We start from the raw sequence: 144179 nt of genomic DNA, 5'->3' as shown, positions 1-144179 counted from the left end.
GAGGTGGTCTCACCTTTTCTAAAAGCTAACCATGAAGGAATGTGAAGTGACTTCCTCTCATGGCTGAGTGTCAGAGCAAGCTCTAGAACCCACGGCAAAGGACCCCCAGCTTCATATTTCTCCCACTTATCTCTCAGGAAAGTGTTCTATGACCAATCTCAGGAAGCAGGCCCCTTCTTTGTGTCACAGATTTTTGTTTCACATGGAAAGATATTACATAATGGCTTATATTGACCTCAATATTGTTAAAGAAGGAAATGTTGCCAGCCTCAGCTTTCTTGGCGTGTCCAGTTAGTGACCACATTGGGATGTGAAAGCTAAAGCAGGGGCCTGGAAAAGAAACAGTTGGTGAGGAAAAGGTCAGTGTGTCATAGGAAAAAGCTTTTATCTGTGAGCAGGACGTGGCACCCAGAACCCAGGGAAAATCAGGATGGATATTTGCAGCCAAACAACAGGGACACCACACATTTGCTAGTGATCAGTGGGAGCTTCCTTTTCGTTTTGCCAATCAGATTTCTCCAGGCAATTACTCTTCCTTCTACCGCCGAAATAAGTAAAGACACAACCCACCCCCCCCCCAAAAGGAAATAGAAAGTAGACCTTCTCTTCCATTCTTCTTAAGTCAATGTTGCCTTTATTTAAAAGTTTTAAGTGTTATAGAAGTCGCTTCATTATTCACCATGTCATCCTGAGGGTACCTATGGCAGTAAGTATGTAAATGAAATGCTCTATTCCCGCTTTCCATATTCATAAAAACCATTTCCCAGATGCCATCTAGAACCCAGGGTACTGAGTTTGAGTTACGTAGTTACACAATAAATGGATCATCTTGTCTTTAGTTCTTCCTTGATTGCAAAGCCTATCCTTATATGTCATAACCTAAGTGAGATCTAAAAATACAATGAGGAGCTCAGGGAAAGTGGCAGTAAGATTTTAAATTATCCCTTTAAATTTCTGTTAATAGATTTTGTCAATCTGCTGACCTGAGAACTTAGACTGAAAATGATTTTCTATAAGAATGAATAGTGACTTATGACTGAGGAGAGACAGAAGAGGGGTTACCAGTCTCCTTTGTTTTAAGAAGAAAATGACTGGGGAACAGAATGAAAGAAAGCCTAAACATATTACCGTAGAACAGTGGTTCTCAACCTTTCTAATGCTGCGACCCTTTGATACAGTTCCTGATGTTGTGGTGGCCCCCAACCATAAAATTATTTTCGTTGCTACTTCATAACTGTAATTTTGCTACTGTTATGAATAGTAATGTAAATATCTGATATGCAGGATGTATTTTCATTGTTACAAATTGAACATAATTAAAGCATAGTGATTAATCACAAAAACAATATGTAATCATATATGTGTTTTCCGATGGTCTTAGGTGACCCCTATGAAAAGGTCATTCGACCCCCAAAGGGGTCACGACCCACAGGCTGAGAACCGCTGCCGTAAAATGATGCTCATGCTAAAGTAGCTTTGGGATCCTGAAGGAAGTGGGCAGGAGGCAGCTGTAGAGAAGGGACTCTCTCAAAAGGCAAGGAGAGCCAGAGGATTGGGGCATCAGGTTAAACTTCAGGGTTACTAATATCAGCTTAGCATTTTTAAAAATAGAGAATTCGAGAAGAACCATGTGTTTCTAAGGAATTCTATTTATTTGAATCATAGCTTTAAAAAAGTATTGTCTTCAAATTGATATTTTATTAAAGCTACCTAAGTTTGGAATGAGGAATTATATTTCTGTGCAAAGCTATTAAGTGAAACATTGGACTGTGAAGCTGTCACATTTCATGGCAAGAGGCTGCCTTAATCTAAAGAAAAGTCTGGTAGCAAAAACATAGTAGTCAACATACCAAACAATTGCAGACACCAACATGAGAAACCCTTAAAGCACAGACACCAAGAAAGGGTTTGGTGACCACCCATCAGCTATATTCAAAGTGAGCCAGCCAACATGAAGATGCACGTTCCAACGTGATTCTGTTTTGTTTTGTTTTTAAATATATATATATAAAATTGCTTTCAGAGAGGGAGAGGGGTAGATAGAAACATCAATGATGAGAGAGAATCATTGATCGGTTGCCTTCTGCACTCCCCCTACTGGGGATCAAGCTTGCAACCCAGGCATGTGTCCTTGACCAGAATCAAACTTGGGACCCTTGAGTCCGCAGGCCCACACTCTATCCACTGATCCATACCGGCTAGGGCAGGGGTGGGCAAAGTTTTTGACTCGAGGGCCACAATGGGTTCTTAAACTGGACTGGAGGGCCGGAACAAAAGCATGGATGGAGTGTTTGTGTGAACTAATATAAATTCAAAGTAAACATCATTACATAAAAGGGTACGGTCTTTTTTTTTTTTTAGTTTTATTTATTTCAAACGGGCCGTAGTTTGCCCACGGCTGGGCTAGGGCGTCATTCTGTTTTTAATCAAAATATATCATACCATAACTTAGCTGTCCATTATCTTACTCTTTTTAATATGCTCTGCGTTATGCCTGCTTCATCCAGAGGTGGTTAATAAAGTTTGCTTCATCTGAATCACCTGCAGAAACCAATGCTATCAGGTATCCCCTTGAAAGCAGGCTCTCCCAAAAACTGTCTCACCCATCGGGCTCAGGTATGTGCTCAAATTGCAAAGACCCATTTGTCTAACTAAATGTGCATTTTCACAGGTGACATTGTGACTATTCACAGGAAACAAGAAGAAGGATGGTGGTTTGGATCTTTAAATGGGAAAAAAGGCCACTTTCCCGCTGCTTACGTGCAGGAGCTCCCTTCAGATGCTGGGTACACAGGCATGAAACAAGATTCTCAGCACACTGCCTCCCACACACTGTAAACTATACACTGTAATGCAAATAAAGAAATGCTGTGATCTTCGCAAGTTTATCACTCTAACTGGGTGATGGAGTCCTACCTGCAGGTCACAGTGCTTTGTACTCTTGGTTATTTTTTGAAACAAAGTCAGAAGGTGGGAGGGTGAAGGGAGGCAGGGAACAGGCCCATGGCTCCTAGTTTTCGAAATCTTAGAGACCCTGGAGATGACCCAATGCAACCCCTGGTGTCACGGACAGACAGACTCCAAGGTGGGTTTAGCTGCTTACATGAAGCCACATCTTTTTCTGAGAGCACAATAGGTCATAGGACTCAGATGTCTGCTTCCTCTGGACTTGAGTGGCAACAGGCCACAGTAGGCCTACAAGGGGTCAAACAGGGCCTGGGAGATGAGAAAAACACAGAATAAGCCCAAGAAGAAGAGCTCAGCAAAAGATGGGCAGACAAGACACAAGAGAAATAGACCCAAGTTAGGAGACTAGAATAAAGGGTCAGAAACTGAGGTCAAGAGTCTGAGTGATCACAAGTGGGGGCGACAGATAAGAGGTCTGCTTGGTGGAGTTCCATCCTGAGCCAATGACATTCCGAGGTAGCAGCTTCTTATATACCTTCTCCCACAGCCAAAACTGCTCTTAGAGTGAGATCAAGTGTGAGCCAGGGGTGGATGGGGATCTGAGAACAAGAGCAAGGCGGATGGGAAAGGGTTAGGAAGGAGACTGCCTGATACCTTGTGCCTCCTTGTCTGTTTGGAAACTTCATATACCAATTTAGAAAGCAGGAACTCTATACTTCCCAGCGGGGTCATTATGAAAGGAATACCCTATGCAACTTCCTAATGAAAGGTACTTTAAATGCTAATAAGTCTCCAACCAAAGGACTTGTATGCATGCATATAAGCATAACCAATGGACATAAGACACTGGTGGTTAGGGGAGGCCAGGGGATTGTCAAGGGCGAGGGGCGGGGGGGCGGGGGGAGACATATGTAATAGTCTTTGTAACACTTGAAGCAATAAAACAATAAAAAATGCTAATGAGTCTCCAGTTTGGATGGAAAATTTGAGAAATCAACATTCACTATCAAATGGAATATTTGGAGAAAAGGAGATTTATGTTGCTTTCTTAAATACTATATAATGGGAAAAGGTTGGGAATGAGAGAGGTAGACCCCAGCTTTTCTCGAGGGTAACAATTTAGAATGGAGAAAGTGGTACAGCAGCATCTTTCAGAAAATGGCCTAAGTCAGCCTGGAGATCACACACTCCATTCAATGGAAAGTCATGGTGTTGATAGAAACATCTGGGTATGTCCATTTGTGCAAAATACAGTCTGCCTTAAAGGAGTAAGTAAAATCCATTCCATTTCTCCCCTGCCCCCTACCTTTTTTTTTTAATTCAAATTTTATATTTTCAAGAAGGAATTTTTCAAAGCAAGGTACATATATTTTTATACTGTGCATATTATACTCCTATAGGATATAACTAATACATAGAGATATTTATAGATACAGATATCAGACCTGAAGGAGCTCAGGTAAAATTTGTTATATGTGAGGCATAACTTCAAGCCTGGAAGAATGGATCAGAAGTTTTAATGTCATCCTTAACGGTGCATTAATGATAGCTTTCTGCATGTAGAAAGTGGGCTGAATAATAGGCCCCTAGACCATGAACGGAGATTTTTAACTTATATTTCCTTTTCATCTTACTTCTTTCCATCAGCCTTGATGGATAAAAAATTATGTAGCAATTGACTGCAGCTTACACCGAATCGTTTGTATAGAGAAAGTGATGATAATGGTGGTTGGACCCTGAAACTCTTTGAAAGTACTTTTCAAAGAAAGAGATTCCTCTTCATAAATCAGTTTTACTTTATAGAAACATAAATGGTTTTCCTGTTTTGAAATGTTACCACATATTCTTTTTGCAGCTGTGATATGTAGTTATTAAACTTCAAAGAAATGCTATAGTCTTAAACTAGATGAAATACAAATATAGTTGGGCATAACAATTTTTATCTTTAAGATCTTTTTAGGAAGGCAAGAATTTTCTGATTGGACTGATGGGGATGGTACCCTTCGGTAAAAATTAAGTATATATTGTGAAGATTAATTATGTGTCCAAGGTTTCTATATAGAATAAAAATTTTTTAATATTTTTAAACTCTTTATTAGGCTTTCATAATTATACTCCTCTAAGCAGTTTCATACATCAGAAAGTTTTTAGCGACATTGACAACCGGAAATATAGGGAGTTGAGAGGTCTGAGCCAGATTTTCACCGAAAGCATTATTCTAATTTGTCTCCTTTCTAGTAAAGACTAACATATCCATCACACTATCAACCAGAAGATTATTAATTTCACTTTTTTCATTTTCAATTATCCATACTAATACTTATAATGAATATTATAATCCATTCTAATTCATCAGAAAGTAATATAATATGCAATTTGGGCTAAAGTAAATTTTATTGTACTATAAGGCTTTAACTGATAATTATTTGAGCATAGTCTAGCTTTCTTCCCCCCTCCAAGAGAAAAGTCCTCCTTTCCCAAAATGGCTTTGTGGGATAATCAGCCTGATTTGGAGCAAGAGAAGCACATTAGAATCAAAATAATATGCTCTATAGTCACTTACTATGTTACATAGGAAGAACAGAATGTATAATCTTGGGAAAGTGACCTGGGGACATATGGCATGAGAAGGTTGAACCAAGGTGTAGGGGCAAGCAGAGAAGAGCAGGAACCTTTTGTAGAGAATGCAGCTACAGGGATAGAACTATTTGGATGGAGTGTCAGAGTTTCCTGTATGTTGTGATCCTGAAAGGGGTTGGGGGGTCAGGGTCTGGGTCCCCCCACCTTCCTCTCGCTGAGCAGCAACAAGGAACAGGAGTGAGAAATCAGTGAGCTAGAGAACCCAGGTCATGCTTATTCAGATGGGAGCTCAGCTCAGGGAAGCTAAGTGATATAGGTGCCTGCAGCCAGGGAAATCTGCCAAACCAAGTGGATACGAACCTGATCAGGAGTCATGGGAATGTTGAGAAAAGGAGCTTTGAGCTGAGGTGGGAGTAAATAGACTCACAGAATTAGAGAGAAAAACTCTTTCTCAAAGGAACTATGTGATAGGAGAAGCCAACTGAGGAGCAAATTGAGCTGTCAAGAAAGACCTTGGTCCAAAGGCTCAGGTCTTATGATAGAGATCTGGGGACAACAAAGGAGTCCCACCAGGGAGTGCATAGCAGGGATGGGGGCCAGGTGGCCAGTTATATGAGGTGGCAAATGTGTTACTGATCTGTTTCAACTGGCTTGTAAATTGAGTTTTCTGGACACTGGGGGTAAGTGCTTACTCCAGTGGTTGTCAAGTAAAGCCAAATTATATATATAATTGATTTTGAGGTAGAGAGAGAAAGAGAACAGGGAGGAACAGAGAAACATCAATGTGAGAACACAACATCAATAAGCTGCCTCCTGCACACCCCGCACTGGGGATTGAAACCTAGGCATGTGCTCTGACCAGGAATTGAACCGGCAACCCCTTGGTGCACAGGACAATGTGCACCAAACAACTGAGTCACACTGATCAGGGCTGAGCCAAATTTTCACCTGGACCAGCAGTGCCCGTATAAGCCTGTACTATGTTGGCAATGCAAAGTATTAGCCCCCACTTCACACTCAGTCAGAGACCCCAGGTGATTCTGATGCAAGTTTGCTCTTTGAGAACCACTGGCTTACTTGCACGAATCTTGAGAATACTGACTAAACTATAGCACACATACCTGGAAGGAGCACTGTTGGAGAAAGTAGAGAAAAACCATACACTCAAGAAGCTGGCTGTAAAAGAGGAACATGCCCTCCTCCTGATCCAATACGTTTTTTAAGATGAGTGGTGCTGGGGACCTCACTGGAGAAGTCTTCCCCATTGTAGAGAGCGCAATAGCTAAGGGTCACTTTTCCTTTTAGGTTCTTCATTGCCCTGGGAAGAAGGAATATTTTGGCCTACATTACATTCTCTCTCTCTCAAAACAAAAAAAAAAGAAAAAAATCTTCCTCCTCTTCCTCAGCCACTTACTAGGTAATCATGTTGGCAAAACAAAGTATGGGATGGGCCATGTCTTGATAATAGGGAATGAGAAACAAGCAGTTCCCCACTGGCCCTCTCAGGCCATTCTTTTGCACTCCTACCCTGACCTTTTCCTCCCATCTTCCCGATCTCTCCCTTCTTCCCAGCCCCTCTTCACTCTCTGACCATTGTGTTCATACATGGCCAACTAGTCCTGCTCAGTAAGGCTCGACATTACCCATCTGGGTCTTCCACCTCTGACCCAGCTTCCCAGCTGGTCAGGTGAAGAAACATGCTATCTGCAATTTAGGAGAAAGGAAGAAGAAAGCATCTGTGTTCACCCAGAATTTACACTGTTCTCCATTTCTGACTAACCAGTAACACAACCAATACTCCCCGAGTCTAATCTTTTAAGGAGGGAAAGCAACCACAATACCTTCAGAGGTATATATATCATACATATTTTAATAATACAAAAAATATATCATACACTTATTACATATGTGTATGATATATAATATATATTAATAAAACTATCTAAAAATATGTATGTAAATATATTATTGATCCTTGAACAACTGCAGTGATAAGGGCTCCAATCCCCATGCAGTTGAAAATCCATGGATAATTTAAGTCAACCTTCAGTATGTGCAGATTCCTAACTACAGATTGAAAATACTGTTTAGCCATGCTTGGTTGAATCTGCAGATGTGAAACCCAGGGGTATGGATGGATGACTATATATTTATTGAAAAAAACCCCACATATAAGTTGACATGAGCAATTCAAACCCATGTTGTTTAAGAGTCAACTGTATATGTATATATTCTTTCATTTTAAAAAGAACACATTTGACTTTATAAATTTTGTTTCCTAAGATTTTAATTAAATACTTTAAAGAAACACAGCACACAGAAATGTTAAAAACAAAATCCAAAAGGATTACAGGCAAACTATTGATAATGAGAATTCTTTTTAAGAGATACAAAATAGGGGAGAAAAAGAAACAGCTTTTATTTTATGTATTATTTATACATTAACTATAAACCATAGTACTAAAAGCTTTCCGAACATTGGCAAGAAAGGCTGAAAAATTTTTGGTCTTCCTTAGGTTCTCTTGAAATTCTGCTAGGCATTCAAGATGAGGAGCACTATCTGACACTAGAAGAAGAAAAAAAAGACAATTTGAATGAGATTTTTTTATGGAGGAGAAGTTTTCCAATTTAGATGCTTTCATCTGATTCATAATTTTAATTTTCATAATTTTAAAATTCATAATTTTATTCCCATTTTATTGAACTGATTTGAGCATAGGATGATAGATACACCTAATTTTCATATCTTAACTATCTTTTGAACCTTTCCTCTACTTAATCACTAAATATTCAAATCTCTGTACTACAATCTTGATTTAAATTTAAACAGATGGTAGGCAAGGGATTGAAGAGCTTAGTGATAAAGAACAGAATGCCATTTCTCATCATCTTTCCTATACATTTTAATTAAACTATTTTTAAAAGGTTGTGTGTGTGTATGTGTTTAAATTATTGTCAGTTTTCTCTACAGAAATTTGGCCTGACTTCTAGTATCTTACCACTGAATCAAAAAAGTTCCAACCCTAAATTACTTACAATTATAGGGAGGAGGGGTATGAAGTCTCACAAATGAGGGAGGTCATTAGAAAATGTCACTATTCCAAAAGTGGCATTTATAGGGCTTACTAAACAAATGATATTCAAATCACAAATAACAGTACGGATCTCATATGCCGTTGAACCAGATGGTACATATGGGAGCAAGCAAGTCTCCAGAGAGGTCAAAGAAAAGGGACGATCCAGCATTCTCTACCATCAACCTTGTACTTTGTTCAAGGGGAAGAAATTCGATCACATCAATCCTGCTCTTTGGTAGAAATTGTTTAGGAAACAAGGCCCAAGCAGAGAAAGAATAGAGAAAAACCAGCTGGTTCAAAATTAAACTGCAGAATCTATTTTAACACACTATCAAATACTATGACACTATGAAGCAATAGAGCAGCGGTTCTCAACCTGTGGGTTGTGACCCCTTTGGCGGTCGACCGACCCTTTCACAGGGGTCGCCTAAGACCATCCTGCATATCAGATATTTACATTATGATTCATAACAGTACCAACATTACAGTTATGAAGTAGCAACGAAAATAATTTTATGGTTGGGTCACAACACGAAGAACTGTTTTTAAAGGGCCAGAGGGTTGAGAACCACTGCAATAGAGGAATCCAATTTGGAGAAAATTTAAAAGCTAGGTAAGAGGTTTCCTGGGATTGCTTCTTAAAATTCAGCACTCATTGGATTAGGAGATATTTACCTAGAGAGAAAAAAGCCAAATATTTGTACATGAATTCGAGTCCTAAAATGGAAATATCATTAGAACAGGAACTGGGTTCAAGGGCACATTGGAGAGCCAACTAAAGAGTTCACCTGAGTGTGTGTCTCCTATAAATGCTTTAGTGTGAACACAGGCACCAAAAGCTGAGAACCATTTCCTGAGTTCCAATAAATTAATCACTTTCAAAGGCCTGATTCTCTGGCCTGCTAGAGAATCAGTAACTCAGCTAAATTACCAATGTGTAGAATTTTTCAGGATGGAATAATTTTGTAAAATTGATTTTGGGGGGGACAAAAATTACCAGAGTCTAATGATTTTACATTTGGTTTTAAAATCACCTATTTGGATAAATTATAATAGTATTCACATTTAAGGAGTCATATCCTTTATAGCTTTGCTTTGAATTCTCTAAAAGGATAACTCATATTTCATAATATAGTGATCTTTTATCTTTTAGACTTTTCTGCCACTGTGGCACTGTGCTATCAAAAGTCTATTATAGTCACAGCCTTTATAAGACAACTAGGGGCCCGGTGCACGAAATTCGTGCACTGGGTGTGTGTGTGGGGGGGCGGGGGGGAGTGTCCCTCAGCCCAGCCTGCCCCCTCTCACATACTGGGAGCCCTCAGGCGTTGACCCCCATCACCCTCCAATTGCAGGATCGGCCCCTTGCCCAGGCCTGACGCCTCTGACAGAGGCGTCAGGCCTGGGCAAGGGACCCTCATTTCCCCCCATCACTGGTTCTGCCCCCAGCCCAGGCCTGATGCCTCTGGCCCAGGCGTCAGGCCTGGGCAGGGGACCCCCAGACCCCTCCGATTGCTGGCTCTGCCCCTTGCCCAGGCCTGATGCCTCGGCCAGAGGCGTAGACCCCCATCACCCTCCGATCGCCTATCGGCCCCTTGCCCAGGCCTGATGCCTCCGCCAGAGGTGTCAGGCTTGGACAGGGGACCCCCATTTCCCCCCGATCACTGGCTCTGGCCCCCGCCCAGGCCTGAGGCCTCTGGCCCAGGAATCATGTCTGGGCAGGGGACCCCCATCTCCCTCTGATCGCTTGCTCCACCCCCCGCCCAAGCCTGACACCTCTGACCCAGGCTTCAGGCCTGGGCAAGGGGACCCTCATATCCCCCCAATCCCCGGCTCCGCCCCCCACCCAGGCCTGATGCCTCTGGCCCAGGCATCAGGCCTGGGCAGGGGACCCCCCAGCCCCCCGCCCAGGCCTGATGCCTCGGCCAGAGGAGTTGACCCTCATCACCCTCCGATCACCAATCACCGGATCGGCCCCTCCGGCAGAGGTGTCAGGCCCGGGCAGGGGACCCCCAGCTCCCCCCGGTTGCAGGCTCCGCCCCTGCCCAGGCCTAACGCCTCTGGCTGAGGCGTCCGGCCCAGGCAGCGGGGACCCGCAGCTGCAGCGGCCCCGCGATCGTGGGCTTCGCTTTAGACCCAGGCAAGGGACCCCTAGCTCCTGGGACTGCCAGCTTCGACCATGCCCAGCTCACATCGCTGGCTCCACCCCTACTTCCTGCTATCACTGGCCAGGGCGGTAAAGGCGCCTGATTCTCCGATCATGGTTGGCTGCCCCCCAGCTCTTAGCTCCCCCCTGGGTTTCCGATCACTATCAGTGGCAGGGGGCTTCTTCCTGCTTTCCCTTTCGCCTCCCTGCATTGTGCCTACATATGCAAATTAGCCGCCATCTTGTTGGCAGTTAACTGCCAATCTTAGTTGGCAGTTAATTTGCATATAGCCCTGATTAGCCAATGAAAAGGGTAGCGTCGTACGCCAATTATTATTTTTCTCTTTTATTAATGTAGATATCCCAAAAAGCAAGACTGAAAAAGAAAACAATAGTTGTGGGAATATTATTTCATCCTATTACTTTATATTCTGATTCAAGTAACATTTTGGGGTGGCAAACTTAAATACCAGTTATAGAGAAGAGGGCATACCTTCATAGTCCCTTGCTTCGTTTAGGTGCAGGCAAAACATATATGGGCTATCAGGATGCTTAGGGTCAATATTAGTGAATATAAACTGCAATTTATCACCTGAAAAGAGATTAAGTTATTTAATGTGAGAACATTTTAGTGCCAAAGCTTTGGATGAAGATGTGCTTTCTTATCTTTGTCTCTGATCAGTCATTAAACACTAAGTATATATAGGGTGAGGCAAAAATAGGTTTGTAGTTGAGAGTATACAAAATAGAGTTTATTCTTGTATTATTATGTATTAATTATTGTATTATTTTCCAAAAGCTACTTTTGTCCCACCCTTTATATTCACTTAACCAGTATCTCCAAATGTATGCTGCAAATTAGTTTTTAAAAGTATTGTAGTTTACATATGACCAAAATCACAAATAACAAAAGAAAAAAAGGCATTGTGCTTCATCAAAATTATGACTATATGCCGAGTCCAGTAAATCTTTCTCGCAAATCACCAAACATGATGGTAATCTTGGGGTCTCCCAGCACAATAAGCAGTGCTGTAAATTGGCATATATACATGTAAAGGCCATTGGAATATTTACATGCTTTAACCAGTAACTCCTCTCTGGGAATTCCACAGAAGTTATACAAAAGAAATGGAGTAGTCTACATTCCCCGTAGTACTTCTAAAACTAAAAAAAAGGCAGAACCCAAAAGTTAGAGGCAATACACGTGCTAATGCTATGTTAATGGAATGAATTATTATACCATTTTAAAATTTACCAATATAACAACTGGAGAAATGCTAATCATACAATACCAGTATGAGCAAAGAACAAAAATTATTTGCATGGTTGTCAAACCATGCCCAAAATACATTTATTAAAATATTGGATAATAAATAACCAAGGCATTAGTACTTAGGTTATGGTGATAAAAATTTTGTAGTTTTTCCCCTACTTTCTAAAGTTAATAATATAGTCATTATTTTACTTGAAAACATGAAATATTTTTGCTTTGAAAAAAAATGTTTTTAATTCTCTACTTAAAAAATGACACACCTAATTTCCTGTTTTATTGACATTAATATACTTACCATAAATTTTTCGAATTTCCAGCCCAAGTCGATCTTTAAATATGTCTACAGACTTCTGTAACCTTTGCAACCTCTCTTCACTCGTTTTCTTAGCAGTGGAAATAGCTGATTAAGAAAACAGACACACTATCAAATATTTTAAATAATACTCAGTGCTCATTTAATTAATTAAAGAAGCTTGGAAACAACTGTAAAAATGATGCCAGACAAATGAATCTGCTTAAATTTATTCAGTTTCTATCTCTACCAATTAGCAAAAGGGGCTTCTGTTCATTCAAGATGAAAGGAAAAACTGTGAGAAAATACACAAGTGAGAGGAATGTTTTATTCTATTTTATCACTTAGTAGATTGAATAAACAGGCCAAGGTTTGCATGGCTGGCAGAGAAACAGACTTCCTTTATACTGTTTTGTTTTTTCTGGTAAGCCAAGAAATTGCTTCATTGGAAAAACATTTCTATTCTTTTAAACATAATTATTTCTCATAAGAAGTCAGCTTTATTTCATGCTAGTTTAGAATTATTCTTAAAGTTAGCACATTATGTCCTAAGTAATAAATAGCAGATAAGAAAAATAATGTAGGCTAGCAAACAAATTCTGTAAGAAAAAGCATTAACAAAACAAACTTCGCTATTTTCAAGAGATTTGAGATTTGATTACTTTGTGGGCAAACAAGACTCCAAAGGAAACACTCATTTGAATATAAAAGTTTTTTAAACAAAGTAATTTTCCAGCATAAAGAGGTTGCTTAATAGTTTCTGTCAGAGAATGCATGATCCATAAATTTGTTACCTAAATTATACTATGGCTTCTCCCAAGCAAATCTTGTTTTGTGAAACTGTCTCCTACTACACTTAATTAAACTCACTGATTAACTTCACTCTTACTCTGGCTATATAAGAAATCCAAAGGAACTTTAAGTAAAACAGAAAATAAAACCCACTCAGCTACTTTCAGAGACCCCTTACATCAGTGGTTCTCAACCTTCCTAATGCCGCAGCCCTTTAATACAGTTCCTCATGTTGTGGTGACCCCCAATTTCATTGTTACAAATTGAACATAATTAAAGCATAGTGATTAACCACAAAAACAATATGTAATTATATATGTGTTTTCCGATGGTCTTAGGCGACCCCTGTGAAAGGGTCATTCAACCCCCAAAGGGGTCACGACCCACAGGTTGAGAATCCCTGCCTTACAGAGATGAGTCCTTGCTATGCCTCAGGCATAATATCTATTTTGGGCAATAAACTGCAGAGAAGGCAAAACAGAGTTGTGAACCATCACCACTTTGAAATTTAGATTGATGTTTAAACATGTTTACAACTGAAAACTTACTTTCCTTCTTCCTAGCATATTCTTCCTTAAGATCCTGGATATTTGTAGTCAGTACTTCCAAATCCTGCTTTTTGCCATTTACTTCACCAATCAACTTTAACAAGTTATCTTTTTTTTCTTGAATAAGCTTATTCTGCCTGCAGATCTCTGCAAAAAGCACACAGTATTAGCTGGAATATACATGCTTTGTTTTCCAATACGTACCTAAGATAGACCAAAGTATTGACTTCCATAAGATTAATACAGTATGTTTTAATTAATATTTCCTAATGATAAAAAAAATCTTTAAAAGAACAAAAAGAAAAGAATCCTAATCTATTCTTTCCTATTTGTCTTTGAAAATAGAAATAAAAAGATAAAAATGCTTTTTAAAAAAATACCGAATAAAACCAAGAATTGAAAAATCAGATGATCATGACCCTTGCAGCTCTCCCCCTTCAAATAAATACAGAAATAAAACTCACCACCAAAGATCATCAAAAAAGGGGACAAAATAATACCTTTTATATAACATTCAAAACCACAACACGAAACAAAATATTGATAGGTTAATTCTGGAAGGTGGGAAAAGAGGAAGGTATAACATGGGATGTTCTATTTATTAAGCTGGATATGAATACAAATGTTTATTATTATTATTATTATTTTTTATTTAAAAATATATTTTATTGATTTTTTACAGAGAGGAAGGGAGAGAGATAGAGAGTTAGAAACATCGATGAGAGAGAAACATCTATCAGCTGCCTCCTGCACACCCCCCACTGGGGATGTGCCCGCAACCAAGGTACATGCCCTTGACCGGAATCGAACCTGGGACCTTTCAGTCCATAGGCTGACGCTCTATCCACCGAGCCAAACCAGCTAGGGCAAATGTTTATTATTTTGATATACATGCATACACACACATTCATACAGCATACATTGTTTTACATGTATCAGGGATTTCATAAAGATGTTTAATATAAAAAAAACTCTGAGATCTACAGATTGTTACATACGATTTTGATATTCTAGGTACATCTGAACCATTCGCTCTTCTTCCTTCAATTTCACTGACAGCTTTTCTGAAAGAGAAATTGGAATTGATGTTTCAATCCAGCTGAAATAACACTAAAAAGCAAAGAACAACATAATGTCACAAACTAACGTTAGGTACCTGTAAATGCTTTACTGATGTCCTTGTAAGTATCTCTTAGTCCCACCATCTGACAGGAGGTGTCGTGGACACTGCTTTTGAATTTATTCCAAAACTCACTTATGTTTTTATCCAACAGTGCCAGCTCATCCTCTACCATTTTGTTAGACAACGCTACAAAACAAGTAGAACACACACTGTATTTTTTAAGTTGCTTGAATCACATCAGGCACATATTCCAATCAGTGATATTTTGGCAGTTTGACCTTTGCTAGAAAAGGTTAGCAACTTAACGTTTAACTCTAGATATCCCAGAGCAGCTCAGTCGCCTGGGGTTAACAAGGGCTAAAGTGCAGCAGGATGCGGGGCACCTGTACCTCCTAGAAAGTCGCCGGCATGTAGCTGCACGGGACACTCACACGCTCCAGGACCCTGGGAAAATGACGCCCACTACATTTCCTCACAAGTAAATCGGTGACACTTAAGGAACCTGCCAACTCTGACACTTTCACTTCCAGCCTGAATCGCCAAGTCCCGGGTGCCGGCGCCTCCGGCAGGATAAGACCCCACGCACCTACCCCCGCTTCCTCCCACCCAGGTCAGGTCAGGCGGCAGCAAACGGAAGACTGGAGGCGGGGGTGGTGGTGGTGGTGGTGGGGGGGGTCAGTGGGTGTAGTCCAGGCCCTGAGCAAGCCACCTACACTCTCCGGCCTCGGCGTCCTCCACTGGTAAAGCCTGTCCTGCCAGACACCGGTGCCACCAGTTCTCTGGGACGCTAACACCGCCCCAAAGACCTAAAACCTCCCCAGGGACCCACAGGCGTCTCGCTCAGCTTCGCCGCTGCCCGCCCGCGAGGCCCAGATTCACAAACAACAGGACGTGCGTTCGGACACTGGCCCCGCACCCCCTCCCCCAACACACATCCGCCCCAAATGCACCTCTCTCACCTTCTCCGGGAGGCCTGGGCCCCGCCGCCCTCCCCGCACAGGACGCGGACCGACCCCAGCTAACCGCCAGGCTGCAGACCCACCTCCTTCTGCCGCGCCAACTTCCCAATTTCAAACCTACCGCGCCCTCTGCCTCCCGACTTCCAGCGCCTGCTCGCCTTCTGATTGGCTGGTAGCATAGGTTTTTCAATGAAGGGATTGGTTAATGTAGCCACTCCCCTCCGAGTCTCGCGGAAAAGATGGGGAAAGGGCATTCTGGGATTTGTAGTTCTTTTTTGAGCCATCGCCTCATTCTCAGCTTGGCTTAGGAAAGCGTTAATAGTTCCTGGGGGACTCTCCCTGGGACCGGCCGTTCATCATTTTCAAATAAAGGTTTCTGCAACAAATATAAATATCGAACTTTAATTGTATTCTGTTACCAAGTGTATACCCACTTCTTTGGCACTATCCATAGCTTAAATAAAGCTAATTAAAAATGATTAAACGAATAAAAATACTATTTTAATTGGTCTCATCTTTAAAATAACTCTTCACTGGGAAGTGGCTGGAATATTACTGTTAATTGGCTTCTAATATTAACACTTCCAGAATCTTCTGATTCTCTGTATTTGACTATGTGAATTAAATCTGAAACTTTAAAAGGCAGTACCCAGAACAGGTAGTTTCTGCCACAGTAGACAATGACACAAATCTTTTTCTTGGTACCCGCCCTCTATGATTCCACCCTCTATTATTTCCTCATCTGTAAAGTGAAGGTAGTAACAACAACAACAACAACAACAATAATAATAATAATATCTTCTGCCAAAATGAAGCTAAAAGAGATAATAAATGCAAATGCCTTAGAATAGGTCCCTATAACATAAGTACTCAAAATGGTTTCTTGTTTCTATGATTTATCCCCTATCTACTTCCTATGCAATAGGTTGTCATATTAAAACATATATAAATAAGACTTTAAATAGAACAAAGTCTAAGTTAGGAAAGAAATAGAAAATTTGTGCAACCATACAGAGTTTGGGGACTGGCTATAGTATTAAAATATTTTTTTTTAAAGTCATTGAAAAGAAGGAAGTCATTGCCCAGTCGCTGTGGCTCAGTGGTTGAGTATTGACCTATGAATCAGGAGGTTGAAGTTCGATTCCCAGTCAAGGCAGCTGCCTGGCTTGTGAGCTAGATCCCCACACACTGAGTGGCCAGATTATTATGACCACCTGACGTTTGTAGGCAAATTAGCCGTACACTGCATCGTATGGGATATGGAAGCCAAAGGCCTATTCGAATGCCTTTGCTGTCTGCAGTTACCAAGATAAAACGTCTCCAATTTGCACAGGACACAAGGTTTGGACAGTTGAGCATTGGAAAAAAGTCACGTGGTCCGATGAATCACATTTCCGGTTGCATCATGCAGATGGCAGAGTGAGAATTTGGCAGAAACAGCATGAAAGCACGCACCCCACATGCATAAGTACAACCCTTCAAGCTGCTGGGGGCAGTGTTATGGTTTGGGGCATGTTTTCCTCACATGATTTGGGCCCTTTAATTTGTGTGGAACAACGTCTGAATAGTACAACATACCTAAGTATCGTTGCTGATCAAGTTCATCCTATCATGTTGATGGCGTATCCTAATGGAGATAATGTGCCATGCATTATCTTCCAACAAGACAACGCGCCATGCCCTGGTGCTCGTATTGTGCAGGAGTGGTTTCAAGAACATGAGGGAGACTTTACCTTGCTTAGGTGGCCCCCACAATCACCAGATCTCAATCCAATTGAGCATTTGCGGGACGAAGTTAAAGCCATCAGGCAGCTGGTTCCACAAACCATGAAATCTCACAGAACTGGACAGTGCTATTCATCAGACATGGTGTCAGATTCCTCGCATCACCTTTCAACATCTTGTGGAGTCAATGCCAAGAAGAATCGCCTCAGTATTGAAGGCAAAAGGTGGCCCTATGAAGTACTGATGGGGTGGTCATAATAATCTGGCCACTCAGTGTGTGTGTGTATGTGTGTGTGTGTGTATAATTAAGTTATCAAGAAAAGCAAATTATACTGGGGGGATTAGACCACTGAAGATAATTCTAAAGAAACTGAGGAAATGAAGGGATCCTGAATGTAGGAACTGTGAACAGTGGATGCCTTACGCTACACTTAACTTGTTCAGATCAGGATTTCACTGAGAATCTTGTGAAAGCTCTGCCTTTCTTCCAAGAAATCTGCACATGTACTAACATTCTGCATATGGAAGTTAGGAAGTTCGATGACTTCTAAATTAGTCAGATTCAGGTTATGGAGTCCTGGCCTAATGATTGGAAGAGATTTGGCTAATACAAGACCCCAAAGCACATACTTTTAAAGATTTTTACTTAAAAGTGCTTTTACTGGCACAGCAGAGTTCTAGTCATTGAACAGAACATGGAGGAATCAAATACAGACTTCTACAAGAGCAGGAAGAAAAGGTATTGACCCTGAAGGAAATGGTGGCTGGCTGTGCAATTTTCTGAAGACTCTCATCATGTGGAGGGCATCTGGCTTGATTCTGAGACACAACCATGAACAATTCAATTTGGCTCTGCTCTTTTGGAATTGTCTTTGCTCTCGGGCTATAGGAGAAGGTTGAAGTTTTTGAGCAATTCAAATATTTAGATTAAGTATTTCATGTGAGAAAGAGGGAGGCTAGGATGGAGAGAAGGAGCCGGGGGAGAGAGAAAGAGGAAGAAGAGAGAAAAGGGAGAGTGGGAGGAAGAAACAGAGATGTCAGAGAGAAAAGGAGAAGCAACAGAAGAATGGTGTATAAGACTGAAATTTTATCACTTTGCCCTACTTCCATTCTGATCAGGGATCTCACCGTTGAAGATCAACTTCACTTTTACAAGCTATTTGGCAAAATAAGAATAACGAATGTTAATTATAGATACTGGTTTTTTGTGTGTTTATTATGGATCTTAGATTAAATAAGAGAATGGAAAGGAGATTCTAAAAGGGGGAATACAAGAACACACCAAGCAGCCATGGGAAAGAGTGGATAGCACAGAGCCCAAAAAAGTAACTGATGGAAAAAATGCCTTACGGTAGAAAGCGATAAAGTAGTATAAGGAAGGGTCAACAGGGTGCACAGGAGTATGACACCTTGTATCAAGGGAGAGATGAATTAAAATGGAGCTTTTAAAATTTGATATGCATGAGAACCACATAGGAAGCTTACTAAAAATGCACATTTCTGGACCATTTTCCCACAGACTCTGACTCTGTGATCTGGAGTGGACCTGGGGTTCTGCACGTAGGTGGTCCATAGACCACACATTGAGAAAGCCAACCTCAAAGGGGGATAGAGGTAGATCCACCCATATTTGAATCTTGACCTTTGCAGCTTAGACATGGCTTTGCTCCATCATTTGGTGAAGTGATTTGGGAGAGACTTTGAACTCTAACAACCTTGACTTTGGAATGATCCAGCTTGTTAGACAGATTCTGTTATTAGAGGAAAAAACTCTTCTGAAAGATTATGTTAGTACCAAAAGGAACCAACCTCCTGCATCTTCCTCCTGCCATGGCCTTCAGAGAATAAGCATTTCCACCCCAAGCAACTCTGGTAACAGACTGCAAACTCAGGAGGAATAGGAAATACTTAGAAAGAGATTTCCCACAGGAACAAAATCATAAAACACATACAAGTGCTGAAGAGCTGGAAGTGAATAGTTCACAAGTATGGTGGGTCAAGTAAGCATTATTTTTAGATTTATCATTTGTCTCACTTTTTAAATTTTGCATAAATTGCTTTTTAAATTTAATACATAATTATGTAAAATATTTACATGATTTCAAAGTCAAATCAAGAAAACAGGTATATTTAAAGAAGCCTACTTTTTCCCATGCCCTCTACTCTATTCCCTTCTTTCCTTTATAAGTAACCTTAAAAAATTAGCTTATGTGTATTCTCCTATTCTCCTTAAACATAAGCATATATATATATATGAGGCCCAGTGCACAAAAATTCGTGCACTCGGGTGTGCGGGGTCCCTCAGCCCGGCCTGACCCTCTCACAGTCTGGGACCCCTTGGGGGATGTCAACCTGCCAGCTTAGGCCCGCTCCCTGAGGGGTTGGGCCTAAGCTGGCAGTCAGACATCCCTCTGGTAGCCTGGGGGCCCTTGGGGGATGTCCGACCATGGGAGAGGGCCTAAGCCATTAGTCAGACATCCTTAGTGCTGCCACAAAGGCGGGAGAGGCTCCCGCCACCACTGCTGCGCTGGCCAGCTATGAGCCAGCTTCTGGCTGAGCAGCGCTCCCCCTGTGGAAGTGCACTGACCACCAGGGGGCAGCTCCTGCATTGAGCGTCTGCCCCCTGGTGTTCAGTGCACTTCATAGTGACCGGTTGTTCCTAGTCATTCTGCTGTTAGGGTCAATTTGCATATTATCCTTTTATTATGTAGGATATATATTTCTTATATAAATATTGTATATAATTGTCTTCACCTTAAAAAAATCTTTTTCCTCTATTTTGCTTGCCATTTTATTTTATTTTTTTTATTTTTTTTTTAAAATATATTTTATTGATTTTTTACAGAGAGGAAGGGAGAGAGATAGAGAGCTAGAAACATCGATGGGAGAGAAACATCGATCAGCCGCCTCCTGCACATCTCCCACTGGGGATGTGCCCGCAGCCCAGGTACATGCCCTTGACCGGAATCGAACCCGGGACCCCTCAGTCCGCAGGCCGACGCTCTATCCACTGAGCCAAACCGGTTTCGGCTGCTTGCCATTTTAATTATGATAGAGAACAGGCAGACAGCTCTGGGGGGTGAAGGGATTGAGCAAAAAAGAAAAAAAAGAGAAAGAACTCATGGTCATGAACAACAGTGTGGTGATTGCGGTTGGAGGGGAAGGGGTAGGTGGAGGTGAAAGAGGGTATAGGGGAAATAAGTAATGATGGGAAAAATAAATAAAATAAAGAAAAAATGATTAAGTTGGGAAATTAAAAAAAAATAATAATCTTTTTGACCACTTCGTAACATTATCTCTGTGGGAAAACACATCTGAGTTTAGATTAACTAAATAACAAGCATGTTTTTTAAAAACAAAGACTCTGTATAACACAGCACTCACATCAAGTTTTGATCACTAGTTCATTTATTGAATACCTATGTGGGCCCAGGATTTATGGAATATAAAGCTCCTTTATTGTTAGGGCCTCTCTTTAATAAAAGGAATATCAAATTATTAATATGCTCGACAACTCCCAGCACATCCCAGCAATAGCCTGCCATGCCAGGGGCCTGTTCAAATTTCACTAGCTTCATAGGAAACCAGCCCCTGCATGGACCTGTGCCAAGGATTGTGCTGGAGCTGGGACACAAAGCAAACATCATTCCTAATTTTATGGAGCTTGTACTGTGGTGCAGGAAAGAGAGCTTAAACACATAGATTAAAAAGAAAAAGTACAATTACAAATTATAATTAAATTCTTGTTACGAGTTGAATTTCATCCTCAAAAATCACATCTTAAAGTCCTAACCCTCAGTATCTCAGAATATGACTGGAGATAGGGCCTTTAAAGAGGTAACTAAGTTAAAGTGAAGTCATTAGGGTGGACCTTAACCTAATAAGACGGGTGTCATTATAAGAGACTAGGACACATCCATCCAAAAGGAGGGCCACGTGAGGACACAGGGAAAAGACGGTTATTTATGAGCCAAGCAGAGAGGACTCAGAAGAAACCAACTCTGCTGACACCTTGCTCTGAAACATGTAGCCTCCAGAATTGTGAGAAAATATATTTCTATTGTTTAAACCACCCAGTAAGGTACTTTGTATGTCAACCCTAGCAGACTAACACAACCCCCTAAAATAAGTGTTTCAGAGAAAACACTGTTAGAGGAATGGCGAGGATGCTGATCAGAGAAGGCATCTCTGAGGTAGTGCACATAAGCTAAGATGTGAAAAGACTAGAAATGATGAGCTATGGGGAATGAATAGATGGCAGATCCTGTTAAAAGGCAAAAGAAATCAAGGTGCTTTTGCTTTGGTCAATTATATTTAGCCTACAGAACCTAATAGTCCTTGGGAGACAATCTTTCTAAATTAACTATCTAAGATGAAAAGCTCATGTGCAGCCAACTTCATCACAGTCCACAGACTCTGAAGTATTGAATGAGCATGAAGTTGAATTTTTAATTGTAAGACAAAATATATTTGATATCCTTCACACCCTGATGTGAGGACAAGACATTTCTGAAGAAAATGAATTTTATGAAATATGTAGCTCAAATACTTCATAGAAAAAGAATAAAGGGAAGTAATGTCCTTTCTTATGGCTCATCAAAGAGATTGTGGAAATTATAGAACCTGAATATGCAAATCAAAAGGCAGTAGTATAGACTCTGATTAGTCAAGGTTAAAACCTCAGATAGAGTAGTGATATGCCTGAATAAATTGATTCTTCTTTGGTAAGACAACTATATGCCCTCATTTTAACTCAATGGAATTGAGAATTATAATAAGAATTATAATAAGAATTATAGAATCATGGGATAGACAAGGGATCCCCTTGTTTCTTAATGGGATGTCACACAAACTACTTCTGACATATGGTTACTCAATTTGTCTTGTGAGAGATTGAATATACAAATGGACGAGTCAGACCAAGTATGACACTGGAACTTTGATTCACAACATCTGAAGCAATCTATCCAGAATGGCCAGGACTTGGTCAAGACTACCAGTTTCACTATATTTTTGCCCCTGCTTCCAACTAAGGACCAACCAGAGAGAGCCAAATATGCATCCTAGCCAATCACATAAGATGCTCTGTTTCTAATTAATCAGCTCCTACTTGCCCGTGCCCATAACCTATAACCAAAGCAGACCTGAGACCTTCCTTGTGTTTACTATGGAGCTTTTCTATTCCTTTGCCTGCTTCTGAGTCTGTCAAATGAAAATGACAGTGGCCAAATCTTACTATAGCAAGCTCAAAATAAATAGCCTCTGTTTGTTCTCATTTGGGGGGCCTTCCTTTATTTCCATAGTTGACTGTTTCCAGAGAAGAAAATGTCTGTTAGGTCCCAGGGTCAACAGAAGATGATGGGAATTAGAGTCACCCTCAAGCTTTGAGGTGCCCCGCTTAGTGCCACTTGGTATTTCCCCCAGGGAAGATGTCAGAGACTGGGAAGGTAATAGTAACCACTGAACTCCCATTACAATTGTATCCCTGCTGTCCAACGATGGGATAAGTCATCCAACAAAGTTCAAAGTGGTGATTATAGCTTCAAAGTTCTAGTGATCTGGCCAGATGTGCCTATGTCTTACCTAATTCACAAGACCACACAGAAAAGCCTTATCGTTGAAATGATGATAGAGTTGAATTGGAGGTCTAGATTGTTGAAAGCATTTGAAACAAGCGGGTTATAGCATCAACTATTATTCATTTTGCAGCTGGTTTAAATCTCACCAATGTTGGCCTTAGGTAACCTGGATACAGCCTAGACTAGGAAGAAGCATTGCTCTGGAAATAAAATTTAGTCTCCAAACAGGGGTGGCTGCACTAAAGAAATGACCTGGGGAAGATTACTTGTCCATTTCCTTATCACTAAAAGGAAGATTACTGAACCACTATGGAGTTAAAATAAAATGATATGATAGAGTATTTTTAAGGGATATTAAGGTAGAGTATTTTAAATAATTGGAAAAGCATGAATACAAGACATTCTAATGCACAACTAAGTTTTCAGCACAATTAATTTTACCCCAACACATACGTCATTCAAATCAGATTAGCACACTAGTGGGAGAACAGAGAGTGGGTGTAACTCATGGGCTGCCTGGGGAGGAGCAAAACCTTGGGGAAAGCCAGTGCTGGCGACTACTTCCTGGTTATCCTCCTGCTGAAATGATAAGAATGATAAAGGAGACTGGTGAGGCTCTCATCATGGATGGAGATTAATCTTCATTTCCTGGCAGCCATATAAAGTCACTTTCTGAAAAATGACATGCTGCTGTTTGCAACCTCACTTTGTGACTGTCAAATCAGACATTTCATCCACAGAAACCAGGCTGTATCTTAAGCTTTTTCCAGGTCAGCATTGCAGAAAACTCAGGGGAGAAGGTGGCCATCACCATGCCATGTTTTAAGAGGAGTGCATTCCAGTGGTCACCACCGCGTCTCCTCTTCTGGCCCCACATTACCAAATTTCTATACAAACTATCGCCAGCTGTATAATTTCTCATTAGACTTAGGTTCCTCTTTTATTCTAGAAGTAGATTCTCTGACAAGATAAATCATTTAATGCCAAAAAATAAAATTTAATAGGAAGATCTTGTTATATCCAATAATTTACATATTAAATGTCATGGAAGCTTCTTTCAGGTTGACCTTTGGCAGTGGGAGGGGCTTAAGCTGAAAGGAAAACAGGTAGAGTATGAATTTCTTCATCATGTTGATTCTTAACCCTGACCGCACATTGGAATCACTTGGAATGTATTTTTAAAATACCAGTGACTGAGTCCCATCACTAGAAATGTAGTTTGTCTAGGGTAAGACAAAGGTATGGCATTTTAAAAAAATCACTCTGAAGAGTTTAATGGTATGATCTCACTCATATGTGGAATCCAATGAACAAAATAAAATGATGAACAAAATAGATCCAGAGACATAGAAGCGTGGAATAGACTGATGAATCTCAGAGGGAAGGAGAGTGGGTGGGTGGGTGAGGAGAGATTTACCAAAGAACCTATATGCATATATGCATAACCTATGCACACAGACAACAGTGTGGTTAAGGCTGGTGGCAGAGGACAGGTGAGGCTAGAAGGGGTCAATGGGGAATAAAAGGGAACACCTGTAGTACTTTCAGCAATAAAGATAAACTTTAAAAAAGAGGTTAATGGTAGTCAAAGCATTTCTTCTGGGAGAGGCAACAGAGCCTGGGAAGGTACTGAGAGACACTGGATCCCTCTAACAATGGTGTTGTAAAATGATGGGGAACGACTCCAGGGGAAGTCTAAAGTGATATTTAAAGCACGTGAAGAGTTCCTAGAGAAAGAGGCTGTGATTAGCAAAGACAACAACCTGAATGGTCAGTATGGTCCCCTCTGCCTCCTGGGGAGACTTCATGGCTTTCATGGGCACCTTCACAGATGTATTTAGCTCTCTACACTCACCATCTCATTTCTGGCTGGGGCCCACAGTTCTCTTTGAGCTGCCCTTCTGTTTATTCCCCATCTTCATGTTTGTTTTGGTGTGTCCCCTGCAGCTGTACTGAACATTCTGCTTTCAACAAATCATTCTCCTGATTGGTCCAAAGCCTTTTGAGTCTATTTCTGTCTTTCTCTCACATGAGCACTCCCCAGTGTTCTCAATTGTATTCTCTAGTCAATAATGACTCAACCCTAACACAGTTCTTTCAGTAAAGTGGCCTCCATCTCTGCTTTCTTGCTTTGTAATTAAAAAGCAACACATTTCCTTCTAGATTTCATACATTCCATGTATTTCCTTCACTGTTGGATTTATATATCATAGCACTCTCTTTGCTAATAAAGAAAAATAAAAAATTTTTCATTTAAGTCTGCAATAAGAAAATAATCTGTCATATCACATAAATCTTTCATGCCCAGATATTTACTCATTTGTTTTCCTCTAAGACCCAATAAAATAGTCAAAGAGCCACATTCTATTTTAAATTGAAATGCATGGCTTTAAGGGCTATTTGACATGCAGTAATTATCTGCATAGTCTTCTAGCCAAGCACAGAAATTGCTAATGTCTCTGCCCTTGAAGGAAATGAACTGTGCAAAAAATTTCAAGCAAACACAATCCAACTGTTCACACAAAAGGGAGGTTGCATAAGAAATTCATTGTATCTCTACCCAAATTTCCCCTTGACTTGTCACAGATCAGCATGTACTTCACCTCTTCGGCTCCAATTAAACTTATAAACAGATGAGCTTTTCAGCAGACAAGGACTGATGTGCCCTTTCCACAGATGGTCAGTCACATGTTGCAGTAATGGCTAGACACGCCACTGGGGTACTGTATAAAAATGGTGGGACTCAGAGCACTGCAGCTCCAATTGCTGTTTAGAATTGCCTCTCTTTCAAGATGGATTTCCTTCATAGGAATGGAGTACTCATTATTCAGCATTTGCAGAAGGACTACCGAGCTTACTACAATTTTCTAAATTTTATGTCTAATGTTGGAGATCCCCGGAATATCTTTTCTATTTATTTTCCACTTTGGTTTCAACTTAATCAGACAGTTGGAACTAAGATGATATGGGTAGCAGTCATTGGGGATTGGTTCAATCTCATTTTTAAATGGTAAGGCTTCTGTTTTGTTTCATTTTTCCTAAAGTGTATTCTTAACTTTGTAGCTTTGGCTTAATGGTCACATTTTAGATGTGTGTAGTTTTACTTGGAAAACTCTCAAAATACCAGTTAACTTGAAACACAGATTCATAAATAGATATTACAAAAGCCATAGAAATGTATACATACATACAAATGTACATTTATATACTAATGTATACTGATTTATAAGTAAATGCCAAAGCCCTGTAACACATATGCTGTGATTAGCCAAGAAGTTAGTTAAATGAGCAGCACCCATACTGAACAGACTGGTGATTCCAGGGACCACTTTGATATTCCCAATCTAAGTACCCCAAGCACCTGCAGGACTTCCCCTGAAAGGAAAAAATGTCCCTGTTTATATTGAAAACTAACTGCATATGACTGTGTCTTCCTCTATAATGGGAGATAGACCAGAACCCAAGTTCTTTCAAAGATTCTTAATCATGAGCTTTCCTCATCAACCCTCTGACTGAATATTTTTGTAGGAGAAAATAGGATGTTTCCAATTAAGTACTTGTTGTGTATTTAAATATATTCATATTTATATTTCTTCAAATACAGGATATTATTTGGTCATCGGCCTTACTGGTGGATCCAAGAAACTCAGATTTACCCAAATCGCTCAAGTCCATGCCTTGAACAATTTCCCACTACCTGTGAAACAGGTCCAGGTAAGCAATTATAGCAACCACAAGTTACTAAAGATATTCCAACAGAGTCATTTATGTATGATGATCATCTAATAAGTGTATGATATCATATAGGGAATTAAAGAAAATATCATGAGGGAGGATGCTAAAAGTTCATAAGCATAAAAAATGCTAACGAGAAAGGAAGTTTTATGAACAATCAAATTTCATTGTGTTATTTGTAAAATGGTAAGTTTGGAGAATACTCCTTAAATAATTTTATATTTGGAATTTATTTTTTGGAAGAATGGAATAATACTAAAACAAACAAAAAAGCTAGAACAAATTACCAAAGAACTATATTAAAATTCTAGAAATATTGATTTATCTACTACTGAGTAACTTTCAAAGTTAGTATAGGTATACTGAAAATCCCATGAATGAGGAAAGAATAGACAAGTTTTCTGTAAGAAAGGTAAGGACGTCCCAGTATTAGTGTTGCCAGTTAAGATAGCTCTGATCTTAGAATGATTTCTTTAAAATTTCTTTTTTTCTTGTATATTTAGTATGTAAGTAGACTTTCTGGGCCACTTCCTTTTTTTATTATAAATAAGACTCTGTATGCGTGTAAAATCTTTACCAGAGAAGTTGAGTTTAGGACTATAAAAAGGTTTTTTGAAATATGTAAAAGGAAATTACATGTTACTGGTTTAACTTATAAGACTGTGTTATATTATACCTGACTATAGTTTGGCATATATCAGAAAATTAATATTGACATCCATTGAAACCAACCCTGAATATAGTGAATGTGTAAGTTCTGTTATATTACTATAATTAATTCTTTATATATCTGGCTCCCTCAGTAGACTGTGTTCAATCATGATGGGGATGGTGTGTATTTTATCTTTGTGAAACCAGTGTCGGATGGATGGATGGATGGATGGATGGATGGATGGATGGATAGATAACCTTTGAGACAATTGAAATGCTACTTTGTTTTATCCCAGCACTTCCCATCATGTGGGATATTTTCTGGGGTGAGGGGGTGGGGAGAAGAAAGAAAGATATATTGCATCCTATGGTCACTCCTTAGAGATCTACAACTCTAAGGATATAAAGGCTCTGAAAATTCCTGCATAAGAAATAGATTTGAAATAAATAGATCTACAAGAAATAGATTGGTCTTTGTTTAATTCAGTGTTTTTTGAAGAAGAGACTGGTGTTTAACCTGAATGAATCTCCACTGGTTAAGACTCAGGGAGAATATCAAAGTAAAGTGATTTTTAAAAAATATCAAGATTCATGGGAAAGACATTATAGGAGTAGAAAGTCTTCAGGCTTCTTCTGTCAATACTGATGCTCTCTTTACAGCTTCTCTTCCATTTCATAACAAAGACTTCCATGGAGCTGCTGGCCACAGGATAGACAGAAATAGCTGCTAGTGCACAGCAGTCAATTGCTAAATCAGACATAGCAATGATATCCTTTAGATGCTTGACTTTCCAACCCAAGGAACATAAACTGATTTAAGATCCAATACAGGTACTTTATTTTTATCATCAATAAAAAACAATTAGATATGAACAATGAGTAGAGATATGGCAGATTTTGGTATAGCACCTTGAGTTCTTAAATAGCCTTGAACATTTTAATTTCTGGAATTTGATGAACTTGAAAAATCTGGAAAAAATGTTTGAAGTAGTATTTTGAGGCTCTATTTGGCTCAATTTTCTTTATTTCTACCTATGTTTAAATATTACATAGAGCCTGTGCCCTGTGGATTCTTTCTGAGTTATTTGTAATTTTCATGGCTAATATGCCCTTCTACCATCCATTTCTGATACTGATACTCTGTTAACTCCCTTTCAAATGGACCAACAACTTTGCTTTTGCAGGAAGTCCATCTGGTCATGCAATGGGCTCATCGTGTGTCTGGTACGTCATGGTAACAGCTGCACTGAGCAACACTGTCAGTTGGATGGATAAGTCATCTACCACTCTGCACAGGTCAGCTTTGCTCCAGTTTCTGTAGCATGGGAATGTAACAGTTTTGAATATGGAATGTCTTCTTAAAAATTCATTTTAGTATACTTTTAGTGGTTGAAATGTGCTTATTCTATTTTATCATAACCCAAAATAGCAAATGAATAGAAAATTAATATTGTGCTTTAAGATAATGTCCTAATTAGTTCACAGCTTTGCCACATAATAGGGTTGGAAATATTTAATTGATTAATGATTTGCTAAATATGCTTTGGGTTTCTCTAATATAATAATCACTCTGGTAGCTCATAAGTAAGTCATCTAAAATTATGTAAGAAATAATTTTGCATGTACATTCTCTTGCTTTAAGATTAACTAGAAATTTTGAGAATCATCATTCCCCTTGAATGCATCAGTTAATTTAGTATAATTATACTTCTTTCTTTGACAAGCCAATGTTCTTTGACAGCAATAACAAATTCTAGCTTTAAAGACTTTGCAAACTTTGTGACTAAAAACATTCTAGAGGCAAACTTAAATTTGAATGTTAGTAGATTTCATGTTAGTAGATTTGTAATGTTTAAAAAGGCCTAGAACTTTAATGTAAGATTACTCAAAATTTTTGTAGGAATTAAGCTGTTTTCTTCTCTTCTTTTCTGAAATAATTTATCATAACAATTTGGAGCACCACTTTAATCATAAATTATTAGGCTATCAGAGATAAAATTTGTTTGTTAATGGGTTTTTAAAATATGATAACATATACCATATATAAAAGTTCTTTTAAAATAAAAAATTTCCAAGAGCCATCCACTTTTTAGAGTAGTATTGGATAATATAAGAAAGAAATAGCTAAAGTAATTTGAGCATATTTAAAGTTTATTCTAATGAGACTGTGACCTGCATGCCTTAATGTATCCATTAGCCAAAACAACAGTGGAGAGTTGTTTAATTTAAAGAAATTAGCATTTCCTAACCATAGACTATTTCTCAAAGTAGGAATCTAAAAAAAAAAGGCTCACCTTCTTATAGCTTATTTCTTCCTCCAATTTCCAAACCTGGAAAATATTTGCTTGTGTTGTTGATGTTTTTAACTCCCATAACTCTTTTTCAATTTTTATAACTGCAACACTCCTTCATCCATCAAAATTTATTTAGTGCCTACTCCTTACCTTAATATTACCAAATGCTTATTTATTCTTCTTTCATATGGATACCTCCTGCTTACTTCCTCTTTGGAAGACTCATTTCCCGCTATTCCTAGTCTTTCAATAACCAAAATTTGGTCTGATGATCAGTAACAAATCATTGAGAAGCCCCAAAATTCTTAGAATTCAATATTGCTAATTCTTTTTTTATTAAAATAATGAACATTGCTTGGATTTTAATATTTTTTATAAGTTTTTGTACCTTGTTTCTTTTCATTTTATTTATATTTATTGATTTTTGAGAGAGAGGGAGAGAGAAACATCGATTTGTTGTTTCAGTTATGTATGCATTCATTATGATTCTTGTATGTGCCCTGACTAGGGATTGAACCACAATCTTGGAGTATTGGGATGACACTCTAACCAACTGAACTACCCAGCCAGGGCCTACCTTGTTGTTCCTAACACAAACTATATAGCCTATAAGTCAATTCCCTTGTTTCTTATTTTCTGCATCTCAAAAACCAAGGAATCAGGACTTCTTTGAGAGTCTGAAATTAAACCCACTGAAAACTTGCCCTTGATAAAATGTTGATGTGCTTTTCATCAGAGTGGCAGATGTTTTTCCAGTGAGTTTTCTTCAAGCAAAGAAAGGTTGAGAGAGAGTAAAGAGGAAGCACATATGATAAGTAGACATATATCTATAATTCATTCTTGATCATTCTGATATTAGCAATTCTCCTAACTTTAATTATCCCACTCCATTAAAATAATTAGTAGGATGTCAAATTGGCTTCCTTTTATAACATTTATTAAAATCTCAGAATATAGCACTATCAATGCATTGATAAATGCAAAAACCTCTGTGAAAGCGTTTCAAATCCTATGAAACACATGGAAACAACATTTTGGGAAAAACAAGACTCTAGAATCATGATGTTATGTCAGATGGTTCTTCTGAGAAAGGTCATCTGGTGTCACACAGCCCCTAATTTTATAAGCAATCGAATTTCTTTGCTTCTTACTCTTGTATCTATTCTTCCATCGTAGACTGACCTGGTCATTTTTTTGGAGTATTTTTTGGTTGATTCAAATCAGTGTCTGCATCTCCAGAGTATTCATAGCAACGCATTTTCCTCATCAAGTTATCCTCGGAGTAATTGGTGGTAAATATGATCCCTTACCTCTGGTTGTGTCATTTGAAAGCTTTAGTGTCATTTGTTTTATGTTCTCAGATTCTTCCTGGTGATCAGTTCCCCATTCTAGGTAATTCTGTTAAGAAACTGATGCTTAATGCTACCCTGGAGCTTAAGAGATTCAACACACCTCTCAAATCCCCCTTGTGCACAATGGCAGAGTCTCACCTAACAGTATAAACGTTAACCTCTTAGTGAGATGGGCTTCTCTGAAATGCGACTGGAGTTAAGTCCACCTTCCAGACCACCACTTCAGACAGCCTGCTTGTGTCTTGCTTTGGGGGACTTAATAATGGGCTTCCAACCTGCATACCATGCCACTCTCTCTCTGAAAACAGCTGAAATGATGATTACATAACTATAAACTTCATTTAGCCACTGCTTTGTATTCTTGAAGCGGCATTCACCACGATTGAATTTCTGCCATTTAGCCCCACATGCTTTTCAAAGGCTAAGTTAACTGGCTATGGCAATTGAAATATTAATTGCAAGCACCTAGAGCAGTGTTCTGCCTATAAAGTGGGTTGTCACTCAGTGCCGTGGATTCCTGAGAGATCCCCCTGTCCCACTATGGATGGTGAAAAGACCATGGGGCAAGTGTGTTACTGCTTTAAGAAAGGCTTTGGAAAATGGATAGAACCTAGGAGTCTAAAGCCCTTTACATTGAAAACTACAGCTAAATTCTTTTTTTTGTTAACATATTTTTATTGATTTCAGAGAGGAAGGGAGAGGGAGTGAGAGATAGAAACATCAATCATGAGAGGGAATCATTGACCATCTGCCTCCTGCACGCCCCACACCCGGGATGGACCCTGCAATCTGGGCATGTGCCCTGACCGGGAATTGAACTGTGACCTCCTAGTTCGAAGGTTGATGCCCAACCACTGAGTCACACCAGCTGGGCAGCAGCTAAATTCTTTAATGCGGGGAGGAAGGATTCCCCAGGAGCTCAAGGGCACATAGGCGCCTTCAGTGTCTCTTTCTAATCCCCAGGCATGCTTGTGGCAGAGGCCTTTGAACACACTCCAGGCATCCAAACGGCCAGCCTGAGCACATACCTGAAGACCAACCTTTTCCTCTTCCTGTTTTCACTTGGCTTTTACCTGCTTCTCAGACTGCTTGACATTGACCTGCTGTGGTCTGTGCCCATAGCCAAGAAGTGGTGTGCCAACCCCGACTGGATCCACATTGACACCACGCCTTTTGCCGGACTCGTGAGAAACCTGGGGGTCCTCTTTGGCTTGGGCTTTGCAATCAACTCAGAGATGTTCCTCAGGAGCTGCCGAGGGGAAAATGGCTACAAGCTGAGCTTCCGGCTGCTCTGTGTCGTGGCTTCGTTGACCACCCTACAGCTCTACCATTTCATCAAGATCCCCACTCACACAGAGCACTTATTTTATGTGCTGTCTTTCTGTAAAAGTGCGTCCATCCCACTGACTGTGGTTGCTCTGATTCCCTACTGTGTTCATGTGCTAATGAAACCGAGTGAAAAGAAGACTGACTAGAGTTGTGCAGAGTTAGTGCTCGGTGGTCCCAGGAGGCAGGCGCTATTCACTTCTCAGTCTTCAGCATCCCAACAGGAGCCCCAGGGTCAGGTCGCTCATCACCTTCAGATGCTTCTGGCTCTTGTGGGCATCTTAGTGGCAGTCAACTCTAACCCCTCAGTTTTCAGATAAGGTATTGAAGTCTCATTTAGTTAACATAGCTCACTGTTGTCACACTGCTGTAAGGACGGGAATTAGAACCCAAGTCTTCGGGCAAATATTCCCATTACACTACGTTTTGTTTGTTCGTTTTCAAGAGGTAATAATTTGTAAGATTTCATGTCGATTCTCTGATAATTACTATGTAAATCAGCTGTTTTTCAAAAAATAACATTAAAATGCCACATCTTGTTTGACTTACACCATGCATACAGGGTCGTGAGGGGTCAGCGATGGTTCTGGATGTGGATATGTATGCAGGTGAAAGGAAACAGGCCCCGTTACTGTGGACTTGAACTTCTGCAGAACTCCTGGTCTCTGTTTTACAAAAGTGATTTCTAATATGTCAATAAATGCTATTGAAGATTCTCTGCTTAGAACATTATTTACCTCCAAAAGGCTTATCTCTTTACTGTGACATCCTTATACTTTCTCTTTAAGGGTCAATTTTTCAAGACTGGGGAAATCAAGTGCCTTCCTCAAGGTCATGCTCCAACCAGGAAAACTATTAAATGCTTATAGTATCCGTTAGCTGTGTTAACCTCTATATATACTGAACTATGATTACAATCTATGGGTTTACTTTACAAAATTGTTATTGAGGGAATATTATGTCATACTAAGAATTTCTCAGTAAGGTTTTTTTCTTATTGGACCTAGTAATTCTGGACTTTAAGTTGATACCTCTGTTATTTCAATCAAGTACATTTTGAGTCAGATTTTGCTACATATCTTAGTGACCTGTGATCTACCATAGTGTTTCATCTAACTCATTTCAAGGATATCAATACATGATTTATTTTAGATGGTGACATATTAAGTAACCTATAAATATTTATGAAACATGACAGTTGAATCAGTGCTATTTACAAGATATTAGTTGAGAATAACAAAATCTCTAAAACTCAAAGTAATTATTGGTCCATTTCTAGGTGTATTTATAAATATATGTTGTATATATGTATTATATGTAGTTATAAGTATATGTTGTTGCTTTTAAAAAACACACTTAATAGCTTTCTTTTTAAAAGGTAACTGAACTTGATTTCAGTAATTGGATGATTTCTAAGCAAAAAGCTAAGATATAATCAAATATTTTTAATTTATTTTTTATTTTGTCAATTATAGCTTACAGTCAATATTATTTGTACTAGAGGCCCGGTGCATAAAATTCGTGCACGGTGGGGGGGGGTCCCCTCAGCCCGGCCTGCACCCTCTTGCAATCTGGGACCGCTGGCTCCTAACTGCTCACCTGCCTGCCTGCCTGATTGCCCCTAACCACCTCTGCCTTGGCCCTTGCTGCGGCAGTTTCATCCAGAAGGATGTCTGGAATGACATCCGGAAGGTCGTTCAACTGTCTGGTCTAATTAGCATATTATGCTTTTATTATTATAGACTAGAGGCCTGGTGCACAAAAATTTGTGCACTCGGGGAGGTCCCTCAACCCAGCCTGCATCCTCTCACCATCTGGGACCCCTCGGGTAGGGTCCCTAGGCCTGGCCTGTGATCAGGGTCTATCAGGGCTTTCCTTCCCCTGGCTGCAGGCAGCTGGCCCCACCCCTGCTGCTGCCACTGCTTGCCTTCTGTGCAGCGCTGTCTCCCTCTCCTCTGCCACCAGTGGCCTCCCTCTGCAGGCGACCGATGTGGGGTGTGATGGCTTGGATGGCCTGGGCCTCCCTCTTTCTTTGCTGGGGGGCAGGGCCAGCCCTGCGAGGGGCCATGGTGGTTCTGGTCTCTGGTTGTTCTGGTTGTTACATTTTTGGTGGCTGGCCTTTTATTATATAGGATTATTAGTTTTGAGTATACAGCATGGTAGTCAGACTTTACAAAGTATTCAAAGTATTCACCCAATATTTCTAGTACCCACCTGCATCATACATAGTTATTGCAATATTATTAACTGTATTTCCTATGATGTACTGAAGAAACATTATCTTAAGAATGAAATTTTTCTCATGTTGAGAAGACATTTGGGGTAAAAGAGGGAAGAATAATTCTTAATGTGTGATCTTTGTTCATTGATTCACACCTTCCAGTTGGAGTGACCATACAAAGTTACTTCAGTCCTTTCACACTTTATGATGCATTTGCCTCCTCACATTCTTCTGCATTTGTCAGAGATCTCATTCCTGTGTAAGAGCTCTTTCTGACAGTTTCCATTGAGATTAGTAATGTTAATATTGAAGAATCTTCCATCCCAGTATGGTTTCAGCCTGCTCTTACCAAGGTCTGAGGAAGCTGGGCATGAATAGTCAAAGGATTCTGCTGTCACATGTGACTCCATTATAAATCCCTTCTCAGTTGTCTTCAGCCACCCACAGTGAGCGCTGTGGGCTGGATGATCTATGATCCTCAGAAGGGGAATATGCCGAGGTTTTGGCTCATTTTCTAGAATCAATCCCCAAGTACTCTACCTTACTCTCCATAAAGCTCTGGCGTCTCCACGTGGTGAGGTTTCCCTCTTTACTCTAGTTGACATCTCCTGGAGGGATCCATATGGTGACAAATGGCTTTTGCAGTTCAAACTACATAGGCAGCAAGAGGAATAGCTTTTCACAGCCTTGGAGAAAAGATCTTCTTTTAATAGGAATGGAAAAGACACTTCTTCCAATTCATTTGCCTAAAGTAAGGGGACTTGGGTTCATCTGACATGCTGTTACTATATCCGTGTATTCAAAATGTCCGCACACCTACATATTCAGGAGAAAAATGAGCTTTCAGGATAGAAAAAAATCTAGACAAGTGAGTTGAGAAACTGTCCAATCAAACATGTATTTGCAAAGAAATGCAAAGGAGTTTATTTTTGCTGAAACTAGCTATCAAGAAGAGTGTTGGATCCCTTTCCGTTGACAACATAGGAAGAGGACATCTGTCTCAGAAGGTTAAATTGGTACCTTCTTTGGAACTATTGCAGTATAACAGATGGGCAATGAAAAATTTATTATAAGATGCCCTTGAAACTCAAAGTTGTATCTCTAAATGTTTTTATTTATTCAAAATCTATAAATAAATCCAAGATCAAATTAATACATATAAAAACCTTGGTATAAGACGAATTCAAAAAAACTAGGTTTTATTTTTTTAATTTATCTTTATTGTTGAAAGTATTACAGATGTCCCCCATTTTCCTCCCATTGACCCCCTCCACCCCATCCTGCCTTAAATGTGATTGATTTCTTGGGTATATTAAAACTATATAGTCCAGCACTTTTTAACTGGACTTTTATATTGATGGAAGTATTCTGTGCTGTCCAAAATGGTAGTCTATAACTACATGTAGCTAGTGAGCTCTTGAAATACAGCAAATGCAATTGAGGAAATACATTTTAAAATTTTACTCACTTTAACTTAAACTTAAATAGTCATGTGTGTTTCGTAGCTATTGGAATGGATAGCATAAATCAAGTCCCACAGTGCTTTTCCCTAAAAAATAAATAAATAAATAAATAAGTCTTTTTAAAAATATTGTCACTTATACCACATTCCTGTGAGACAACATGAATCAGTATTAACTGCTTTATTTTATATGAAAAAAATTGATTTGTTGGCAGAACATGGACAACGGATGCTTACCTCAGCACAGGAATCTCTTAATTAGCCCACAGATGCTATTTTTCAGTTGAAAATATAGTAGTGGTGATTGGCCAATCCCACTGTGATCTTTACACATTCATAAGAAAAATTTAAGTTGTGGGGGAACTGACACTAAACAGTTTCTGGGGCTGGAAGGTTAAAGTGACTATAAAAAGTTAACAGTAGGCTCTGCTGCGTTTTCATGGAGGCCCTCTACAGAGCTGGGGTTCTCTCCTGTGCAGTTCCCTTCTCTCTTTCTCTGTCCTGTGAACTCTAGCCGCCTTGGTTTCCTGGGACTCTTAGCTCTGTTGCCCAAAGCAGGAAGGCTGGCTACCCTTCTCTGCTCCCTGTCCTGGAGACCCTCACAGGGCCACAGAACCGGGTGAAGTTTTACCAACATCTATGACCACGTTCTGGGTGGCTGGATGACTCTCTGCCAAGTTACCCTGCTTGTCTGGGTCTACCAGACCTATATGCCGGACACCAGAACTGCTGTGGCTATTCAGAAACTGTTTGTAAAAAGAGTTACCAGTGTCCAGTTGCACCCAAGAATTTTACCCTCATTGACTGACTTTCCCAGTCACTCTGGAAATTGCAAACAGCTTTCTGGATGAATACCTGGACCTGAGTGCTGCCAAGAAACTAAGGTGGTGTTCCTAATGTTTTCCCTGTCCCCCTGACCTTTAATGATTTCCAATAGTGATTTCACACTAAAAGTAATATGATATGACTGGTTCATTTTTAAAAAAGACTTTATTTTGTTTTTCTTTAAAGACAAAATGCTAACAGCAAAAAAGGTCTATAAGAGTCAATAGTTCCAAAAACTTCTTCCAAAAGATGGCAACTTGTGGGAGAATTCTAAGAATTAGAAGTGCTTCATTTCAGCTCGGCAAAGGACAAATGTACATTTTGTCCAATTTGAGGGTGGTTTGATGTGGAGTACTAATACTAATTACTGTCTTTGCTGCTCTTTGATGGAGATCACAGTAATGACTTAGAAGAAATTACATCTCATTTCCTTTGGCAGCACAGAAGTGATTGTTCTCAAGGAGGGAGAAAATTCAAAGATTGAGGTTAGAAAGGTTAGCGTCAAGCTGATTAATTATTTTCTGTTTTAAATTTTAAAATTTCCTAGAATCCTTTTTTTTCTAACATTTTGCCATGTGATTTCTGAACAGAATCTGCTTCAGTTAAAAAAAAATTGTGACAGTTCCCCAAAGAGCACTATGTTCTGAAGGAGCTGCCAGGGCAGGGGCAGGGGCAGCGGCAGGGGCAGGGGCAGGGGCAGGGGCAGGTAATGAGGGCAGGGCAGCCGCTGTGGTCCTGGTGAGAGGGCTTGTGGCTTAGATCAGGCACTGCCAAGAGGAGCGTTTGCTCTGGCAGCACCTTGCCCACTTCCAGTGCTGGCACAAGCGAAGGCAGAAACCTCTTCCCTGGGAGGACCTGCTGTGTGCCCTGCAGGAGGAGCAGGCCATGTGCGAGCCTGGGAAAGAAACCCAGAACTAATTAAGGCTTCTTTCCTCCTCTAGCTCTCACCCACCCTTGCACATCAATTGGGCCAGTCACACTCTAATTTCTGTTCAAAGAATTGACTTTTTCCTGGACGCAGCCTGTCATCCTTGTTCACACATTCTGCCATTAACGGAAGGAGTTTTCTAGAGCTGGACGTTGCATTCGCTCGTCACTGCCTTTCACAGACAGCACCCTCGCCCTCAAGCTTCATAATTGTGCATGCAAAGCATCTGACCCTCGAGACCTCTTTTTCTGCAGAATCATTCCAAACTCTGTCTTTTAATTATGTTTTGAGTGAAAGAAATGGTAAAGGCCCTGCTATCTTTCTAAATAAAGACTAGAAGCCTGGTGCACAAAAATTGTGCACTTGGGGGATTCCCTCAGCCCAGCCTGAGCCCTCTCACAATCCTGGAGCCCTTGAGGGATGTCCCACAGCCCTCAGGGGATGTCCAACTGACGCTTAGTGATGCCGCAGAGGTGGAAGAGGCACTTGCCAGCCATGAGCTCGGCTTCTGGTTGAGCAGCGCTCCCCCTGTGGGAGTGTACTGACCACCAGGGGGCAGCTCCTGCATTGAATGTCTACCTCCTGGTGGTCAGTGTGCATCATAGCGACCCGTCGTTCAGTTTGGTAGATTTGCATATTAGCCTTTTATTATATAGGATTGCATTGGCTTAACAAAGGGAAAGTAAATGCCTCTGTCTGAGTTTGTGAGATTTTATTGTGCTTCCTATCCTTAAGCGTTGGAATGTTGATAGTGGTGCCACATGTCCCTATGTGGATCCCAAAGGGTGTCATAATACAAGGGGACAGGTGCTAGCAAGTTCAAGGACAGATAGATATAAAAAAGACTGTGGCTTTTGCAGCAGACATTATGGACTGGAGTCATCAGACCTAGGTTTTAGTCTGTCTCCAGATCTAACTACTGGGATGCTGGGAGGCCATTTAATGTTGGTGGGTTTAGTTGACTAATTTCTCAAATCAGGACCTTCAAGTGGACTTAGAATGGAAGAGTCATTCCAGCTCTGACATTCTGAAGCTCTAAGGATCTTCTTTAATGAAATTGGAAGAAGAGCCAGAACAGCCCTAGCCAGCATGGCTCAGTGGATAGAGCGTCAGCCTGCGGATTCTGGTCACAGGCACGTACCTTGGTTGCAGGTTCCTCCCCGGTCTTGGCCATGGTTGGGACATGTGCAGGAGGCAACCAATCGATGTGTTTCGTTCAAGTTGATATTTCTCTCTGTCTTTCCCTCTCTCTTCCACTCTCTCTAAAAATCAATGGAAAAATATCCTCGGGTGAGGATTAAAAAAAAAAAAAAAAGAAGAGCCAGAGCATATTACCTTTTACTTACATGCAATGAATAAGGCTGTAAATCCTAAACAGTACTTCATTTTGTAATTTGCTTTTTAATAAACAATTTTATTTTATTTTATTATTTTTTTAAATATATTTTTATTGATTTTTCACAGAGAGGAAGAGAGAGGGATAGAGAGTTAGAAACATCGATGAGAGAGAAACATCGATCAGCTGCCTCTTGCACACCTCCTACTGGGGATGTGCCCGCAACCAAGGTACATGCCCTTGGCTGGAATCGAACCTGGGACCTTTCCGTCCACAGGCCGACACTCTATCCACTGAGCCAAACCAGTCAGGGCAATAAAAAATTTTAGATTTAGATTTATATAATATCTTTCAGTCTTTAAAACATCCTATTCCTATTAGAATCTGAATTTTATAGCTATGTAAAGAGATGCATTGAGACATGAAATAATGTGGCTGTTGTTATAGAGCAAGATTATTGACATGAGAATATTCATAGATTTTCTGCTTACCCATTTTACAAAAGAGATCCCATAATGAAATTATCGGCTCCATTTCCCCTTTCTTAACAACTTAAAGAGGAAGATGTTCTTGCTGGAAGAGATACTAAGGGGTTCTTTACAACAGGCTGAGTGAGAAGAAGTTTGCTCGGTGGGAGGGGAGTTGGAGGTGCTTAACTAAACTGCACTGTATGGGGGAAGTAACTAGAAAATTGAAATATCCTGTTAGTACGTTTGTTGTGGACTAATTACGGATCTCTCAAACACATAAAGATAAGTTTTACTTTTTAAATTTCATGGTTGCTGTTATGTTTTCTTGAATGCACCACAAGTCTAACATCAAATTATATGTTAGCAAGATTTTTGAGGATGATCATGCTAAATGACAATTAGAGATCCAGTTCCAAGTAGCTTCTAAGATCTTTTCAGGCTCTGTCCCTCTTGTCCATGCTTTTCTTTTCTCCCTAACCTTCCTACCACCCTCTGTCAAACACTTATTAAAATCATTTAGGTGCTAGATATGCAAGGGGTGACTTTGATATAGGCCTTTCCCTTGAGGAGACCCCCAGGGGTTCCAGGCTTACCTGCTGCAACTGTGGGCAGACACCAGGGCTATCTCTGGCCTATGGGCTTGGAAGAACTGAATTGAGACTATACCCAGCTACAGGTTAGCTGGTAACATTATTCCCCATCTCTTCTAACCCACCCTATTTCAGATTCATTCTCTTTTTTTTTAATTTACTTTTTATCATATGAGAGGATGAGAAAGCATAATCACAAAACACCAAGTCCCTAAGTAAAAACCTCTTCAGTTAAAGCATAGTAAAGAAAGGTACATGAAATGTTCTTGGAAAACTAGAATGAGCTGTGAGGATTTCCATCCAGTTATATCTCATTTCATAGGAGTGACATTTGAAAAGAAAGACTATGATTAATTCCTTCTTTCAGTCAATATTTTTGGAAAACCTCTAGGTGTAAAGGTCATATTTTAAGGTAATTTAAACACAAATCAATACTTCAATGTTGCATTTTCAGTATTTTTTATTTATAAAAATCAAACTGTTTCTATTAATTATGTTAATTCCAAATTAACAACAACAACTACAAAAAAAATGACTTCAGGGCTTAGCAGGTGAGAGGTGTCTTTTTCTTGTGTAGTAGGGTGGCTGGAGTTAGGCAGCTCAGGCTGGAGCAGCTTCTCAAGGATGCCCAAAAATCAGACTCAATTTGTCTACCCTCTCTGCCATTCGTAGTCATGTCCAAATGATCACAGCACGGCTGCTGTGCATTCAGGAAAGAAGAAAGAAGGAAAATTGGCTTTTGTTTTTGACACAGGCTTTATTCCAGAAGGGACAGTCTCCATAAGACTTGTGTCTATATTTCATTGACTAAAACAGTATCATATGGCCCCCCCTGCAAGGAAGTCTGGGAAGGTGACTACTTTACTTTCCAGCCTCTGTAATCGAGGCAAGCAAAGGCAATGGGGTGTAATATGGGTGTCAAGTGGGCTAACCTATGATGCCTGACATAGTGCTCACCTGCCTGCCTGATCGCCCCTAACCGCCTTGGCCTCGGCCCCTGCCCCCATCCCTGTGGGATCAGTCCTAAACCAGCAGTCGGACATCCCCCGAGGGGTCCCAGATTGCCAGAGGGTGCAGGCTGGGCTGAGGGACACTCCACCCCTGTGCATGAATTTTGTGCACCGGGCCTCTAGTTGTTAATAATTGTAGACACTGTTCTGGGTCACCTTGAGTGAACATTTCCCTTTTTATCTCCAGCCATTCTGTTGTCCTCACATTTATCTCTTTGTATCTGAGAGTAGAAGCTGTACCTGAATTACAAACAGTAGGGAATTGCCAATTCACCAGCTGGCTATGTATTCTTCTTCCTTAATCTACTGCACATTTTGTCCAAGTGCTGATTTATTGCATTGAGTAATTGCATCCAGACAGCTATATGCCAATCATGTGTATCCTGATTACTCATTATGAGCTTTAGGATACCATACAACTCACTAATGAACACATTATAATGCTGGCCAGTGCCAATTAGATGATAATCATGTGCACTGCTTTATTTACAGTCCATCCATTTAAATTAATTGGGCATTTAATTGAACACAGTGTGAAATAAATTGGAATTGCATTTCTCAGTTTAACTTACTTTCATCTGTCATCTCTTACATAGCAGGTAAGATTATTCAATTGATCTAGAAATTTAAAACAAATACAAATGGACATAATGCTTATTTTATAATGGTACACATATGTAAATTAATCTCAAAATGTGTTAGAAAACAGCAATAAAATTTGCAAAGTTTTAATCTCCACTAACAGCCTTATGTGACCTGATTACAGAGAGAATCTACATGCGTAGGAGAATCCAGCTCTCAGTTGGAAATATGAGGTGGGATCTTAAACCAACCTTATGATAATGTCCTGATATTTTCTTAGGATAGGACATTTACATTTAATTCATGAATAAATATGTGGCAAATCATATTTAATTATGATCCTATGTATTTTTCTCTTTCAGGACATAGTATCAAAACATTTCAGGATCTACATTTTTCAATGAGTGTTTAATTTCCAAACATTGCATGCATGAATGTACCACTAAATTCAAAGTGTCTATTCATTGAAATAATTTCCTAAAAGCACAGGTAGAATAGACATAGAGTAACTACATGAAAAATAGTTTCTAGACAAAAAAATCTAGAGGCCAACTCTTCTACTTTTTTTTTCATAGTCACATTTCTGGTTTATTGATATCTGCCTCCATATAGTTTTGAGAAGCATTAAATGACTGAGGGTCTCTTCCCAAAATAAGTAGGAAGATGTGCTGCTCCAACTATTCATAAGAATTCTTCATAGGAAAAAAATCATAAATTATTCTGATAAGTTAACTGGAACTAAACATATTTTGGAAAGAAGACCTTGGTGGAATTAATAATAGGCCATTTTCAAAGTTATATTGTGTTACACTAAGCAACTTTAGTTCTTTCCCTTTTTGCAACTCAATTCAATAGGTGATGCAAATAAAATGAATGATGTAAAGAATTTTAAAAATATATTTTTTATTTTTAAAAAAGTTTTTTTATTGATTTCATAGAGGAAGGGAGAGGGAGAGGGAGATAGAAACACCAATGATGAGAGAGAATCATTGGCTGCCTCTTGCATGGCCCCTATTGGGGATGGAGCCTGCAACTGGGGCATGTGCCCTTGACCGGAATGGAACCTGGGACCCTTCAGTCCGCAGACTGATGCTCTAGCCATTGAGCCAAACCAGTTAGGGCTGGGCTCATGTTTTTATAGGACTTGAATCATAAAGAAATAACTGAGACTCAGACCAGGAAATACATGAACCTGGATTCTCTAACCCTGTCTGTCTGATAGAGTAGTCTCTAGTCACATGCTGCTACTGGGAACTTGACATGTGGCTAGTCTGAACTGAAATATGCAGTAAGAGTAAATACACATGAGTGTTTGGAAATTTAATATGATAAAATAACAAAATATTAATAATTTTTATATGTATTACATGTTGTGATAATATTTTGGATATATCAGCTTAAATAAAAACAGTGTTAACATTAATTTCACCTTTTTGCTTTCCTTTCTTTAATGTAACTAGAAATTTTTAAATTACATATGTGGCTTGCGTTAGTGACTCATTATATTTCCATTGAAAGGCACTGCTCTATCTTAATGGGAAGAATGAACATTTCCCACTTTTATTGTCTTGGGGCTAACAAATTATGGGCTCAAATGAAAAAAAGCACACACAACAACACAAAAAACAAAAACAAAAAAAACCTCTTCTGCCCTTAAGGAATTCAGATTCTCATTTACTCCAAGACTTCTCACTGATTCCCATGGAGCAAGGGAACTGGCTCCTGCATGGAGTAAGCACCAGGTGATGCCTAAAAAGCTGCTAGACATTGGCTTTTCGCTCACATTGGGCCTACCTTATTTCACTTTTCTATATATAGGCATTTAGAACTAAATTATTATCAAAGGTCATTAGAAGTTAGCTTGGATCCCAATGTATGGCAATGTGTGTGAAAGTAAAATAATCATCATATCTTCTTAAAGGAAAACAATAACTCATGGCACTTCTGTAATTGGTGCATCACCTGTGTGTGAAATTCTAGAGTCAGGTCAACTGATAGGGGCTCCTGTAGTGACCAGTTTGTAGTAGGCTCCTTTCTGGGCCATCAGTTCTTTATGGGTCCCCTTCTCAATCACTGTCCCCTGGGACATGACAGCAATGATATTCGAGTTCTGGATGGTGGACAAACGGTGGGCAATGACAATGCAGGTCCGTCCTTCTCTGGCTTTGTCCAGGGCAACCTGCACCGTCTGCAAAAAAAAAAAAAAGGTAGAAAGATGATGCAAAGATACATGCTTGTTTCCTGACTCAGCATTGCAAGAGTTCTGTTTAATTCCACCTGAGTAACATGGCTATAGTCAGGGGTTAAACCCAAAGACTTGACATAAAAGAAATAAATATCTGCTGAATAGAATGCACCAATGGTTTGAATTGCAGTCCATAGGCGGAGAAATGTCAGCGAAGCTAGCATGAACCAAACTACGAGGTCATGACATAATTTCAAAATACCTGATAGTCTAGTTTGCTAAAATGAAACCAAGGAAGCAAGGTAAGGTAGAAGTCATTGATCATTCCTGATTTTGTTCTTCATCGAGGATATTTTAGCTGGCTCCAAAATGAAATCCTGGTTTTCCAAGTGTTAACCAATAGTAAATTTCATAATTGTGTTTTTTTGCTCAATTGCATCTCCTTTCATTCAAACTGCACAACAGATACCGCCTCCTACTTGGTGTTGTATGCTGCTACCTGCTCTGCACAGAACTTTAGAACTATGAAAACGGCAATGCCCAACAAACGACCTGGATTGTTTTACTTTACTTAATAAAGCTAATTCTTTGCCTTTGAAAAAATGTCACCAAGGTTAGAGAATCTTAAAAACAATTTTTATTTTAAAGTTAAACTATTTTTTTTTAATTTGAAGCAACCCTATTTTAAATGACTTTCTCCAGTTCAGCAATTTTCAATCGCTGAGCTGCATGCATTTTTTAAACATGCAATACCTGACTATTTAATTGGGGGCACTGACCTCTTCCCCCTTAGACTGTCAAATAAAAAAATGACAACACCCAACACAACAATAGCTATCCAGTGTGAATAAATCAACATTATGTCTCTTTTTCATCAGATCAACAAAAATATATGTATATTTTTGGTGTGTCACAGAATTTTAGCAGTTAATGTGTGCCATGAGATGAAAAAGATTGAAAATAACTGCCCTAGATTATTGTCCTTCACTGCAGAGTATTGGCAATTCCTACTGTACATGAATCAGAAAATTGAAAATAGTGCCATTTTAGAAGGACAAATATTACAGGAAAAGACTCATTTATAATGATCTAAAACTTCAGAAAACCGATACATACCTTTTCACTTTCTGTGTCTAAGGCAGAAGTAGCTTCGTCTAGTAGCAAGATTTTAGGATCTCTCACAATGGCCCGAGCAATAGCAATGCGTTGTTTCTCTCCCCGAGAGAGTTGAGACCCCTGGGACCCAACATTAGTTTCATATTTCTGAAAAAAGTATGATAAGTTTGAAAACCAGTAGCAGCCATTGCTCCTATGCTCTATGGAGCCCCCATCAATGATCCCTCTGGGAACCGAAACCATTTGTTGTTTTTTGAAATTGGAAATAGTGAAAGGGTCCTTCTACATTGGATGTCAAATCCATTTAGAAATCTTCGACAAACATGGAGTTTGTGATCTTTTCCGCTGGGAAACAAGGGGCCCTTTTACACCCTCCTCTGCATTTCCTTAGTTTTGTATTTTGATCTCTTTCTCTGTGTGTGAGATTCCTCACTGCTTCCAGATTCCCTGATTTCCAAACTCCTCTGTGGAAGATCTAAGACAGAATAACCCTAGGAAAAAGGGCTTTGTGAGAGATCTTCTAGTCGAGGCCCCTGTGGAGGAGGCAGCATTCTAGAACACAGGCCTAGATGTGAATCTCCGTTTTGCTGCTACTAGCTCTGTGATCATGAGAACATTATTTAAATTTCTTTGAGGAACAAACCAGTCTGAAAGATGCAGATGTTAATAACTAGTTCACATATTTGTTGTGAATTTTAGATGAATTTATGAAGGAAAATTCCTAGCTAGATTCCTGGCATGACTACATAAAAATAGTTAACGTTGATGGACTATTTACTAGGCATTAGGTACTGTGCCAAATAACTATTCTAGTCAGATTATCATTTAATAATCACAAAAATCATTTTTTCCCTATTTTACAGATTACAAAACTTAGACACACACAGCTAAGAAAATTGTGTAAAAATAGACAAATAAATAGCAGTGACAATAAATTCTAAATCCAGGTGTGTCTGGCTTCTGAACTTTTGCCCTTTACCATTACTCTGCCTGCCTTCCACAATAGGTCTGCTTCTGCCTCCCTGGCCTCCTGACAAATGCTCAGCCAAGCCAACTGAGACTCATAATAGCCTACTTTGTCCTACTTTCACCACTGAGAAAAAGTGTTCAGTGAAAGGTATTATAGGTAAGTCTATCTGAGAAAGAGGCAATAAATTAACTCTAAGCCAGTGTCTCCCACAAAATGAGTAGGTGCTCAACAAAGATTTGTGGAATAAATGAATCTTTCAATGGACACAAGCTTTGCTTTTCATTCATGGTACAGCAAATAGTCATTTCCACATTAGGCTACAAGACAGAATGAGGTCAGGAGCCCAAGACTTAGAAGCCTTTGTGGAAAAGAAAGAAGAAAGAAAGAAAGGAAGGAAGGAAGGAAGGAAGGAAGGAAGGAAGGAAGGAAGGAAGGAAGGAAGGAAGGAAGGAAGAAGGGAGGGAGGGAGGGAGGGAGGGAGGGAGGGAGGAAAGAAAAAGGCCCACCACAAAAGTTATAAATGTAGCTGAAACCGGTTTGGCTCAGTGGATAGAGCGTCGGCCTGTGGACTGAAAGGTCCCAGGTTCGATTCCGGTCAAGGGCATGTACCTGGGTTGCAGGCACATCCCCAGTAGGAGATGTGCAGGAGGCAGCTAATCGATGTTTCTCTCTCATCAATGTTTCTAACTCTCTATCTCTCTCCCTTCCTCTCTGTAAAAAATCAATAAAATATATTTTAAAAAAAGTTATAAATGTAATCACAAAGAAAAGCAATTTCCAGGTGGTATTTAAGAGAAAGCAGTGGAAAAAATTAATGCAATATTTGGCTCCTAAAATCCAGTTTCCACGTCTTAATTTTCTTTGTAATCAATCACCAAGAGAGACTTGGTAGATGAAAAACTTCAGAGTCGATACTGTGCTAAGCTCACACTTGGCTCTAAAGAGTGTGACATGCTCAGGCAGACGCACCTTAGCCCACCAGCTACCCTGGTTCCTGGGAAACCATTCCAGCTGCAGTCTGTGCTGCCAAGTAATGAAATTATGACAACAATAATAACAGCAGCAGCTTTCTTTGTGTGGCCATTATGTATATTCTTTCATTCTAATGTTATTTTTTACAGATGACTGAGTCTCAGGCAAGATAAGTAATTGTCCCAACGTTACACAGCTAGTAAGTGACAGAGCTTGGGTTCAAACCGGTCTGCTTTAAATCTCAGGACTTTTTTTTCACTATGCTAGGCTGATGTCCAATGTGCTACTGCTTTATGTACTATAGCATCCTTTGTACCTGACGATAGAATACTTTCCTAAAGTAAAAAGTATGTTGATGGACATTTATTTTGTTTAAAAGACTGAGGTGAACCCCAGGCACTGAGAAATAAATTGTGTTGCCTTTGACTTTCTCCTTGAGCCCAAATCATGATACTCTTTGGTTATTCTCTCTCTCCCCATCACCATCTCCCCCAGGGAACCACTCTGACACAGTACTCACCTCTGGGAGTGACATGACAAAGTCATGCAGCTGAGCCTGCTTTGAAGCTTCTATGACTTTTTCCATGGGGATGTCTCTGGTGTTGTCCCCATACTTGATATTGTCTGTTATGCTACAGGCAAACAACACCGGTTCTTGGGAAACAATTCCAATGTTGGAACGGAGAAACTGGACATTCACCCTTTTGCTGTCATGCCCATCGATCATCTGCCAACAGAGGTAACAACCAGGGCATTAAGTTTTAGAATTCCAGCAGCAAGGAAAGTTTATATTCTAGAATTAATATTATGTAGGATATTTGCTTTGCTGAAGAGACAACAATCCCAGGACTCTTAGAAATAAATTATGTTGCCTTTGACCCTTGGAGGTGGGGTCTATCAGAATGGTGTCAAAGTTATAATCAGACTATGGTTTTGTTTGTTTGCTTCCCAAAGTTTAGCTGTACAGGTGGTACAAATGAGAAAAGTATTCAGGACAGTATTTAGTTGTGTTTTTTTTTATGTTCTTATTTGATTCTTAGAGAGAGAGGAAGGGAGAGGGATAGAGAGTAGAAACATTGATAAAAGAGAAACATCATAGATTAGCTGCCTCCTGCACACCTTCTACTGGGATGGAGCCCACAACCCAGGCATATGCCCTGATCAGGAATTGAACCAGTGATCTCTTGGTTCATAGTTCAATGCTCAATCACTGAGCCACACAGGCTAGTTTTTTTTTTAAAGGTCCCCTTATACTTTGGTGCAGGGCATCCTCCGCAGATTTGTAGAACTGCTCAAATTTGAGACCCCATGGGTTATAAAATTGGACCACATAAGAATCAAACCTGTTTCCATGAGCTTACTGACATCAGTCTCTGCATAACTAGATAATAGACCTGAGTAAGAAAGGAATACATTTATTCACTTAATCAACAAACATATATTGAATCCCCTACCACAGAGGCACTAAGCTAAGCAGTCTTTTGACTGCTATAGAAAGAAAAAATATATATATATATATTTAAGGAACTCACTCTTTAGTTAGGCAGTTAAGTATAGGAACTCAAATATCTACCATTTGAGCTGGTTCACTTAAAAGTACTAACATACTACTGTAAAGTATTTGGTCCTTTGATTTCAGAAAAAGACTATGGTAAATGGTGTGAGCATATTATATTGTAGATAATATCTCAGCAATGAGAAAAGCAAACACTGTTAGAAAGAACATAAGGCATTCCTCAACAATTAGCCCTCTCTCATTTTCCTCTACTCATTTTCCATAGTTTGTATAGTCTGCAAAGCACAATTAATACTTAATTAAATACTGGAGCTGTTTGCTAATTGTTGCACATGTGCTAGTATTGTAAGCTCCTAGAAGACAGAGACATGCTTCATGGTCCTTAATATCTCCCACAGGGCCCAGTGCAGTCCTGCACACCATAGGTAGCCAATTAAATGTTGAAAAGGTTGAATGCTTGCATTCAGTAGCATCCTTAAGAGCAAAGAGGATTTTCAAAATTGCATAAAAGGTGGTATTTCTTTCTACTTAAAAATGTTTATGGAAATGTTTTACAATGATAACAAAATATATTGAATCCACGAAATGCAAGGAATCGTTTTGATTTCCTCATGGACATTGCTCTCTACCTGGGACCAGAACATTCACTGAGCACATTCAGAGAAATATACATAATATGTATGTTTTTCTCAGCATTTCTCTTCATAAAGTTATCTATGCTCATTGCAATGAAGATTAAACTATTCAGGGAAATAAAAAAGGCCTTTTTCAAAATATTAAGATGAAACAGTCAATCAAGTGTGGAGCAGAATAAAGCATTTCCAGACCCTCACCTCTGCATCACATCTTAGAAAACTACTGTGGACATACTCCAATAAGAGTGAAGAGCAAGAAAGAGAATGATATAGGGACTAGGAAATGATAGATCTAATCTAAGAAAATATTGCAGGAAACTCAAGGTGCAAATGATTCAGCAGGTACAGGTTGTAATTAGCCAAAGCAGTGGCAGAAATGAGGGAAGGAAGCAGATCCCTCAGGATAGGTAGCAGGATAGAAACTCTGGAAGGACATAAAGACTTATAAAGGCAGAGAATACCAGAAAAATAATCTTTCAGAAAAGCCAGAAAGAAAATGTAATGCTAATAGACCTCACTACTTGACTAAGGGATAAACACTATTTATTTATATAATCAGAATAAAAGTTGGCCATTGATTTTCAACTTTAAGAATCAGCCTAGAATGAAAACATGAAAGGTAAGAAATGTTATAAACAGAATGTGAGCATTTTGTATTCCTGAGCCTATAAAAGTGTAGTTAATAGGACTTGACAGGTTAAAGGAGGAAGAGCTGAAAATAAAGGTAGAATTACTAATATTCTTATCTTAGAAAGAAAGAATTCCAGAGATGTTATCTATATGTGGTAAAAAAAGAAACAGAAGTGTATTAGTTAGATTTACAAATAGAGGAACTTTTATATATCTATACTAGTATTGTGAAGGGGTGGGTAAAAAGAGAAAGAGTGGTGAGGGCCACCTAAATTTTTATCTCTTCAAATCTAAATGTGTTAAATCACAAGACAGCAGCAGAAGCATATTACTTAGAGGCACTGAGGTAATCATTGGAAAATCTGAAAACATCAGTGGTCAAAATAGTTGCCTTTGAGCAGAGAAATGGGGGAGTGGTAGGAAGGGTAGAATAAAAACTTGTTTTTCATTACAAATCTTTCTTATTTTATTTTATACTCCTCTGCATATAGTCTTTGGAAATAAAATAAAATAAAATAAAATAAATACTGTGGAAAATAAACAACAAAGCAAATCTGCCAATTTTTCAAATATTCTCATCAAACCTTTATGGTGCATGACTACCATTTGAGTTCCTTGTACTATTTAGACGGAAGCTTCTTCAAACAGGATTGTCTCAGATTTCTTCAAATCCCCATTCTTGCTCATCTATCACTGTGTCCCTTATCACCCCCACTTTTTTCCGTTCCCAGCCATTAGTCTCCTGATTAGTCTGCACTTTCTGCTCCATTTACGGGTAAGTGAATGCTTCTGCGAAATACGCTCATCTCCAGCATTGCAGTGTGCCGGGTTTCCCTTGCCTAACTGGTCAGCAGGCCATCTGGAACTGGGAAGAATCTGATATTAGAAACTGTGAGGTAGAATCAGGTCAACCAGCAAATGACCGGTACTGGAAACTATCCACATGGGGGAAAGGCCACGGCTAGAGCTGTAGAGTGAGTCTGGCAAGGCGCAATCTTGAAGACCACTTTCAGGGGTGGGAGATATTCTGCAGAAAGCAAAATCCCCTAAAGCTTTTGCATTGCTTACCACCTTCCCTTGGTCAGGATCATAGAAACGCTCCAACAGCTGGACACTGGTGCTTTTGCCACATCCACTGCTTCCAACAAATGCCAGTGTTTGCCCTGGACTAACCGATATTGAGAGCCCATTCAGAACTTGTACATCAGGTCGAGAGGGATATGTAAATTTACAGTCAACAAAGTCAATCTGCCCCTGGAAGTTATCCTGTGGATGGAAAGATTGGAATTATAAATATACCTACTAGAATCTAGAATATGGAAAATGCAACTAAATCTGAGTTTTAAATCCCTGCTTAAGATGCCTTTAGCACCATGCTGCCAAAGTGCAAAGCACAAAGACAGCTATTTAATGAATTCCCTATTCCAGCAGGTGCAGAATAAAGGGAGGTTTGAGCCTTTATTCGGAAATTAAAGATATGTGAGCTCTTATTCCCATTCTAACCTAAGGGATTTCCTTGTCATCCATCACTTGACATTCTGGAAGAATGTCAAATGGAAAAGAATAGCTAGAATATATGATTACATCATAGAAGCCAGGAATTGTCCAAACCCTTTAGCTCTGTTCCCCCAAAGATTTCAAATAATAGCATTACACTTGAAATGCCTAAGCCCTGTACTGCAAACGTGAAAACCTTCAGTTGCACTATCTGAATTATGAATTCTAGAAATGGATAGATATGTAATAGGCCACACAGAGACTTTACTTTTATTGGACTAAAAGAGAAACAGGTCATTTGATCAATTTTAAAAGATTTCTGAATTTAGTTTAGCTTTACAAAAGTTTAGATTTGTTTTGCTCTCCTGAACATTTTAGGATATTTGAAAACAAACAGAGAAGATTAAAAACTGCCTATGGAGACTATAAATTAGGCGAAGAGATATTTTGTTAAGATCAAATTAATTTTCTAGCCACCCATATAATAAGCTAAAACTTGAACACAGATAAACATGAATTACATCAATATCACTGGACAGGAAAAACTGGTTTTTCTACATTCCACCCCAGAACATCAGCAGAAAACATGGTGTTTGGGTAGCTTCATTATTCTGGAACTAAGTGTGTTTTATAGTACACAGAATTTAGTATTTACTGGATCTTGTTGTTTTCTTCAAATGTCTGCTTTATAAATAATTTTTAATGCTAATTTACTTCATTTCTTTACATTTATAAATCTGTCTGTCCATTCTGAGTGCATATGAATGAACCCATGTGCTGCAGGAATTTAGAAGCTATGTGGGGGTGGTGTATGATCAGCCCCAATAGCTGTTCTTCACACGCACATAAGCACAGCCCTCCCCTACTGCCCTCAGACCCCCATCTCAGTACTTACCCATTTTACACCTGCACCACTGTATACATTGATCGGGGGTCGTCGGTCCAGCAGTTGAAAAAAGCGTGCAGCTGATATCTTAGCTTTGGCATAACTTGGGGTGTAAGAGTAGGCTTTTCCAAGAGCTGTCCCACTCAGTACAACTGAAGAGATCACCCTGCAATTGGATAGACACCCATGTAAAGAGGAATGTGGTGTGTTTGGTGTGAGGGCCTGAAAGGCAGGAGTTTGGGGGTCTAGTCCTGGTTCTGTTAGCAAAGAACTGAGCAACCTTGGACAGGTCACTTTAGACTTGTCTGGGGAGCTAGGGTTGGAAAGATTAGCAGTGTTAAAATTGTATACTATGAAAAAAGGGTGAGGGGAGGATTAAACAAGAGAAGCTCAGACATCCCAACCTTTCTTCAATTATAATAACTTCTTTTTTTTTAAAATGTGTTTGAGAAAAGAGTTCTTAAAAAAAAATTAAGGGGGCATAAAAATCATCAGATTGGGTTAATTTTTTTTTACAACGCTAACATTTTTTTGAACCTATCATAAGTGCATAAAAGAATGATTGGTGATTAATGCATCAATCTGTACCAAGCATGCATATAATTCATGCTTCAGACAGTAAAAGAAAGATATAATTGCCTGTATTCTTTTATTTGGCCCAGCTCCAGCCAGTGTGAATTACACACACTAATTCAACATATAGTGTGTAATTAATGAGCAAATGAGTGAATGAGTGGATGAATAAATGGAAGATGAACATGGTAAGAGATAGCTGTTACTATATACATTATGATACAATGGGCGCCCTGAAAAGTTGTCCCAAGCACAGAGGACCTGTCTCCATAGTGGTAGGGGGCAGTGTCTTCATGTGTCTGATGGCTCAGTTCATAAGCAGGAACTGTTTTAGGCCAGATTTGCAAACCCAAACATCTCCAGGAGGCCAGTCCGAAGTTTAAAGCAATGAGAAGCAACTGGAATGAAATGGGAAGTAGTGGAAGGTGATCTAAAGAGAAGCCAGAAATTAGGAGCTTTCAAGAGTCTCTGAGTTTTTACATGTTGGCTAATAAATAACTCTTCAAAAATCTTATATAAACTAAATAAATCACCAGTTTGTGATTCAGGATTTACGTTAGTAAATGAGCAAAAATTTAGAAAAGAGACTTTCCTGGTTGGGGTCAGGGTAATGGGGCAAGAGAAAAAAAATTCTTCGATGTTGAATATCAAAGGCAAGAAGACAGAACTCATGACTTGGGAATGAACCCAAAAGGACAGATTTCTATTAGGACCACTTTCCTTAATGTTCTCCAGGCCTTTCTCAGGCCATTTCCCCCTACCACACTTATGCCCTCCCACCCTCCACAGCACACCCATATACATGTCCCTTGGTGTCCTGATATCCTCAGGCTCTCTCCTCTGAAAATGTGAGAAACTAGACTCAAAGCGAATCTCACAGCAGAGCAGGGTCCAGCTTTAAGAAAGAAACATGATTCTCCTGAACTGCCTTTTTCCATCTTCACCTAGAAGGAGCCAGCTAGAAACATGACCTTTTGGTAAGAAGTAGAGTTCAAATAAGGTAGTTCTCTGAACCATCTTATTCATCCACTCATTCACTCATTTGCTCATTCCAGGCCTCTAGATTTTCTCAGCATTAGCCAGTCTGGTAGATTATGAAAATGGTTCATTCATCCTATTTTTATGTATGTACTCCTTTGCAATACGACTTTTTTTACTCCTCTGTGACATGGTGATTTATAATGAGAAACATTTAACTTTGCCCAGTTCCTGACACAGAGCATCTAAGCCCTTGAAATTTCCCATATATGAAGAGCAATCATGTTAGTGAAATAACTTTTGGAAAGGGGTGTAACTTTCAGTCTCTTCCACCACATTTCACCTCCAGGGAAAGATACAGGGTCTGAGGGTTCTGAGAGTGGTAAGGTGGGTGGCCTTGTAGGACCATGTCCTTCATGTGTGGGCTCTGATGCTATCTCCAGGCACATGGTGCCAGAATGAAGTTGAGTTGTGGGACTCTGGTGTCAGAAGTGGTGTGTGATAGTAGGATGAGAATAAAGGAGAAACATATCAGATACTTTCATCAAAAGGTGGACTACAGTTCTCTAGTCTTTAAATATGGGCTTGATTGTGTGACTTTCTTTGGTCAAAGAGATATCCTATATAATAAAAGCCCAGTGACCAAATGGCAGAATGAACAGAACGACCAGTCAACCAGTCACTATGACACACACTGACCACCAGGGGGCAGATGCTCAATGCAGGAGCTGCCCCCTGGTGGTCAGTGCACTCCACAGTGGGAGCACCACTCGGCTGACAGAGATGAATGGTTCTCCCACAGCAGCTGATCCCTGCAGGCCACGCCCCCCACCAGTGCACAAATCCCATGCACCAGGCCTCTAGTTAGAAAATAAGATGCATGCAGACTTGAAAAGTGCTTGCACATTGGGACTTGCTCTCTTTGGTGCACTTGGAACTCTGAGAACATAATGTGAAGAAAACAAGCTCACCTACTACAGCATCCCTGTGGAGACAGAAGCCCACTCAGAAGCTTGACTGTGTTGGCCCAGTCCAGAAGAACCACCCTGAAAATCTACAGAATCTTGAGAAATAATAAATCCCAGCTATTTAAGACATCCAGTTTGGGATGGTTTTTAAGCAGCAAAAAGCTAACTTACAGAACTAGGCTATTCTTCCCAGAATATTGATCTTTTATGACTTTGGCCTATAGTCCTCACCTGAACACGTAGCTGAAATGGAGCCCCTCGTTGTAGATTAAGTAACCTCCATATCTGTAGGAAGCAGAATTAGCAACAAACACAATGCATTGGGAAAAACCAAAGCAGAATCCATAAACATTTGCTTTTCGAATGGCTGTCTTGAATGGCTTCACCAGCTCTCTCTCAAATGCTTCAATAAACTGCCTCTCCTTTCCAATTCCAGCAATAGTGCGGATATTACTGAGGGCTTCACTTGTAATCTGAAGGATGAAAAAGAGTCTTAGGAATAAAAGAGCAAAAATTACTTTCGTGACATTTCAGCTGCTACATGGATTAGACTATAGTGCAAATGGCAGAATGTGGTACAGATCGCAGACAAAGGATCATCAGGGAACACAGCGAAGTTGTTGGAGATCAACTCAACAGGAATGCAAGACATTCTGCCAGCTGAACTCAAGTTCTACTTCATACTAACATGGCTGTGTTGCTTCCATTTGTGGAAGAGAGGAGATGGGAGATACACATGGTAATCCTTGAAAGCTTTTTATCTTCATCGTTAATTCATTTAAAATGTCTACAATGGGCCTGGCAGGCGTGGCTCAGTGGTTGAGCATCGACCTGTGAACCAGGAGGTCATGGTTTGATTCCCGGTCAGGGCACATGTTTGGATTGCAGGCTCGATCCCCAGTGTGGGGAGTGCAGGAGGCAACCGATTGGTGATTCTCTCTCATCCTTGATGTTTCTATCTCTTTCTCTCCCTTCCTCTCTGAAATCCATAAAAATAAATATATTAAAAAAATGTCTACAATGGTATCTTTAGATGTTTTCTGAGACAAAAGGTTATTTAACATAGCTTCTATTTCCTTAAAAAGTTAATCTGACCAAATATTATTTAAGTTAAATTAAGTGTAAAGTTTATCTTTTGATTTATACTCTGACTTTGTTTCAATCCATACTCAGGGTAAATAATCAGCTTCTGAATTAGGTCCTGTCCTAAACAAAGACACAACCATTGGCATATGAAATCCTTTTGGCTTCTGCCTGCTTAGGCAGTGTTCACATTCTCTCTTTTAAAAAAGGCAAAACCTAGATTATAGTAAATTTGCTTAAAGAGTAAGGGTGTGTATGTGCATGATTTCTTATACTTAATAAATGTCCATGCTGTCATTCCCTCATTTGCTCCTGATAACCAGATATTAATTCGAACATACTTTTAAAAGTGTGTAACTAAGCTTGGCCAATGTTGCTCAGTGGTTGAGCATCCACCCAGGAACCAGGAGGTCACAGTTGATTTCCGGTCAGAGCACATGTCCAGGTTGCAGGCCCGATCTCTGGTGGGGGGCATGCAGGAGGCAGCTGATCAGTGATGTTTCTCTCTCATTGATGTTTCTATCTCAATCCCTCTCCCTTCCTTTCTCTTTAAAAATCAATAAAAACATATTTTTTAAAAAGTGCATAACTAAAACTTAATTGTATTTGAAATCTAAGTTGTACCTCATGGTTCTGTTTAGGAAAGACATTTGCCACAAATCTAACAGGCATTAAAGTGTGAAATTAAAAGTTTGTGCCATTAAAAAGATAACTCTTCTCCAAGTGGGCTGCATGACCTGGGGAAATCGTTAAGATGAAAAAAACTGAACAGACAGAAAGCTGAACTATCTGGTCTTGCAAATGAGAATACACCAGACTGGGATGTGGGAAAAATAACTATATTGAGAGGAAATTGAATACGTAACCAAACTGAACATGCCCCATTGTCTGTCCACACCTACTCAAACCCTGTGTCAGAACTTGATTGTCACAGCCTTTGAGCAGAGGCACATATGAAAAGGGCTAGTGGGAGGTTGCTAACCATGAAAGCTGTAGGTGAACAGCGTCCTAAGTCTCTTTGTAACTACACACTCATTCTTATAACAGTGACAGCCATTCAGCCATAGTCGGTCTAAAAACCGGGTCCATAAGGTTACCTGTCCCGCCGACTCCAGAGCCTGCTTGTCTTGAGAGGCAAACCCTGTCAACATTCTGGTCTGTACGGCTCCCGATAAAGCCAGGAAAGGGAGGAAACATACTATGACCAAGCTTAACTTCCAGCTACAGAAGAAGGCAACGATCATGGCTACAACGATGTTAGTGAGGGAATTGACCATCATCCCGATTTGAGAGCCAGCAGCCTGCAAACCAAAAACAATCAAGCAAGCTCAGACATGGAGTCTCTTTTACCAGATACCATCACGTGACAAAGCTATTTTATTCCAAAAAGATCGTTTTTAAAAAATTATTATGATAAAAATATATAGCATCGTGTTTATTATTTTACCCATTCCTAAGTGTACAATTCAATGGCATTAAATACATTCACATTGTTGTGTAACTATCATCATCATCTATACCCCAAACTTCTCATCATCCCCAACAAAATTCTGTGTCCATTAAATAATAGTCCCCATTCCTGCCTCTCCCAAACCCATGATAAGCTTTATTCTATTTTCTGTATTTATGAATTTGCCTTTTCTAGGTACCATGAATAAGTGAAATTATATAACAAATTTCTGTGTCTATCTTATTTTACTAAGCATAATGCTTTCTAGGTCTATTTGTGTTGTAGCATGGATCAGAATTTTATTTCTGGTTTTAAATCAAAGTATAGTTAACATACAATAGTATATTAGTATTTGCAACATAGGGATTTAACATTTAAATATCTTAAAAAGAATCACCATGATAAGTCTAGTAAGCATCTATCTATCACCATTTGAAGTTATTATATTCCCTATGTTGCACATTACATCCCTATGACTTAGTTTATAACTGAAAGTTTTACCTCTTAATTCCCTTCACCTATTTCACCCATTCCCCCACCTCCTTCTCCTCTGGCAACCATCAGTTTGTTTCTTATATCTGTGAGTCTGTTCATGTTTTGTTTCGTTTATGCATTGGTTTTGTCTTTTAGATCCCACGTATAAGTAAAATTATATGGTATTTGTCTTTGTCTGACTTATTTCACTTAGCACAGTACTTTCTAGGTCCATCCATGTTGCTGCAAGTGGCAGTGTTTCATTATATATTATATATTTTTAATCATCTGTTGATGGACATTTAGGTTGCTTTCATATCTTGGTTATTTTAAATAATGTTGCAATTAAAGGGTGCGTATATCTTTTCAAATTAGTGTATTCATTTTCTTTGAATAAATATCCCGAAGTGGAATTGCTGGGTCATTTCTTTTAAAGCTGAATAATATTCCATTGTATGTATAGACCACACTTTGCTTATCCATTCATCTGTTGATAAACACTTGGGTGTTTTCACCTTTTGGACATAACAAATAATTCTGCTATGAATATTGGTGGACAAATATTTGTTTGTGTCCCTGCTTTCAATTCTTTTGGATATATATCTAGGAATGGAATTACTGGGTCATACGGTAGTTCTATGTTTAAAAAAGTAGGTTATTTTAAATAATGGGCTTCCCTAATGCATTTGAAGGCTAGATTAATAAAAATTTATTTTATTCACAGCTTCTTGGGATCTGTTGCCTGATCTCATTTCACGGGTGTCAGAGCTAGAGTAAGCAGTGTGAGATTAATTCAGTCCTAAACATGGGCTGCATGTCTTTCAGGTATTTATGCATTTGGCTTCCTTGAAAATACTCATGCATTGGGCTTGTGGTAATATTACTTATTATTCAGTGAAGATTGATGCTTGCTCTATAATTACCATTTTGGAATTCATACAAGACTATGAAAAGACACCACTTTGATTCTCACTGAAGTTAGCCTGCTCATTGGTACCAAATTACATGCTGACTTAATACACAGATGTTTACCCAACACAGGGAGACAAAATGGATTCTGTCTCAATATAGGTAGAGATTGGAGCAACTGTGGCGATTACCTATATTAATCAAAAGTATTCAATTGTTCCAAGTCTTCATTTCACTTGCAGCTATGCAAATATGACCAAAGGTTGGTGCCTTCTGTGTAGGAAACACGTGGGTGGGTACAAGTACAGGACTGCTTTTCAAAATTGAAGAGACTTTAGCATTATTTAAGGCAACCAAAGGTAAGCTATTAGGCAACCATGGGTGCTAAGGCAGTGCTATTAAAAAATAATCTGCATCTTCATACTGTATGCAAGACCCAAACAGAATATGAACACTGTGGTCAAAAAGTTTCCATGTGTTGGTACTAACTGCCTTGAAGACAGGAATAAATCTAAATTAAGAATTTCTGCCGAAACCGGTTTGGCTCAGTGGATAGAGCGTCGGCCTGCGGACTGAGAGGTCCCGGGTTCGATTCCGGTCAAGGGCATGTGCCTGGGTTGCGGGCACATCCCCGGTGGGGGGTGTGCAGGAGGCAGCTGATCGATGTTTCTCTCTCATCGATGTTTCTAACTCTCTCTATCTCTCTCCCTTCCTCTCTGTGAAAAATCAATAAAATATATTAAAAAAAAAAAAAGAATTTCTTATTTGCATACCTATGTTCATAGCATCATTATCCACAGTAACCAACGTGCCTATCTATGGAGGAACAGACAAAAAGTTGGTCTACATATACAATGGTATATTATTCACTCTTAAAAAAGAAATAAAAGTATGACACATTTCATGATATGGAACCATGAAGACATTAAGTAAAAGAGGCCAGTTACAAATAGACAAATTTTGTATGATTCCACTTGTATGAGGCTTCTAGAATTTATAGAGACAGAGTAGAATGTGGTTATCAGGGGGTGGGAGAACATGGGAAGTTATTGTTTAATGGGTCCAGAGTTTCTATTGGGCTGATTAAAAACTTCTGGATATGAATAGTGGGGATAGTTGCAAACAAAGAATGTGCTTAATGCCACAACATTGTATGCTTAGAAATGACTAAAATGGTAAATTTTATGTTATGTATATTTTACCACAATTTTTTAAACAAGAATTTCTGATTGGAAAGAACTATCAGGCATTATAGAGAATTTGAAAACCAGCTGTGCAATTTTTCTTTGGGATATTATTTTGTTTCCTTTTACATTTTATTCAATTAAAGAAGTCAAGATGATTTGAAAGTTCACTTAGAATAATCAATGTCCAGGAAAAGATAAAGAGAACATTTTGAAGAAGAACATCATTGTGCAGAGATTTGCCTTACCAGATAATAAAAACTTACAATAAAGTTATAATAATTAAAACAGTAAGGGTCAGGCACAGAATAAATAAAATTGGCCAATGAAATAGAATAGAAAATCCCCATATAGTTCTAATTGTACATGGGAGGTTGATATTCACAATGGGCAGGAGGATTTAAAATCAATGGAAAATAGAATTTATATTAAATATTTTAAAAATATTTCTATCCATTTTGAAGGAAAAACAAACTTCTACCTTACACCAATATGAAAGTAAATTTGACCTGGGTTAGTAATCTCATTTTTAAAAAATATTAGAAAAATTCTTAGAAACCTTTTATTTAAAGGATAAATAACATTTTTGTGAGATGATTAGATACTGCCCTCTGAATTCTAGCGAGAGTGAATAACCTTTAAGAGCCCCTTGCAGATTGAAGAATACAAAAATGGAAAAGAGTATGATTTATTTACATAACCCAAGTTTAAGAGTAAGGTGAATGAGACACTAGAATACTTGGATGATGAGAGTGAAATCGGTACAGACTTTCTCTAAGCAGTAAGACATGCTTATTAAACCTTTCAAAATGAGTATACTTTCAGTATAAGCCAATGATTACACTTTGAGAACAAAGAACAATGAAGGATGTGCTAAACTACTTAAAGAGGCTTCTTCCCACACACTTTGCCTCCACCCTGAGAGGAAATCCAAAACCCTGATATATTTTGACTCATGCTATAAGATTAGTTCTGGGCACTGCCTTTTTCTCAGCATTGGAAATGCAGGGAAATGTGGCTCTGGGGTATCCCAATCCTGCAAGGTCCTATTTCATAGGAAATACATAGGTGATTGTCTGAAGGCTCAAAAGAAAGAAAATGTACTCCAGGTACAACAGCCCTAGCACATACCCTCTACACCCCCACCCTGTCCATAGCTTACCCCTTGAACTTGGGAAGCATCTGTAGCAAGCCTTGTTGTCAGTGCTCCAGGGCTATTTCGGAGGTCATCAAACCAGCCAATGTCTTGCCCCAATATTGCTCTGAAACCAAATTTACGTAGCCTTTTTGTGAGGAGTTCTCCAGATTTAGCAAAAGCGTATCCCTAAAACATAAAAGAGTTTTTAGTGATATGTTAACAGGGAAAAGAGGGAAATAGCTTAATCACTTATTTTAAAATAAAATTCCTTACCTGCAGAAATTGAGTGCAAAGGGATACACAGCCCATTGCTACAAAAAGCAGGCACACACCATTGATCTGTGACCTTTGTTCTTCTTTATCAGGAAGTGAAAAAGTCTTTGCAAGACAGTAAGCAAGAAAGTAACTTTATTATTACCAAAAAAAATCAAATTTCTTTTAGAAATTTCTCTTAAGCATTGAGTTAAAAACTATTTCACTTTAAACATTAAAGTGATTGATGTTTACCAGTAATTAAACCAAAGTTAACTTTGAGTGTGTGTACTTTAATTCCCCATGGGGAAGGAAGCCTGGAGAATGAAAACCAATGGTTATGATTGACAGAATTGTTGTCTTGTTCCTTTACCTGATGTAGGCAATTGTGTTGGATTTCCTTTGAAATAGATGAAAAACTGTTATGAAATGCCTCAAATCTTTTATGTAATTAGGTAAAGTAAAGGAAGGAAGGAAGGAAGGAAGGTTACTTGAGAATCTGAGAATGTTATCTGGGACACAACTCAAAGTATTATGACCTCTGTCTTTCTTCAATAATAAATGCAATAAAGATGATGTTCCCACTCAGGTACATTGCCTGTTATTAGTTTTTTAGAATATATATATATATATATATATATATATATATATATATATCGGCATCATTAAAAAAGCAACTAGCTATCAAGGTATTGACTGGAATTGGCTTAGGAGAGAAAAAAGTTTCCATCCATCTGAGGCTGAGGTTGTTGGCTCTAAATCACCAGACGCTGAAAACATTCCTTTCAAAAAACTATGAAAATTGTGAGTGGGTTTTCTTAGCCTATAGTAAGTAGTAAACTATACTCACAAGTACCTGTATTCTGCACTTACAGACATATGCTCAAGTAATGGATTGGGGACTAAGCTGTTGCAATAAGAAAATGAAGAGAACAACCACATATTCTAATGACATTGCCCTACAGTGAAAGGGGTTTTAGGTACAACACCTTCCTAATTCAGACTAAATGAGGGAACTGGAGAGTTCAGAAAAAAGCATACTTTATAGAGCTGTACAAAAAATCCTTATTTATTGCTCAAGGGCAACCAGTTATTCAATAAGTATTTACTGAGTACCGCTATATACCAAATAAATATCCTGAAAACAATGTATACTACTCCATTAACAGATCCTTTTTTGTAAAGCCAACATAACCCATTCTTTTAAAAAATATATATTTTTTATTGATTTCAGAGAGGAAGGGAGAGGGGAAAAGGGATAGAAACATCAATAATGAGAGAGAATCATTGGTTGGCTGCCTCCTGCATGGATCAAATCTGACCAGGAATTGAACTGTGACCTCCTGGTTTATAGGTTGACACTCAACCACTGAACCATGCCGGCCAGACCAAAGTAACTAGTTCTAAATATCATAAATTCCAAAGTGGGAAAAGGGTTCCAGATGAATGAGATTTACTGTTTCTAGGACAGAAAGTTTCTAGAGCCTTCATGGTTCTTTATACAAGTAAAAGTGGTTTCAGGAGTCACCACCGTCATTCTCCCAGCATAGACTAGCTCACATTTTTACTTTATAAAGTTTTAAAATTCAGGACTTTAAAGATATATTTCAGTTTGCTTTTTTAAAGCACTATACAAATCCCCTGCAAACCCAAATTGTGAGGACACGATGTCCATTCCTCCCTAAGGTCACCTATTATATTCACAGACTATAGTATAGAGCTGTAGATTATCCAGTTTAACTCTTATTTTCCAGATGGAAAACTAAAGCCAAAACATCACATCTTTTTTTGCAAGTTCATGTAGCTAGTGTCCAGAGCAAAAAATGATCATCTATCTATCCATAACCTTTTAAAATAACATTCTGCCCCATGAGTTCTTTGTACTTTCTTTGTTCTTGCAACTTAAAGGGCTATCCATCAATAGGTTCCTCTGTCCTTAGACTAGTGGCTTGAGCATACGTCAGTGCCACTCTTTTAATGGAAATCCCCTTACAGTGAAAACAAACATTCACTACACTCTTGCTATTTACCAGATGCCAAATGTGTTGCTTAACCTAATTTAACTCGTAAGGACTTCTTTAATTTGGGATTCTTAACACGACTCAGTGTGGTAGATTTTCTTGCCCCATGTAATAGATGAGGAAACTAAGGCTCATCAAGGAGAAGCCCTTTGCCCAAATGCACAGAGTTCAGAGCAAACACTTCTACAAATCCAGGGCTAGCTGACTCCACAGTTCATGCTTTCCCCATCCAAATTGCTGTGCTTGAAACACTTGGCACATTTTCCAAGCCAAAAAGACCCAGGGAATGTGAGTCAGATAAATTATGCCTTACATGTATATTGAGCCTTCACTAGATTAGCAATCAGGCTCCTAGTAAGACCCAATAATTTGCTGAGTCCATGTGCCAAACTATGGTCTCAATACACTAAATGTGAACATTGTGCCCTTTACATATGTCAGAATGAAAATAGAGCCATTAAAAGCAGACTATTATCTGACTCATGATTATAAAAATATCATGAATCTACAGATGACTATGTGATAATTATACTAAGAGACAAACCGAAACAATCTTTATTACCAGAGGAAAAATAGTAGTTTGTTTAGCATCATTCTCTTAGCAAATATAACTCTGTGAGGATATTAACCATGAGAAGACTTTGGATTTCACCAACTAGACCAAGACCCTGCTGCTCTCATTCTGCAGCCCTTAAGTGAAAAGCTCAATTGCTTGGGTTAAGTTTTTCCTAAGATTTCTGGTTGTGACCAGAAGAATCACAGAGAATATTCTCACCACCAATAAATGGTGGGTGCTCTAGGAGGGCAGGGGTTATAGATGAATAATCAAGTTTTTTTCTGTCTTGGCCATTTCATAGATCACTAGAGCTGGAAGGTATCTTAGAAATTATCTTAGTCAGTCCTTCATTTTAAAGTTCAGGAAACAGAAGCCTAGAAAAGTGCTATGATGGGATCCCATATGACTTATGAAGCTCCCCTCCCTCCACATACCCGCCTCACCCCCCGTTATGGCAGCGAAGGGCTCTGGCTAGTTTTCTATGGAAATTTATGAATTCTACATCAAAAGCAATAATAATAATAATAATAATAATAATAATATAAATAAATATAGTATTTTATAAATAACTAACAGAGCCAGTTTCAGAAGTAAAGTCTCCTGACAGGAAAACCAGGATTCTTTCCACAGTAGTTCATATATAGGATGAAGTTGGGTGAGTATATTCCTTACTTTGCTTTTATAAAACAGAAGGAAATGATCAGCAAAGATGCTGACCTCCTGGATTTATTTTAAAAACAAACATCTAGGGCAATGATGGCGAACCTATGACATGTGTGTCAGAGGTGACACGTGAACTCATTTTTTTGGTTGATTTTTCTTTGTTAAATGGCATTTAAATATATAAAATAAATATCAAAAAATATAAGTCTTTGTTTTACTATGGTTGCAAATATCAAAAAATCTCTATATGTGACACGGCACCAGAGTTAAGTTAGGGTTTTCAAAATGCTGACACGCTGAGCTCAAAAGGTTCGCCATCACTGATCTAGGGCATAGTCTTGAGTCTTTATAGGTTCAAATCTATCCCCTGCACCTTCTACATCTACATCACTGCTAAGTACGATGCATTTCCAGAGCTTCTCGCTACTAGAATATCAGCTTTATGAGAGCAGGAAGGGGCTTTGATTTTCTTGTTCACCACTCTGCTAGTCCCAAGACCAGCCACAGTGTCTGATAAACAATAAGTGATCAATAAATGTTTGTTGAATAATTATATTATGAGTGGATTCTTTTTTGTTTAATGCCTGTCTTCCTCAGAGACTTAAAATGCCATTAAGGAAGACACCATGACTGATAACTGCATTTCCAAGTTCTTAGCACTGTGTCTAGGGCAGAAAACAAATATCTGTTGAGTGAACAAATATTTCTATTATTTTAGGATATTGCACTTAGTATACATTAAGATATATAAATTAATTATTTAAAATATTTTCAGCATAAAGGTTTTACATAACTAGAAATTCAATTTACCAGAGTTGAAGGTCCCCTGTATTTTCAATTACCTCTCCCTGAAGTGAACATGATTTCCTCACTGACCACAAGGGGGCAGTGTGAAAATTGAAGCCCAGGCTTGGGCCCTCCCTACACGATTGACGATTTTGTCTGTGGACTAGCCAGGTCTTTATGTACAACTTATGCCTGTGGGGACATTTTTTCTGGTCAGGAGCTCTGCTAGAGAGACAAGGAGAGGGGGGGAGGGAGAAAGAGAGAGAGAGAGAGAGAGAGAGAGAGAGAGAGAGAGAGAGAGAACAGACACAGAATAACTAAAATTTAGGACTCCTACTAAGCTCTGACAATGTGGTGTGCTGGCAAATCCTTTAGTCTAGGCTTCTGAAAGGCTGGGTTCTAGTCCTGGCCCCATCACTTAATGCCTGTGTTACCTTGAACAAGTTAATAAAGTTCTCTAGATTCTAGGTTTGCCTTTCTGTTGACCTCACAAGATAGTGTGTGTGTAAATTACAACTAAGAAAACTTGATAGCATTTTGATAAATAATTTTGCAATGAGAAGGTTTTATTAGAACCTGACTCTATAGAAACACTGCTTCAATTTGAATCTTAGATTCACTACTTGCTATCCTAAGTTCTCTATGCCTTGGTTTGCACCTTTGTAAAATGGGAACAATAGGAATACCTATTGCAGATGGTTATTAGGAGAGGTTAATGTGCTGTTATATGACAGTGGTTAGCTAGTGTCTACTGTTTGTAGTTATTTTTTATTATAGCAATGAAGTCAGATGGAGAATATTCAAAACGTCTAGGAAGTGAAAAACTGACATAAATGTAATCTTTTCCCATTCCTATTTTACTTCACTCTCCTTTCCCCATTTTCTCTCTAATCAGCAGGAAGGCAGCGTATTACACAACGTACTCTAACACTTGCTATTATAAGTAAAACTTTGTACCTCAGCTGTTCAGCAAGATAAAAATAGCCCTAAAATTCTTTTGTATTATTCAACAAACCTGTTTGCATTCTGATGTGGTTTGCATGTAGGTTAATTGCCCTCTTCTAACATTAAATTTGAAGCCTTAGTGCAGTTTTACAGACTTGATGACGGCGAGTGTCCTGCCAGCCCAAACGGCAGTGCTCAGCTTCGCCTTCTTACCTTCTGTGTGATGCGACACTTGAGGCATTTTAATTCTTTAGAGATGAGAAAAAAACTAAACACGTTACCTGGTAAGTAAAGAGCCAATCTATCAAAAACGACAATATCCACTGATAGAAGCACCAAAGGTAAGGAGAATAAAGATAGTCCAGCCGTTTGCTTACCCCAAGAATCTGGCTGAATAAAAAGGCATAGAGGGGTGTGACTGCCCCATTGACAGCGGCACCCACAGACCCCACCACCATGTAGGGCCATTCTGGAGCATTGAGTTTCAGAATCCTCCGAACCGGGGCAGGTTCAATTTCTTCTTCCACAGGAACGTTCTTGTCCTTGAGGGGAAAGAGGGTTAGAGTAATCATTCAAATGTACACACAGACACTTTTTCACATACTATTTTTTTATATAGCAGACCATTTAGCACTCACAGGTGGAAGAGTCATGTTTTGACTGGTTATGAGTGACCTCAAAGATCTGTGAGGAGTGGTGATTTGTTATTTTGTGAGGACTGGTCTTAAATTTCTTGAGACCCAGCTGTCACTGGAAGGAAGGAGCCTGGAGGGGCTACTCGTCTGAAAGTGACTTTTACAGTTCTCATTTCACAATTGCATATGCATTGACTCTTGGGGGAGTAATCAATATGTTGGATCTTTGAGGAAAATAAACTCCTGATTTTAAAAAAAATATTTGTGTTATAGTAGTATTTACATATTTGAGGACTTGTGAAATTTTCAAGGCTCCCAAGGCAAGCCAGTGTATCTAAAACAGAGGCAAAATAACTTGAAATTTGTGAAGTTGTGTCAACAATTCTCATTTACATGTTTTCTGTAAGGTTTACCTCAATTAGTACCCAAAATTTAACTGTAATCTATTTGGATTTCTTAATTTCACATTTTCTTCACAAGGAGTGAAGATTATTTTAATATTTTCCTATTCTGATTTTTTTATTTGCCATTAAGGTGTCATAGCTAGCAAATTTTTATCTTCTTGAAGGCAAATATTATATTTAAAACCTCATTTTTACCATCATTTTTCCTATAGATACTACTCAGTGCTTTGTCTTAGGCCCATGTATTCAATAATTTTTAAATTTATTACCCACTTTATTTGAGAAAGGATTTTAGGTGGCTTATATAGATCTATAATAATTTTTTATTTTCTTCTATTAAAATACACTATATACATATATGCACTATATTATATATAGTGTATATTGCATGTACCTGTCCAATTTTCCCAGCACCATTTATTGAAGAGACTGTCTTTACTCCATTGTATGCTCTTGCCTCCTTTGTCAAATATTAATTGAGTGTAATGGCTTGGATTGATTTCTGGGTTCTCTGTTCTGTTTCATTGATCTATATGCCTATTCTGTGTTAGTATCAGCTGTTTTGAGTACAGTGGCTTTGTAGTATAACTTGATATCTGGTATTGTGATTCCTCCAACTTTGTTCTTCTTTCTCAAGATTGCCATTGCTATTTGGGGCCTTTTTTGGTTCCATATAAATTTTTTGAGTATTTGTTCTAGACCTGTGAAATATGTTGTTGGTATTTTAATAGGGATTGCATTGAACTCATAGAATGCTTTGGGTAGTATGGACATTTTAATGATGTTGATTCTACCAATCCATGAACACAGTATATTCTTTCACTTGTTTATATCTTCCTCTATCTCTTTTTCCAATGTCCTGTAGTTTTCTGATTACAGGTCTTTTACCTCCTTGGTTAAGTTTATCCCTAATATCTTAATTTTTCTGTTGCAATGGTAAATGGGATTTTTTTATTTTTTATTTTTTAGTTTTTCTTTCTGAGAGCTCATTATTGATGTATAAAAATACCGTCGATTTCTGGATGTTAATTTTGTATCCGGCTGCATTGCCAAATTCACTTATTAAATCTAGTAGGTTTTTGGTGTAGCCTTTAAGGTTTTCTATGTACAATATCATGTTATCTGCGAATCATTTACACCATGGAATCCTATGCAGGTGTAAAGAAGGAGGATCTCTTACCATTTGAGACAGCATGGACAGACCTGGAAAGTATGCTAAGTGAAATAAACTAGTCAAAGAAAGATTAAGTATCACATGAGCTCACTCATATGTGGAATCTAATGAACAAAATAAATTGCTGAACAATATAGATCCAGAGATATAGAAGCATGGAACAAACTGATGAATCTCAGAGGGAAGGTGGGGGTTGAGGGGTGGGTGAGGAGATATTAACCGGGGAACTTATATGCATATATGCATAGTCCATGGACACAGACAATAGTGTGGTGAAGGCCTGGGAGGGGCAGGTGCGGGGTGGAAGGGGTCACTGGGAAAAAAAAAGAAAAGGACATCTATAATACTTTCAACAATGAAGATAAATTTAAAAAAAATAAAGGGGAAAAATATATAACACACATAGTAATGTACCCTTTTCATAGCTGAATATAATGAACATACAACAGCAAGGAATTTCAAATGCTTTCCTTTTGCTTATAAAATCAAAGATCATAATACCAATTCAATTTAAATAAAAGCTTGTATCATGTCTATGTCATTATAGTTGCAAGCCGGATAGGATGGAGGAAGGCAGCTTAGCTGGAGAAGGATGTGTTACTGCCTTCATTTCAAGTTCTCTCTTGGCCTGCCTTCAACATTTGCACTTGTCATTACTACTCTCTCATGCAACAAGTCCTTCTGTTCGATGGTTTTATTTCTGACAGCTTACTAACTCCAGGAATCAATGCCAGAGAGGAAGAAAGGAGCCTGGGAAAGCTGAGTGGAATAGGCATAGAAAGAACAGGATTCTTGGACAAGCCACACACAGCCAACAATGAGATGTATTACTGAGCGCTTGAGTTTTTTGAGTCTCAGTTACCTGATCCTCAAAATGAGAAAGTTAGACTAAGTTATTTTGAGGAGACAGTTCTCCAAAACATGGGTCTCTCGTGTTTCTGCACATCTTGTGAACAGAAGCACTGACTCCCTTTGTTCAGACTATTTTTTCAAGGAAATTTGTATAGTAAATAGCCGTGGAGGACACAGATGGTGTCTCCATCCCAAGAAAAGGGCAGGTGTGTTTACTGCCCATTACGAGCCAGACTCCTTAAGCCTGAGATTCCTCTCCCTTCATTGATGGGTATCATCTGGCCCTCTGTGCATCACAGACCAGGATTTCCCAGGTCAGGAGCTGAGACCTCCCTTGCTTTCCTGATGTCCCCTGGAAGAGGCCATTTTCCAAAGTGATGCAATCTTTTTGTTGTTGTTAATCCTCACCCAAGGATATTATTTCCATTGATTTTTAAAGAGTGGATGGGAGGAAGGGAGGGGGGAGAGAGAGAGAAATACCGATGTTAGGCACATTGATCCTGACTGGGGCCGGGGATGGGACCTGCAACCCAGGTACATATGCCCTTGACAGGGAATCAAACCCATGTCTCTTCAGTGTGCGGCCAAAGCTCTAACCATTTAGCACCACTGGCCAGGGCAAAGTGATGCAATCTTTCAATGCCATTGGACCTCGACATAATTCAACTTAGGGAAAGTGGGGGTTGGGCTAGGGAATCAGTGAGGTAAATGCTATATTCTTGCTACTGCCGTTGCTCTAACAAAACTCTTGTCTCTGACTCAAGTCTGTTGTGTATTCTGCCAGTGTCCATAAAATTGTATCAGGCTAACTTGATAACTTGCAATAGAGCAAACATCAGACTCATTACAGTTCTCAACAGTGGTTGGTGTCCAGATTTGGATGCGTACTAAACTCATGTGGATCTTTGATTAAACACACCGATTCCTGGGTCCCATCACCAGCTATTCTAATTTAGTCAGCCTAAGTAAGAGTGTGTGTTTTAAAAAATACTCCTCAGTTAATTCTGGTGACAAAGCCCATTTTGTGAGATACTCAGCAGTACTAAGACCCCTTCCCGCACAAATGTCTGTTATTCCGTGACTATACGTTTTGTCAGTCTCAGCTAGAACAGTAAACTCTAACATTTCCTGGACCAGCTCCCCACAGAATGCTCCACACATAGCCTTACATGACAGAAATTTCTCTGCCCTTCTGATACCTGAAGATTTCGCCAACCCTAAACAACAACATCTAAGACATTGAAAGGCAATATGAAGTAACTCTGCGTAGTAGCTCTCATTCCAAGATAAACTAACAAGAACCAAAATTTAACTAATTTGAATAATTTTCTTTTGTCCATTTTATTAAAAGTTGGACTTTAAAGGAAACTGTCCTCTTACCGCCCCCCCCCCCCAAAAGAGTGGCTATCAAGACTGAATGATGAAAAAACGAAGAAATCTGTCCCTGGGTAATTTACTTTTGATTGACTTTTATTTGGTGTAGCTAAAGGCATAGTAAAAGAATAAAACAAAATATAATTATGTATGGAATGTTTTTCTCTCTGATTTTGTAAATCTACCAATAAATTTACTCATCCAAAAAAAGCTACAGATAAATTAAGATGACTAAAGGAAAGATGAATAAATTCATGGCAAACCAGTAACTGAAAGAGAGAGATAAAATTATAAAAATGCATGTGTTTCCTCATTGCAGAGTTCCTGCCTCTGTGGTAGCAACGTCAAGTTGCACAGTGCTCCTTTGTTTATCATATGTAAAGAAGTATCCTGCTAGCAACTCCAGTGAGTGGAGAAGGGCAATGGCCCCCACTCATCCTTGCATCCCTAACCCAATACCTCGCACATAATAGATGTGCAATAAATGTTTAATGGATGAAACCTACTATGTTGATGGTTAAATGCTAGACACTGGGCTTTTCTCAGTTTCCTTCCTTCCATCTCCTTGTATAGGTTAGGTGAAAATGTAAGTTCCTATTTAAATTTTATGCCCTTCTATCTATATTTTGTTTTGCTGGTTTCTGCATGCCAAATCATGGGATCGTCTGCCTCAATAGTGACTTTAAGAAATGGTAACTATGGCCCTAGCCGGTTTGGCTCAGTGGATAGAGCATCAGCCTGAGGATTGAGGTTTGATTCTGGCCAGGGCATGTGCCTGGGTTGAGGGCTCGATCCCCAGTAGGGGGCGCACAGGAGGCAGCTGATCAATGATTCTCTCTCATCATCGATATTTCTATCTCTCTATCCCTCTCCCTTCCTCTTTAAAATCAATAAAAAAAATATTTTAAAAAAAGAAATGGTAACTATGACAAGAAGTAGCGATTCTTCAAATGAATAAATACTGATAGTCACTTTTATGGGTCCTGTCTCTGTCATACCTTTTAAACAAATGCCTAAGCCCTATTCTATACATTAGCTATGATGCAGTGGTGGGTTTCTAATAATTGACACTCAGGAGAACAGGATTTCACCCCCCCCAATATGTCTTTTTGGTATGAGGATTATTTGATGCTGACTATTTTTAAGCAACAAACATCTCAGGAACAGCTTTCTACCTCCCCCTCAACTGCCTAAAAGAATTTAGATAGAGGCCTATTTCAGGAATGGAGCTATACAATCAGAGATAACTACAAAGAATATGAGCTAGGTGTGGTAGACAGCAGGGAATTCAGTCAAATTCTCCATGTTCCTTTGTCTCTTCAAAAAAGCATTTGCTCGGCAAACATTTGTTTTTCCTGTCTTCCTGTGAAATTTTTCCTGCCCTTTGAAGTCCCAGACCCTTAACATCTTCCCCTTAGCTCTGGATGATATATAAGCCTCAATTGCCTATCTGTCTTTGAACCTCATATTATTGTGAAGCTCCCATATGACAATTTAATCCTTAGACAAAGCCCAAAGAACCAAGAGGAGTAGAAAGAAATTTTTCCTCCCCAACAAGTTTAATTGATTTCATATATACAGGCGTGAGCAGAAGTAGATTCACAGTTGTGAGGATGCAAAACATAGAGTTTATTCTTGTAGTATTGCTATTTATTATTGTATTATTTATTATTATTAACCTACTTTCGCCTACCCCTGCATTCTTTTTTTTTTTTTTTAAGAAAAATGTGTTTTTATTGATATTAGAGAGAGAGAGAGAAAGGGAGAGGGAGAGAGAGATAGAAACATCAATGAGAGAGAAACATTAATGGGCTGCTTCCTACATGGCACCTACTGGGGATCGAGCCCACAACCCAGGCATGTGCTCTGACCAGGAATCAAACCAGCAACCTCTTGTTGCATTGGATGACACTGAATCCACTGAGCTACACCGGCGAGGCCATACCCCTATATTCTACCTTGTCTTTTCTAGTTTTCCTGAACTCTTTCCTAGATATCAGAGATTGAAACCTCTAGCCTGCAGGATCCCCTAATTCTAAGCTGAATTTTATCAGCATTACCACTAAAACCAAACCCCATTTCTGGGAGCCAAAAGTGCAGCTTGGAGAGGGAGGAGAAATGGGCTGTAGTCTCAGCTGTGACTCAGCTAACTAGAGTTTCAAAACAGACTTTCTCTTCTAAGTTTTCAGAGTCAAAACTCTAAGAAACCACAACGCTATTGACACTCAGGGAAACAGGATTTCACACCCCCCCAAATAGGTCTTTTTGGTATGAGGATTATTTGATGCTATTTCTTCTTTATGTAATTAAACCTTTTGCAACAAAAGATATAACATTTCCCAATTTTACAGAAGATAAGGTTAGAGCTTCCACATCGAAATGAGAAAAAGGAAGAATTTCACCAGTGCTTGGGCAGAATTTAGTGAACTATAAAAATACTTTAAAATTTACTTGGGATTAGAACAACCCAAATATTTAAAATACTTTAAAATTTACCAGGATTAGAAATTCCATAATTTAAAATTTATTAACCCATAGTCTACTGTTTTCCTCTTAAAAATGTTTGATTTTTTTTAAATCTAAAAGGCTCTAAGATAATTATCATACAAGCAAGCAGTATTAATAGAAGCATAAGATCTTTTTCCTTTTGGAGTTTTAGCAAAACCACATTGGCTTCCCTGTTATTTTCTTCCTCCTTCTTCTTTATGTCTCCCTTAACTAGAGAGAGAATATAAAGTGGCACTTTTAAAAATCATACTGGTTAACATTTAATTGAGTTTAATTGTTCCATTCTAATTTGCAATGCTAATGAGTAGACTATTACATGGAGCAGTGTTATGTCTCTAAAACTAATCTCTATATTTGATTTGTTTCCCTTTAGTTAAATGGCTCCCTTTGGAGTTTTCCCTGCAGTAACAGCACTCCATGGAAATGTGACTCCAGGGAATCTAATTGTTCTCTGCAACGATGCTGGGCCATCTACCAGTTTCAACAACAGCAGCAAAATCCCATTTCCTTTTTCTTCTTCCCAACTCTTGCTTTTATTGTCAAATGTTTACCCAGAAACTAGGGGAAAAAAACATAAAAATGTAAAAATTGACTATGATTGGTGCTGCTGTTTGAAATTTCAACATGGTATTTGGATCTTTCTCCCTGGCAGCTCTAGTAAACTCCCTACCTCATGCTTCTTGTAGTTATTTGTGGCAGCACCTGAACGGAGATGAAATACCTGTTTCTAGAACCAGAAGGGGGCTTGAGTCCTTACCAGCAAAATGCAGTAAGCAATCATGCTTGCTGAATGTTTTCTCTCACTGTGAATCATCCTGCTGCTCAGAAAGAGCGTTCACCTATGAAACATACTTACAACTCTGTTAGGTAATGGAATCTCTACTTATTCATGATTCATACACTAAAAGCAAAAAGAAACTTAAGAGTCCTTCTTAGTCATAAGGTCATAGATAGTATTGTACTTTCTTCCAATTCTGTCACTGTGAGCCAATGTACAATTACTTCCAAAATGAATTTTTAAAGATAATTTGAAATTACATCATGCATAATAATTGTGCTTGTAATTAAAATATTCTCTGACTTATTTGCTTTGATAAATAGTGGTTTAGGCTTTATTTTATTGTAGCAATTCCATTTTTTATACTAGTTTTAAAATCTTCTGATGTCCTACTAGGTGCAGGCACTGAGCAAGGTGCCCAAGTTGATACAAATACAAATAATATATAGTCACTAACTTTAAGAAGCTTATAGTTTAGCAAGGGGATAAGACAACGTGACCTCAAATAAAATTTAATAAGAAGAGTTCCATGAAAAGAGTCATGTGAAGAGTAATGGGGGATCAAAAGTGAGAGTGTCAGGGCTGAAGAATGAAGTGCAATAATTAAAGTGCAATGCTTTCAGGAGGAGGATGGTCACTTTATGTGAAAGTTAGTGCCCACAACAGCTCTGGATACATGCATCCCAATGAAGAAAGTTTTATATTGTTACTAGAGGCCCGGTGCACAAAATTTGTATACGGGTAGGGTTCCTAGGCCTGGCGGGTGATCAGGGCCGATCAGGTTCCCCACTTCCCAGCCTTCCCGCCTCCTCCTTCCCTCACTGCCTCAGCACCCCGCCACTGCCGCTAGTCGCCCCCCATGTTCCTCACCTCACCCTGGTGGTCAGTGCACATCATAGCAAGCGATCGAACTCCTGGTCTCTGGGTCGAACTCCCGAGGGGACAATTTGCATATTAGCCTTTTATTATATAGGATATGGGTTGAGCCCTCTCCTATCTCTTTCATCTTTGTGTTGTTTGGAATTGTGTTAAAATTAATAGTATTGATTAGTTACCACAGATGGTAACTAGGCTTATTGTGGGGGTCATTTTGTAAGGTATGTTGTATGTCAATTAAAAAAATTTGTGATAACTTGTATAAGGTTAGCCTTATCAAATATGTTTGTTGGTCAAACACTTTTGCCAAGGTTATTACAATTTAAGAAAGAGACTTAAAATTTTGGAAGGAAAAAGTTTTCAGATATTCTTAAAAACTTTAAAAGGATGCCTACATAATCAAGTAATCTGCTAAGTACATGTAATTTGCCTGTGTTTACTAGAATGGTACATTTAAGAACTATTAACCATTAATAGTTCAGTTTTAGTTACTACGCATTCTTAAAAGTAATTAATTAATATATGTTTCTTTAAAAACATTGCGTAAAATTTAGAGTTTCCATTAGGTCTTAATATGTTCTCCCCTTCAGTCCAACAGTGAAATATTACTAGATATAGGCCTTGAAAGCTCATATTCTAGGCCTGCATACAGTAGTCCCCAGGAGAGGCTTCTTCTATTCCCCCATGAGTGATTGGTGCCTGACCTTTCTGTCTTCTTCGTAAGTAGATTTATGATCAACACCAGTTAATGAAGGTTCCTGTACCAGGTAAGAAAGCTGAGTCTTGGAGCGTTGCCGGATGGAAGCTCTGTAAATAAAAAGATGAAACCGTTTGTAGATTGTGGGCAGGTTGGAACAGAAGTCAACTGGTATCCAAGTTTACAAGACATGTGTCAAATAAACAGAAATGTTTTCCGGGTCACCTGGTAACCAGATAAGGGATCTTTCTGATTAAACTAGACAGAGTTATTCTTAGGGCAGAATTAATCAGTGGGGTTGCTCTGGGCCCTAAGCTAGACCTTGACCCAGAAGGGAGAAAAAGAAGGGGGGCAAAGTTGTCCTACTAGTTTACCAGAAAAAGGTGTAAGACTCAAATCCATTCTGAACCCACATGGCTCTGCTAATTGCTATCATAGCAATAGGCCATTGCCTTTACTTCCCTTCTGGCTGTATTTTAATCTACCCATCCCTGCCTCCCCCCCCGCCATCACCTTATACTTCGTATACTTCAAAGTTTTGCCACCTCTATACAAATGAGCTAGTCTGAAAGGAAATAGAACCCCTAGTGACATATTCTCCAGGCTATATATCACCCCTAGCGATGCATTTAAATTTTATTGATATATAATTTAACTTGATGTGTTCATTCATTCATTCAACAGAAGTTTATTGGGCACCTACAGCATGCAATATTCCAGGTGCTGTGTGGGATACAAAGACTGGTCAATGACAGACTTGTCCCTCAAGGAACTTAAATTGTATAGAGGAGCAACACATGTACACCCAATCCTGATGTAAGGAAAAATGTACTAAGTGCTATAGGGCAGGTTTGAATAAAGAGTATGAAAATGTAAAGGAAAAAGACATGTATGGTAGATGTTACCATAGAAGGCTTCTTGGAAGAGGTGACTAAGGTAGGGTTTGGGTTTTTGTAGACTAGAAGGAACAGCATTTCTAATTGAGAGAACAGTGTAAACGGAAGCATGAAGAGAGGAGAGAACAGGAACACTCATTAGATATACTTAGTACAGGACAGATATAGGAAGTGATTGGTTCAGGTTGTTTTGTTTCAATTTTCTGCGATTTCTGGGAAAGAGATTCTACTCTCCTCTAGATTAAGCTTAAAACAAAGTAGAGCTGAGGAGAGAGACTTGGACAAATCATTGACACCCCAGCCTCGCCTGGAGCCAAAGCATCCTCCTGGGACTATTCCTTCTGTCAACTGCTTCTCTGCCTTTCAAGGTTAAACCAGGTCGAGTTAGGTTTTCATTCATTTGCAAACAGTGTCTTCAGTGACAAAGGCAATGCTGAAGACTTGGGAGGAGGGCAGTTTCCTGGAAGCATTAATTGGAAGTCATATGGTGTAAGAGGGCAACGTGAGAGATGAGGAGACCTATGTCAACTGCTTAGTGCGATCCAGAGGGAACCATTCACAAGCCTCTATCCTTTGTATCCAGGTGCAATTGGACTAAAACTCCTATCAGGGTGGTGCCTGCCTATTACACATGCTCCTTTAGCCTTCTTGAGAAGGCAGTAACACATCGACTTAATTAATCTAATTTGTTACCACGTTCTGTTAATGGTACCGCCGTCCTCTTAGTCACCCAGTTCCAACAAGGTGCATTTATCTCAATTCCTCCCTGTTCCTTGCTCTTACATATTCAAACTCTTGCCAGACCTCATAATGAACAGGCATGAAGCCACTCCTTACCTCCTACTGCCTGCTACCACACTGGCTTCTTCTGGGGCACCCCTTTTCCCTCCCAATCTGACCTGAAGCTACAGCAACAGAGTCATTTGAGTTTGGTAACTAAGGTCGAACTGTCTTGTCCAGATGGTGTAAGGAATAGACATGTGTCACCTGGAGAGAGCAGAGTGCGTGACAGGGCTGAGACTTAAGTTCATGGCGCTGAAATAAAACTCAGAGCATTAGAAGTCATAGCAGGAGTATATGAAGAGAAGAAGGTGCCAAAATATACTTGACTACCTTCCGGTCTGAGCATGGGAAGACCTATATCCTTGTCCCCTCGGATTTCTACTACTTTAATATTACATTTCATAGGTCTCTCTCTCTCTCTCTCTCTCTCTCTCTCTCTCTCTCTCTCTCTCTCTCCCTCTCTCTCTCTCTCTCTCTCTCTCCCTTCCTATCCCTCACACCATTCCACCTGTCTCAGATAGGCTGTCCCAATGAGACAGCTAGGCAGGCACCCTATCTGCCAGGCAGTTCCCCTCTGATCTACCATAAACACCAGAGTTATAATTCTACCTAAGCCCTTCCAGAAACCTACAACATCCGCCACTCCCTTTCTCAGAAGCTGCTTTACTACTTCTCAACGCAAACAAAAGCAGCTAGATTGGGAAATAAGTTAGCTGAATAAATAATACTTGCTCTCAACATTGTTATTTAGAAAATTAATTTCTTCATCCATTAAATTGTTCTTGAACCTAAAATCTATGACTAAAGAGAGACTTAGCCTTCAGAAAGACCTTAGGCAAGGAAATAAGGTACAAATTAACATTCCACTTAGTCATCTTTTAGCAAAAAAAAAATTAAAAATCTGTCAGCCTACACAATGAGATATTTTTAACCATCTTCTCATTTAAAGTTGTAAATCTTTCTCTGCAGGAAGTTAATAGCTTCTTTCTGTGTATAGATTGTATTTCTGGATTTCTCATCCTAGCCACCAAAATCTAGTCTTTGTGAGAACAAATGGTCAAAGAGGACATGTTTGTATTAAAATGGTTATCTGGTCCTGATGACAGATTGTAAGTAAACTATTTAGAACAGATGGAATTTGGTGCAGCACGCTCCCAACTTATTCTTTTCTAAATTCCATAAAACTAGCATTTCATGAAATTTTTCTGAATGATCTGTTCTCCAAAGGAAAAATAAAAAACTCTAAGCATAAACTTAGTGAACTACCCTTTGAATATTAAAAATAAATAAATGTATGTTTGTACTACTTGAAGTTGTTACCTGAATGTTTTGTTTTAAGCTCTTTAGCCATTTTTCAATAAATGATTAGCTAGTTATCGTGAATGAACAAGTCCTGAATTAAATGATCTAGAAATGTAAAAAAATGTTAGAGAAATATGCTGTCAGTTCATTGGCTACTGTAGTATCCTAACTTAAGAAAAAGAATCTTTTTAATATTAAAGGAATTATTTTATTAAAACACTTAAACCAGGATGAAAGCCTAAATTTACAGTCTTACTCACAGTGTACAACAACAAAAATATGTTTTGAGAGTGAATACTGATATATTTATCCATAGAAAAATAAAAACCTAAAATATAAACTAAATAAATACATAGCCAATGTTTGGGGAAATTATATTTAAACATTAGAAAATGCACTTCTTATTTCATCTAACTAAAACATGATTTGACTTCAGAAGGTTACTCTGGAAGAAATATTTAAATTCAATTGCAACTCAGAAGGTTAAAGAGTAGAGCTAAAGAAATGAATCTGACCTCCATGTAAGGTGGTAATTCATACCACAGTTAGCTTTGGTGGGAAAGACTCAATACAGATATTTTCTAAAACAACCATGTTTCTAAGTTCAATAAACAACATTTTAACTATAGAGCATCTCTATCATGACCCTAACCCTAATAAAATGAGAAGCTAAAGTTAAACAAAAACTCCTCATTAATTAGAAACAGGACTGTCAATATAGCAACCAAGAATTCATTTGCATGTTCCTATTACACAAGACTTGGGCCTGTGCTTAGGGTTTTCCTGGTAGTACCCAAAATATTACCTAAGAGTCCTAAGAATATTTGAAAACCTTAAAATCTGCCCCAGGGCTCAAACTTACCTTAAACTAGCCCGGTAGCTCCCTCTGCTAAAGGTCTGTTTGCTCTCAAGTAAAGCACCTTCAGTGTCATCTTTTCCTATTTCAACACAGCATGAGGGATTCCTTAGTGTATGCAATAAACAGAACCATATCAAAATAAAATTACTTACTATGCTTGCCTCGCACATAATTACCATGCCTGATGCTAAAACAGACATTAACTATTAACTTTATTGCAATAAGTAAAATAACCCTTGTCCAGCACATTCTAACAAAAGATTTCAAAATAATAGGCAAGATTGAATCTTTCAAACTACATATGTATAATAACCTATGTGTTATAACCACAGAAACAGATATCTTATAGCATGAATCATAAAAAACCTTAAGGGAAGCCCACTGGAAGTAGGAAAAAAATTATAGACTCACCAAATTTAAAAAAAAAATCATTTCAGAATAAATCACAAGTTATATGTATAAAGTTACATAATTATATAATTGTATAGTCTGTAACTATACAATTATATCCAGTGGAGTTCAAAATTGATATGTGACATGGTAGAGAAAGTGTGGAGTGGTTGATTAATGTAGGTTGAGATAAACCACCAAAACTGAAAATTCAGATTGAAAAAGAGAAGGTGTGCTAGGGCCTGAAGTATCTATTTACATTAGTGAAAATAAGCACAATACATTTTAGTCATTGATTCATTCACTCAACCAACAAGAATAGAGCTCCTACTGTGTGCAAGACACTATAGAGAGTCTCTCTTATTTGCAAAGTGTGTGGGGGTGGGGGGGTGGGGGGGGGGAATGGGCTAAGAGGGAGGGATGAAGTTGAATGTTCTTCAACAGAACACCTGGGCTCTATGACTTGATAAGATAACGGAACCTCCTGAGTGCCTGTCCTTTCCTGTATCATTTACATAATGCCTCCAAGGGCTTTTGGGAGAACAAATAAGACAGTGTATATTAAAGTGCATAGAAAAACATAAAGCATTAATACATTAACTATTTAATACAATATACAAGCATAATGAACAAGGCACTTACCCTTTATGCCCTCCTCATTAAGGGCTTGATCTCCTTGACTTTGCAAAGTCACTAGAGTGAAGTAAACTCCTTTTCTTTCCAACAGTTCTTCATGTGTACCTCTTTCCACTGCTGCACCATGTTCAAAACCAATAATGACATCCGCAGCTCTAACCGTGGATAGGCGATGAGCGACTGAAATGATCGTATGCCCATGCTGAATCTGTAACAATGCATAGTGCACCATTAACTGAGACTGTAAGACAGAGCAGGCATTGACCTTTGGTTCATCTCGGAATTCACAAGTGAGTCAGAGCCTCAGTCCCTGGGAGAATCCTTAAATAGGCTGTGCAGACATTAGAAATAGCCAGCACACTTTCTCACATTGTTGGTCCAGTTGTTGCTATTAAACAACAGCTAAAACAAAAAAGGAAAATTTAAAACTCACAGATTTTGCGCTAGTCGGTTTGGCTCAGTGGATAGAGTGCTGGCCTGCAGACCAAAGGTTCCGGGTTTGATTCTGGTCAAGGGCACATACCTTGGTTGCAGGATCCTCCCTGCCCGGACCCTGGTCAGGACAAGTGCAGGAGGCAACCAATCGATGTGTTTCTCTCACATCAATATTTCTTTCTGTCTTTCCCTCTCTCTTCCACTATCTCTAAGAAATCAATGGCAGAATATCCTCGGGTAAGGATTAAAAAAGAAATAAAATGAAACTCACAGATTTTAAGTTAGACCTAACAAGATTTTAACTTTTACATGTGCAACTTCTGGAAGCAAATCATAACTGTCTTCTATTCAATTGTGAGGAACATTGCAGTCAGCCAATATTTTCTAAACAGTCAGACTGGATACACCCACGACCCATATAGCATCATAGCATCTCTCTCTCTCTCTCTCTCTCTCTCTCTCTCTCTCTCTCTCTCTCTCCCCTCCCCCCCCCCCCCGCCCCCAATAAGCAGCCTTTCCTACAACAGCACAAACATTTCCACATGTAAAATGAACTCAGACTTTCCACAAACCTTACTCAGTGCCTCTTGCACCATGGCTTCGCTCTCATTGTCCAGTGCCGAGGTGGCCATGTCCAAAAGCAGGATCTTGGGATTTCGAACCAGGGCTCTAGCAATGGCTACTCTTTGTTTCTGGCCGCCACTCATCTGGCCTCCTCCTTCTCCAACAAGAGTGTCAAATTGCTAGAAAGAAAGTGAGCCCAGTAATGAATAGGAAGAATTTGAAGACTCCTGACTAATCCTTCATGAGGTCCTTTCTAGCTTCCTCCTCAAACATGAATTTTCAGAGATCTAACTTTTACTGAAATACCCTTTCCTGAAACAGGTCTCATCAATATTTGTGTTTAAGATTTTAAAAAATTGATTTAATCTCTTAGTCCCAGGTTCACTGGCTGTGTAAATGTTTCTGCTTAGCTCAACTTCAAATAAAATGTTCCCACCAAACTAAAAGTTGATTGAGATCCTGAAAATCCATTTTAGAGGATTAGAGCACTTATCAGATCTCATTTCTTTTCTCTAGCTAAACAACACAGAAAAACACAATGCTAAAGCTGTCTTTATATTGTGGAATACCAAGCCACCTTTATAACCATCACCATCGAGAGCAGACAGTTGGCAAGTATCTTGCATGTCTAGCATTATATTGGAACCTCACCGCAGGTCAGACTCTCGTCTTGCATATCATCAGCCAATGAGAGTTGAGCACCTACCACGTATAAAGAAAGCACAGAGCTGAGCTTCACACATATCATCTCATTTCGTCCTCACAGGTGTCCCACGAGGTAGGTGCTACTATTCCCCCCAATTGATAGATAAGGAAATGCTGGGGTGCAAGGGGGTAAGGTAACTTCCCCAAGTTTGTAAAGCTTGCAAGTGGAGAAGCTGGGGCCTGTGTGGAGGAAGTGTGATGCCAGAGTTTTATGCTCTTTAATCACTAGGCTATATTACTAGTATACTCATAGCTGTAATCCTACTTATACAGGAAATTTAGAAGGTGGACTAGAAATTGTCCTAGAGTACTGACTCTGGAGCCAGACCACCTGAGTGTGAGCCTTGTCTCTCCTGCCTTGAGCACGTTATTTGACCTCTCAGAGGGCTAAATGAATTAATAAATTAAAATGCTTAGATCAATGCCTGGTTTGTAGGAAGCACTATATATGTTTTAACGAATAACAACGCTTCTTTGACTTAGCTAACCATTAGCCTCAAGCAAAATTCATATAATAATATGGAATTGGTTTTGTTGTCATTGTTGCTGAAAATGAAGATAAAGGAGGAATTTTGGAATGTGTTAGATACAGTGCTGAGGACACATATTAGCCACCTAAGTATAAGGAAATTAAACGACAATGGGAGACATCAAAAGAGCATCGTGCAAGTTATTGCCACATAACAAATTTGTCATCTGCTTTGACAAATGCTTAATAGATAGAATAAGGAAATTGTATCAATGTCAAAAAGAGCGTTTAAAAGAACATTCCCCAGCTTGGTAGACTTTCAGTAGATTAACAACATGGTTTCAAACAAAGGGGAAAACTCATGGTACTTTTCCAGCATGACACAAAAACATGACATTAAGAATTTAATGATTTAGGATTCAAATGCAAAGAAATACACCTCATAGAACTTTTTTCCTTTTACAATTCATGAGTTTCCCTCTGAATGAGAGGCTAGGTGTACCTGTGGCAGCTCCATGATGAAGTTATAGGCATTGGCTTCCTTGGCAGCTCGGACTATATCTTCCATCGTCGCCCCCTCTCTGCCATAGCGAATATTCTCTGCAATGGTGGTGGAGAACAGAACAGGCTCTTGCTCCACAATTCCAATCTGAGCTCTAAGCCACTGAATGTTAAGAGAGCGAATGTCATGGCCATCCAAAGTCACCTAGAGAACATGAGCACAACATCACATCTCTCAGAATCTTTCAGGGTCTGAATCATAATACTATGCTGTACTTAACCCATGGGGAGAAAAAATAGAGACCAACAAGATGGTAATGGAAACAATTCCTCTTATAATATGGTTGTTTATATAAGAATGACAATATATTAGTATAATTGAAATCAAATATAGCTATAGGACAATTCATTGTAGAAACATAAATGATGTAAAAGCCTCTTTATTTAATGTGATTGGGCAAGGATTTTACTTCCTCAATAAGTAGTACAGTCACATGTGTCTCTCTCCCTTCCGCTATCTCAAAAAAAAAAAAAATCAATGGAAAAATATCCTCAGGTGAGGATTAACAACAACAACAACAACAAAAAGAGTACAGTCAGTTATTCACCACACTTTGACTATTTTTACTATGTTTTTTTAAAATATATTTTTATTGATTTCTGAGAGGAAGGGAGAGGGAGAGAGAGATAGAAACATCAATGATGAGAGAATCATTGGTTAGCTAACTCCTGCACGCCCCCCTCTGGGGACCAAGCCCCCAACCTCAGCATGTGCCCTGACTGGGACTTGAACTGTGACCTCCTGGTTCATAGGTCAATGCTCAACCACTGAGCCACTGTGGCCAGGCACTATGTTTTGACTTGTGACCTAAAATGGACTTCAAAAGATGCATTAAAAATAAGCAATGATTCTTATCTTGTATATATTCTTTATAGTAAAGCTTACTTTCTGGCCAGATTCACCAAAATAGTACTTTGCTATTCAACAGCAATTGAAACTGTGAGTGGAATGAGAAAATTAAAATTACTATTAGCAAAAATATAAAAATGTTACATAAAGAAACCATGATTTTAATATATTTAGAGTATAGTTATGCTGGTATGAGGCCAAGAATATCCAATCAGAGAATGATGTCTGTGACATAGGAAAATTCTGGTTTGTTTGCCGTGTTAGTGTAACAGTACATGCACTATAGAGAATTCATTGCATTCAAGTATTTAATATGTACTCAAACGATTCTATCTTGGTAAGAATGATTTGGAGAGTGAAAAGCCTTTGGCACCTGACAGACCTGGGTTCAAAACGGGGGCAACTCTCAATCTCTCTGACTCTTCTTCCTCATCTGCAAAATGATATTTACTTTTGATGATCATTGTGAAGATAAGTAATCATTTTTATAAAGTATTTTAATTATAATATGTGATAAATGGAAATTATTAATATTTATTTTCTTACTTTCAGTTTATGTTTATAATCAAATAAACACAAGAAAAAAATTAAGTAGTTTGTGAAATTATATATATTTTTTAAAACCTAACTTCTCAAAGCTATAATAAATAATTGTTCTCTGTTAATTCTGGCCGTAGAAGCTGTCCTATACTTAGCATTTGAAGAGCTTCAGGAGAACAATAATAATTTTGCTATTATACAAAGAAATAAATGAAAACTTTAGTTCACTGAGGAGGCAGCCACTTGGAATGGATCTGCACAGCCAGTTCCATCACTCAGAGAATGGACTGGTTGTTCAGTGAACGTGGTCATGCAGGGAATTAGTGCAGCCACAGCAGTCAAAATCATGAAGTCAACCCCACATGTGTCAGGATGGTCTCAGTGTATGCTAAGCCTTTGGGGTTGATTAAGTTATCACCATTTGCACTTGCCCATCCCCTGGAGTGAGAAGTTTCTGGAAGACACACACCATGCCTGCACTGGGGTCGTAGAATCGCTGGATGAGCTGCAGGGCTGTGCTCTTCCCGGCTCCGCTGGATCCTACCACAGCCGTCATTTCCCCTGGTTTGATGACCATGCTGAGGTTATTTAAAATCTGCAGAGGAGAGAAAAGAACAATGTCAGCAGCTAGGCTGCAAGTTAGGATGCTTTGTGAGGATATTGTGCTTGTTTAATTGTACCCAGCATCCATGAATAAGCAGCACATTAGTAAACAGTGCCTAGGATGAAGCTTTAGCATTCAGCACATTACTTATTATTTAGCTGAAAGCCGTGGCCAACAAATAAAATGATGTGTGGTAACACTTGAAGTTAAAGTAAATCAACCACATCCACTTTTAGATGTTCTGGAATCTCATTTAAAACATTCTGACATACTAGGATACCTCAAGAAGACGGTCCCAATTAGTTAAGGGAAGAAAGCCATTAAGTTAGAAAAATAATACGAATTTACTAACCACATGTTAATAAGCCAGTTTTCAAAGTTTAAGCTGTCACACACTTGTATTGTGTGTGAACATGTTATTTGAATGAATAACTGTATCTAACAGATGTTTGTGGTATATTTGCTAGATACAAAACTCTGTTCAAAGTAGAGATTGAATGCTGGTAAGCCTAGAAAGGGAAGAAAAAAAAAGCTAACTTATAACCATGTGTTGGATATTTTCACTAATTCAGTGGTGATTATTGTACTTATTATGTAGAGGTGGTTTGGGGTGCTCTATGTGTCAAAATCTCTCAAGTCTTTCATTCCACACTATAGGGTCAGGCTTACAAACCTTTACTTACTGGACTGTAATCTTCCCCTAGGGCAAGCAGGCATTGAATATGCTCTTTTTTTTTTTTTTTTTTTTTTAATATCACTATAGTCTCAGTACATCATGGCACCCAGCAAGGCTAAATACACCCTTGTGATATGAATGAAGAATATTTACAGGTCTAAGTAAGAAGATTTTATTAAAACAAACTCTTGGTATTGGAAATAGCAGATAAAACAAATGAAATAACTGTGTTCCAATTCAACTGGTATTTGTTGAACAGCTATTATGAGCTGGTTCTGAACAAATATTATAAAGGAAGTATTGAGCCATCCCTTCAAAGATCATTATTGAATGAACACCACCTTGTGGTTTATATTTCACAAGTACTTTTATATTTTTTATGACAGTTAATGTTTACATATATATGTAATATATAACATTAATAAAAAATTTACTTCATAAACATAATCTTAATATATGTACTTATACTTTATATATACATATAATGAAAGTGTATATGCGTGTGTGTGTGTTTATCTGCATTATAGGTATGCATTATCAAATTAAGTTTCATGGAATTTAGTTCTGTGGGGATAACAGAATATTATTAAGAAAGGGTGGCTAGAGGTACTCTGTTAAAAATGAGGAATAAGTCTCATTTCAAAGCCAATTCATTCAGCAGGAGTAGATCCTAATTTTCCTGTAGAGTAAATTGCCTTTAAATATACTTGTTCAGTAGATACAGGAAAACTAAATTTTCTTCACCCTGGGTGACTTTGAGCATATCACAAGATTACCTTTGCACCAAGGACTGATATATTGGCCCTGGTGAAATTATAGCAAGTAAAAAACTGCAAAGAGAGCTGCTTTCCTTTGCTACTTCATATCCTTCCTACTCTGAGCGTTCTACCTTCTGAACTCTCTAAGGAGGTGGTTTGACATAGTTGTACTTCTTAATTGGTCTGATTGCCTTGCATTTTATTGAACTCATGGTTACAATGACAGGGCCTGGCACACTCATTTCAACAGACTCATAAAGGTGACTTAACCGGAAAGTACTGCCAGACTGTGCTCCTACCAAAGGGATTTGCACAGTACTGTCATTATGAAGGAATGTGGTTTGGTGCCTGAGAAATCACACAACACCCAAGGACACGTCCAGAGAAACATGCTTCTGTTCCATGTCTCTGGAAACTGAATCATGCTTCAGGAAAACAAGCAATTCATGGCTCTGGAAATGAATCATCAAGAATAAAATGCTGGCCCTAACCAGTTTGGCTCAGTGGATAGAGCGTCGGCCTTCGGACTCAGGGTCCCAGGTTCAATTCTGGTCAAGGGCATGTACCTTGGCTGCAGGCACATCCCCAGTAGGGGGCGTGCAGGAGGCAGCTGATCGATGTTTCTCGCTCATCAATGTTTCTAACTCTCTATCCTTCTCCCTTCCTCTCTGTAAAAAATCAATAAAATATATTTTTTTTAAATAAAGAATAAAATGCTGTTGTTCCTGAAGGAAAGATTAGTACTTACCTTCACTTCTGGTCTGGAAGGATAGTGGAAGGTCACATTGTGGAATTGAATTTCACCATTAATTCGATCCAACTTGTAACCATCTTCTGACATGCAGTCAATAACAGGTTTCTGGAAGAGAATGTAAAGGGATATAGCAACAAGTTTTAGATGCATTTACTGTCCATCTCGGTTTGAATTTACTCATAAAAGAAAGTAACAACCAGGTAAAACATTGCAGCGATTTGTTAAAGATAGGTTTCTTCCACATTAAATAATTATTTTTAATAATAATTAGCATTTATGGAGATATTATATTATGATATATTAATGGTATTATGCTATGTTACTATATAATATATTAGCATATAATATGTTATATGTATTATGTTACATATTAATATACATACACATTTTATCTGATATTATATTTGTTAACATCCTATCTAATAAAAGAGAAACATGGTAATTGGCGTACGACCGCTACCTTTCCCATTGGCTAATCAGCGAGATATGCAAATTAACTGCCAGCCAAGATGGCGGCCGGCAGCCAGGCAGCTTGAAACTAACATGAGGCTTGCTTGCTTCAGTGACGGAGGAAACCAACGTTCCCCCGCCTGCTTTGCTGGCCTCTGAGCCTGCAGTTTAAGAAACATTGTAACAATTATAGAAGCTAAAAAAACCCCCAGAAACCTGCTTTCAGCGAGGCCGGGATCTTAGAGCTGGAGTTAGACAGTGTTTCAGTTATAGGACAGAAACAAACCAGATACCTTCTTTCAGCAGCAGAAGCCTCAGAGCTGGAGCCAGAGCTAAAGCTGGCCCAGAATAAAAAAAGAAAAAGAAAAAAAGGAGCGGTTGGGAGCTTCCGTCACCCACCAGCCTGAAAACAGCCATCATCCCCTCACCCAGGCTGGCCAGGCACCCCAGTGGGGACCCCCACCCTGAAGGGTGTGTGACCAGCTGCAAACAGCCATCATCCCCTCACCCAGGCTGGCCAGGCACCCCAGTGGGGACCCCCACCCTGAAGGGTGTGTGACCAGCTGCAAACAGCTATCATCCCCTCACCCAGGCTGGCCAGGCATCCCAGTGGGGACCCCCACCCTGAAGGGTGTGTGACCAGCTGCAAACAGCTATCATCCCCTCACCCAGGCTGGCCAGGCACCCCAGTGGGGACCCCCACCCTGAAGGGTGTGTGACCAGCTGCAAACAGCTATCATCCCCTCACCCAGGCTGGCCAGGCATCCCAGTGGGGACCCCCACCCTGAAGGGTGTGTGACCAGCTGCAAACAGCCATCATCCCCTCATCCAGGCTGGCCATGCACCCCACTAGGGACTCCCACCCTGAAGGGTGTGTGACCAGCTGCAAACAGCCCTCAGCCCCTCACCCAGGCTGGCCAGGCATCCCAGTGGGGACCCCCACCCTGATCCAGGACACCCTTCAGGGCAAACCAGCCAGCCCGCACACATGCACCAGGCCTCTATCCTATATAGTAAAAGGATAATATGCCTCCCAGCACCGGGATCAGCAGAGCCGCGAGGCCTCCCGGCACCGGGATCTGCGTGACAGGGGGCAGCGCCCAAACCCCCTGATCACCCTGCGGCTCTGTGTGTGACAGGGGGTGGGGCCACAACCTCCCTATAGGCCCTGCTCTGTTCGTGACAGGGGAAGGCGCGCCAACCTCCTGATCAGCCTTGCTCTGTGCCTGATACGGGGGAGCTCCCCAACCCCCTGATAGCCCTGCGGCTCTGTGTGTGACGGGGTAGAGCCATAACCTCCCCATCGGCCCTGCCTTGAGTGTGACAGTGACGGCGCCCCAACCCCCTGATCGGCCCTGCTCTGTGCGTGACAGGGGGTGGCGCCACAACCTCCCTATCGACCCTGCCTTGAGTGTGACAGGGAGCGGTGCCCCAACCCCCCAATCGGCCCTACCCTGAGCATGACTGAGTGTGGCATCACAACCTCCCAATCCGCCCTGCTCTGTTCATGACAGGGGGTGACACCCCAACTCCCCGATTAGCCCTGCTCTGAGCCCGACCAGGGGCTGCACCTAGGGATTGGGCCTGCCCTCTGCCACCCAGGAGCAGGCCTAAGCCAGCAGGTCGTTATCTCCCAAGGGGTCCCAGACTGCGAGAGGGCACAGGCTGGGCTGAGGGAACCCCCTCCCCCCCCCGCCCCCGAGTGCACAAATTTTTGTGCACTGGGCCTCTAGTTCTATATAATAAAAGGCTATGTGATCATGATGCCCTCACGCTGTGACGCCCTCACGCCGTAAGAACCCATCACCAGCAGGCTGCATGCGCAGCAGGTGCATGCGGTGGGCGGGGACTTGATGCTGCATGCACAGTGCGTAGGTGGGTCCCGTGGCTCCTCATGGTGAAGCCGGGGTTCCCACAAGCGCCAGCGGGGGCTTGACGCTGTGAGACACCCCCAGCCCAAGTGCACGAATTTTGTGCATAGGGCCTCTAGTATCCTATCTAATAATAGACAAAGATTGAAATTGACTGTACCTTCGCTACACCTCCCATTGGTTAATCAGTGAGATATGCAAATTAACCGGCATGAAGCAGAGGAGCGAAGACTAAAGGCAGCTCTGGCTGGAGCAGCGAGGGCTGTGAAGGCGGCTCCGGCCAGAGTGGCACCAGTTTTCCTCTGGCACCCGGGACCCAGGCCTATTGCACGAATCTTTTCGTGCAACAGGCCTCTAGTAATATAATAATATATAATATAAATAACTAATATATAATTAATTTTAATTTATATAACATATTATGCCAATTAATAAAAATTATATATATCACATTAGTTTATTTAATTATTATTTATTGACCCTATGATATTATTATTTAACAACATACTAATATAATATATAGTACTGATCTACATATTAAGATTACTATGTATAATTATATTATTAAGATACCATGGAAGACAATGTACTAGGTGTTTTAGTGTGCTTTTTTAAATTTAAGTAAATATCGTTATAACCTAACAAGACATTTTTTTTCACTTGAGGAAATTGAGACATCTCAGAGGTTAAGTATCTTGCCTAAGGCCACACATCTAGTCAACCACTCTGGGGTCTAAGATTTGAGTAACTGAATGTCCTCAGAGGGTGTCTTCAAACACTACCAACTTTCAGTTGATTTGCTGAATTTCACCTCTGCTGTTGTTAGTAGTGAGCCTAATCTAGAACTTAACCATTCCAGTTCATCAGACAAGGGTCATCTCCTGCTACCAGGACATCCCCAAGTCAGCTTCTTACTCTTCCACACTAGTGAGAGAAATTCATTACCATATCTCTATTTGGGGCTATAGTGTAACCTACTTTCTTCTCAGATCTCCAATAAAGATAATAAAATAATTTTTAAATGCTTTAATTTTTTGACACAGTTTAAGGGGCTTTTTAGACTCATCATCTTACTTGAGCAAATAACAACCCAGGAATGAGAATTTGGATCATTCAACGGGCCTATGTGGTTTTCAATAATCTCTTTATATCCCAATACACAAAGCCCCAAAGTACAAAAGAGATACAGTGACGAGAAATTTTCTCGGGAAGGTGAGATGCCTCCTAAGTAGCCATGGCTTAGGGAACCCACAAAGCACTTTGGATTTACTGGGTTTCTGACGCTTAGCCCAGGGCATTGTTTTCAGAGGGAAAGAACATGTTGCCATTTTTCCCTTCTGTTCTTAGATCTTGACTTTCTACCTTGACCTCCAATGATTTAATAGATTAACCAGAAAAATCCTAGCCACACTATCAGGGTCCTTTTCTAGCTGGTACGGACTTTCTGTCACATTTACAAGGTAATCCAATCATATGAACTGGGCTTTAAAGTCTTACATGATCTGGCCCCTTCCCATCCCTAGCCTCTGTCCCTTGCTCACTCAGTTTCATCACACTGGCCTTGTTTTAGCTTCTTGCATTCACCAAGCTATTTTCCAAACTGAAGGCCTTTCTTCCATGAATACCCTCCCTGCTCTTACCTCCAATTCACCGCCCCCAGTCTCCCTTGTAGGGCCAACTCTCTTTCCTTTGGTTCTCAACTCCTATACTACCTCCTCAGAGATAATGCCATCATCGTCACTCAATTTAAACACTCCTTCCCACTCCCAATTGCTATCACATTGATCTATTTAAATTCCTTCAGTGTACTATTTAATATTATCTTCTCTTTAAATGTGCTTATTTCTTTTTAAAAAATATTTTTTATTGATTTCAGAAAGGAAGGGAGAGGTAGAAAGATAGAAACATCAGTTATGAGAGAGAATCATTGATCAGCTGCCTCCTGCACACCCTACACTGGGGATTAAGCCTGCAATCCAGACATGTGCCCTGACCGGGAATTAAACAGTATTCTCCTGGTTCATAGGTCGATGCTCAACCACCTGAGCTATGCCAGCCCCATAAATGTGCTTACTTCTTTATTGCCTATTTCCCAGTTATGATATGAAAGCAGGGGCCTTATTGGTTCTGTTTCACTCTTGCACTCCCAATTCAGAAGAGGGTCAGGCTCATGACAGCACTTATTGAATATTGCTGAATTGAGGGCATTCTGACAGTTCCGGATAACTTTTAACACTGAGGGTAAATTCCTTAGGAGTTCATTCCTCTTCCCACCCCCAACCTATGAATAGCCTTTACTTTTGGCCTTTACATACCTGGTCTATTGTCTCAAAAATGCTGGTGGCTGCTGCACGTCCAGTTGCAAAGGCTTCCAAACAAGAAGATGCATTGCCAAGATTTAAAGCTCCCACTATGACACTGAGGAAAATCTGAAGTGAGAAGAGATAAACATGGTGTTCATGTGTTTTGGGGCTATCCATGTGAATGCAGAGATTTCAATCAACACAAAGTGGGTTAGAATAGTGATATGATAATTTGGTTCATTATATAAATAGCCTTATAATGGTTTTTCTGGTTAAGGGGTCCCTGAAATAATAGACAATATAATTAGCTTGATTGTCCTAGAACTTGGTACACACAATATAGATCTGCTACTACTACTGCTGCTATATTACTATTACTAGTATACTAGCTATTAGGATAACTACTACTACTACTACTGGTACTATACTACTACTAGCAAGAATAATAATAATAATAGTAATAATAATCTATACTAATAAAAGGGTAATATGCTAATTAGACCAGACATCTTCTGGACGTCCTTCTGGACAAAGCCATAGTGGCGGGGGCTGAGGCAGAGGCAGTTAGGGGAGACCAGGCTGTCAGGGGAGGTCAGTTAGGGGTGACCAGGCTGGCAGGCAGAGGCGGTTAGGAGTGATCAGGCAGGCAGGCAGAGGCAGTTAGGGGTGATCAGGCAGGCAGGGAACAGTTAGGGGCATCAGGCAGGCAGGTGAGCAGTTAGGAGCCAGTGGTCCCGGATTGTGAGAGGGATGTCCGACTGCCGGTTTAGGTCCGATCAGTCGGACATCACTTGAGGTGTCCTGGATCGGAGTCGATGCAGGCCAGGCTGAGAGATTCCTCATGCATGAATTTCGTGCACCAGGCCTCTAGTAATAATAATAATAATGTGATGTTTCTATGTGCTTTATCCTGTATTACTTCATTTAATCCTTAACAGAGGTGTATGGAGGTTACCTAACTTCACATATGTCACAATATATATTAAGTGGTAGAGCAGTATCTAACCCCATTCATGACTGACATTCTGTCTACCTCCCAGGTTCATCTGCTGGAGGTTGCATGCAGGTGGAGTGTCCAGTTTCTTGTGCAAAGCTGGGGAAGCTGTCATTGATTCACCAACTCAACCGTCTCACTAGGTTAGGTAAAGGTGACATGATCATGACCCAACAGCACTCTGTTTTTATCAGTTTATAAAGGAAGAGAAAATTCCTCACACTGGCCTCCAGGAAGAGCACAAGACTCCTTCTCTCCACCCTTCCAACCAAAGATTGATTGCCCGTCACAACTCAAATGGAGGCTATCTCAATAGTCACCATCTATAAGGGACTACAGTTATTTGTTGAGCTAAATATTGACTTTTGCATGAATGTAGTCTTTTTCAGGTAATCATTTTCAGATGATCCTGGTCTGTGGTGATTTCCATGAGCTGGATTCTGACCATGAGGCTTCTCAAAGGCTCCCAGCCATCTCCCTCCCTCTTCAGTCACCTCTCCATTCCACACATCAGGATTATGTGGGCCAGCCCCCTCTTGACTTCTCCCTGAATTCCCCACTCTATGTAGGGGGGTAAACATTATCTCTTCATCTGTTCTTCTTATTCCTTTTCCTTAAATATGGCAGGTAGGGCCTCCCTTAGGCAGATTGCTTAATCTTTCAAGCCCCAATTTCTTTATCTATAGCACAGAAATAATGAGAGTATATCCCTCATGCGATTGTTATGAGCATTAAATGAGATAATGCACGAAAAGTGATTAATCCAGTTCAGCCATATAAATAATAGTACTGATGATGAAGAAAAAAGCATGATTTCACAGTTAAGAAGTGGAAAGGTGAACACACAGAACAGTAATTGTGGTGTAGCTTGGGTTAAGATCACTATATTCCAAAGACTTCCTATCTGAGGAAAGGAACCCTTCCATGTGTACTAGCTCAGGGGTCGATAAACATTGTCTCCAAACAGCCAGATGGTAATAGTTTAGGCTTTTCAGGCCACATGCGCTCAGCAATTACTCAACTCTGCTATCTAATGCAAAAACAGCCATAGAAAATATTAAACAAATGGCTGTGGCTGTGTTCCAATAGAATTTCATTTACAAAAACAGGCAGCAGGCTGACGTTAGCTTGCAGGCCATAGTTTGCTAACCCCTGATCTAGATTCTAGACTGACTCACTAGGGTACTAAACTGAGGTTTGGGCTTAAATCCTCACTCAGCTAGGTTTTGCAAACATTACCTCAAATAAAGGTCTCTCTCGGGGTTCTTAGGAGAACAGTGAGTGAGACAGGACAGGGGCATTCAACTAATACCTCACAATAGCTGGCACACATCCCAATAGACCCTCATTGCTCACTCCAAATGTCACTCTTCAGTGGCGTTTAGCCCTATGGACTAATGTGGGGAAAGGGAGGACTGGAAAGACCACTGGGAAACAATCTACCTGTGCGTGTGCTGTGCTGGAGAGAGGGGGATCTGTGACCACTTGGAAGACAGATCCAGAGTCAGCAACACTGTGGTTAACGGGTCAGGCCCCCCAAAACCTGAGTTCAAATCCGACTTCATACCACTGGGCACGTATTTCCCAACCTCATGGCTCTATTTCATTTTTAAGTGGTAGTATAATAACATCAATTGCTGAATAAAATTATATTACCTATGATAATTTTATTAAATACCTCACTCAGTGCTTCATACCATGTATATAATTAATAATGTTATTCTCTATGACTGCTATTATTTTTTATTATTGAGTCCTGAAACTTAAGAGGGGCATGAAAGAGCAGTCTTCTTCACCATTCAGTTCCCTTACATTTTTTCCCCCTAATATATCACAGAGTATGATTTTTGTCTGGGTACAAGTGATACTAATTACAATCATTTATGTGAACTCCTTACCATTTATGCCCAATTACTATGCAGCCAATAATGATTTTGTGCATCACAAAATGCATTAGATTAACCTAATTGTTAATTAGTTTAGTGGATTAAAAAAACTCAACTCATGCATACTCAGTCTTCATAGTTTGCTGCTCAAGCATGAGTAAAAGAGAAGAGAGGACAGAGAGAGAAGGGGTGGAGGGAGGAAAGAGAGAAAGAGAGAGAGAGAGAGAGAGAGAGAGAGAGAGAGAGAGAGAGAACAATCAAAGCTTATTCTGTTAAAGGATGTCTCCCACTTTCCCAAAGAAAACTTTCTTAAGGTGTAAGAGGAGGCTTGCAGGAAGAGGTTAGAAGTAAAAGGCAGGTTTATAATTGATGACTAATATAGGGAATATAGTCAATAATGTTTTCATGACTATATGTGGTACCAGGTGGGCAATGGAAATATCGGGGGAGCACTTTGTAAAGTTTATGACTGTCTGATCATCATGCTTGAAACTAATACAAAATAATAATGAATTTATAACATAATTTAAAAATAAAATTGTTTAAAAATTTTACAAAATAAAAAAGTAATTGATGACTAAAATGTTAGAGAGATGTATATGCATGTCTGCATATAGTAGGTACTCAAGAAATATTAATTGGGGGAATGAATTATCTACAGAAGGTGCAGAGTAATCCACAAACTGGAAACTCAAAGGTGAGAACTCTTAAATTAATTAAACAAGGAGGTCATTAGACTGAGGTGGCTTTATGTAGCCTTAGTAGCTTACATAAGCAAACCAAAACCTAAGCCTAAAATTGCCTCAAGGTTAAGAAATCAAAACCTATGAGCAACCAATCACAAAGAGCCAACTAGGTTTTTTCAAATAAGACAACTGCTTAAGCTATAACCAATCAAGTAATGTCTTTGCTTTGCTTCCACCTCTTCTCTATAAAAGTATTTGCCCTCACTTCTATCAGTGAAGCCCTTTTAACAACTTCTATTTTGGCACCACTTAACAGAACCATAAAATTGGATTCTTGTAAAGAGAGCTCCAAGGGTTTTTTTTAAACTCACTCTTTGCAATTGGAATCATACATTATTTAATTTTCAATGTACCAAGTTATTTTTTTCTGTTCTTTCCTTGCAGGCATAGAATGAAAGGAAAGACGTCTTTTCTCAATGCTTGTACTTCTGCAGAATGAGCAGACATAAGCAGGTGACCAATAAAATATGTTTGCATTACCCGTTCTGCTGAGGATTTTATTGGCTTGGCATTTTAGTAACTCATTATGTTTTCACAAATATGTTCATTAGCACATATATTGTGCTACTATTAAGCTCAGTTATATGAGCTGTTAATTTTTAGCTGAGAAATCACTGACTTCCAATTTTCATGCCATATTATCTTTTGGACTCAGTCAGAAAAATCATTGTTTTGCAGCTATAAAACCTTTATTTAATTGAAGATCATTAAATCGGTAGTCTCATCAATTCAAATGCTCGGCATCCCTTTACCATAAAATTCATTCGTGTTGCTCGTTTCTGCAGATGGACTCCACCGAATCATTGACACTGTCCTCCCTCAGACAGTAAAGGAATAAACAAAATGCCTTAACTGTGGGCTTTTCTGAGAAGCCAACAGGAAATGTTACATGTGGGTCATCAAGAACCAAGTACCTGGACAAGGGCTCCTGCTGTATATTCTCCTTCATCCAGGACGAGTTTGGAGCCGTACCAGAAGGCCAGTGCATAACACAGGAAGATGAGACACCACATGAATCCAGTAAAAAATCCCATCACTATCCCTTTTCTAATCCCCCAACGCTGGGCAAACACAAGATTTTTCTCATACCTGTGAAGAGAAAACATTTGGGTCTCTTTCAGCAGCAGCAGTAGTGGCTCAAGTTAGAATATTTAATACAGACCACAGTGCGGCGGCTTTCCTCAATGATGATAAAGGCATCCAAACACAGAACAGCTTTAGGGAAAGAAAACAATAAGTTCTGTGTAGTTATTTAATGTTTGTTTCAACCTGGCAATGAAATGAGTTGAAAGAATGATGCCTAACAAAGCCTCATAGTTGATTACTTCAGGGATGAGTACAGTGGGGTAAGCTTTGCCCCCAAGAGAAAAGAATTGTCCAGCACACATGTCTGGACATGACAGATCCAGTACTGTTGGTGCTTATATTGTTTTATTAAGTCATGTGACATGAATCCAGTACTGTTTGTGCTTATATTGTTTTATTAAGTCATGCGACATGCTATCAGAAAAAGATGCAACTGTTTTCTTCCAGGTTTGAATATAGTGTTCGCACCAATTCATCTGCATGTACTCTCTCACCTATCTGTCCTGTGACCAAGAATGCTATGTTGTAACATGATGGGTCAGATTCACAGCCATGGGACGTGGATAACAATGTGGAAATTCAGTCCAAACACTAAGCTTCAGTAATTCTATCATTTAGCCGTTAATAATGGGCATTGTCTTAAAGCTTAGTCATTCTGTAACTGCCTTCCTTCATCTCAAAAAGTAAATTTGTGGAGAACTTTAACATTTCATAGGACAAAACTGAAGGTCTAGCCTGTTTGTTAATTTTTAAAACATTCACATTGCTTGTTTTATTAACAATAGAGGAAGATATCTTTTATACTGAAGGAAATATGCTACTGCTACTGAAAATTTTTTATGAGAAATCAGAAAACTTCATTTCACAAACCAAAAGAAGCAAATGAAAAATAAAAGAGGAAAAGAGATAATTAGAGACTGTAAATCCCATTCTCTTTTTTATTTGGTGAATTTGCTAGCAATTGAGAATGTGTAGTTGAGTAGCTGAATAAAACACATTGAATAAAAAAATGTTCAATAAAAATGTGTGAAATTGCACTTTAGATCATGGAGGCTTTTCCTTGATGGAAGCAAACTGTTATAGCCGGGTATGCAGTACAGTATGCGTGCACACACCCCACCAGAGTTAGAAATAAATATCTAACCTTAGATGGCTTTTTAAAAATTACTGACTCTAACATCTTCCAAAACACATATCTAAGGGCTTGGGAGTCCTTGTAGTGCTCTGATCGCTCTCATTACTCTGCCAAGCTACCTCTGAACAAAAGCTCCTCCGGGTACTGTAGACCACGGTGAATATGCTGCTTTATACAAAAAAATGGAGAAGCTTCAGGGTAGTATATGGATCGGGAAAATTCAGGAAAGTGGCAGACATTTCAGTTAACCAACCTTTCAACCTCTTTTTTCTCACCACCAAAAGCAGCCACTGTTCGAATGGATGAAATGACTTCATCAGCCACTGACCCTGCTTTCGCATAGGCCTTCAATTCATGGTCAGTAAACGTGGACACACTCTAAAATCCAAAAGAAGAAGATAATATCTGAAAACCAGGTAATTAAGTAAGTCAGTCTGTCACTCAGTGATTCATTCAGGTGAGTAAATAGGTGTCATGGTTTTACACAAGACTAGATTCTCGCCAAGGAAGGATTTGGTCTAAATTCGATGTGTGCTAAGCCTGATGCACCAGTGTTTGGTTGTTGACATATCAAAATGACTGCATCAAAAGTCAGCCTCAAAACCACCAACAAAACAACAAGAAAGCCCACTGCATGGAAGAGCATATTTGCCAATGATATTTCAGATAAGGGTTTAATCTCCAAAATTTACAGAGAACTCATACAACTTAACAAAAGGAAGATAAACAATCCAATCAAAAAATGGGCAAAAGACCTAAATAGACACTTTTTGAAAGAGGACATACAGAAGGCCAAGAGACATATGAAAACATGCTCAAAGTCACTAATCATCAAATCAAAACAACAATGAGGTACCATCTCACACCTGTCAGAATGGCCATCATCAACAAATTAGCAAACGACAAGTGCTAGCGAGGATGTGGAGAAATAATAACCCTCATGCACTGCTGGTGAGAATGCAGACTGGTGCAGCCACTGTGGAAAACAGTATGGAGTTTCCTCAAAAAGTTAAAAATGCAACTCCCATTTGACCCAGTAATCCCACTTCTAGGACTATATCCCAAGAAACCAGAAACACCAATCAGAAAGGATATATGCACCCCTATGTGGGATATAATGATCAACATAAACTGATGAACAAAAATAGATCCAGAGACAAGAGGCAGGGGAGAGGACGTTAGAGATCAACCAAAGGACTTGTATGCATGCATATTAGCATAACCAATGGACACTGGGCAGTGGGGGCTTGCCTTCGGGTGTGGGAGTGTCTGGGGGGGGTCAATCAGGGAAAAAGAAGACATATGTAATACTTTAAATAATAAAAAATAAAAATTAAAAAATAAATGATACTGCTCAAACTAAAAAAAAAAAAAAAAGTCAGCCTCAAAACCCCTCTCGCAGAGTAAGTTCCAAATAGGGCATTCTGTGAGACCACAGTGTTTCATCATTACAGTAAAGAAGTTTTCAAGTCAAAACACAGCCAGGTGGATAGGCAGGTGGCTGCGTGGGTGGATGGGTGGGTGGGAAGAATTCAACAAAGAACTTGTATGCATAGGTGCATAACCCGTGCACACAGACAATAGGGTGGTGAAGGGGTCGGGGTGGGCTAGAAGTGGTCAATGGGGGGGAAAAGGGACATAGGTAATAATTTCAACAACAAAGTTTAAAAAAATAAAATAAAATACAGCCATTATTAATTGTTTTTTAAAAAGTCACATTTCATTGCTACTAGCCAGAGACCATTGCACAATTCACAGACAAACATCAGAGGCAAAGGCCAGAGGTCAGTGCAGGCATCACGTTGTTAGAATATAGAATGACAGAGAGGTACTGAGCCTGCAAAGGTAATACCACAGGAGAAAGCTTCAGATAAATACTACACTATTTATCTACCAACTACCTTTGCTTTTCACAAAAATAAGTAAAAGGACATTGTACTTAATATTAAACAAGTTACTTTTTCTAAAATTGAACTTGGATTGAATCCTAGTTAGAATTAACTACCAACAAAATTCCTGGCACAGATGAAGAAACAAGGAGGGGAAAAAGCAAATATTGTGGGAAATTATCTCACTCAGCAAACCTAAAAACATTTAGTACCCACACTAAGAGGATTTCTCTTCCTAGTTTTTCCAAACTTTTAGCAGCAAAACTCTTATCAAACAAACTCTTAAGTATAATTCTAGGATATAAAGTAAGTAAAAGTAGTATTTTACTGCAATATGTTTATCTCAGAAATCCACATTTTATAAAACTTTTGTGAATTGAAAAGGCAACAATAAGAAAAGTGAGGTTACTTTCATTAACATTTAAATTTGGGTGTTATGGATGCCTGTAGTTTTTACCACAATCAGTTTCTAATTCATTTCACAAATATGTACTGGCAGCATGGCAATGAAATAATTAAGTAGTTACAAATGTTATCCATTTTTGTTGTAATGACACATTAATAATCTCACTTAAACTGATACGGGAGCTTTAAAAAATGTAGATTGGGGAATGTCTAACAGTTGCTCATGTTTCTCATCATAAGTACAAAAGTCAAATTAAACAAAGCCCATCATATCTTCCACCATGTCATATAGTGCCCCTCCACCTTTTCTTGCCTTGTTTTGAATTGAGCCCAGGGAAGATGCCTGAATCATTTTACACAAACAGGCACAGACTTGAAGCCAAGAAGAAACCAGTGCAGAGCCACCACGCTGCAAAACACTTGAAGTTGAATTGTTGGGCACTGAGGCAAGGGAAGCAGTGCTCTCAGCCGGTATAAAGCCAAAGAAACCAGGCCACATTGTTGATCTCCAGCATGTTAAAATGTGTCATGTGACCTGGTAGAGTGTGAATATTAATTTATCATGGGTTTAAAGAAAGAGATTACATGTATTTGGCAGGAAAAGTTTTTAATCAAATGTGTGCAGAATCCCCACAGACCCTCCACAGAAACAGGCTCCTCTGGAGTGCAGCTGGAGTGGTAGAAAAGACTTATGCAAAGCTTGCATGATATGGTGGATTGGGAACAAATAAAAGCTAATATCTCTTTAGTAATTAATTCTGTGTCAGGTGCTGTGCTGAGTGCATAACATGGATTATGTCTTGAGTCATCATGATGGCTTTGGGAGGTATTATCCTTGTTTTTAAGTTGAGAAGACTGAAGTTTTGATGAGTTAACCATACCTTTGTTAAGCCAGGTTGGGACCTAGTTAAGTGCAGTGAGCTCTTTGCTATTGTCCCTCTGCATTACCTGGCTCTATTGAATATTAGAACCAGTGGACTGTAGATAATAGTTTTCCAGAAAAATATCATCTGGAGATTGGTACATGTTGCTCAATAACGTCAGCTTTTCACTTGAATTCTACTCTCATTTAGAGAAAATTATTAGTGTGCCTGGTCCCAGGACCTGCTATCTAATGTGGTTGCTCTAATAGTAAGCTATAAGAATTTCTCAATCCTTGGGAGTGTGTTTTAACTGGGATGACCCAAAATTCCTACTCCCACACTTTTTCTTGGCCTGTGCACCTGGGGAATGGAGACTGCTCTTGGGAAACTGCTTGGAATGGACCAAGTAATCTCTCTCTGAAACTGATCAGATGGAATGGAGAGAGAACACAGTAGTGATTGAAGAAATTTCTTTTAGGTGCTTGTTACTAATATGGGTATATTTGTTGGGCCTTTTTGAGGGAGCATCTGAGGTTGGGAGACCAGGGAAGCAATAGGCATTAGAGAGTGTGTGGAAATTTAGAGTCAGTCCCCTTTGAATTTGAATTCTATCCTGTCACTCACTATCTGTGCAGTCCCTTTACCCCTCTGAGTCTCCATTTCTTATATTTAAAATGGCACCAATACTTTATAAGATTGTCATAAAGATTAGAGATCATATATATATAAAGCTCCTCATAGTGCCTGGCACAATAGTAAATGCTCAATAAGTGTAGTTGTTATTGTTATTAATACAGCAATATTTATGTTATTAAAATATCATTAATCCCTAATCTATGGAATGTTATTTGGTACTGAGGAATAATCAGTCAAAATAGTGATAAAGATGTTGACTAGCCATACTCAGGAGAAGGGACTCGAGCTTATATTTTTGGCTGTTCCTCAGAGCCAATATCTCCCCTTGGAAAGCAATGAGAAGACACCCTTACCAGACCAATGACTGCTGCTCCCATTCCAATGAGAGGGCTGACAGAAATGATGACCAAGGTCAGCTTCCAACCCTGGTAAAATCCCAGCAGGAACCCACAGATGCTCGTGGTCATGCGCTGAATGAAAATGGCCATTTGGTCAGCAATGGCATCATTGATTTTATTAATATCACTAGAAATAAGAGAGGCTTTGATCACTACAATGGAATTGGTCAATTCAAATGTCTTACTGAGAAATCTCAGTCTTTCCCTTCTAAACACTCCTATCTCTGTACCCCATCGCCCTTGGGAAACATGACTGACTCTCACATCTGGAAAAATTTGCTGCAGCTTGGGAGCTCGTCAAGCCTTTTCTGTCACAGCCAAGAAAGTTGTCCTTAACCCAATTTTCCCAACTGGTGTCCATTAAACATTGGCAAAGGCTTTTGGAAACCATCTTATTTGTCTCTTTTTTATAATTAATACTAGAGGCCCGGTGCATGAAATTCATGTACAGGGATGAGGGTGTCCCTCAATTCAGCCTGCACCCTCTCGCAATCTGGAACCCCTCTGGGGGTGTCCAACTGCCGGTTTAGGCCCGATCCTACAGGCAGTGGGACATCCCTCTCACAATCTGGGACTGCTGGCTCCTAACCACTCGCCTGCCTGCCTGCCTGATTTCCCCTAATCACTCTGCCTGCCTGCCTCATCTCCCCTAACCACTCATTTGCCTGCCTCATCACACCTAACTTCTCTCATACCTGCCTCATCATCCCTAACTGCCTCTACCTTGGCCCCTGCCACCGCGGCTTTGTCTGGAAGGATGTCTGGAATGATGTCCAGCTGTCCAGTCTAATTAGCATATTATGCTTTTATTATTATAGATATCCTTGATCTGCCCTGAAGAACCAGTCTTCCCTTCTTTATTTCTGTTAAGTCCTTTTAGGTTCTGCTCACATACCAACTAATTCATAGAAAGTTATGTAATTCCTCAGAAAGAAGTAATATTTTCTTCCCTGTATTTACATAGCAATGTAACTAATCTGTATACATGTGTATGTATGTGTATGTAATTATTTCATTCTGCTTATAGACAGTATAGAATAGTGTTTAAGAGAACAGACTCTAGAGCCAGACCCTGAGTTTAAACACAAGCTATTCTTGAGCAAGTTACCTAACCTTTCTGTGCCTCAGTTTCCTCATCTGTAAAATGGAGAGAATGACAGATCCTACCTCAAAGGGTAGTAATGAGGATTAGCTAATATATGTAAAGCATGTAAAACAGTACCTAGGATATAGTAAGCAGTCAATATGTGTATGTTCTGATTATTTATGTGTTTGTACCTTTTATCATCCTACTAGGCTGTAAGTTCCTTGAGATGAGGAGTTCTGTGGTTTATCTTTATGCTTTGCATAGAGTAAATGCTCCAGAATATTGGTTGAATATAGTTACATTAAATTCACATTCCCATAATAAGCAAATAAACGTTTAGGACTTGATAGCAAAAAATGACCTGAGACATTATGCAGGGATCAGACAATTGTATTCTAGCAAGGCTATGTATCTGTCCAAGGTCTCAGTAAGAGGCAGAATGAGTGCTGGAATCTCAGGGTCCCAACATTCAGTCTACTTTATTTTCACTACACTGCACACTACCTTTAATGGGGCTTCAAAGCTTCATTCCACTGAACTGGTTCTAATTCCTCAGGGTTCAACTGGTTCTAATTACTCAGGGCTCATTCAGAATCACTGAGGGGGCTATTAATGACCCAAACTAGCATTCAGATGTAAACTGGATTTACAGACAGTTTTTTAGCTTGAATCTTTCTCAAACTATTATGGATTTTTTATTTTTGTTTTTATGTGCATAAAAATTACCTCAACAGTCAAAGCAAGGGGATTTGTTCTAGTTATATTGTTAGATACCTTATAGATACCTAGATTGTGACATCCCTCAATTTCTCCTTTTGGGGCCAAATAACCTACTTCTTCTAACTCTCTTCTGTAATGTCATTTCTAGTAGTTTAATCAAAGGCCTACAAACCAAATGATAGTATCCTGGCTTTTAATTTATAATGACCATATTTGATAAAACATTACCCGTGAAAAAACCATACCTATAAAAGCCCAACTTAAGAGACAAAACATATAAAAAATAACTGAGAATGACAAAATAAACTAACAAAGTGGAGACAGACTCATAGATACAGAGAAAAGATTGACAGCTGTCAGGGGATGGGGACTGGGTAAGATGGGGAAAAGGATTAATCAAAGAAAAAAAATAAAGACTCATGGACACAGACAACAGTATAGCGATTGCCAAAGCGAAGAAGGGTACTGGGAGGAGGTAGAAAAGGGTAAAGTGGGGATAAATGGTGATGGAAGGAGACTCATCTTGGGGTGGTAAACACACAATACAATATACAGATGATATATTGTAGAATTGTATACCTGAAACCTATATAATTTTATTATCCAATGCCACCCCAATTAAAAAATAACTGAGAATGTTTCCAATTGTTATTTAATCTATACTAATAAAAGGGTAATATGCTAATTAGACCAGGATACCTTCAGGACGTCCTTCTGGACAAAGCCATGGTGGCAGGGCTGAGGCAGAGGCAGTTAGGGGTGATCAGGCTGGCAGGGAGGGGGCAGTTGAGGGCGAGCAGGCCAGCAGTGGGGGGCAGTTGGAGGCAATCAGGCTGGCAAGGTGGAGCAGTTGGGGGTGAGAAGGCTGGTGGGGGAGGCAGTTGGGGGTAAGCAGGACAGCAGGGGGGGAAGTTGGGGGCAAGCAGGACAGCGGGAGGGGGGCAGTTGGGAGCAATTAGGTTGGTGGGGGAGACAGTTGGGGCAAGCAGGCTGGTGGGGGGGGGGGAGCAGTTAGGGATGAGAAGGCTGGCAAGGGAGGCAGTTAGGGGTGAGCAGGCCATCAGGCAAAGTGGTTAAGGACAATCAGGCGGGCAGGCAGGTGAGTGGTTAGGAGCCAGCAGTCCCAGATTGCCAGAGGAGTCCCAGATTGGAGAGGGTGCAGGCCGGGCTGAGGGACCCCCCCCCCTCCCGTCCCCCCCCCCCCACATGAATTTTGTGCACCGGGCCACTAGTTTAGAAATAAGAGTTTATTATATTAAAAAAAAAATCATACATACATACATAAAATGTCCTACCAGCCACTTACTCAGAAAATCTTGTATTCAGCTCTCCCACTGAATTGCAGTCGAACCACCCTATTTCCATTCTCATTATTTTTCTAAAGTAAAGTTTTCTCATTTTCTGTATTTGACGAGCTGAGGCAATTACCCAAGAGCATATCTAGAAATGGAGCAAGGCATGTTTAACATTGAGATTAACATTATTAATTCCTTCTCTTTTCAGAAGAAAATACTTTCACTGTAACAGTTGAGAAAAGGAGGGAAGTAATTCACAAAATGCCTCTTTTGGGGATCTGAGGTGTAAGTGCTGGCATCTGCTCCTGTTGCAGGGAAGCCAGAAGCCCTGGGTTTGAATCCAGCTCTGCCACTTTTAGACTGAACCTTACTGAGCTTCACTTTCCTTGTGTGGAAAATAAGGCTCAAAGCACCAAAAATAATTACTGCTTTTAACTCACTCGTCTTGCATGCCACATCTGAATGAATTTTTCCCCTGAGAGGCCTGCCAACAAGTATTTATGCATAGTTTTCGAGCTTTTAGACAACAATTTTCAGAGAAAGCAAGACAACAATTATGACATAAGCTAATTGTTTCCCCTAACCAAGCAAAGTAAGCCTATTATTAAAACTCCCAGTGCCAAATGAGAAAAACTGATGCATTTCTCTCTTCAACTAGCACTAACTTCCTAGAATTATTGATTGAATGGGGGAGAGGGGGAGGGTTATTATTTTTTTCTACAGGAGATGGCAAAACATGAAATACTTTTTTCCTTAATAAGGGTTCAGTGACTCTAGGTCTTTCCATAGCTTAAATGTGATCTACATTTAGTTTATAGAATTTGGGTTGAAATACAGTTGGGTGAGACTTTAGCATGAAAGAGAAGCAGAGTAAAGTTTGCTTTCCTGCAACTTGCCACATCTGGCTTTCTCCAGACCACTCACTCGCCCTCTACAAACTCACCTGCAGTGTCTATTTCTGAGTTTAGAAGAGAGTATGAAGTAGGGAGGGAAGGGAAGGACAGGACATTGAAATTAAAGGTCTATCGGTCTCTCTAGACAACTGCTTGTATCCTCTCCAACTGAGAGGAAGGATCTTTCTCATTCTCTCATGGCTCCTCTCCCCCCCACCCCCCTCACCCCCCCCCCCCCACCCCGTACCCCCACCCCCGGAAAAACAAGCACACCACTGTAGTCCTCAGGGCTTTTGAGTAACTTAAAAGTTAAGGAGTACACTTTTCATTTCGTTGTAATGACTTTGAAGCCAGATGCTGCTCAAGAAGTAAAATGGCCAAAGTGGCTCAGTGGTTGAGCATTGACCCAGGAACCAAAGGTCACTGGTTTGATTCCCCTGCCAGGGCACATGCCCAGGTTGTGGACTCCCCAGTAGGGAGCGTGCAGGAGGTAACAGATCAATATTTTTTTCTCTCTCCCTCTCCCTTCCCCTCTCTCTAAAAAATAAATAAAAACATCTTTTTAAGTGGAAAAAAAAAGAAAAGAAAAAGCCCATGATGGTTAAAAAAGAAATAAATATAGGTGCTACTAACTTGAATATATCCTGTGATAAGAACTGCAACAGCGGTTCCAGCATAGTAACTGGCAAATCTGATCATTTCACTTTCAATGTCCATCAACCTTCAAAAGAGAGAGAAAATGTTAAGACTCACAAGAAGGATCAAGCTACCAAAGATTACATTTGTGGGTACAGAGAAATTTAAAATACATGTATTGTATGTTTCTACTAAATATGGATAAGGCTTTTTATCTAAATAGAATTATGGACAATTCAAAAAAAAAATCCCTAAATAGATCTCAAGGTACCAATCACAGCCGAGATGCCTACCCCCTTCATTTTTGCAGGCCCAGATGCTAGGGTGTGAAATCATCAGTCTGCAGTTGTTGGAAGCCCAGGGGCCCTCCATGGCAACCCAGTGCTCTGTCCACTGAGGCCCCTTTCACTGGGGTTCTATGTGCAGTGATAGAGCAATCACAGCCACAGGGAGATGTGTGCTGTAAATCAGGAGGCTTGCTGTTCCTCCTTCAGGAATCTAAGCCGCTTTGCAAGTCCTCCATCTCAGAGTGACACTGTGAGGAATGTGCAATGTCATCTTCCCACAGAGGCAGAAAAACACTGTGTTAGCAGAGCCTTTCTGCTGACTAGAGCTCAGGAAGCTTCACTCTCCAGGGCGCTTTCTAAGGTTGAAGCCAAAGAACTTATGGGGAACAGCAAGAAAGCTCCACAGCATTTTCCAGCACAGCTATCATGCTGTGGCATAGGGTTTGGGGCAGGGAGGGGAGGAAATCAGGAACTTTATAATTAGAAAACTAACATATCGGTTGATGACTGTCCTGATCCTCAGGGACAAGTTAAATGATATGGAGTCCATTTCTTTAGAAAATCAGAAAACAGCATCTTCACCCCACAAGCTTCCTGCTTTCTATCAGAACTTCCTTTTGTGACCAGGCTGGAAGTGTTCTCTCCTCTACTGACCTCAAACCAAGTATCAAAGTTTAATTCATTTAACTCAGAACAGACTGTTATCTATGACAGATTTTATTGCCACCTTGCACTATTTTTCAATACCTTTATTGAATACATTTACATCGAATATGTATACACACACACACACACACACACACACACACACATATATATACTAGAGGCCTGGTGCACAAAATTCATGCATGGGGGGTCCCCTCAGCCCAGCCTGCACGCTTTCCAATCCGGGAGCCCTAGGGAGATGTCTGACTGCCTAAACCAGCAATCAGACACCCCTCTCACAATCCGGGACCACTGGTTCCTAACTGCTCACCAGCCTGCCTGCCTGATAACCACTAACTGCCCCCCCTGCCAACCTGATTACCCCTAATGCCTCTGCCTGCTGGCCTGATTGTTCATAACTGCCCCCCTGCAGACCTGGTTGCCCTCAAATGCCCCCCCTGCTGGCCTGGTCATCCCTCACTTCCCCCTCTGCTGGCCTGGTCAACCCCAATTGCCCACCCCTGTTGACCTGGTCGCCCCATGTAGCCTGCTGTTCAGTCGTTTGGTCGTCCCTCACTAACCCTATTGCCGGCCTATTCACCCCACACAGCCTGCTGTTCGGTTGTTACTGTGACGGAGCCCCGGACAATTTGCATATTCCTCTATTATTAGTATATATATATTTGTTTTCCATGCTAGTACATTGCAAGCTACTTGAGGCCAAGGACTGGGTTTAAGCTGCTTGCTCACACTGTCTGAAGCCTGGTACAACATCTTCCACATAGTAGGTACTTAATAAATGTTACTGGATTTTGCTTTGACTTTGAAAAAACTAGTGGAAGGGAAATAACTGCCTTGGCCAACCCCTCTGACAATCTCTAAACCAGCTAATAAGTCTGTGTTCACCCCATTCCAAGGTTTTCATAATGATTTAAGGGAACCCTGAGAATGAACAAGACCTAGAAAATCATAAGTGTATATATAAGTATCCACGGTCAGAGGCGTTTACAAAAGCTAACGGCAGAGCGTATAATGAGTAAAGCCTTCTAATGTATAAAGGAGTCCATACTCTGAGTTCTTTGTTTGTGAAATGGAATTTGGGTGTCCAAAAACAAAAACCTATGGGCATTTGTAAGAAAGCTTTACTTAGCCTTCCTATGGTGCATTCATTCTACGGACACTCCAAGCAGAGGTGCTTTAGTGCCTGTCATGGAAGACGCAGCTGCCAGTTATAAACAAACCTACGAGGATTTAGAGAACTGAGCACCTAGCCAGCCCCAGGATTTACTGGAGCAAAGGTCAGGAGAATTACGTCATCGCTGAGTGGTGTGGATAAGGGCACGTGCAGTTTATGATTCTTTTCACTTCTGAGGCACCTCAGAGATAGATGACTAACTCGTTTCTGGGTTATTCTTGGGAAGAAAAAGTTATCAGTTTTAGAGATTACTTGAGAATATTTCTGGAACAACAGGACAAACCTCTCAGGAAAACTGACAGGAAGGAAAAGAGAGGCTGGCCTTGTTCCTTTGGCTGCACATCAAACTCTGCATCATGTGCCAGGTGGAAAGTTCTTTTGATTATAAAATCCTGGAAAGGATTCTATAAATCGTGCAGGTGATTCCGACCCCAGAATGGCACCTTTTTTAAAAACAGCAAAATTAACTTACATCTACTTAAATAAATTAAGATTCCCTTGACTCATTTGTTGAAAAGAGGAGAGGGGTGTGACGACAATTAGAAGGAAAGGAAAGAGATATTTTACAAATTATTAATATATGAGGATTTTTACCTTGCTTTTTATAAAAAATAAATTCATCATGAGAGTGAATCACTCACTTTACACCTCACAGTTCCCTATTTACTAGAGCCATAGGTTTTTCACTTAAAATACCTAGGAGGTCATTATGACAAGATGCATTGCTTAGCGAGGATTTTTTCTTTCAATGGTCCTCATGCCCTGTAGACATAGGAGCACTGGCACAGTAGAGTGAACATCCATGTCAGCTCTACACTGAGCATCACAATGCGGCAGAAACGTGTTCATGTCCTAGCTTCAAGGTGTTGGAGACTCGGTATTCCTTAATGCAAGGGATATGTTGCTAGAACACCCACCCATGAGGGTAGCTACTGCCAAAATGGCTACGTCTTACTTCCAGAGAACCCCAAACCATTTTTTTTCCACCCAGGAATCTACTTTTTGTTTGTTTTTAATCAAACTTTTTATTTTGAGATAAGTATAGATGAGGATGCAATTGTGAGAAATATTACAGAGAGCTTATGTATGCCCTTTTCCCAGTTTCCCCCCAGTGGTACATCTTGTGAAGCTATAGGATAGTATCACAATCAGGATGTTGAAACTGAATAATTAAGATCAGGGCAGACTCATTGCCACAGGATTTATCATGCTGCCCTTTCATATGCATCCATGCTTATATGTGGCCACGCCTCCCTTAACCACTGGCTACCACTAATCTGCTCTCTGTTGTTATAGTTTCGTCATTGGAAGAATGTTCAATGGAATTACACAGAATGTAACCTTTTAGGATTGGGTTTTATTTCAATCGGCATAATTCTTTCAAGTTTCATCAACAGCCCATTCCTTTTTATTGTTAAGTAGTATTCCACGGTATAGATGAATTACAGTTAGTTTAATCCACTCACCTATTGAAGGATGTCTGGGTTGTTTCCACTTTTTGTCTTTTACAAATAATGCTTCTATTTTTTACATTTAAGTTCATTTCTCTGGGACAAATCCCCAAGAGTAGAATTGCTGGGTCATATAATAGTTGTATGCCTAGCTTTTTAAAAATTGCCAAACTGTTTTCTAGAGTGGCTGCCCCATTTTACATTCCCACCAGGGTATGGGTGATCCAGTTCCTCCACATCCTCACCAGCAGCTGGTGTTATCACTATTTTTTATTTTAGTCATTCTGACAGATAAATACTGATTTCATTTTGATTTTAATTTGCGTTCCCTAACCACTAGTGTGAACATCTTTTCATAGGCTCATTTCCCATCTTTATATCCTTAGTGAAATGTTTGTTTGTGTCTTTCCTCCATATTCTGAATTTTTTTTAACTATTGAGTTTTGAGAGTTGTTTAGTTATAGTCCTTTGTTAGATATATGATTTGCAAATACATTCTCCTGGTCTGTAGTTTGTCTTTTCACCCTCTTAACAAGGTCTTTGTAAAAATTTTTATTTATTAATTTTGAGAGAGACAGAGAAGCATCCATTTGTTGTTCTCTCTATTTTTGCACTCATTGGTTGATTTTTCTATGTGCCCTGACCAGGGATTGAACCCAGAGCCTTGTCATACTGAACAGTGCTCTAACCAACTGAGCTACCTAGCCAGGGCAGTTAACATGGTCTTTTGTAAAGCAAAGATTTCAATTTTGATGAAGTCCAATTTATCAAACTTTATCTTTATGGATTATTCTTGGTGTCAAGCCTAAGCACTCTTTCTCTAGCCATAGAAAATGCTCTCCAATATATTTTTCTAAAATTTTACAGTTTATTTTTTACATTTAAGGTCATAATCCATTTTGAGCTAATTTCTGAATATGTTTATGTTTGGGATGTCCAATAACTTCTCTACCATTTAATAAAAACTTTATCTTTCCTTCATTGAAACTGCTTTTCCACCTTTGTCAACAAACAGTTGGCCATATTTGCGTGGGTTTGCATTCTCTATTCTGTTCCTCTGTCAATATCATACTGCCCTGATTATTACGGCTATATGATACGACTTAAAATTGGGTATATTGTTTTCTCGCACTTCATTCTTCTTTTTGAAAATTGTTTTAGATATTCTAGTTCTTTTGCCTTTTCATGTACATTTTAGAGTTATCTTGTTTATATCTACAAAAAATCTTATTTAGATTTTGATAGAAATTGTATTAAATATGTATATAATTTGGGAGAACTGACATTGTTACTGTACTGAATCTTCCAATTGATTAACACAGTATGTGTCTCCATTTATTTTGGTCTTCTTTGATTTCTTTTATCAGCATTTTGCAGCTCTCAGCATACAAATCCTGTACATGTTTTGCTAGATTTACACATAAGTAAAAGTTTTTAAGTAGTTATAAGCATTATATTTTGAATTTTGGTACCCACATTTTTGTTGCTAGTATATAGAAATACTATTGAATTTTGTATTTTATCTGTATTCTAAGACCTTGTTGAACTCATTTATTGGTTCTAGGAGATTTTTGTAGATTCTTTGGGATTGTCTGTGTTGAAAATCATGTCATCTGCCAACTAAGATATCTGTAATTCTTCCTTTACATCTTCAAATATTTAATTGTAGTAAAAAAAAAAAACCCCATAAGATTTTCTACCTTAACCATTGTTGAATGTATAGTTTAGTAGTATTAAGCATTAAATCAATATATTTTTTTACCTCTTTCCTTCCTTATTGCACAAGCTAAAACTATGTTAAATAATAGAAGTGAGAGCATATATTCTTGCCTTATTTCCAGTCTTAGGGGGAAGGAAAGAGGTAAAATCTTTCAATATTAAGTATAATGTTAACTGTTGGATTTTTTGTAGATGCACTTTTTTAAAGGGAGGGTTTGCTTTTGTTCTTTTCATCACGAATAGATGTTGAAATGCTTTTTCTCATCTATGGAGGTGATCATGTGGTTTTATTTATTAGCCTGTTAACATGGTAGATAACATTGATTGTTTTTTCAAATATTGAACCAGCTTTGTTTCTCTAGAATATAGCCCACTTGCTTCTGGTGTATAATTTTTTTGGTATATTGCCAAATTCTATTTGCTAATATTTTGTTAAGATTTGGCATCTATATTCATGAGAGTATAGTAATGTATAGTTTTCTTTTTTGTAATATTTTTGCCTGGTTTGGGTATCAGTATAATATCCTATATAATAAAAGGCTAACATGCAAATAGACCGAACAACAGAACAACCGGAACAATCAAACAAAGGAACAACCAGTCGCTATTATGTGTGCTGACCAACAGGGGGCACGCGCGGAATATGGCGGGTGTCAGCTGCAGTGGGATGGTGTGAGAGGGGGCACCAGACCAAGGCAGGGTACCGGTCGCTGTTATCAGGGCAAGCCTCTGGTTGTTACGGAAAATTCTTTGTTCCCTTGCACACTGCAGCCCTACCCAGCACTTGCACCTGCTGCCGGCACCGGCCCCGCTTCCATCCACTGGTAGTGCTGGAGCCACTGCTCACACCCACTGCTGGTGTCCGGCAACAGCCCTGATCGCTCGGCACCATCAGCGGTAGTGAGTGGCAGCTGGCGGCCCTGTTCGCCCCTGATGGCTTCTCCACCTCCCCCTGCTCCTGAGGGGTGATTGGGGCAGTAGCTGCCGCTCACACTCGCTGCTGGCACTGGCCCCAATCGCTCCACACCTTCAGAGGGTGTGAGCAGGGCCAGTGTCAGTGCATGAGAGCAGCAGCAGCAAGAGCAAGGCTGCTGGCAGACAGGGGGCTGGGGGCCATGGCGGGAGTGGCTGGGTGGAGACGCAGAGGATGGGCCAAGACCCTCCTCTGTGCCTACTGCAGCCTCGTGGCCCACAGTTCCTTTCAAGGTGCACGAATTTGTGCACTGGGCCCCTAGTTAGCTTCATAAAATGAATTGGCATATGTTCCTTCCTTTTATCTGGAAAATAATGTATAAAATTGTGTTGTTATTATTTAAGTATAGATAGAATTTTACAGTGAAAACGTATAGACCTGGAGGATCCTTTTTTGGAGTTTTTAAATTATAAATTCAATTCCCTTAATAGTTAGAACTATTCAAATTATTTATACCATATTGGATGAACTGTGGTAATTTGTATTTTCAATCAAAGGGTCCATTTCTCCAAGTTGTCAAATTTAAGTGTGTAGACTTGTTTATAGTAGTCCCTTATTATTCTTTAGAACAGTGGTTCTCAATCTTCCTAATGCTGCAACCCTTTAATACAGTTCCTCATGTTGTGGTGACCCCCAGCCATAAAATTATTTTCATTGCTACTTCATAACTGTAATTTTGCTACTGTTATGAATCATAATGTAAATATCTGATAGGCAGGATGTATTTAGGCGACCCCTGTGAAAGGGTTGTTAGACCCCCAAAGGGGTCATGACCCACAGGTTGAGAACCTCTGCTTTAGAAGATGTTAGCAAGATCTGTAGCGATCTCATCTTTTATTCTTAATATTGGTAACTGTGTCTTCTCCCTTTTTTTTTTTATTGTCAGCCCTGCTAAAGGTTTGCTGATTTCAAAGGAACAGCTCTTTGATTTATTGATTTCCTGTATTATTTTTGTTTGTTTGTTTTAATCTTTGTTACTAGAGGCCTGGTGCACAAAATTTGTGCATGGGGGTGTGTGTCCCTCAACCTGGCCTGCACCCTCTCCAATCTGGGACCCCTCAGGGGACATCCCTCTCACAATTCAGGACTGCTGGCTCCTAACCGCTCACCTGCCTGCCTGCCTGATTACCCCTAACTACTTCTGCCTGCCAGCCTGATCACCCCTAACCACTCCCCTGCTGGCCTGATTGATGCCTAACTGCTCCCCTGCCGATCTGATTACCCCCAACTGCCCTCCCTTGCTGGCCCAATCACTCCCAACTGCCCTGCCCTACAGGCCTGGTCACCCCAACTGCCCTCCTCTGCTGGCCTGATCTTGCCCCCAACACCCTCACCTGCTGGCCTGATGGCCCCCAACTGCCCTCCCCTGCCAGCCTGGTCATCCCCAACTGCTCTCCCTTGCAGGCCTGGTGACCCCCAGCTGCCCTCCCCTGCAGGCCTGGTTGCCCCCAAATGCCCTCCCCTGCCGGCCTGATCTCAGCCCCAATTGCCCTCCCCTGCCAGCCTGATGGCTTCCAACTGCTCTCCCCTGCCAGCCTGGTTGCCCCCAACTGCCCTCCCCTGCTGGCCTGTTCGCCCCAACTGCCCTCCCCCGCCGGCCATCTTGTGGTGACCATCTTGTGACAGCCATCTTGTGGCAGCCATCTTGTGATGACATTGTGCGACGCCACCTAGGCTTTTATTATATAGGATATTATCTCATCTGCTGGCTGTTTATCTTCACAAAGATAAACAAAATTAATAAACCTTCAGCTAGACTGACCAAGAAAAAAATAGAGATGATTCAAATAGTTAAAGAAATGAAAGAGAGACATTACTACTGGTCTTCCAGCAATAAAAAGAATTATAAGCAAATACTTTGAACAACTGTATGCCAACAAGTTACATAATTTAGATGAAAGGCAAAAAAATATCCTTAGAAAACACTAATTTGTACATGTTAAACAGGTGAATTATATGGTATCTGAATTGTATCTCAATAAAGCTGTTTTTAAGTGTGTGGTCTTAAAGTGTCTAAATTCAAAAGAGTGCTTAAGTGCATAAGCTACATGTACATTGCTAAGAAAATAGACTGAAATCCAAGAGAAAATAGAGACTCAGATTTCTATATTAATGCATCCATAGGTGGGGCAATTGAGGGTAGTAACTTCCCAATGGCTTTGGTCATCAGCCTCCAAGAAGCCCCTAATGATTCTTGTCTTCTGGTATTCACACTGTTTTGTGGTGCCCTCTCAAATTGTACTAGGGTTGGTCTGTGTGACCAAGAGAATATGGCAGAAATGACGGCATGTCACTTCCATGATTTCATTAGCTTTTCAGAATTTATTTGCTCAGAATAATCAAACAGTAAGGTGAAAGACTGAAAGAAGATAAAAGAAGGGAAGTCCAAATATCAAAATGCAGTTTACTTCTATCCAATTAAAGTGTAAAAACCAATAAGTTAATCAGGAGGCCTAATGTTCTGTAATGTTTTTCAGCATTTTTCACTAATAGCCATTTGAAAGGCTTTAGCCTATAAATTCCAACCAATAAATTACAATTGGTATGTGGAAACCAATATAATGAAAGAGAAGAACTAGCTCCTACTATTAAACATGCATGCTTATGTTGATAAAATTATTGAGTCGCCTTGTATAGTCCAAGACTGATAGACCTATTATAAGAGGTGGAGAAATTGGACTTTTAATGATACACTTTTTCAAGAAAGCAAGTTGCAAGGAGTTGGATAATTTGGGAGGCATATTAACTTAGAGGGAGGAAAATCTCCTCTCCCTCTCCTCTGTCCCACCCAACTGCATTTTCTCAGTGATCTTACTACATGAAAGCTACATAAACATAGTAATTCAGAGGTGTAACAGTATTAATGTCAATGACCATAATAACTCACAATTAAAGTATTTAACTCATCAAAGGAGTTCCTAGTAAAGAAATGGCCCAAGAAAGGTGTGGTCTGCACAATCTGAGTTATCATATGATTTTTTTTTTACATGTTTGGTATCATGTGGACTCACCTAAAGCCAGTGAGCTTCTGAAAACCACTATTTGCTTTTCACTATTTGCTCACCTTGAAGTACATGACCCAGTAATAGTGAATAAAGCCCAAGTAATGGATATACACAGTGAATTCCTTTCTAATGGACGTTGGTGATGCAGAATAAAGGTAGATTCATTATTTAATTCATCTAATAAATATTTATGAGCACTTGGTGTCATGGATATATCTCTAATTTTGATTTATTTTTTTTTTGTAAATCCTCACCCAAGGATATTTTTCCATTAAGTTTTAGAGAGAGTAGAAGGGAGAGAGACACAGAAAGAAACATCAATGTGAGAAAGACAGACCAATTGGTTGCCTCTCATACCGCCCTGACAGGGGTCAGGGATCAAGCCTGCAACCAAGGTATGTACCCTTGATGGAATTGAACCAGGGACCCTTCAGTTCAAGGTCCAACACTATCCACTGAGCCAAATCAGCCAGGGCAATTTTGGCCCTTCTAATAGTTATCTCCAAATTTTAAAACATTATAAGATATACTTTTAGGAATTTTCTCTTGAAAAAATTTATCTTCATGATTATTAAGGACTTGGGTCTATTTACATTATAAAGAAGTCTTAATGCATTTTTTTTTTCAAAAGGGGGAGTAATTAACTTTACATTTTGTAGTCATTTCATTCTGTAAAAAGCAGTTCATCTCTGTCCTCCAATGTAATGAAAGACTTAAAAGATAGTCACTGGAAATAGTGACCCTTTCATACAAACTGTTCTGAGTCTTACTTCTAAATTTAGAAAAAACCACACATATATATATATTAGAAAATATATTTCTAACGAGTAGGTTTAGTATTTTTCAAAGGGTACTTCTGCATACTGTATGTTATCCTATACTTTTCTATCAAGCACTAACTAGTTTTCAACTGCGTATTTATTTGAATGGTCATTGATTTAATGATGGTTTCAGAGATAAGAACCATGACTCTTAAAATAACCACTGTATCCTTGATGCTTACACAAGTTTCTGGTTCATAGTTGGTGTTCAAAAATTTTTGGTTAAATAGGTGAATGAATAAAATGCTGTAAGAGTAGATAATGTTACCGAGAGTGATTTAGAAGGGTTTTTCATAATCTGGAATCAAGCCTGTTAAAAGCTTTTTAAATGAAGGTAAAAAATATAAATTCACTTAGGAAAGCCAGTCCAAGTGTCTTCCTAGCGAGGTTGTGCCCTGCCTTTGGTTCTTAAACCTAAGCATGTGGGTTCACATATGCAAACGACCTTGTTCTGTCCCTGAGGCAGCGTGAGGCAGGCTGCAAAGTCCAAAACAGTGAGTCAACCTGTGTACTCTAACTCCACTGATTACCAGGCAGCTATTGGGATTATCACAAAGAAAACAGTAGTAGCACAGCCAGCTCTGGCTAATCCTGCATGGCTTTTTTCTGTTCATGACACCATACCACTCTTCCATACAAATTCAACTACTAACTGAGACCAGCGGCCCCTACTCCAAGGCCTCTGGCATAGTAATAAAATTCCCATTATACAGGAAAGGCTGAGGATCTAGTGGATCATTAGCCAAGGCCACAGAAGCTAAGGAATGGACGAGAGCTAGAAAAAAAGGAAAGGAAGCCTTGTATATAAGACATGACATAGGACTAAAGTAAAATCCATGGGTCATTTTCTTTTGGTATTAAGTATTGGTAGCCCCATCCTCAAACCTATACACTGAAAAGTGGTTAAATTTGGATGATGCATTTAATGGGCAATTTCCAAATATGTTTTTTGTTAGGATGTCAAAACCTGGTAAGATAGGAGAACCTCGGGGCACAGTAATTTGTAGAAATGTGGGTAAATTTATGTTTCTGTGTACTCTATATTAGATACCATTCCAGCTCACTCAATATGTTCCCTTTACACATTTTGAATTACAGTTTAAGATGTGAACAAAAAAGTAAAAAATAGCAGCCTACCCACAAGGCATTCCATTTGTCACGTTCTGGTTGAGGGAGCTGTTGGTCCACACGATGGTGTTGTTTACACATGCTTTTCCAGGGATCTGGAGTTCTTGTAATTCAGTTTCGTAGTCAATAAAAACATCTGTCATGGTGCCAAAAATGAGTAGCACGCCTGGATGGGCTAGTCCATGGAGAAATGCACATAAACCTCCCACAAACATCAGCCAAATGTCAGTCGTTGAAGAAAATCGAAACTTGAAAAACAAAGGATTCAGAGGTCATCTATGGGTGAAAGCAGGAGAGGTAGGAGGACTATTTAATTTTAGTTACTAGATTCTGATAAATAGTATTCAACACCAAATTTTGTGAGATCATCATACTGAACAACAGAGTTCTCACTAATTATATAAAAATGAAGGGTCTAGCAGTTATCTAAAACATTAGACTCTTACATTGTCAGTCCATGTTATTTCTTTCCTGATCTCTGAATTCACTTTCTTTATCTCAAGAGCTGACTTTATTAGTCTTATTACCAACTGAAAGAAGCCAACTTAGCTATTTGTCCACAACTTATGAGGGAAACAGTCACTGGCACGTATACCATTGCCATGTAGATATACTACGCAGGACATTCAGCAATAACATGCATTGGCTCCTAGAACTGATAATGGCAACGAAGAGTGCCTATTTGTGCCTAGAAATGCCTCCACCATGAATAATTTGGAGAAAATACTTACACTATTTCTAAAGTCTTGTCATACAAATAAATATGCACAAGATGATTTCTGTGATGATTTTTCTTACTAAAATGATCATTATAAACTTAGTGATTATTTTCCAGGACACTTTTCTGATCTACTGAGTAAGATTCGTGTGTTTAATCAGTAATACATTTCTAATTGCTAGTCAGCATGTTATCACATAGACAACGTTTATGACTGAAAAAGTAATCACTGTAGTTTAAAAACCTGCCAATATGACTAAAGATTTAACACTTCCTCCATGGTCTGAACGATTCATAGTTACAAAGCCTATGTCATAAGTCAGCACAGTCTTATTACCAATTGAAAGAAGCCAACTGGACTGCTGTCACCTTTCTTCTCATTTTGTAACCTGAAGAGAGAAAATAGGGATTTACAGACCATCCTTCCCAAATAATGAGAAATTCTCCCTAGGAGGTGATTCAATGAGTCATTTTTTAGCAAGAAGAAAAGCTCCCTCTGGTTGAGAAATTCTTCCCAAACCTGGTATCTTAAAAACAAGCTTTTATTCTTCAGATTTACCTCTTATAGAAATTTCATTATAGCTATATCTCATGTTCAGGAGAGATTCATTGATGTTTTTCAGAAGGCACTGAGAGAAAATAAAAAGTATTCCATACTCTCATTTATACTAATAAATAACTATTAGAGTTCAGCCTTAACCCTTGATCTATTTCTTTTTTTAAAACATTTATTTATGTATTTATTTATTTTTATTGTTGACAGTATTACAGATGTTCCCCATCTCCCCCCCGCCTCCCCTTTTTGCCCCACTCCACACAAGCCCCATCCCTCCCCAGGCCTTCCCCACAATACTGTCTGTGTCCATGGTTATGCATATATGAATATATCTTCTTTGGTTAACTTTTTCCCATTCCCTCCAACCCTCTTCCCACTGAAATCTGTTATTCTGTTCCACTGGACCTATCTTGTTTGTCAGTTTATTTTGTTCATTAGGTTCCACATATAAGTGAGATCATGTGGTATGGACCTATTTTCTTTTGGTTGGATTACCTGATTTAAAACTTCCTTCTAGCACTTAAAACATTTTACAACTACATTAAATAGTGTTGATGTGATGAAAAGTTTCCCTTAAACTCCCATATTTCCCATTAAATTATATTTCCTCAGTATTTCTTATTAATTTTATTTCTCAGAAAGTTATACTTAACCCATCTTTGACCTTCTCACTCCAAGGAACTCTTCTTCAGCTGAGTCATTCATTCATGGATACACCCTGGACCTTGCCTTCACCAGGAACTACTCGACTCCATCGCATACTGGGACAGCCCAGGCATCTTGTTTCCTCACTTCCTTCTCCCTTCCACAACTATTTGTCATCTCACGTGAGACATGCAGTCCCTTAAACCCTCCATTTACTTCTAGTTAATTGCTAAACCTCATACAGATTTTGCTTCTTCCCCACGCATTCCCAGGTCCCACTGCCTGCCAGCTGAACCACACTCTCAACATCATCCTCAATCATTTCCCCCAAAACCCTCCTTGGAAACTTCATCCCTCCATCCATCCAGCATGTTTGCCATCTTCTCCTGAAGCCAAGCTGCTGGGCTGGCTGGAGACAAGATCTCCACCGTGTGAACTGATGCCATGCCATGCCTAGCATTTGGTTGCCCTGAGTTTCCCTTCCAGCTCAGAGTAGAATCCCAAGTCCTTGGTGAAACATTCAGGGCCCTCCATGGTCTGGCCAACTGGTTCTCCGGCCTTGTCTCCTCTTGCATGCCAGGCCTGTCGCTGAGCCCTCTGGCCTCTTTACTGACCTTTGTCCACACCAAGTTTGTCTCCTCCTCTGGGCATTTGCACTTGCCATTTTCTCCCCCCAGACTGTGGTTTTATCTACTTGGTCAATTCTCTCTCCTCCTTCAGACCTTCCCTCATAAGTTACCTTCTCTCTCAATGGGGCCTTTTCTGGACAAAGTTGGTAAAATTTCAACTTTCCCCCACATCATTTCATAACTCCATTCCATGTTTACTTTTTCCTTTGTAGAAAGAAACTGATAGATTATCACTAGCTACCATGCTACATATTTTACTTACTTACGGTGTTTATGATATCTCCCTCACTAAGATGTAAGTTGAAAGCTCCTCAAGGGCAGAATTTTTTGCCCAATTTGTTCTTTTCTGTACCTCAGCACTAATTTTAATGCCTGACATCTAGTAGGCACTCAAAATTTGTGAAATGAATGAATGAGAATGGTCTTCAACCTTAGCTTCTAGAGATTGCTCCTGTTCCCCCCAGCAGCTTTATCAAACTTTCACTCTTATATTCTCATTCTACATTATTACATCTCCTCTAAAATCCAAAGAAGAAAAAAAGGGAAAGAAAGAGAGAAAAACTTATAGACACCAACAATAGAGTGGTGATTGCCAGAGGGATGAAGGAAGGAGAAGGAGGGCATAGGGGGGGCATAAATGGCGATGGACAAAACTTTACTTGGGGTAGTGAACACATAGTATGGTATATACTAATAGATGTGTTATGGAATTGTGCACCTGAAACCTGTATAATTTTATTAACCAGGTCATCCCAATAAATTTAATTTTAAAAAGAGTAAACTGAAAAAAATGTATAAATAAAAATAGAAAACAAAGAATTCATTCAAACTTCCTGATCATTCTCTCATTGCTTTTCAGCACATTCACACCCATTTTCATCTCTTTCCCACCCAGTGTGATTCTTCTAGGCCCAGGCTAGTCCTACCACTCCTAGTCCAAGTAATGTTACCACACCCAACACTTCCCTCTGCCATGAATTACTTACTTAAAATTTCTTAAATACCTTCAACCTCTCCCTTCCTACCACCTCTATTTCAGAAACTTGCCTGGCACCTCCCAAATGTCTTCTAAATTAGACTCCATCTAATTTTACCGTCATGCCAATGTATAATTAACTAAAATTTATTTTATATGAGAATTTAAACTCTTAAACTAAAGAGGAATATGTAACAATTAAGTTTTAGGTATCTGCTATTTGCTTGTGGACGAATTTGGGCTTGGGAACCTCCCCTGTACTCACAAAATCATACTTTTCTACTGTTTAGGTTGGAAATTTTGTGCTTTTCCTGGATACACAGGGGAGATTTAGACCTAGTCTAGAAGGGATATTCCAAAAGGCTTTTGAAATCAAATTATAATAATGTTTTAAAAAGAAAAATAATGGATTATTTATACCATTTTATAGGAAGTGCAATGTACTTAAAAATATTTCCTCTGCTTTGTGCCTATCATAAGAATATTGTGAAGTTATTCTAGAAAAAAAATGCATTGTTGAAATAGTCACTTACCGTGAATTCTTCTCATTGTTATCTGTCAGAATAAAAACAATGCACAAGGCAGTTAATAATGACTATATGCAACATAATCATTTACAATTTTACTCTAGAAAAGCACCGTTCCTATAAATTATTTTTTACTCATGTAACATAGCAAAATGATTATTTGCTTTTTCTCCTTTTTATTCTCTCTCTCTCAATATATATATATATATATATATATATATATATATATATATATATATATATCTCGAAGATGTTCTTTCAGGATTAGGACTGCAGGCTTGATTACATCTCTGCATGACTTTTCTTCAGGATATGAAATATTTGTATCTTCTGAATATCAACTAGAGACCAACATTTCTAAACTAGATGAAGAAAATAGGATTTTTTGAACTACCAAATAAAAAGATATTTATTTATTATTTGGTTCTTTAGAAACATCAGAATTTACCCACTTAGAATTTAGACCACAAATTACCCAGACTGTATAATGCTGTTGCCACCTGCATGCCAGCAGAAGCCATGGGATTGAGCTGCACATTACTTTCCCAGCACAGGTCAGTGCAGATGGAGGGTAGGAAGCAAAAGGGTCTGAGTAGGGAAACCATAGGGAAAGGAACCCAAGGTGCTAACTAATGTCAACCATTACCATGGAGCAGCACATCCTGATCCTCCTGGCATGTTAATTTAATTTAATTTAATTTAATTTAATTTAATTTAATTTAATCAAGAGTTAACTGGAATTATATTATAGATAGAGATTAATATCTTAGGTTTGGGAATTAGACAGAACTGGGTTAGGATTATGAGTCATGTGATCTTTGCCAAGTTTTAAAAAGTGTATTCAAGTCTTAGTTTCTTGTCCTATAAAATCATAAGATTGGTTTAAAACAATGAGACTTGCCCGACCGGCGTGGCTCAGTGGTTGAGCATGCACCTATGAACCAGGAGGTCATGGTTTGATTTCTGGTCAGGGCATATGCCCAAGTTGTGGACTCAATCCCCAGGAGGGGTCATGCAGGAGGCAGCTGATCAATGATTCTCATCATTGATGTTTTTGTCTCTCTCTCTCTCCCTTCCTCTCTCTGAAATCAATAGAAACACATTTCTTAAAAAATGATAAAACAGTAAAACTTGCTTAGAATCATCTGTGCTCACTACATGCTAGGTGCTAGCCTTTCCCATTCTTCCAGCACAGTCTTGGTGCAGTTCCTCTTGGGAAGCAGTGCTCACTGAATAATTACTGCTATAATTAATTATAACAATACATGAGTAGAGGTAATAATCATAGCCAAGGCTGGAACAACCCTACTCTGCCTAGGAAACAGATATTAAGAGATACTTCCTTCACCCATACTTTATGCATCTTTACCTTAACACTTTCAGACATTCCATTACATGGATTCTAGGGAGAACCACCCATTTATATGTGGGAAACATGTTCAGTGATAGTCCTAAATACTGTTGATGATTTGTCTCTGCCCCTTGAAGCCTCACTAGTTTGCTCCTTTTTTGTTCTAAACTGTCACTGTACAACAGGCAGTGAGAGAAAAGCGCCACTTACATGATCCATCTGACTCAAAAGCATGATTCTCCTCTCCAAATTTCTTCACACTGCGAAGAATCACTGAGTCAGACATGGTCATTGCAATCTGCAGCCAGTAACCCTATAACACAAAATAGAGGCATGACCTCTTTTTTAACCAAAGTACCAAATGTGCCTTCAGCAATTCTGTACATTAGGTTTTACGTTAGGTTTGCTTACATTTTCCTTCTTTCTGAATGCAATGATTTTTGTGATCTCTATTTTCTATTAAAAAGTAATAGTCTCAGACAAAAATTTATGCACAGCATGGATTTCTATCCCCATAGCATCACCATGCCCTTCAGCTAAAACCACCAGGAATACACCTGTAGTAGAAGAATCTGGATTTATTACTTGTTGTAGTGAGAAAGAACAGATTGTGGGGATTATGGGTGTCTCAGTAAGAGTGTTGTTAGGAATAACCAATTATAGGGCGTGAGCTTTAGTTAGATGATTTGGGAGAGAGTCCAATGAAGTGGGGGTTTGCTCCAGATTGGAAGCTGTCAGAACGCCAGAGTAATTTTATGGTTGGTTAAAGAAATAGCAGTCATTCATTTAGCAAGAGAGAGGGATGTTTGGTATTTTGTGGGTTTCACAGTGACCTTATTTTGTCCTGTTCTTAGACAAAATTATGAAATGGGCGTGCTTTTTCTCATTTTATCTTCAGGCAAATAAATGACCTTGCCTGAGGTTGATGGGATGATTAATTTTATGTGTCATTTTAAGTGGACTAAGCGATACCTAATAGCCAATAAAACATTATTTCTGGGTGTGTCTGTGAGGGTGTTTCCAGAAGAGATTATCATTTGAATCTGTAGAAAATCTCCCTCACCAATGTAGATGGGCATCATTCATTCAATCCTTTGAGGGCTTGAACAGAACAAAAAAGAAGAGAAACTGAGGGTATAGAAACTGAATAGACATTTTTCCAAACCTACTTTTGACTTTATATATATACTAGAGGCCCAGTGCACGGATTCAAGCACAAGTAAAGTCCCTCAGCCTGGCCTCTGGAAATTGGGCCAAAACTGGCTCTCTGACATCCTCCAAGGGGTCCCAGATTGCGAGAGGATGGTTCTCAGTTGATGCACCCCAGAATCAGGCTCCTTCCTCTCTGGTTCCAGGTGCATCACCCGAGAATGGCAGTCCAGGTACGGAATATTTGTGGCTATTCTTTCCTTTTCTTGTTTCCTCTTTCAGCATTCAGTGCATCACTCTGAACTTTGAAAGGCCACTGTTCCCTTTTGATATACCAAGGAGCCATCCTTCAAAAGATGTATACTCTCCATTGCAACAAGGCATGCATTGCATAACATTTGACTGTTGCTCAATAGAAATGGAGGCTAGATGCCTTATCTCTGGCCAGTTTAGAAATGGCAATGATGACTTTTGAAAGCCATTGTGCTGAAAATGTTAATTGCTTGCATGCACCCACAAAGACAGTGGCAATTTTTGTGACACCAAGTTTAGGAAAATGCAATGAGATAACAAAATTACTAGAAAGAATAAACAAGGCCTTGCTTGTGATATTTTCCAGAAAAGGCAATGTTTCCAAAATTAGATGTTACATGAATTGCTTCATCTATATATATAAAAAGCCAGCCACCGGAACGCCGGAACGACCGGAACAACCGGTCACTATGACGCCCACTGCAGCCAGTGAACTGGCCTGATTGGGGGATGGGGCCGGCGGCCAACCTCCTGCGGCCCCTCCCTCAAACTGGCCCCACCCCTGATCGGCCTCTCCCACCCCAATCGAGGGTGGGGAGGCCAGCCAAACACCCACGGCCCTTTTTCCTGGCCGGCCCCGGCCCCGATGGGCCTCCACCACCCTGATTGGTCTACAGCCCCTCTCCCTGACTGGCCCGCCCCTGATTGCCCCCCTACCCCAATAGGGGGCAGGGCCAGCCAGCCAACCTCCTGCAGTCCCTCCCCCCACCTGGTCCCACCCTAAATAAACCCCCCACCCTGATCAGGGGCAGGGCTGGCTGGCCAACCTCCCATGGCCCCTCCCCCAACTGCTGACCCCAATCAGCCACCCCACCCCACCGCCCACAGCCCCTCCCCACAGCCTCCCTACTCCCAATCAGCCACCCCCCACCCAAATTGGGGGCAGGGCCTACCAGCCAATTGCCCGTGGCCCCTCCCCCAAGCTGGCCCATCCCTGATTGGGCCCCGATTGGGGAGGGCCAACCGCCCAACCTCCTGCTGTCTCCTCCTCCGGACAGACCCAGCTCCAATCCACCTCATGACTCAGGCAGAGGGGGGCACATGAGGGCTTGGGGGCCCAGGTGCTGCCCAGGGCCCAGAGGTCAGCTGAGACCTACCCTTCCACACCAGATGCTCACGCTTCAATTGCCTATCAGGCCTAGGGACCACACCAATGCACGAATTTTGTGCACTGGGCCTCTAATTTATAATAACAAAATTTTACTTTAACCAACACAAAAGAACTCAGTGTTAAAAAATATATAAGATACTATGCTCTTTCTTTTTCGTTCTGAATTTTTATGTAGTCTCCTAAAAATCTCTGGGAACAAATTTCAGGGTCTTTCAGGAAAATTGGGGGATGGGGCAGGGTTTTGAATTTTTTGAGGGGGCGGGGGAGAGATTTGTTCTGCTTCCCATTCCATTTTCTCTCAAATACTATTTATTTTTTAATAAATTTGAGAATATAGGAGTTAAAAGCAGGAAATAAAAATTTCTAAGCACTCATTGGCAGACTTTAGCCACCCAATCATGCAATCCCCCAAGAATTCTTAATTGTCCATGCCAACACCAGTGTTTCTCCTTGCTAAATGGCACGTACTCTATAACCTGTGTTCTACGTGTGCTTCTGTTTAACTATCCAGGCTTGAAGTTTTTAATTTCTTTGATAAAATGTGTAATCCTATCAGTACAGAAGCCCACACTGAAGGACAGTCTTCTGACCTTTACTGGTAGACATCAAGAGTTTTCTACCTTAGCGAGGCAAGTGGACGGGGTAACCTTGGAGGATGTGTCTGGTTGTTTCCTTGGGACCTGGTAATCCTTAACATTAAGGACTTGGGATCCTATCCCAAGGACAAGGGGAACTAATAAAGGCTTTCAGGCAAAAGAAGGGTTTGATCACATTTATATATTCTTTTAAAAAAATTCAAAACTCTGATAAGGCTTGAGACTTGGGAATCCACACTAGAGAGAGATACAAGGGAACATGTTGGGAAGGTCAGAAATCCACCCAGATGAAGCAGCGGCTCCCACTCATTTACTAAGGACCGGAGTATATTATAGTTCAAGTCACTCCCCGGCCTATGTGCCTGAGGTCACCAAAGGAAACCGGCTGTGTGATGTGACACAGACAAGCCAGTGGTGCCCAGGTTCTTGTCACTTTAGGGGATGGCTTCTTGACTCTGTCAGTGTTCAGGGTTTTGAATTTTTTTTGGGGGGGGGGGGGCGGGGGAGAGATTTGTTCTGCTTCCCATTCCATTTTCTCTCAAATACTATCTTTAGAACATGTTGGTCTTGCCTAGACTGGATTCAGGAGGAAGAGACTGAGGATTTTCCACATCCAGACCAACATGGTAAGGGGGAACCCTGACAGCTACTGAGGAGCTGAGGGACAGCTAGGGGAGAGGGTCAGCTCAGGCGTGGAGTGGCCCGCCCCTGCCCTGAACATCACACAGTGAATACTCTCCTGACTCTTATGAAGTTGTTCCCTCTGTCCCCAAGCTCCACAAACTCTCCTTCCCTGAGCTGCTCGGAGAGAAAAACAGAACTGCTCCTGCTCCTCTTGAATTTAGAAGTCACTTTTCAAGCCACAAATTTTGATTTTTCTAAAAAGCCCTTGCCCTAGCAGGTTTGGCTAAGTGGATAGAACAGTGGTCGGCAAACTGCGGCCCCTTGAGTGTGGCTCTTCCACAAAATACCACGTGTTGGCGCGCACGTACACTGCGATGGAAACTTTGTGGCCACACTCAAGGTGCCAAAAGCCGCATGTGGCTCACAAGCCTCAGTTTGTCAACCAGTGGGATAGAACGTCTGCCCAGGGACTGAAGGGCCACAGGTTCAATTCCAGTCAAGGTCACATACCTCAGTTCCAGGCTCGATCCCCGGACCCAGTCAGGCTTGTGCAGGAGGCAACTAATTGATGTGTTTCTCTAACATTGATGTTTCTCTATTTCTTCCACTCTAAAAATCAATAGAAAAATATCCTTTGGTGAGGATTAACCAAATAAATAAATAACTAGCCTTTAAAACATCTTTCACTGCTGCCATTGAGGAACATAGGTAGAGCTCCTGTGTTATCATTAAACCTAGCAAAGGATTGATTTTTCCCAAGGATCATTAAAGAAGAGAAGAAGTATTAACTTACACTAAGAAGCAAGAAAAATGTTTTCTTGTAGGTTGTGAGATGATGGTGTGTGTCAACAATGTGGGAGACACTGCCCCCTTATAGCCCAGAGGGGAAAGGAATACACAGGGACCCTCAAGGGACACACAAACATCCTTCCTCCCCAGAGTCACAGCTGAGATGGAGGACTAAGGAATAGTTCCTGAAGAAAGTGGAATTTAACTGCGCAGTTACTCCCAGCTCTCCTTGGTCTCTCCATGCATAGTCCTTTCACCTTCACAGAGCAACATAGCACTCTAATACTTGATTCCTACAGTGGAACTTAGGCATTTTTTAGCAATTTCAGTGTCATTTAAAACCACAATGGGCAAATTTTTTTCCTAAATTACTTCCTAATTCACTCCCAGCATTCATCAGCAAATATTTGTCACCACTACTCTTAGTGGTGGGACTCAAATTATTCAAGGGGCTTACAAACAAGTGGGGGAGGGATGTGTAAACAGTTAATCCTCAGCAGGGAGATGGAGGCTTCAGAGATCATTACAGAGTTACAGAGCCAGCCCAGGAGTAACTAAGTCTGGAGCTGAAGGGGGTTTGTGGGGGTAAGTTGATGGGTACCTGCACATAGAAAAACCTCTATTAAACAAGAGCTTATACATAAGTCAATACTTCAAAAGTTTAATAATAATCATGATTAGATCCAAATATTTAGAGACTAAGGTACAATCATTTTAATGTGTCTCTAAAATGTCTAGAAAGCGAGTCCTCCCTCAGAACATTTAGAAATACCGCACTTAATTCCAGTCTTAAATGTGTATGATATTTTATCTATGCATTCAAATCATCAGCAACATGTAATTTCTACTAGCCAGGGAACCATAAAAACTAAAATTAGATTCTAGAAACCAACTTTTCCCCCTTTAGCCAGGTATCCCAGAGCTCATATTTTTCAGTATCTAAATTATTAAAAACTGGGAGAATGAGGAAAGGGGCATGGTGTTGGAGAAAAAAAAAGGTAAGTCGGTATAGTTCTTTATTAAACCAGCACCAGCTTTCTGGGGTAAGGATTTGTGGCTATCAGTACAAACAGAATTATGCTTTCATAAAGCCAAGTTAAGAAACTTCATTGGCATTTTTCATTTTTGGTAGATTATTCAATCTATTCACCCATTTGTACAACACATCCCCTTATACCACAGATTCTCAAGAGAATTGATTCATAAAATAGCATTGCTACAAGTTAGGAGTATCTGTATTGTATATAATATTATGAAATCATTCATTATTCTGCAAGTCATATTATTTATCGCATGACAAGAGGCCACCCTTTAGTAAATAATAAACACAATGCCCCACACAGAGTGAGCTTTAGAGGAAATGAACTTGCAGAACATAGGCCTCAAATGCTTTAGAAATTATAAGTCGCTTACCTGTGAATGTGAACTTGAGGAAGCCAGAAGAAACAATGAACTCCACTGTGGAGAGTCAAAGGGTTTTTCCAACTTCGGTGTTCATTTTAAAGCATTCAACAGAATTCAAACTTTTTCGAGAACATTATCTATTTGCTTAAAGGTCAATGCCCTGAAGGCCAGCCTAAGCACAGTTCAGTGACATCTGAGAAAAGGTTGAGCACGCTCAAAGTAATAACCCCAAACACAGAGTGTGCTGGGGAAATGCTCGGAGGGGTCAACGGGCTGTGGAAAGTACTGATTTGCCTGGGAAAGAGAGGCGAGTTCTAACTCTTCTTTTCATAGAGCCTTATTTTTGAAAGGTTATTTAAAAACATAGTAAGGCAAAACAAAACAATAACAAAATCTTTAAACTTTCCCCTCAGTTTAGAAAGATTATTCTTGGAAAATCCCTGGGTTGCAGGTCCCCAGATTTTCCAGGAGACAGGTAACCTAAAATAACACCTAAAGCAGCCTTTGCTCCGATGACCCTTGCACCTTGCCTGAGTAGTCAATAACCTCAAGCCCTACTTCATCTACACACGCAGTCCTGTGTACCAGTAAGTAGATTCATGATTTTTTAAAGGTTCAAATGAACAGAAATGTAAGTCAAATAAACACATATAGCTTATCCAACGGTCTTGTGTTGCCCATATCTGTTCCTGTTCTTTTTTTTGTTAATCCTTACATTTTCTCAAAATGCTCTTATTTTTTTTAATCTCTCTTCCTGCCTGAGTTAACCCTTGCCTAAGCATGTTTTATTATGGCCTTCTGTGATGAATAACAGCCAACAGTGGTCAAGCCCTTGTTGGGTGCCTGGCTCAGTTGAAGTTTTATTTGTACTACCTTATTTAGGTGTTTCAATAACCCTAGACCAGTGGCCGGCAAACTGCAGCTCACGAGCCACATGCGGCTCTTTGGCCCCTTGAGTGTGGCTCTTCCACAAAATACCGACTTCTGTGCATGGGCCACGAAGTTTCAATAACACTGTATGTGCACGCCCGCATGTGGTATTTTGTGGAAGAGCCACACTCAAGGGGCCAAAGATCCGCATGTGACTCACCAGCCACAGTTTGCCGACCACAGCCCTAGACATTCAATGCTATTATTGAGGAAACTGAAGCACAGAGAGGTTCAGTAATCCACCCAACGGCATCTAATGAATAGGTCCAGAGCCTATGCTTCTGACCACCCTATGCTAACATTCCTCCGCCTGTGCTCTGAAATGCAGTCAGTGGGCCAGTGCTTCTGTTTGCAGAAAACCAGATCAATTTACACAATAAGGATACATTTTCTCAATTTAAAAGTTTTATTTAAAATTTAGCATCCAGACCAGCCGGTGTGGCTCAGTGGTTGAGCATCAACTATGAAGCAGAAGGTCATGGTTTGATTCCAAGTCGGGGCACATGTCCAGGTTCTGGGCTTGATCTCCAGTGAGGGGTGTGGTGGGAGGCAATTGACCAATGATTCTCTCTCATTGATATTTCTATTTCTCCCCTTCCTTTCCTCTCTGAAAAAAAAAAAGAAAAGAAAATTTAGCATCCCACTACTATTTGTCCCTACTGGAATGTAGATATATGATAGTTCATCATTTAGCCCCAAATTCTTTATATTTATATTTCAAAAGCTCAAGATATCAAGGTCAGCAAAGCAAAGGAAGATTTCTTTATATTCCCTAACTTACCTAGTTTGAGCAGTCCTGGAATGGAATGACTTGTGAGGTGACATAAATGTAATAATATCCTATTTGACACCAATTAAGACCCAGAAAAAAGAACTTTGCTTTATAAAACCAAAAAGAGAGCTGCAGGATTGTAGATGTGATTGGGAGAAAATTCTCAATAAAATTTTGCTATCTTTGTTATGGCAAAGTTATTGACAACAGGTAAAAGGTGAAAATGCTACGGAGAAAACTGTCACCTCGGAGCCAGAGTGGAGCGTCTCACTGGTCCTAGCACCCTAAGACTTCCTTTGTGTGGCATGTAGACCTAGGGGAAGATGAAGCATAGAGCTTTAGAGCGGGAAACATTGCAGATACAGTAAGTCCTCACTTAACATCGTCAACAGGTTCTTGAAAACTGGGACTTTAAATGAACCAGTGTATAATGAAACCGATTTTACCATAGACTAATTGATACAAAGAAGAGTTAAGTTCCTAGGGCATATTTCTGGTCATAAAAACATCACCTACATATTGAAATAAATGTGAGCTCCACATACATTTAAAAGAAATGAATAAAAACATTATTTTCCAACCCACTTATCCCCAGTTCAGTGTCAGGGTGGCCAGAGCCTCTCCCAGCAGCTCAGGCCACCAGGAAGGAGTCCCCTTGAACAGGACCACACACATACATACACCCCACCTCCCACACACACATACATGCACACACACTCACTCAGTCTGGGACAATGGAGACACACCCATTCATAGTCTGTCCCCACCCTATGTCATGGCCTTGGCTCCTGGCACTCCTCTAAGCACCACTTGTTGGGCTATTTAGGGTAAAACATTTGACACATACAAAATTTTATCATGGTCTTCAAAGCATGGTTTCTTCAAGATGATCATGGGGACAAAAGTTGAAAGTAGTGAGTTGAGTAACTTCAATATATATTTTAGATGTTTATGTTCCCTCTATAGAAAAAATAACATGAAATAAGACCATTTAATCACACTCTTATCAAGTTGTAATTTACAATTATCTAAATGAGATGTAAACATTGATCTTATCTACTTTGGCACTCAATATATGGTCAGCATTTCTGTTTTTGTTTACCTCTCTAGTGAGAAAAACTGGCATAGACTATAGACTTCACTCATAAACAAGTATTTTCTCATATTTTTAGTATAGCTCTTATCTATTCCTAAAGGCTCATCATTGTACACATCATGTCAAATACTTAAAGAAAAATTTATAAGGGAATATCAGTAATTGGAGAAGGGAGAGGAATAGGTGAACTAAATAAGAAAAAAAAAACAGAATAAATTGATTAATAAGTGGTTGTGCCTATGGTGCTGAGTAGACATCTGAAATGTCAAATGAACTCATTTCTCACTGGAAAGCGGCAAGCCTGCCTGAACCTTGGGGTGGGTTGAGCTTTCATGCCCCAGCTTCTTAAGGTGATGCATCAGTCTTGGGAACCATTCCTTTGTTGGGATATTAATAGTCAAGCGTAGGTCCTGGTGATCTATGCTAAGTAGTTATATTTTTAAGGTGTGAGTGATATCTATTACTCCCTAGCCTAAAGCAAGGCAATTCATTGCTAACACAACCTACCATGGCAACAGTAAACCAGTTTCACCAAATTAGTCAATCATGTCTTTGGACAACAATCCCACAGCCCCATAAATCCAAAATCCAGTTATCTATATAAGCTTTTCAATCCAGATGGATGTTGGTAAACTAAAATTTTTGACTTTGAGGGGAAAAGATGAAGGGAGCTACATTATTTTTATTGCTATGTTGCAACTGGCTGTTCAGAGCTCCCCACTTCCACTCTTGCTAACTCTGGGTGACTCCTTAATACATCAGGACACATAACTTGTGAAAGTCTGCTCTAAAGTAGTCAGCTATCTAGACCTGATTCACTAATTCATTGCTTCTCACTTTGGAATGTCACAATTTTAAATAATAATTAAGAGTGATTAACTAGGGGATCCTGGTCATGAGCATCAAACCTCAAACTGAGGTAGGATAAAATAAAAAAATAAATTAATTAAATTTTAAAAAAATCTGAGGTTGGCAGCCTGGTCTGATAAAGCTGTCAAGGTGGCTACCATTACACAGGGACTCTTTCCCAGTTCAGCCCAAGAGTTTCAGCAGACCTCCTGGGGGAGCCCACACTTATCTCGCCCAGGATGCAATTACTCATCCTTATTTTTAGACCACAGCCATCCAACCTTAGCTGATTTCCCACATCCTTACCTCCTTATTGGATATGGAAATGTGGTTGCCTGCACTCTCAGGAATTCATTTCAGACCCTCACATGTTATTATGGGCATATAAACTAGTGACAGTTCTGGTGTTTATTTTCTTTTGGGTTGTTATATATACCTTTATTTTTATTTTTTTAATCCTCATCTGAGGAAATGGAGGGAGAGAGAGAGAGAGAGAGAGAGAGAGAGAGAGAGAGAGAGAGAGAGAGACATCAGTTGATTGCCTCCCATATGTGCCTGGACTGGGATCGAACTCACAACCTTTTTGGTGTACTGAGCCATCCAGTCAGGGCTATGTCTTTATTTTTAGTACTAATGAATGTGGTGTGTGTGTGTGTGTGTGTGTGTGTGTGTTTGTGTGTGTGTGAAGCAAAAGCAAACACATCATGTATCATATTCTAAGTTATAGTATTTGCCTCCAAGTCAGAATTTAAGGACTTATTTCTGGTGATTATGAGGTGACATACTGAAAAGTGAAGAGCCACATGCTGAGGATAGCAGGGTGGAGAGGTGGGAAGAGCATCAGCTTTGATGATATGACTGAGCCACTGAACCAACCCTGAAATGAAATGCTTCCAGATTTCATATAATGTGAAATAATTGCTTTTATTACCTAAGGCATCTTTACCAGGATATTCTTTCCTGTGCAACTAGATCTATGCTCACTGATACCCCTTATCACTCCTAGATAGCTCCAGAAACTAAATTGCATCATTACTTCTTGAGGGGATATAGGAAAACACATATCGACAGACACACGCATGCACACTCAATTTTAGACATTCTGAAGATATGATCACAAGGAATTCAGAAAATAACACAAGAAAGTAAGAAAAAAAGAGGAAGAAACAGTCTAAATGACTCTTCAATGATTCATCTCAAATCTTGATTGCAATGACTTCTCATGGCTTCTCTGAGTGATTCCCCCCCTAAGTGATTATTGACTTCCCTCCCTCACCCTGACTGCCGGTGTGTCACTGCCAACTCAAATCTGTTAAAACATGAAACCTTTTCCCCCTCCACATCTCTACTTGCTGGCCCTCCTTCTTATAAAATATCTATAGTTAACTCAGTCAGCCCTTCTGGGTGACAAAACTTTCCATCCTGGAGCCGTGGTTAACTGCCGAGAAGGCTCTGGTGTGAGAAATGTTGCTGTAACTTAAAGCCTGTATTAGCCACATTTTGCATGACCTTAAGATTGAGCTGGTTTCTCTAACCACTGCTGAGATTCTTACAGCTAATTAGAGCTAAATTTCCTATGCCATTTAAGAAAATATCAAACAACTAGCTGATTACTGAGCAAAAGAAATAGAGATTGTAGGGATCAACCAAAAAAATACATTCGTTACTAAAATAGCTTAGAAAAGTCATTCAACAAACAACTACAACCCACAGGGGAAAAAAAATCACACAAGAGATTCTAGAAAGAGGAAAACCTGACTTTCAGAGTTTTAAATGGAGAAAAAAACACAAATGGTCTTTTCAACGAAGGATGCTGGAACAACTGGATATCCACCTACTTCTACTTGAACTTCTACTTAATTTTCAGAGCTTCTCTTATGTCCACTGTTTCTTAAAAATAACCAGCCTATAATAATCCAATGCCCAAGAGACATATTTTGGTGGCAAATTCTGCTCCCCTACACTCATGTTTGGTGGTTTGGTGCTGGCATATGGCTGTGCCACACGACTCCAGCAACCTAGCCCAGACTTTCTATGGTGGCAGCATTACACAAGGCAGGTTTTTTAGCGTGCCCTTGCATCACTTCTGCCAATGCCCCATTTTCTGAAACAAGCCCTGTGGCCAAAACCAGATTCAATGTGGGAAGGGACTACACACAAGGGAATGGTTAGGGAGGAGGTTTGTCCGTTACTGAAACAATATACCACAAACTTCAACCATATTCAGATGCTTAAATAGTATAAACTCTAGGAATGTATTCTAAGGAAACAATCAGAGGTATGAAAAGACGTTCATTTAAACATTCTTCAAAGCATTTTTCATGATAATGAAAAATTTGAAGCAGTCTAAATGCTCAATTATAAGAGGTTGGACAAGCATACCCATATGATGGAATATAATAAAACCTTTTAAAAATCACTTAACAAAATAATAGTTATTAATATCAGAAAATGTTTACAATAAGTTTATGGTAAACCTTTTAGAAAGCTGCCATCCAGGAAGTGCTCCCGGTACATAATAAATATAAAGCACAAAGTTCATATGGGACATTTACTTAACAAATGTTTGGCACTGCACTGGAGGGCCACTGATAGCTGGGAAGTTAACCTGCGTTAGGAGAGATCTACTTCACCATGAGACGTTATCTGTGCCTCCAGCCGACCAACTTCAGCAGGGTACTATAACAACACCCCTTTTACTTTTGGTAAGTTTTGTTAACAACATGGCCATTTCTAGAATGTGATGTTTTGCACTCAGCTTAGTGTACAGGCAGTTTGCTTCCAAACAAATAATACCTATCTTACATATAAATAACAAAGTGTAGTTATATCATGTTTTAAACTTTTTATAATAGAACTAGAAGCCTAGTGCATGAAATTCATGCACAGGGGAGGGAGGGTCCCCTCAGCCCAACCTGCACCCTCTCCAATCTGGGACCGCTTGGGGGATGTCCGGCTGCCAGTTTAGGCCTGATCCCAGGGATCAAGCCTAAACCCACAGTCAGATATCCCTCTCACAATCCTGGACCACTGGCTCCTAATCGTTCATCTGCCTACCTGCCTGGTTGCCCCTAACTGACCCCCCCTGCTGGTCTGGTCTCCCCCAACTGCCCCCCCTGCTGGCCTGGTCTCCCCCAACTTCACCCCCGCTCCCCCCCACCCCCGCCAGCCTGGTTGCCCCTCACAGCCCTCCGCTGGCCTGGTCCCCCCACACAGCCTGCTGTTCAGTCATTTGGTCATTCCTCACTAAACCCCCTGCCAGCCTGGACATAGGCAGCCATCTTGTGAGGGTATGAGGGTTAATTTGCATATTACCTCTTTATTATATAGGATATTTCAAACATACATAAAAGTAGATTAGTATTCTGATCTCCCATGTACCCTTCACTAGCCCCAGCATACATCCAAGGCTAATCCTGGCTCAGCCACACCTGCATCCTCTCCTGCCACACTTGTAGATTTTAAAACAATTTCCAGCCATCATATTACTTCATCCCTTAATCTTTCAGTAATTAGCCTAAACAATAAAGGCTCTTTTTTTTTTTTTTAGCCTCTCCTGAGGATTTTTTTAAATTGATTTTTAAAGAGAGAGAAAGGGAGGGAGAGAGAGAGAAACATCAACGTGAGAGAGAAACATCAATCAGTTGCCTCCCATACATGCCCCAACCAGGGATCAAACCCACAACCTAGGTATGTACCCTTGTAGTAGGAAGTTAGATAGGCATGAGCAGAGCAAGGACAATGGGCCAGGTACAGAAGTCACTAGGGTGGAAAGTCCTGGGTGCTTAACAAGCACAATTGTAAGGTGGGACCTCACCTCCAGGGTGACATTTCCTCCCCTAGCATATCCTTGGCAATTCGGTTTAGACCCCCTGACCCTTCCTCTCTAGAGATAACATCTAGGCCTCAGTTGTATTTCAGCTCTAGGCTCAGAATAGCAGCAAAACCAGACCAATGACACCGAGGCTGACCTCAGGACCAGCTGCACTGGATAATGGCCCCCTCCCCCAGCGAATCAATCAGTAGAGACCTAGACCCTGAAAGGACACCTGGAAAGCTAGTGAATATTCCATTAAGATCTTCCTGTGGGACCTCCCCTAAAATCTCTACCCTGAAATCCCTTAAAACCCAGGACCCAGGGCGCTCTCCCTCCCAGGAGCATGCCCCAGCCTTTCTCTTCCCTTTCCCAGGCACCTACCATTATCTTCCTCGCTCCCCAGCTCCAAGGGCCCTTCCTTTACCTCTATACCTTGTTTCCTAAACCCATTTCTTCTACAAATTACTTCTTTTATCTCAGTGATTTTACAAATAAATGTTATCTTATAGTTTCATTCTGGGCTCTGAATTCTTTCTTAGCCAGCTCCACAGGAATATGAAGCAGAAACTCTGGGCACTGGCCTTTGTCTTGGCCTTGCTGAAGAGAGATTAGACTTTTTCCATGGTGGGACGGAGACAGAACATTGGAAGTGCAGGGGCAGACATCCCGAATAAACCTTTCCATGAGACCACAATCTCCTGTGCATGGATCCTTGCAAAGCTTTTCTTGAGATCCTGAGGAAGATCCTGTTTTGCACCCACAACAGTCACACCAAGAGGAGCATCCACCTCCCCCCTGTTAGGTCTGATCAAATAATTGAATTGATACCCCTTCCCCTGGGAACTGACCTTTAGACCACTTCACAACCAACATTCCCTTTCGCTGAGACCATAGTCCACTTGCTAAGACCATTATCCTTCCCCTCGGGACCCTCCCAGGAGCAGGACCCACCCAGAGAGTTGCCCACTGAAAAAGCCCATCTAGGGGCTTTTAACACCTCTGACTCCCCATCCTTGGGTGCTGGTGCCATATGGGGACTCAGCCCATCTGGTCCCCAGATGACCTAATAAATTTGTAATTCTTTACTTCTTTGGACCTCTTATGTTCCTTCTTCAGGGATCCTAACATGCTCCTCTTGAGAGTCACATTTTTCTTATTAAGGCTCCCATCTTATTTCTTGCAAGTCTCCCTGTTTCCAGGCATCCCTAGTGTTTCTGGTCCTTTACCTTCCTTCTCATCCACCTCTCTTGCTCCTTTTCAGAACAATGCTCTCCAATATAATACTCCTCACCCTACCTTTTAAACTAAGATCTCTTGTTTGAGTAAGCTAAAAGGTTGTGTGTTCTGCAAATAAGAAAAATCTTTCTTCAAAGAATCTACCAAAAGTTCTCATGACTCAGTCCCTAATAGTATTTCCAAGAATCTTACAGTGTAGAGGAACAAAAGATTAGCCCAGCTTCATTTTACAGTTGGGAGAGTCAGGAAATGACAAATAAGTAACAATGCTCCTAATTTTGACCAAGCCTAGCTATGCATTCATGGGCATCATTTACAATTGACCTGCTCTGCTCCAATGTCAAAGGTATTGTTGGTGTAGCAAGGGAGACTTCTATAGTGGAAATAAAAGAGCTGTTCTGTTGATAAAGGGAGGAGATAGAAATTACAAAATGCTCTTTTAAAAATATAAAGTCAAATGCCACATGATTGCCTTTATAGGTGGAACCTAAAGAACAGCATAAACAAAACAAAATAGAAACAGACTCAGACACAGAGAACAGAGTGATGATTGCCAGAGGGGAAAGGGTTTGGGGAACTGGATGAAAAGGTGAAGGGATTGAGAAGTACAGATTGGAAGTTACAAAATAGTCATGAGGATATAAAGTACAGCAGAGGAAATACAGTCATTAATATTGTAATAACTACGTGTGGTGCCTGTTGGGTATTGAAAATATTTGTAAAGCATATGAATGGCTAACCATTACGCTGTACAACTGAAACTAATACAAAATGATATTGAATGAGAACTGTAATTTAAACATTTTAAAAATACAACAAAAAAATTTAATAAAAATATACAGTCCTAGTACCAATTCATAGTTATTCAGAGAAATGCACTCCACTGAGGGTGACCTTGGAGACAGGATTCCATTATTATGCCAGGAAGGGGGAGGTCAACATGCACACCCCATGACAGCCTTGGCCCCCACCATCCTTACAAGAGTAGCACCAGCCACACTCCTGCTGGAAGTGCCTTTCTCCATTCGACTCCCATTTCAGGATTACCTGTGGTTTGCTCCATGTTCAGCCCTGTGCAGTTACCAAATGTGTGTCATCTGAGAAGCCCAATGCATGTCATCTGAGACAGCCAGGAATCTAAATATTCTCCTTGTATTGTGGTGTCTGAAAAGGGTGGAGAAGGCACCTTTGGAGGGAAACATGGGGGCCTATGAATTTAGAAGGAAAAGGAGAGTCATGTTAGTGTTTTTGCAGTATCTAGCCTTACCCCTCTATAATTACCATGTGTCACCATTTACATTTACATTTAAATGAAATCCGCTGTGCAATCTTCTGTTTTAAAAAGGAATTAGGAAAAAAATACTATGGCAATTCAGTTCTGGATTTTTTACATCACCTTGGATGACCAGAAGTCTAATGTAGAGTGAGTTCTGAACAAAATAGCACTTTCCTAGGTTGTCTTATTACAGAATGGAATGAAGGAAAAATTAGCACTTAAGAGGTGAATTTGAAGGCAGATATAGTTACAGGCCAGATAAGTGCTGCTGGCAAATGATTCCATGAACTGAACAGCTAAATAGGATCATTTGACCAGAGAAGCAAATGTTCCAACCCCGGTGCCAGGGCTACTAAAACTGAACTGTTAAAAACCTGGGTCCACTGGAATTGAGGGATTTAGACATAGCAAGAGTTCTAGTTCTAGTTCTCAATACACAAATCAGTCAAAACATCTTTTTTTAAAAAAAAAAAAAAGTCTATTTGGTATTGATGTAAGAAATGTCTAAACCTATACAGAATTTTTATGAGTGTTTTTGAGCTAAACTGACAACAAATGCCAGGAGGCAAAATCTCAACAGATTGAGAAAATGGCAGTTTTGCAGCTTATTTTATGTTAGAATCAAAGAAGGGTTGCATGAAAGCCATTGGTGGTAGATTAAGGGGGCAGGAGAGATCAAATCAGGGGATATCTCTGGGATTGGATAAAAAATTAGATGGAGAGACATACCGTTCTTTTTTGTTGTTGTTGTTAATCCTTACCCGAGTTTTTTTTTCCATTGATTTTTAGAGAGAGTGGAAGGGAGGGGGAGACAGAGAGAGAAACATTGATGTGAGAGAGACACATCAATTGGTTGCCTCCTGCACCTGCCTGACTGAAGCAGGGATTGAGTCTGCTATGGAGGTACATGCCCTTGACCAGAATCGAACCCAAAACGCTTCAGTCTAAGGTGGGGGAAGGGGATACTCTATCCAATGAGTCAAACCGGCTGGCTAGCGTGACACAGGTTTCTTTTACCTTGGGGGTTACAGGGTAATATTAATAATTATCATTTACAGCATACACTAGTAGAGTTGTTATTCTGGGAACAAAATAACAATGAGGATTCCTGGGATCTGGTGCTAGGGTAGAGAGGTTGTGCCCTGAAGGGGTCTAGAAAAGATTACTCTGATATTTCAAAGGTATGTTATCTTGGATCAGGGGTGGGGAACCTTTTTTCTGCCAAGGACCATTTGGATATTTATGACATCATTTGAAGGCCATACAAAATGATCAACTTAAAAATTAGCCTGCTGTATTTGGTCCAACATTTAATTAACTCACTCCTAATACCTTGGCAGGACCAGACATTAGTGATTTCTCTGGTCTCATAGGGCCAGCAGGCCGGAAGTTCCCTATCCCTATTTTAGATGCAGAAGGACAATAGACAGGCTCACTCAAGATAAAGATTGACCTTTGTTAAGGAAGCAACAGGCCCGGGACGTGACTACACACCACGACCTGCTTTTAGTTAGGAATGTTTATGTTCAGACCATCCTATCTGGGTCCTTCAGTCTCTGAGTTTGTAAGGCCCACCATGCTGGCCTCGCCTGAGTTTGTCATGTTTAGTATGTGGTCCCTTTTTTGTCCATATTGGGATGTTTTTAAAACAGACCTACACCAGACTAGAGTATTGAATCAGCAAAACTTAAAAAGCCTTTTCTTTGTCCTTCGCCCTTCTCTACTTCATGGCTACCCAGATGCCTGCAACTCTCTCCACCTCTCAGTGACAATAACTTGCTCACAAGAAGGGTCCAATATTAATCATTTATATCTTTCCTCATGTGGATTTAAGTCAATGTATTATTTCTCTAAAAGGTTTTCTCTTTAAGTCTTACTCTGACTTATGGGATGTTAAAGGGGAAATGTATATTTGGCACATGTTTGGTACCCTAATCTTTACATGAGGAAATGAAATTCTTTTGGAGAAAAAAAAAAGATCCCCCACTTAATTTATAGGATAATAGCAATGTCTAGACTTAACCTAGATAGATAGATATATTTATTCATCCACTCACCCCAACTAAATCTTAATAAACTGCATTTTTAAAAGAAGGAACACAAAAGAAGCCTGGGGAATCTGAGATGTATAACCATAAACTGGTATATTAGGAAACTGAAACTAAACAGCTTCAGTGGAGTGTATACCCATCCATCAGCCTGCGTGCCTAAGGGCAAGGTGCAAGCCTGGAGGGGTGGCGCATATTAGCAGCATGACTTCCCCCTCAGCACCTGTAACCTCAATACTTTTCAGGGCATGCCTGGTCAATTATAATACACTCTGAAACAGATCAACTCTGGGGAGGGATGGGGCATCCTTTCCTATTCTCAGTGATCTCAGTTTCCGTGACCACTTCAGAAAGATCTTTTTGTCATACTTTAAAACACTCATTAAAGTAAGACTCAAAATAAATCCAAAGCCTTGTTTCATTAAATGGTTTTGGTCTCCTTGCTCACCAATAGTTTTAATAAAAGTAGTAATAAATCCCATATAATAAAAGCCTAATATGCAAATCTACCTAACAGCAGAATGACTGGTCGCTGTGACATGCACTGATCACCAGGGGGCAGACGCTCAACACAGGAGCTGCCCCCTGGTGGCCAGTGCGCTCCGACAGCCAACCCCATGGTCCCTCCCCCCAGTTGGTGGGTCCCAATCTGGACTGGGCAAGATGGCCCCAATTGGCCCCGATTGCCGGCCAGGCCTAGGGATCCCACCCGTGCATGAATTCATGCACCAGGCCTCTAGTAAATAAATAAATAATCAGAGACTCATTTCCCCTACCAACTCTCCTAGGACTGAAAAAGTACTAAATCAGTAAAGGCACAGTAAAAGAAAGAAGAAAGAAAGAAAGAAAGAAAGAAAGAAAGAAAGAAAGGAAGGAAGGAAGGAAGGAAGGAAGGAAGGAAGGAAGGAAGGAAGACAACAAACAACCTAGAGATCATGAACAATAATCACAACTCAAGCCTGGTGCCAGGCATTTTACAAAATGCTTCAATGATATAGTATTTCAGCTCCCTAATTTGGCCAAAAAATTGTCCTCACAGTTAAAGGAAAGTTATTGGTCATTTTTAAGTCCCTTCTGAAAGTTGCTAACTTTAATTTGCTAAAAATACTGTCTTTTGGAAACACATGACCCACAGCTTCATGGCTTTACTTCATCCATAGAAGGCTTAGTCATCATCAAGTGTCACAACAAGGGTGACTCACAGAGTGAGGAGGGAGCCTGACACTTCCTTACACATGTAGGTACTCAGAGCACCTCCACTTCCAGATATCAGTCCGGCCAGAGTGACACAGCCCTTCCTTCCCCAGCACAGACGACAGATCGCAATCAGCCCAGCAAGTCCACAGCAGCTTCCACTCCCAGGTCGTCTTTAAAAAGGTAACAGATGGCACAGCTTTGTTATTTATTCCTTCGCTGCTCATGTCAATCTTCAAACTGTCTTTGATGTTGTGGTTTAGCCTCTGTCTTTCATGTTATGGTGACTGTTGCTTTAAAAAGAAAAAAATTAAAATGCTGGGAGGCAGGACTGGGTCCACCTCACAATAGAAGTGATCTGAGTGTCACCTGGGACCTAGCCTTGAGCTCCGCAGTCTCTCTTTGAATGTTCTTTAGCTCCCTACAGTTACAATTAAATTGATGTCTAGTTATTTTCTCAGGGACTCTTCAGTACCGTCTGTGAAACTGCAGTGAGGAGGGGCTCCAAAACAATAGGAATCTTAGCTGAGTTTCATTTGCTCCCAGCTGCAGGGCTGATGTGTATCTATCTGCTTCGCCAGTGTTATCAGACGTCCATGTGGAGTTGTAGACGAATGTGTGCCCACACCAAACTGGTGCGAATGCCTGCTGGGTCAGCGGACAGGGAGATTCCTCCCTGTGCACACAGGGCTCCTGGGTCCCGGGCTGACAGCAGTAAACCTGCTTCAGGTTTTACTCTCCATTTTTATAGGATGCAGTGGTGGATGTTTTCACTTCGACTTCTTTTAAAGGAGAAAGTTGGGTTAGTGGTTTTGTTGCTATTTAATCCTGGCAGCCCTTGTTGAAGGCTGTATGATTCAAGCGGTGCTGTGGTGCTTTCTCTCCATGGGCTGATTTTAGCAGTTGCGGAAAGAGTTTAAATAAAACACATTGAAATTAAAACTCAGTTTGGGGCTGTACAAATGGCTCTGAAATGTCCTGCTATACTATTTGCTCAAGCATAAGGACTATGCTTATCTTAGTATCCTTTGGCATATATTAGGTGCTCTAAAAATATCCTTGGCTAATTGCTGCATAAAATGAAATTGAAATGTTATATCATCTTTGCATTGTATTTTTGAGATTTGAAAACTGTGCCCAATTTTTAGAACAAACCTCAATGTTTAAATGTAAGAAAAAATTATTATTACCAACATTTCAAATGGGGAAAATGGAAATTGGTCTTAAAACTCTCACAACAAATTCCATTTCCATAAGATACCATCTTTAAAAACTCAGATCTTTTCTTCTGCTGAAAGATAACTATGATTGAAAGAAATATATTGAATATTTGAACACACTTTCTGCATCTCTCTATAGCATTCTCCCTAGATTCTAAGCTTTCTTTGAAGCCTTGTAACTATCATGTATAATAAGATACAATATATAATCTCTTCCAGTTAGCAATTTTAATTTGGTGACCATAAAAAAAGGATCCGTGGCTTTGACAATAATTCTTAACCTGCCAGTACTGTCAGGGGGCATACTGACAAAGTAATAAGCCCAGGAGGGACTGGGAATAATTAATTAATATTTATGGGTGTTATGGTGAATATAAGTTAAAAGTTTTGAGAGGAGGCAGGAGGAAATCAGAGATACTTTTATCCTTAGAACTAAAAATGCCAAGCATACATCCAGCAGGTCTTCTACACTGAGAGCGGCTGGCACGCCTCTGTGCGGAGACTGAATGAGTCTGCAGAGGAAGAACTACTTCTCCACGCCTCGCTGGCCCCCCTCCATCACCCCCGCCCCCACCCCTACACAAAAG

The 144179-nt window shown here is 39.8% G+C and overlaps 4 protein-coding genes across 9 annotated transcripts in view; 2 read left to right on the top strand and 2 right to left on the bottom strand.

The window, feature by feature from the left end:
* The window catches only part of NOSTRIN (nitric oxide synthase trafficking), a 60823-nt gene extending 57945 nt beyond the window's left edge, over positions 1 to 2878 (top strand). For all 4 annotated transcript variants that reach the window (XM_081095678.1, XM_081095677.1, XM_081095676.1 and 1 more), the window contains one exon: positions 2672 to 2878. In XM_081095678.1, the coding sequence (XP_080951804.1) occupies positions 2672 to 2838 (167 nt within the window). In that variant the 3' untranslated portion in view covers positions 2839 to 2878. The remainder of the gene's footprint in view (positions 1 to 2671) is intronic.
* Positions 2879 to 7753: 4875 nt separating this feature from the next.
* Positions 7754 to 15858, bottom strand: SPC25 (SPC25 component of NDC80 kinetochore complex). Of its 3 annotated transcripts, none has more exons than XM_081096067.1 (7): positions 15819 to 15858; positions 14772 to 14924; positions 14614 to 14679; positions 13616 to 13762; positions 12279 to 12383; positions 11204 to 11302; positions 7754 to 8053 (listed from the first exon to the last, which is right to left on the bottom strand). In XM_081096067.1, exons 2-7 carry the CDS (start codon positions 14908 to 14910, stop codon positions 7929 to 7931), a joined length of 681 nt encoding a protein of 226 aa, XP_080952193.1. In that variant the 5' UTR covers positions 14911 to 14924; positions 15819 to 15858; the 3' UTR covers positions 7754 to 7928. The 3 variants fall into 3 exon arrangements, with proteins under 3 accessions (XP_080952193.1, XP_080952195.1, XP_080952194.1); XM_081096069.1 differs by lacking the exon at positions 15819 to 15858 and adding an exon at positions 15698 to 15787; XM_081096068.1 differs by lacking the exons at positions 13616 to 13762; positions 15819 to 15858 and adding an exon at positions 15698 to 15785 and having other exon boundaries at positions 7765 to 8053.
* A 9894-nt stretch (positions 15859 to 25752) lies between these two features.
* On the top strand, positions 25753 to 33075 carry G6PC2 (glucose-6-phosphatase catalytic subunit 2). Its single transcript, XM_081095966.1, has 5 exons — positions 25753 to 26011; positions 26606 to 26715; positions 28572 to 28683; positions 30858 to 30973; positions 31997 to 33075. Exons 1-5 carry the CDS (start codon positions 25794 to 25796, stop codon positions 32506 to 32508), a joined length of 1068 nt encoding a protein of 355 aa, XP_080952092.1. The 5' UTR covers positions 25753 to 25793; the 3' UTR covers positions 32509 to 33075.
* Positions 33076 to 43770: 10695 nt separating this feature from the next.
* ABCB11 (ATP binding cassette subfamily B member 11) lies at positions 43771 to 123455 on the bottom strand (the record flags this gene model as incomplete). The annotated part of the gene is made up of 27 exons (XM_081095719.1): positions 43771 to 43971; positions 45085 to 45231; positions 47547 to 47753; positions 50876 to 51073; positions 52200 to 52356; positions 54941 to 55182; positions 56890 to 57093; positions 60972 to 61133; positions 61221 to 61325; positions 66548 to 66712; positions 75476 to 75578; positions 79312 to 79387; positions 80341 to 80542; positions 81342 to 81512; positions 83010 to 83213; positions 84928 to 85053; positions 87245 to 87355; positions 91887 to 92000; positions 96415 to 96589; positions 97975 to 98099; positions 101868 to 102039; positions 105026 to 105159; positions 106541 to 106628; positions 117777 to 118015; positions 118823 to 118874; positions 121825 to 121846; positions 123380 to 123455. 27 exons carry the CDS (start codon positions 123453 to 123455, stop codon positions 43771 to 43773), a joined length of 3978 nt encoding a protein of 1325 aa, XP_080951845.1.
* Positions 123456 to 144179: the final 20724 nt, after the last annotated feature.

This window comes from Myotis nattereri (assembly GCF_964212035.1).
Source record: "Myotis nattereri genome assembly, chromosome: 7".
Taxonomy (NCBI): Eukaryota; Metazoa; Chordata; class Mammalia; order Chiroptera; family Vespertilionidae; genus Myotis; species Myotis nattereri.
Note: the sequence above shows the minus strand (reverse complement) of the source record. Positions and strands in the feature narration are given on the sequence as shown.

What these genes read in the sequence shown, in the direction of transcription:
- SPC25 (XM_081096067.1), bottom strand. Translation starts at nt 14,910, where the DNA reads ATGGTAGAGGATGAGCTGGCACTGTTGGATAAAAACATAAGTGAGTTT. An exon ending in CATCAGTAAAGCATTTACAG is followed by an intron (nt 14,680 to 14,771) that starts GTACCTAACGTT and finishes TTTCTCTTTCAG; the next exon opens with AAAAGCTGTCAGTGAAATTG. An exon ending in GGAAATTCGAAAAATTTATG is followed by an intron (nt 11,303 to 12,278) that starts GTAAGTATATTA and finishes ATCTCTTTTCAG; the next exon opens with GTGATAAATTGCAGTTTATA.
- G6PC2 (XM_081095966.1), top strand. Translation starts at nt 25,794, where the DNA reads ATGGATTTCCTTCATAGGAATGGAGTACTCATTATTCAGCATTTGCAG. An exon ending in TTCAATCTCATTTTTAAATG is followed by an intron (nt 26,012 to 26,605) that starts GTAAGGCTTCTG and finishes CTTCAAATACAG; the next exon opens with GATATTATTTGGTCATCGGC. An exon ending in TACCTGTGAAACAGGTCCAG is followed by an intron (nt 26,716 to 28,571) that starts GTAAGCAATTAT and finishes TTGCTTTTGCAG; the next exon opens with GAAGTCCATCTGGTCATGCA.